This window comes from Mytilus galloprovincialis, chromosome 3 (genome assembly GCF_965363235.1).
Source record: "Mytilus galloprovincialis chromosome 3, xbMytGall1.hap1.1, whole genome shotgun sequence".
Taxonomy (NCBI): Eukaryota; Metazoa; Mollusca; class Bivalvia; order Mytilida; family Mytilidae; genus Mytilus; species Mytilus galloprovincialis.
In genome coordinates, this window is record NC_134840.1 from 13,607,964 (window position 1) to 13,752,142 (window position 144,179).

The window sequence follows — 144,179 nt, forward strand, 5'->3', positions numbered from 1 at the left end:
GACGGGTGCCATATATGGAGCAGGATCTGCTTACCCTTCCGGGGCACCTGAGATCACCCCTAGTTTTTTGGTGGGGTTCGTGTTGTTTATTTTTTAGTTTTCTATGTTGTGTCATGTGTGCTGTTTTTTGTTTGTCTTTTTCATTTTTAGCCATGGTGTTGTCAGTTTGTTTTGGATTTATAAGTTTGACTGTCCCTGTGGTATCGTTCGTCCCTCTTTTGGTTTCAGATCTGTATGTGAATTTAAGACACGAAAAAGCATATTTAAAACGACATCTAAACTAGATCAAGTGTGGCTTCTTTTTTTAAACTTCAAATCTTAAACTGAGTCTTACAATGACGACAAAGCTCTAAGATATGAACCATATTAAAAAAAACAGACATTTGCTGGTCGCATACCATTTGTAACTAAAACAGAATTCGATTTTTTAGTTTTCACTTCAGTGTTTAACTTAAAACACTATTTTGATAATTTATTCACTAGTTCTTTCAATAATTCTGCAAATTACCAAAAAAGTAAAAGTGTCATTAGCGAGAAAAAAAAACATGGATGTGAAAACGAGAAATTATCAAGAAGTGGTTAATAATCATAATTCATTTAAAAGATGTGTTAATATTTATCAATCAAGAGTCACTAACAGTGTGGAAAAACATGACCTTGCGCAATACCAAAATATAGGCATTGGCAGATTGTAGAATGTTTAATGTACATAGGTTTATAACATTATAATTAGTTTGGTTTAAATTTATCATTATTGGTACCGATAGAACAATTTTCAACGATTCAATATTGAATCGATAATCTGTAAAAACGCCACTTTCAGCACTGTTGGCTTTATGTTAGTTTTGATTGATGGAGAAAGCCCACCAAAGAACCAACGACCTTCGGCAGCAAAACTTGCAACCATTGTCAATTAGAAGTGAAGTCGGAAACACCTGCCACGAGTAGGTACTGAATTCTTAACCTTGCTGTTGACGGGCTTATGATAACTGTATTTGAGCTGCTTGTCATGGGTGCGCATACAATATTAGACATTTTGTCTTAACGTTTATCGATGAAATTTAAATCAATACATTAGGCAAATCTTTGAAGGTATAAGATATATCCAATAAAATACCTTTATCCGAAGATAAAAACCTATAACAGCAAACACATGCTATTCGACAGAATTACGTTTAAGAAATATTTTTTATCAAAAGTGTACTTTTTTGATTCTGTCATTTGAAGATTGTTGTTCACAGATATTTCTTTTTGATTGTTGTAATGTGTTTTGTCATTTAATTGGTATTTTTTTAGCTCACCTGGCCGAAAGGCCAAGTGAGCTTTTCTAATCACTTGGCGTCCGGTGTCCGTCGTCGTCGTCGTCCTGCGTTAACTTTTACAAAAATCTTCTCCTCTGAAACTACTGGGCAAAATTCAACCAAACTTGGCCACAATCATTATTGGGGTATTTAATTTAAGAAATGTGTCCGGTGACCTGCCCAACCAAGCAAGATGGCCGCCATTGCTAAAAATAGAACATAAGGGTAAAATGCAGTTTTTTGGCTTATAACTCAAAAACCAAAGCATTTAGAGCAAATCTGACGGGGTAATATTGTTCATCAGGTCAAGATCTATCTGCCCTGAAATTTTCAGATGAATCGGACATTTCGTTGTTGGGTTGCTGCCCCTGAAATGGTAATTTTAAGGAATTTTTGCTGTTTTTGGTTATTATCTTGAATATTATTATAGATAGAGATAAACTGTAAACAGCAATAATGTTCAGCAAAGTAAGATCTACAAATAAATCAACATGACCAAAATGGTCAGTTGACCACTTTAGGAGTTATTGCCCTTTATAGTCAATTTTTAACCATTTTTCGTAAATCTTAGTAATCTTTAAGAAAAACCTTCTCCTCTGAAACTACTGGGCCAAATTTAACCAAATTTAACCAAACTTAGCCATAATCATCATTGGGGTATCTAGTTAAAAAATGTGTCCGGTAACTCGGCCAACAAATTAAGATGGCCGCCATGGCTAAAAATAGAACATGGGGGTAAAATGCAGTATTTGGCTTATAACTCAAAAACCAAAGCATTAAGAGCAAATCTGACAGGGGGTAAAATTGTTGATCAGGTCACGATCTATCTGCCCTGGAATTTTCAGATGAATCGGATAATCAGTTGTTAGGTTGCTGCCCCTGAATTGGTAATTTTGAGGAAATTTTGCTGGTTTTTTGTTATTATCTTGAATATTATTATAGATAGAATATTATTATAGATAGAGATAAACTGTAAACAGCAATAATGTACTGTAACAGCAAAGTAAGAATTAAAAATAAGTCAGTATAGTCAATTGACCCCCTAAGGAGTTATTGCCCTTCATAGTCAATTTTTAACAATTTTCTTAAAATTTGAAGATTTTCAATAACTTTTTCCACAGAAAGTACTGTTATAGATTGAGGTAATTGTAAGCAGCAAGAATGTTTAGTAAAGCTATCTACAAACACATCACCATCACCAAAAAACAATTTTGTCATGAATCCATCTGTGTCCATTGTTTAATATTCACATAGACCAAGGTGAGCGACACAGGCTCTTTAGAGCCTCTAGTTTAAAGTACTCATTTCTTCCAACAACAAAAGAATTAATAAGTATTCGGTATTTGAGTTTTTATTTACATCACAAGAACACCATACATTTAATCATTTAAGACTTTAGACATCGAAAGACCCTTGATATATTCAAATTTAATTAGAATACAAATTACGCTTCGCATTTAACGGATTTCAAAATCTACTAAGTTCTATTTTTATTGCGACAATTCAGTCTTACATCATTTTCTCGGCAATTTAACTGTCATAGATGTCAATAAAAGTGTCCCCTTCCATAAATATTGGCTGCGATAAACAGAACATATCAACTAGAAGGAAGACAAACGGCGCTAGGGTTATCGAGTTCATGGAAAAACGTATATGATGCATCACAAACATAATTATTATAGATATAGATTCCTAAATAGGTATTTACATCTTTTAAGATAAATTTTATCAATGTATAAAGCTGGTTTATTTTTATAACGAATAATTGGACTTTTCTTCTAAAGTGTAAAATAACAAAAACATTTAACTACAAGGAAAATTCAAAACGGAAAGTCCTTTGACAAAATCAAAAGCTCAAACAGTGAAACACATCAAAAGAATGAAAACTACCTGTAATATTCCTTACTTGTTACAGGAATTTCCTTATGTAGAAATTAGTGGACTAAACATGGTTTTATAGCTACCTAATCCTATCAATCGTATGACAGTCGCATTAAAATTTATTTATATTGACAACAATTTTAGAACAAAACAAACAGACCTAATAGATAAACATGTCCGGTCAAAATAGTTGTAAAACAGTTGCATTATAATCTTAATCACTATAGAAAGAAACAACGTTTAGTCTAAGATGCATGAATTTTTTTAATAGTTGTTAGTGGCTTTGAACTAGCTGTCAGATAACTGCGAGTACTCTCAGATCGGTTCATTGCGTCTTTTTGTGTCTGGATGTATATTTATTTACAGTACCCGGCCACGTCCACTTGTATTTTTGTCCATCTGATGAGTTAAGCCTTTTTCAACTGATTTTCATAGTTCGCCCTTATGTTATACTGTTATACAACTGTCCCAGGTTAGGGAGAGGGTTGGGATCCCGCTAACATGTTTAACCCCGCCACATTATTTATGTATGTGCCTGTCCCAAGTCAAGAGCCTGTAATTCAGTGGTTGTCGTTTGTTTATGTGTTACATATTTGTTTTTCGTTCATTTTTTTACATAAATAAGGCCGTTAGTTTTCTTGTTTGAATTGTTTCACATTGTCTTATCGGGGCCTATTATAGCTGACTATGCGGTATGGGCTTTGCTCATTGTTGAAGGCCGTATGGTGACCTATAGTTGTTAATGTCTGTGTCATTTTGGTCTTTTGTGGATAGTTGTCTCATTTGCAATCATACCACAGCTTCTTTTTTATATGTCATGAAAGAAAAAACAAAATGGCTTACATGTATGGACAAAGCACATAAACAAACATCAGCAAAGACCAGAATACAAAACATGAACATTTTGGCGGAATGCATAAGTACCGAGCCACGTCAAAAGAATGTTACCAACATAACTTAGTTACAATTAATAATTTACAAAGACAAATAAAAAAAACTATAAAACGTAACCAAGATGATAAACAACGTCAGTACCTAGAATCTATACTTCAAGACCATCATGTATTATTTGTTAAGATGATACGTAATATTGATCAACAATATCTTGATATATTCCGATGAACTTTTTTTATAATGAAAAGAAGAGACAGTCGTTAACATAGCCCTGTTTCAAATTTCTGCTCCAACACTGGTGAGTTTTCTAAAGTCTGAATAGCATCTGCAAGCTCTTCCATATCGAAAAAGGAGAAAAAAAAGTAAAATTACAAAAATACTGAACTCCGAGGAAAATGCAAAGCGGAAAGAGCCTAATCAAATGGCAAAATCAAAAGCTCAAACACATCAAATGAATGGATATCAACTGATACCTGACTTGCCATAAAAGCGGGAGGTTTGGCATGCCACAAAACCATGTTCAACCCACCTTTTTTTTCTTAAAATGTCATGTACCAAGTCAGGAAAATGGCCAATGTTATAATGTAGTTCGTTTCTGTGTGTGTTACATTTGAATGTTGTGTTTCTGTTGTGTCGTAGTTCTCTTCTTATGTTAGATGCGTTTCCCTCAGTTTTGGTTTGTAACCCGGATTTGTCTTTTTCTCAATCGATTTATAAATTTCGAACAGCGGAATATTACTGTTTCCTTCTTCGAAGCAGGCATTTTTTTATGTAGAAAATGGTGGTTTATACCTAGTTTTATAACTGTCAGAACCTCTCACTTGTTTGTCAGTTGCATAAAATTCGTATATATCTACATTGACAACGATGTGTGAACTAAACAAACATACACAATTTGTTAAAATGTCAATATTGGGAGTACTGCAGTCAATATTGTATTATCATCTTCATCACTCTAGAAACAAACAAATATATTGACAAACATTTACCATGGATAAATAACACAATGACGGGATGTAGAAGTACAGAGCCACGTCATATGTAAGAAGGAAACACAAAAAATATAATAGAACAATATCACAATGACGGGATGTATAAGTACAGAGCCACTTCATATGTAAAAAAGAAACACAAAAGGCATATAGACAAAGCAAAACTTAAAGACAATAATACAAAAATTAGCATAGGACAATAATGGGAAGGTCCCTAATCACATGACAAAATCAAAAGCTCAAACACATCAATAGCATTGATAACAACTGTCATATTCTTGAATTGGTACCAAACAATGTAGGAAATGGTGGATTAAACCTGATTTTGTAGCTAGCTAAACCTCGCACTTGTATGACAGTCGCACCAAATTCAATTATATTGTCAACGCTGTTTGAACAAAACAAACAGACATAATAGGTATAAATGTCAAAAATGGGGGTACAGCTGTCAACATTGAGATATTAACTTAATGACTATATTAAAATAAACGCAATCATATCATATTTTCTGTTTTATAAATATATGAACAAACATTTAACATGGCACAATAACTAAATGACGTGATGTATAAATACAAAGTATTAATTTACGTTGTTTGATTGAGTTAGGCCTGCCAATTGATATTTTATAGTGTGTTTTTCTATGTTGTGATGTTATGCTATTGTTTCAGAAAAAGGGAGAAGGTTTGTATCCATTAAAACGTTTAATCCCGCTGCAAATATTTGCACCTGTCCTAAGTCAGGAATCTGATGTACAGTAGTTGTCGTTTGTTTATGTAATTTATACATGTTTCTCGTTTTTATATAGAGATTAGACCGTTGGTTTTCCCGTTTGAATGGTTTTACACTAGTAATTTTGGGGCCCTTTATAGCTTGTTGTTCGGTGTGAGCCAAGGCTCCGTGTTGAAGGCCGCACATTGACCTATAATGGTTTACTTTTTTTAAATTGTTATTTGGATGGAGAGTTGTCTCATTGGCACTCACACCACATCTTCCTATATATAAAGCAACGTCATATGTAACAAAGAAACAAAAAATGTATATAGGAAAAGCATATAAGCAAATAATTAAAGATACGAATACAAAAATTATAAAAGAACAATGACGTGATGTATAAGTACAGAGTCACGTCATTGTAACAAAGAAACACTAAAAGGCATGTAGAAAAAGCATATTATCAAAAATGAAAGACAAGAATACAAAAATCATCATAGAACAATTACACAATGATGGGATGTATAAGTACAGAGTCACGTCATTGTAACAAAGAAACACTAAAAGGCATACATGTAGAAAAAGCATATTATCAAAAATGAAAGACAAGAATACAAAAATCATCATAGAACAATTACACAATGATGGGATGTATAAGTACAGAGTCACGTCATTGTAACAAAGAAACACTAAAAGGCATGTAGAAAAAGTATATTATCAAAGATGAAAGACAAGAATACAAAAATCATTATAGAACAATTACACAATGATGGGATGTGTAAGTACAGAGTCACGTCAAATGGATACCAGAAAAAAAGTAAAGGTAATTTTCATAAAGACAAATTAAAGAAACTATAACACGTTATTAAGATGAAAACAACGTTAGAACCAACGAACCGTTATGGCATATTAGAACCTAGACTTTGACTACTAAGCTGATGATATCCATGGGAATCAGCCGTCCAACAACAGCGGTAGCAAGTCATTGCTAGAAAATGAAATAACAATTTATAAATTTATTTAAAGCGGTTTCCAGACCTAAGAAACTCTTTTAAATTCTTAAAATTTAATACTGAATGATATTATACATCATTGCAAACTTGAATCTTTTAGAAAGTTACTCCAAAAACATGTTTTAATAGTAACGCTTTGTTATATTTGATTCGAGCATCAATGATGGGTTATATGTAGTTATGTGTAGTCGAAACGCGCGTCCGGTGTGCCAAGTTGTAACTATTGTGTTCTTAATGAGCTTGTTATTTCGTGTAAAGGATGTACTTACGTCAGGTTTAGGATCTTTTTTCAGATTTTCGGACTCCTTTGGGATTTTTTTCTACGATAGAGGGTTAATTATTTTGCCCCATAACACCCATTTTTCATTTAATATACAAGACGTCCATAGCTTATGGACATGTCATATGAGTGCCAATGAGACAACTCTCCATCTAAGTCACAATATGTAAAAAGTAAATCCTTTATATAGGTCAAATATGGCCTTAAACACCGAACCTTGGCTCACACGGAAAAAGCAATCTATAAAGAACCCAAAACGTTACTAGCGTAAGACCATCAGAACAGGAAAAACAACGGTCTTATCTATATAAAATTAAACGAAAATCGTAAAAAACTTATCAACCACATCAAATAAACGACAACCACTGAACAACAGGTCCCTGACAGGTTGAAACAAATGCAGGAAGTTAAACATTAAAGTTAATTTACAAAATTTTAAGCAGATTCTGGATTTCTTTTCTTTCGATTTGAGGACGAAATACTACCAATGCAAATATAAAAATACAGAGAAATCCATAACCTTTCAATATCTTTTTCAATTCTAAATTCTACATTTTTTCTTATTTCCACTAGGTACATTGGTTTTTTTTCAAAGGATTATCGATCTCTATTCATTTCGGATCGAAATATACATGTATGATGGCAGATCTCCTTCATCGGCATTCGGTTAAGTACTATCAAATATATGTGTGTTCTACTATAAATATAATAGCTACACCGTTAGTATGATTTCAATGGTGCTAATAAAGAAATGCTCTGCCCAACTAAACTACAATATAAAACAACAGTTCGACAGTTCTCAGCCTTAGTATTTAAACCATTCAAATAAACCCCTTAAGCAGTGCTATTGACTGCAGAACCACTGCAAGAAATACTTTACAATTTTAGCCAACTAAATTCATACATAAGTTCTCGTGTTTTAATTATATTTTAATAGCACAAAATAACTAGTCTCAATATGGAGAAAGGAAATTACGAAACGATATGTTCAAGTATAAATAGAGAAAAAATACATTTCTATAACAATGACAATATCCATTTCAGTTCAAGTTTTGTTAAAATTGGAAATTAGATTGCGAAATTAACGAGTTTTATTTTGTCCTAATTTAGAATTTCCATTTCTTTAAAAAGATACCGACGGCGATTAATTAATTTTTGATTTAACTGTATATTAAAAAGGAGTGTTTATGACAATACATGCTTCAGGACGAAGGGTCATTTCAAGCTCATCGTTATGTTTTGTACATATTTCATTAAAAGCAATTTACCGAAAGGCAGCTAATTTACTTTGTTTATTATAAGCCATGCAGGTCTGTCATCTTTACATGACCATTTTTTAGTTTACAGAACACTTATATTCATATGTTATTTATCATGAATTGAAAGCAGAACATCAATTGAGGGTAATAACTTGTAATTTTAGTCGACTGACAAATTCGATTTGTTGACAAATTTGTAGAACTAGACCACTAGTTACCTGCTGATCCTATTGACTTGTATTTTTTGTCTTTTTTTTTTTGTGTTTATCAAGATTAGAGGGGAGAAATGCTAAAACTCCTTAGAAAAATTCGGTTCAGTTAAATTATTTGTAGGTCCCCTCTTGCTTGGTCGTATGTGCTTCTTTACGTTGCCCTCGATCTTTAATAAAATAATAGACTGCAGATCTCCACAGTCTCAACGTTTTTACTTGTCAGACTTTATCTATAATTAACGGTTTCAAAATATTACACATCACGTGTTATTTCTAGCTTAAAGTTTGGTAGTCGTTGTTAGTTTCTCTCGATATATATAGGGGTTAATATATTAAAGATATTATGTTATACATATGGTATCATTGATAACATTTGTAAAAGTTAACGGACGATGACAGACGGCGGACACTAAGTGATATCAAAAGCCTTTCAATATTGAGTAAATGGAAATTACAGAGTAGGAATTTTAACGAGGGTGTTAAATTAAAACTACACATTGTTTACTCCTTATCTGACTGGAGCTTGACATGGGAGTATGATGGGGAGATTATACTTATCTGACTGGAGCTTGACATGGGAGTATGATGGGGAGATTATTCTTATCTGACTGGAGCTTGACATGGGAGTATGATGGGGAGATTAATCTTATCTGACTGGAACTTGACATGGGAGTATGATTGGGGGATTATCCTTATCTGACTGGAGCTTGAAATGGGAGTATGATGGGGAGATTATCCTTATCTGACTGGAGCTTGAAATGGGAGTATGATGGGGAGATTATCCTTATCTGACTGGAACTTGACATGGGAGTATGATTGGGAGATTATTCTTATCTGACTGGAGCTTGACATGGGAGTATGATGGGGAGATTAATCTTATCTGACTGGAACTTGACATGGGAGTATGATTGGGGGATTATCCTTATCTGACTGGAGCTTGACATGGGAGTATGATGGGGAGATTATTCTTATCTGACTGGAGCTTGACATGGGAGTATGATGGGGAGATTAATCTTATCTGACTGGAGCTTGACATGGGAGTATGATTGGGAGATTATTCTTATCTGACTGGAGCTTGACATGGGAGTATGATGGGGAGATTAATCTTATCTGACTGGAGCTTGACATGGGAGTATGATTGGGGGATTATCCTTTTCTGACTGGAGCTTGACATGGGAGTATGATTGGGAGATTATTCTTATCTGACTGGAGCTTGACATGGGAGTATGATGGGGAGATTATTCTTATCTGACTGGAGCTTGACATGGGAGTATGATTGGGGGATTATCCTTATCTGACTGGAGCTTGACATGGGAGTATGATTGGGAGATTATTCTTATCTGACTGGAGCTTGACATGGGAGTATGATTGGGGGATTATCCTTTTCTGACTGGAGCTTGACATGGGAGTATGATGGGGAGATTATTCTTATCTGACGGGAGCTTGACATGGGAGTATGATTGGGAGATTATTCTTATCTGACTGGAGCTTGACATGGGAGTATGATTGGGGGATTATTCTTATCTGACGGGAGCTTGACATGGGAGTATGATTGGCGGGTTATTCTTATCTGACTGGAGCTTGACATGGGAGTATGATTGGGGGATTATCCTTATCTGACTGGAGCTTGACATGGGAGTATGATGGGGAGATTATTCTTATCTGACTGGAGCTTGACATGGGAGTATGATTGGGAGATTATTCTTATCTGACTGGAGCTTGACATGGGAGTATGATGGGGAGATTATTCTTATCTGACTGGAGCTTGACATGGGAGTATGATGGGGAGAATATTCTTATCTGACTGGAGCTTGACATGGGAGTATGATGGGGAGATTATTCTTATCTGACTGGAGCTTGACATGGGAGTATGATTGGGGGATTATCCTTATCTGACTGGAGCTTGACATGGGAGTATGATGGGGAGATTATTCTTATCTGACTGGACATTGACATGGGAGTATGATTGGGGGATTATCCTTATCTGACTGGAGCTTGACATGGGAGTATGATGGGGAGATTATTCTTATCTGACTGGACATTGACATGGGAGTATGATTGGGGGATTATCCTTATCTGACTGGAGCTTGACATGGGAGTATGATTGGGGGATTATTCTTATCTGACTGGAGCTTGACATGGGAGTATGATTGGGGGATTATCCTTATCTGACTGGAGCTCGACATGGGAGTATGATGGGGAGAATATTCTTATCTGACTGGAGCTTGACATGGGAGTATGATTGGGAGATTATTCTTATCTGACTGGAGCTTGACATGGGAGTATGATGGGGAGATTATTCTTATCTGACTGGACATTGACATGGGAGTATGATTGGGGGATTATCCTTATCTGACTGGAGCTTGACATGGGAGTATGATTGGGAGATTATTCTTATCTGACTGGAGCTTGACATGGGAGTATGATGGGGAGATTATCCTTATCTGACTGGAGCTTGACATGGGAGTATGATTGGGAGATTATTCTTATCTGACTGGAGCTTGACATGGGAGTATGATGGGGAGATTATTCTTATCTGACTGGACATTGACATGGGAGTATGATTGGGGGATTATCCTTATCTGACTGGAGCTTGACATGGGAGTATGATTGGGAGATTATTCTTTTCTGACTGGAGCTTGACATGGGAGTATGATGGGGAGATTATTCTTATCTGACTGGAGCTTGACATGGGAGTATGATGGGGAGATTATTCTTATCTGACTGGAGCTTGACATGGGAGTATGATGGGGAGAATATTCTTATCTGACTGGAGCTTGACATGGGAGTATGATGGGGAGATTATTCTTATCTGACTGGAGCTTGACATGGGAGTATGATTGGGAGATTATTCTTTTCTGACTGGAGCTTGACATGGGAGTATGATGGGGAGATTATTCTTATCTGACTGGAGCTTGACATGGGAGTATGATGGGGAGATTATTCTTATCTGACTGGAGCTTGACATGGGAGTATGATTGGGAGATTATTCTTTTCTGACTGGAGCTTGACATGGGAGTATGATGGGGAGAATATTCTTATCTGACTGGAGCTTGACATGGGAGTATGATGGGGAGATTATTCTTATCTGACTGGAGCTTGACATGGGAGTATGATTGGGGGATTATCCTTATCTGACTGGAGCTTGACATGGGAGTATGATTGGGAGATTATTCTTATCTGACTGGAGCTTGACATGGGAGTATGATGGGGAGATAATTCTTATCTGACTGGACATTGACATGGGAGTATGATTGGGGGATTATCCTTATCTGACTGGAGCTTGACATGGGAGTATGATTGGGAGATTATTCTTATCTGACTGGAGCTTGACATGGGAGTATGATGGGGAGATTATCCTTATCTGACTGGAGCTTGACATGGGAGTATGATTGGGAGATTATTCTTATCTGACTGGAGCTTGACATGGGAGTATGATGGGGAGATTATTCTTATCTGACTGGACATTGACATGGGAGTATGATTGGGGGATTATCCTTATCTGACTGGAGCTTGACATGGGAGTATGATTGGGAGATTATTCTTTTCTGACTGGAGCTTGACATGGGAGTATGATGGGGAGATTATTCTTATCTGACTGGAGCTTGACATGGGAGTATGATGGGGAGATTATTCTTATCTGACTGGAGCTTGACATGGGAGTATGATTGGGGGATTATCCTTATCTGACTGGAGCTTGACATGGGAGTATGATTGGGAGATTATTCTTATCTGACTGGAGCTTGACATGGGAGTATGATGGGGAGATTATTCTTATCTGACTGGAGCTTGACATGGGAGTATGATGGGGAGATTATTCTTATCTGACGGGAGCTCGACATGGGAGTATGATGGGGAGATTATTCTTATCTGACTGGAGCTTGACATGGGAGTATGATGGGGAGATTATTCTTATCTGACTGGAGCTTGACATGGGAGTATGATGGGGAGATTATTCTTATCTGACTGGAGCTTGACATGGGAGTATGATGGGGAGATTATTCTTATCTGACGGGAGCTTGACATGGGAGTATGATTGGGAGATTATTCTTATCTGACGGGAGCTTGACATGGGAGTATGATGGGGAGATTATTCTTATCTGACTGGAGCTTGACATGGGAGTATGATGGGGAGATTATTCTTATCTGACTGGAGCTTGACATGGGAGTATGATGGGGAGACTATTCTTATCTGACTGGAGCTTGACATGGGAGTATGATGGGGAGATTATTCTTATCTGACTGGAGCTTGACATGGGAGTATGATTGGGGGACTATTCTTATCTGACTGGAGCTTGACAAGGGAGTATGATGGGGAGATTATTCTTATCTGACTGGAGCTTGACATGGGAGTATGATGGGGAGATTATTCTTATCTGACTGGAGCTTGACATGGGAGTATGATTGGGGGATTATTCTTATCTGACTGGAGCTTGACATGGGAGTATGATGGGGAGATTATTCTTATCTGACTGGAGCTTGACATGGGAGTATGATGGGGAGATTATTCTTATCTGACTGGAGCTTGACATGGGAGTATGATGGGGAGATTATTCTTATCTGACTGGAGCTTGACATGGGAGTATGATGGGGAGATTATTCTTATCTGACTGGAGCTTGACATGGGAGTATGATGGGGAGATTATTCTTATCTGACTGGAGCTTGACATGGGAGTATGATGGGGAGATTATTCTTATCTGACTGGAGCTTGACATGGGAGTATGATTGGGAGATTATTCTTATCTGACTGGAGTTTGACATGGGAGTATGATGGGGAGATTATTCTTATCTGACTGGAGCTTGACATGGGAGTATGATGGGGAGATTATTCTTATCTGACTGGAGCTTGACATGGGAGTATGATGGGGAGATTATTCTTATCTGACTGGAGCTTGACATGGGAGTATGATGGGGAGATTATTCTTATCTGACTGGAGCTTGACATGGGAGTATGATGGGGAGATTATTCTTATCTGACTGGAGCTTGACATGGGAGTATGATTGGGGGATTATCCTTATCTGACTGGAGCTTGACATGGGAGTATGATGGGGAGATTATTCTTATCTGACTGGAGTTTGACATGAGAGTATGATGGGGAGATTATTCTTATCTGACTGGAGTTTGACATGGGAGTATGATGGGGAGATTATTCTTATCTGACTGGAGCTTGACATGGGAGTATGATGGGGAGATTAATCTTATCTGACTGGAACTTGACATGGGAGTATGAAGGGGAGATTATTCTTATCTGACTGGAGCTTGACATGGGAGTATGATGGGGAGATTATTCTCATCTGACTGGAGCTTGACATGGGAGTATGATGGGGAGATTATTCTTATCTGACGGGAGCTTGACATGGGAGTATGATGGGGAGATTAATCTTATCTGACTGGAACTTGACATGGGAGTATGATGGGGAGATTATTCTTATCTGACTGGAGCTTGACATGGGAGTATGATGGGGAGATTATTCTTATCTGACTGGAGCTTGACATGGGAGTATGATGGGGAGATTATTCTTATCTGACTAGAGCTTGACATGGGAGTATGATGGGGGATTATTCTTATCTGACGGGAGCTTGACATGGGAGTATGATGGGGAGATTATTCTTATCTGACTGGAGCTTGACATGGGAGTATGATGGGGAGATTATTCTTATCTGACTAGAGCTTGACATGGGAGTATGATGGGGGATTATTCTTATCTGACGGGAGCTTGACATGGGAGTATGATGGGGAGATTATTCTTATCTGACTGGAGTTTGACATGGGAGTATGATGGGGAGATTATTCTTATCTGACTGGAGCTTGACATGGGAGTATGATGGGGAGACTATTCTTATCTGACTGGAACTTAACATGGGAGTATGATGGGGAGATTATTCTTATCTGACTGGAGCTTGACATGGGAGTATGATGGGGAGACTATTCTTATCTGACTGGAACTTAACATGGGAGTATGATGGGGAGATTATTCTTATCTGACTGGAGCTTGACATGGGAGTATGATGGGGAGACTATTCTTATCTGACTGGAACTTAACATGGGAGTATGATGGGGAGATTATTCTTATCTGACTGGAGCTTGACATGGGAGTATGATGGGGAGATTATTCTTATCTGACTGGAACTTGACATGGGAGTATGATGGGGAGATTATTCTTATCTAACTGAAACTTGATATGGGAGTATGATTGGGGGATTATTCTTATCTGACTAGAGCTTGACATGGGAGTATGATAGGGAGATTATTCTTATCTGACTGGAGCTTGACATGGGAGTATGATGGGGAGATTATTCTTATCTGACTGGAGCTTGACATGGGAGTATGATGGGGAGATTATTCTTATCTGACTGGAGCTTCACATGGGAGTATAATTGGGAGAATATTCTTATCTGACTGGAGCTTGACATGGGAGTATGATGGGGAGATTATTCTTATCTGACTGGAGCTTGACATGGGAGTATGATGGGGAGATTATTCTTATCTGACGGGAGCTTGACATGGGAGTATGATGGGGAGATTATTCTTATCTGACTGGAGCTTCACATGGGAGTATAATTGGGAGAATATTCTTATCTGACCGGAGTTTGACATGGGAGTATGATGGGGAGATTATTCATTTGGTTAATGTACTGCCATTTTGTTAATGAGAGACGAAATCTTTCAATGGTGTGGGGACATTCAAAACACAAATATCTAGAGAAACTGACAACGCCATGGAAGAAAGCCGACGAAAAGACATTTGAGTTAACAAAATAATCCACATAAATCTTAAGACTAAGCTACACGAAACCAACCAGATGATGTTCTCGTGTACACCGGAAGGAATAGCAGCACCTGTTCCACCAGTGGCATCCCTCATGTTGCTCAATGTAAGTCCAAATTCAAAGGTTCAAAGTTTAAAATTTCTACGAACTTTTTTTATATTTTCTTTCTTCATGTGTTGTTAGATTGCTGGATCATCAATGTATACTATTCATCTCATTAGTTCATAATGAATGACATCTTATTGTCGTGAAATTGATTGGCAAAATTTCAAAAATATGTTAAAATTGAAAGGATGTGCTGCTCCCTCAAACACCATAGAGTCAAGAACTACAACCATATAACCAAGGTCAAAAATATATACAAAAGCAATATATCTTTATTGTACAACATGTATATTATACACTGCTGACATCCTTACTTTCTTGTGATAATAATAAATAAAACGAAGGCATTTAACAGTAGATTTACATACTAAACGTAAAGTAAATCAGAAAATAATAAATTGAACGACTCTTCGCAAGTAGTTTGAATTCTCTGGTGGGTAACATGGAACCATTTAAAGAACGCTGCAAAACCCGTTAGTCTTTTATATGAGTTACAAGTGATGTTTAATGGAATTCTGCTTCCATAAATTGTTCTAATTTACATTTACACTCTTTAAACAACAAATTAAGATAACGTCGAAGAATTATTTCTTTGGGGAATTTATTCTGTCCTTGAGAAATAAACCTATCAGAAAAATTGACTCATAGAAAATATCAAGTATCTTACAACAATAATGACCAGTTGTGTTCATGTTTAATACTTTATTTATCACATTGCATTAACCTTGTTAATTTCAAACAATTTTTCCAAATCTGTATTCCTGGCATCTGTAGGAATAGTTCTGATTTGTTACCAAAAAAGACATTTAAAATATGAAGTATGAAATATAAAAATATATATATAAGAGATTTTAAAACACTGTATCTGTCTTCGTTACTCTTATTTTGTTTACGGCATAGAATGTACAACTCAAATGGTTTTGGTAGATGAGATGTGCCAAGCTCTTAAAACAAGTTCAGTTGTAAATTTTAAATAACCTTATCAGAATTAATCTAAGATTTGCCGTTAACAACATTTACCATAAATGACCTCAAACGCGACATAAAACTAACACTGGTCTACACGCGGTTCTGGATGGAACTGGCACAAGAATATGATGTGGTAAACTAATACTGGTCTACACACGGTTCTGGATGGAACTTGCACAAGAATATGATGTGCCAAACTAAAACTGGTCTACACACCGTTCTGGATCGAACTTGCACAAGAATATGATGTGGCAAACTAACACTGGTCTACACGCGGTTCTGGATGGAACTGGGACAAGAATATGATGTGGCAAACTAACACTGGTCTACACGCGGTTCTGGATGGAACTGGCACAAGAATATGATGTGGCAAACTAACACTGATCTACACACGGTTCTGGATGGAACTGGCACAAGAATATGATGTGGCAAACTAACACTGGTCTACACGCGGTTCTGGATGTAACTGGCACAAGAATATGATGTGGCAAACTAACAATGATCTACACACGGTTCTGGATGGAACTGGCACAAGAATATGATGTGGCAAACTAACACTGGTCTACACGCGGTTCTGGATGGAACTGGCACAAGAATATGATGTGGCAAACTAACACTGGTCTACACACGCGGTTCTGGGTGGAACTGGCACAAGAATATGATGTGGCAAACTAACACTGGTCTACACACGGTTCTGGAAGGGATTGGCACAAGAATATCATGTGGCAAACTAACACTGGTCTACACACGGTTCTGGATGAAATTGGCACAAGAATATGATGTGGCAAACTAACACTGGTCTACACACGGTTCTGGGTGGAATTGGCACAAGACTATGATGAGGCAAACTAACACTGGTCTACACACGGTTCTGTATGAAATTGGCACAAGAATATGATGTGGCAAACTAACACTGGTCTACACACGGTTCTGGATGGAACTGGCACAAGAATATGATGTGGCAAACTAACACTGGTCTACATACGCGGTTCTGGGTGGAACTGGCACAAGAATATGATGTGGCAAACTAACACTGGTCTACACACGGTTCTGGAAGGGATTGGCACAAGAATATCATTTGGCAAACTAACACTGGTCTACACACGGTTCTGGATGAAATTGGCACAAGAATATGATGTGGCAAACTAACACTGGTCTACACACGGTTCTGGGTGGAATTGGCACAAGAATATGATGTGGCAAACTAACACTGGTCTACACACGGTTCTGGATGAAATTGGCACAAGAATATGATGTGGCAAACTAACACTGGTCTACACACGGTTCTGGAGGGAACTGGCACAAGAATATGATGTGGCAAACTAACACTGGTCTACACACGGTTCTGGATGGAACTGGCACAAGAATATGACGTGGCAAACTAACACTGGTCTACACACGGTTCTGGATGGAACTGGCTCAAGAATATGATGTGGCATTCGTATTGCATTGTTTTTAACTATTTTGACATTCATAAAATGTGCATGTAAATTTTTTATTTTCGCAGAAACGCAAAATCACAATTTGTTATAATATTGTCTGTTTCAGCATTGTCTGTTTCTCACGTAAGGTGGCAGCACTTTTCTCATTACTGTTATGCGTTAGGAATAAGTCAGTTGTTGTCCATTCGTTTGATGTGTTTTATCATTTTATTTTGCAATTTCGTTATGGAATTTTCGTTTTTAATTTTTACTCTTGAGTTCAGTATTTTTGTGATTTTACTTTTTACGCCTAATAAGAATTGTTATGCGTTATGGTGACTAAGAATCATAATCACTGAAGCATGACTGGAGCGCTCCTCCCCCTTAAGGTCAGTCAGTGGGTCCCCTTTACAAAAAAATGTTGATCCGCCACTGAGGAGACTGTAAGTTTGTGTTGCATTCAATTTTTCAATTCTTGATCACTGGAAGAACGATAGATAAATTAAAGAGCAAAAAAAATATCTACAGTATCCAAAAAAAGAGACAAAAAGTCATACAGCTTAAATTAACAAATATTATACAAAACTGTATCAAAAACTGTTGGCATATACTGGAATTAAGCAAGTCTAAAACGGCAAAAAAAGGTATGGAAACACGATCTTATGTGACAGTCACAAAATTTATAAAGAACTTGTGTGTTTTACATCATAACAATTGCAACCTTTACGATAATCGCATTGCAAATTTATGTCGTATTTAGAATAATAGATAAAGCGAATTGATATCAATTCCCGAATATGCCAGATGCATGCCATGATTTAGCGCAACAACAGTCTGGTCATATGATCTATGAGATCCAACATACAGAATTGAAGGGCAATACCTCAGAGTTTTTGTCAAATAAATATTAATATCATGTTGTTTGTATGTGAATTACCATGTTTAATACATTTCTGTAAATGGATTCAAAATTCATGTTCACAATAGATTTGTATATATGTGTGATATATTTGACCAACTAATGATATATCTCCTGTCTGAGAAATTGAGTCAATATGCAATGTGCGTTAGTTGCTTACGTGATGGTCAAATAGATATTATCAAGCTTATTATTATATTAAACACTAATTGCTTTAGTAGTTATCGCTTATCCAATAAGTGTCATTTTGTTCTTTTAATTGTGGAGAGTTGTCTCATTGCCAATCATACCACATCTTCTTTTTTATATTATATAATATTCTATATGCATATATATTTTATGAATGTAAACAAGTGACAATCATTAACATTCAAAGGTCTTTGTCATATTTGATTCTTAATGACTATTGTAAAACAATCCAAACAAGAAATTGATAGCACGATTTACGTACAATATAATGAACGAAAACCAAATATGATATATAGCAACAAACGACAGCAATTGAATAATAGGCTTCTCACTTCAAATACATGATCATACATAATTTGGCGGGGTTAACTATATTGCCATTTTGATGTTGTTTGTTAAAGTGCTATAGAACTGACGTTAGAAAGTCTTTCAGTTTTTAAAATACGTTGTATGAATGAAAATTAAAATTTATTCCTGTTGTAACTGTACGTGTTGATTATATTTCGATGGTTTTGATCGGGTGACAATACAATGTTTGTTAATGAAGAGTACAATGCTAATAAACAGATTTATTAATGGCAACTGAAAGAAGCAATAAATACTGATAAAATAGAAAACCCAATCAACGAAAGAATTCATCTAATTGTCAATAAACCAAAATGAAACTGATCTGAAAATGTATATTTTCATATAAATCTTGTTTCCTTAATTTGTTATTTAATTGGTTTTAGGGGATGCTTATTTCATGTTAAAGTGGTTGAGGGGACTTGTATGTCATAAAATCAGACATTAGGGAATATTTGCAATAATTAAATAGAATAAGATGCATTACAGAATGTCTGAAGCAGCTGAGCAGTTCTCTAATTAACCATAAAACGGAGTGTTAGATGGATATCTCGGAAAGACAATATTTCTTTCGAGTTATATCAATATCTATAATGCCGATGAACTGACATGTATGCTCATAGTATATAACAAATCTGCGAAATGTGTGATTAAGTGGTAATATTCATGGTTAATACCAATTAAAGCCGGAATTTGACTTTCCAATGGTTAAAGATTGTGTACTGTTACCAATAACTGCGTTGAAGTGGCAACATTTTTCAAGGTTAATGACTATAAAATTGATGTCAAGAACGATTGTATCCGATATATTTTTCTTGATAATTAAGATATGAAATTCATTTTTATTTTGTATAAATTAACGTTGTCTCTCACAAAACAGGGATACTAATAAACGTATCCGATACAGTATTGTATCATACAATCCTTCGTGTAGCAAGGATAAGGCTATTTCTGTTTTGTTCAGATATGAAACAAATCTAGCTTTTTCTTCTTTCCCTTTCAAAAACTCATACAAATACTTCATTATATATATTCTTTCCGACAATGCAAGTATATTGTAAGTATAAATTGACTGCATGTGGTAGTGTTTTTTGCTATTTACGACTAATTGCAAATCTGCTATTTCTTGTGTTTTTAAATTTTGATGTGACTTTTGGTTAAAGAAGGTTTTACTATAAAACATGTTACGATTGGTTTAATGTTGAACTATGCATGTTCCTGTTGGTTAAAGGTTTAATTTGTCTGTTCCTGTTGGTTGGAGGTTTTATTATGCTTGTCACTGTTGTTTGAATGTTTAACTATGTATGTCTCTATCTGAAGATCTGTATATTTTTTTGGTGATAATTAAAAATTGTATTTAAGAGTTATTGAGGTTGTTTTTTTTTTAAAGGGGGGGGGGGTCACACACAAGACGAAGGGCATATCATGCGCTCGTGGCGCACCTGTTTATTAAGGTTTTATTATGCATATTCCTGTTGGTTTTAGGTTTCAGTTTGACTGTTCTTTTTGATTTAAAGTTTTACTACGTGTGGTCCTGTTGATTTAATGTTTTACTTTGCATGTCACTGTTGATCACTGTTAATTGAAAGTTGAACTTCTATCATTTAGGTTTGTATAGTATTTCAAGCAACTGAAGTTATAATTTAACTTATAAAATAAAACTAAATTGTATTTTAAAAGCTATAACTATTATTAAATTGTTTTGACAAATCAAAGCATATTTTTGTTCATTATGTTGATTCACAAAATTACACTTTATAAATTCGTGCATTCGTTGTGCTAAACCGCAGGTTTTTAACTATAAACTGTGTGCATAAATTATCAATTCTGTTTAGAAAACACTATTAAAGTTTTAATAAAAGTTATTTAGTTGTAAAATGTATGACACTTCCGTGTCCTGATATTTATCAGAAATGAACGCTGATATCCCCATATGTATCCGTGAATTACTTGAAAGGCACAAACATGGTTATATACCACTGCTTGATCTATTGTCAACGGCAGGAATTGTTCCTTTTTTTCTTGTTTTTTTTAATGACGTTAATGGTAAAACTATGTTTACTTTATTTGATAATCTGAAGAAAGACGGGATGCTTTCATAACCGGGAAGAAGATGATCGACATGCTTTATACGAAGGCACGCAAGAACATAAAAACCACTTTTGAAAGTATAAAAGGGGTAAGGACAATTTCCACTGTAAATTTGTTTTATGTACGAGAAAAGAAAATATTATTTATACATACATAGTAGCTAAAATGGCAAATTACTACCAAACATTTCGATTGGAGGTGCCATAACTGAAGATCCTCTTTAGTATGTCAGTATATATTTAATTTTTGATAAACAATCATATTGACAAGGTTTTGTAGAAATACATTTGTACAATTTATTAAATGAACAATCAAATATAATTAGAAAACAAAAATTAAAAAATAAGCAACAGAACCACAAAAAGGTTAAAGGTTAAGTACACACAGTTTTAATGACAGCAATAATTAGAATAATCCAAACTTTATAATATTTGGTCTTGTGTATAACTATGTTTGTGTATGTCAAATGTTTTCTCTTTTTACAAAATGGACAGGTCATGCTTTTCTCTGACTGTTAATGACGTCTTTACACTAAATATATTGGATGTTGGACGTGTACTGATTGACATTTGAGTCTTAGATACATGATTTTCTTTATTATCTGTTATTGCCTTCGTAATTATCAAAGTAAATTTCATTGAAAGTTGTGATATGTTCATAACAATTATACAGCTTCATGTAAAATACAAATAATATACAAAACGGAATGCTAATGTAATGAAAGCCTATAAAGGGTTCGTTCTTTATCTTTGAACCTCCAATGTCAATGCATGCCCATGAGTCGAGCTCCTCGCTCTATGTGCACCAACTCTCAGCGGGTACTATAGCGATTTCTGAAATATAAAAAAATGTTAACAAAACAAAAAAGCGTCTTGTTAAAAGGAATTACGCACTGGGATTTAAAATCAGGTATTAATATAATGCAAAAAAAAAAAGCAAAAGACCAGAAAAGACAGAAATTTCCGGCAGCCTGACGCAGCACTGCAATTGATAGATTGAAACGGTTTTCACATCAATAACATTTTTGTCCCCATCGCCAAGATATTTTTTTAAATCAAAAGCAGTCATAGCTCTGGTCTCATTTTGAAGGGGTATTTATGCTGCATGGTTCAGTCTGTCTCAAATCTAAAAGTCATAAGTTTACATTTTTGGTCTCGTGACCTCAGCAGTATATTTATCGGAGGAAAAAAGTTTTTTGTTTGTTTTTTGTATTCAATAACGTGATTTTGGACACATAAATTTTCTTTTATTAGTCAATTCGAATATCTCCAGGGCAATTATGCGTAATTTATGCGTTGAATAATTCAGTAAATCGCATGCTCTAGTGTTTTTCAATTTTTCTATTACCCAAAAATCACAAGACAAAGGGCAATAACTTCAGTTAGACATGATAAATTATGATGTTTACCGAGGCTGTTCATGTGTTTCCCAATTCTGTTCGAAACATTTTAATTGCCTTGCAGCCTTTTTCACAAATAACTTAGAAATATGAAAATTGAAGTTCAATTTAATATAAATTCATTTTGTAACTCATAGTTATTTAACCTCACGAAATAGAAATAACATTTAATCAAACACAACCTGTATGATGGCTTTTATCAACCGAGATAGCCTGAAACTGCTTATTATATGCAGAAACCCTTGTATTCAATAATTTTCATAATCCCACCCAAACCCTCAACCCAAAGAGCCTAAGAAATTACTTAATGTAAGAAATTTCTACACTTTGACACTGTATTGGTTATATATATATATTATAAATATGATAAGGAACAGTTTTGTTTACAAAAAGAATAACCAATGTTATGTGGTACAAATATTGCAAAAGTCCACAGGCACTTTAAAGCCTTTAAATTTCAAAAAAAAATAATTTTAAAATACGGAAATTTAAGTTCTTACCGGTTTTGTTGATAGTTATTATTTTTTATTTTCCCACCACTTCCGAATGGCAGCTTTGCTGAAGAAAAGGGCTGTTGCCGAATTTAGCCAAGTTATCCAGGTTATTGCTTTTTATTTTTCATTAACTTCTTACAACTGATATTGTCTATGTTACAATTATATCCGTTGTACTTAGCTAACAACTCGTCAGAGGTATATTTTTACAAGTTGTGTATCTGTAAAAATTACCGATGTAAACAATAATGTCAAAATCTAATATCAGATAACTTTAAAGATAAATTCGAAGGCACTAGATAAAACATAGCACACAATATAAACAGATCAATTTGTGAAGACTGTAATTCATTGCTCTCCTTTACCCGCTATCTTTGATGAGCTACTACTTTAGATGACAGAAACTAATCCAACGCTGTACAGTAAACGTAGAAGTTGGCATATTCCCGCGTTAACATGCATTCCAAAACCCATTGTAGATGGGGGAGTGTTATGCCGAATAATGTCCAAGGGCTGTATCCTAGGTGTTAGATGATTGACCTTCATTTCACTGCCTAACAGCTTTGGTCCTGATAATGCTTCCTGTCATCTTTAGCACTACGCCCAAGACTCATCTACCAGTACTCTATCATCGGGGTTAGATGGCTGCCAAGCTGACCAAACTGGCCCTGAAAGCCGCCGTTGTGAAGAAAGAACATCAAAATAGTAAACATACCAAACCAAAACATCTCATAAAACCAAGATGGCGACCTCCAAAATGGCGACCACCACCTGTTCCTGACCGATGGCACTAAATTATTTTAATGCTCACCAAATGCTTCGAGCACTGAGCCGACCGTGCGAGGGCTGTATAGCCAGTCAAGGTTGTTAAAAACTTACATTTGTTGTCTGCTCCATGAATAAACACTGGATACAGATCTTGACTGAAAAGCTGTTCTGATGAGAGGCTAATTTGAAAAGATGATGAAAAGGAAAAAAACAAATTAACATACTATATATAGAATTAACCATATTTAAAAAAAAATAAGTAGATCTATAAACATGATAAACTCTTATATGTGTTTTTAAGAAGAATAAATAAACAGGTCATACATTTGTATATATATGTCACTTGGAAATGTCGTTCGCGCAAAATCTCCCCTTCAGCTGTCATAGCTTAGAGGGAGATCTCCTTCTTTGAAGGTTTCAGAGGTTGGCAGGTATGATTATTAAATAATAATATATTATCGATTTTTTATAACTTTAAAATGATTTACAGAAATCAAATAAGTTCATAAAGGTCGTTTTAAATTTAATGTGTACATCGAACACGTCAGCGATTGTGATTTCTGTGCTCATCATATTGGATGTACACACTAAATTTAAAAAGTTTTTTATGAACTTACATTGTATCTGCTTTCTGTTAATCATTTATAAGTTATAAAATACATTGATAATATACTATTATTTAATAATCAATTTATAACAGTCACTAATATGTGCTAGTATTAAAATTTCAAGTGTTATTCAGTCATTTGAGGTACCTGTAACCAGCAGAAAACAGCTCATGGCCACCGTTGTGTCGTCAACACAACCAGAAAATCCTGCATCTGCCCCCAGATGAGGGCTTCTGCTGGCCCCTAAACACTAATGTGTATAAATTCAGTAAAAATGGATGTCACATCACACTGAACTCTGAAATATATAAAAGAATCAAATTAAAAAAAAAATTACTAGACTATCAAAGGCCATTCATCAGTCAGGGGACTTACTTAAATGAGTGATTTTCTAAATCACTGATTGAAGTAACATTATATCCATAAAGGTTGGAAGTAATAGTTGCCTTTCTTTAATAATCACCTACATGTACATGTATTTATTAATAAGTAGTACAAAATAATCACTAGAAGAAGTGATTTAATTTTACTGTAGATTTAAATATATATATAGATTACTAATTTTCCAGGGACTAATTATGTTTCTAAACTTATCAGAACCAACATCTGTGTTGTCTAGGATGACCAGGTCATTTCAGGTGATGACCTTGTACTGAATCTAGGATAATGACATAAAAATCACTTGTTTAAGTATCATACCTCAATTTCCTTCTCAAAAGTCACTTCTTTAAGTATCATTATTTCTAATAACCCCCACTAATTTCAACACCCCCGAACAGTGAAATCTGAAAGATAAAACCTTGAACTTTACAGGAAAAATACTCCAACTGCTGGGAAAAATCTGTTGAGAAAGTATTAGTTCATTAGGTAAAGCCATTATTATAGCTTTTTTTCAACTAAAATAGAATTTGCAGCTAAATGATAGCATCAAAGGTATAAACCTTGCTACTTAAAGAAGCAAAAAATACATTTTTTTCAATTTTACTCAGGAAAAGATATTATTTAAACCTATGTGTTTTAAATTTTGGTAAAACTACAAAATCACATTTTGTGAAAAAACTTTGAATTTGCTACTCGAATAAGTGATTTAAAAATCACTTATTTCAGTAAGTCCCCTGACTGTTCATTACACATGGTTTATGAGTTTAATATGCTAGAATCACTTTTTAACCTGTCCATTCAGATAATCAAGTTGGCTACCGTGACATGTAATTTCAACCTGCTACATGTAAAATGGATAATCAGGATAATGGAAATTTTCCTTTCTAACCTGATTTTCATGTCAATGTCCCTGTAATATTGAAACACGAAAAAATAGATTCTTTATTGAAATGAATATTAAAATTAAGATCACTTAATTCCTTCAAAATGATCAATCAATTAAGTTATTCACTTATTTATATATATGTGGTTTTATCTTTTCTTTTAAAGGAGGAACCTAGACCTATCAAAAAGTTAAAGTTAGTCCAGAAACCACTACTGCCAGAAGTCCACCTTGATCTAACTGTAGGGACCAGCACACAAGAAGCAGTCAGTAGTCTAATACACTTAGAACGTCAGTTGTCACAGATTGGAGAAAATGCTGTAAATATTGTTAGGCAGTTGGTAGACCATTATCACAGAGAAAAGGAATCAGTTGTTAGATGGAAGATTGCACACATCCTAGGATTGTTGTCTAAACACCCACAATGTGCTGCAGATACTATAGTGGAGGAAATCATATCACTCCTGAAAACAGAAAGTAAGTAAAGATATATACTGTAGGTTCTCCCCTGTAACATTGGTGCAGTCACTGCAGTGTGGCAATAGTCCCAGGGTTTTATCCAATCCCCCAGGCCCTATCCATTTTGATATACATGTAAGTTCACTTATATTTTAGGTTTTCATCTAAAAATGGTATTTACTATATTCAGCATGTTTAGGGTAAAACCATGAAAACAGTCAGTGTGCTTGTGATTAGAGAAGATACATGTACTTATGTGTTTTACATTTATTGCCTACATGTTTGTAACATGTATATATACATTGACCATGTACATTGACCATGTACATGTATACAAGATGTTATATCCAGATTCAATTACACTCTATTAAACACACCTTCTGACATGTGAGGAGTACTCAAATTACCTTGTCAATACTTTAAATATAATATGATCATGATGGTCTTGGTCTTACTTTCAGACTCTGATTTAAGTTTTAAATTTGACAATATAAAAAAAGAAGATGTACATGTGGTATGATTGCCAATGAGACAACTCTCCACAAGAGACCAAAATGACACAGAAATTAATAACTAAAGGTCACCATACAGCCTTTAACACTGAGCAAAGCCCATAACGCATAGTCAGCTATATAAGGCCCCGAAATGACAATGTAAAACAATTCAAACAAGAAAACCAACGGCCTCATTTATGTACAAAAAATTAACGTAAAACAATTATGTAACACATATGGCTAAGTATTCAGTATAGTGTTGTTAGTGTGTGACAACACGTACGATTTTAAAAGTAGCTGTTTCAATCTTAATAACATGATTTTCTGAAAGGAGAATGATTCTAGTTTAGGGTTTTACATGTAAAAAGATAGTTATTTAGTCAGAAAACATAAAATTAGACCTAAATAGCATGTTGGACAGAGGTTATGTTGGACGTAACAGGACATTGAAAAATTGAATATTTTCCTTTTATATGAAGGCCTAGTTAATAAATATATCAATTTTTCTCTGACAGTTCATAAGATCTTCAATTAAAGTATATCATTTTGTTAAATTTTTCAAAAACTAACTTATAAGTTGGAAAAATCTTAAAATATGTCGGACAAACGGGGACATTTTTGGATGAGAATTAGTTCCATTTGCATCATTGAAAGTCAAAAACAAAATCAAAACTATGCTGTTTATACTAATATCTACAGCTGGTGTTCCTCAGCAAGAGGTAAAATGGTTCATTATTAAATAAATGGATAAAACAAAATCATAAAAAACTGTAGGACAAACATAGGACAGATTATATTCCCTGTCGGACAAACATAGGACAGAATTCATTAATTTACTGATCCTAATGGGAATTTAAAAATGGGCACCTCTTAAGAAGAGACTAGGAAGGGTCTGAGAACTATTTTTTAGTTTATGTGGACTTGTTAGTTGTTAACAAGGTTCTTTTTACTTTTAAAAAGCTGTTACGTCCGACATTAGAAGATTTTGTCCTACGGTTCGTCCAACAGAAAATTAATGGACTCTTGTTACGTCCTAATTTTCAAAATTATGTCAAATTTAGACTGTCAACAGTTTAAAACCTCTTTATTTTTCATTTATATGGTAGTAGTTAAGGTTAAGTAATTGTCAAAGTAGAAGCGAAATTGATTCTGTGACTTGTGGTAGCCATTTTAGAGAATATCTTGGATGTTGGACGTAACATTTTTTTGGACAAATGTTGGATGTAACTTCCATCTCTTGGTTGGACAGAAAGAGTGTTCACCCCTTCAATGTCGTTGACCTCAAGTAAAAAGGAACAGTTGACAGCAATACCGTATGCACATCGCGATTGTCGTAAAATTTGTTGTCATAAACATTAAATAAAACTTAAACTGAGTTGGCAACTTGCAAATGAAAATTGAAATTTTCGCCCGTAACGGTTGGACAGATTTTTCAAGAGTAAACTTTAATGACAATTCCTGAAAAAAATAAAACTTTCTGCTGTAACTTCATGATGAATTATCACATTTTAGTTAATAAGCTCAAGCCTCAAGATATTTTGTGCATTTAATTGCCCTCCATTGTTACATAACTTATATTTCATTTTCACATAGGAAGAAGACAGAAAATGTTAGTCCAACAACATGACCATTTAAAATTGTTTTTAATCCTTATTTTTCGATGATTTTTCATGTTTTAGTGTCCTTAACCTTGCCAACCCTATTGTTTTACCTGAAAATCCTTTTTACCTAGTTGCCATTCATACAAAAAGGTTAATAAAACAATTTTGATTTTGGGTCATTCGACCATGTCACAAAATAAGCATGCAAAAAATAGGAAATTCAACACTACATTTATAAAATACTTTATTCAACAATAAACTTTTCATATGAGACTGTTTATATTATCTCTTCATCATGCAGTGAATTGATTAGCTACCTGCATTAAAACTCAAAATAATTTAAAATATGAAAAAAATGCATTTTTCTGGGACACCCATTGAAACAGCACTTTACTGAATACTTAGCCATATACAAACGACAACCACTGAGTTACAACTTACAGGCTCCTGACTTGGGACAGGCACATACATAAAGTTCATCAGTTTAACAGTTTTGGTCAGCACCTATAGGTATATGAATTAATCTCCTGGAGTTCTATGTGGCAGACTTTTGGTCTTATTTTGAATATTTTCAGAGTTTATTGAATGCTAATATAAATCAAATATTTCTGCTGGTACAAAATTATTGTTTGTTGATTTATCATACAGAACATTGTTTTTAGTTTTCTCTTGAGCTTTTGATATATCACAGCTGGTCATAATTTGTCTATTGAGCTTTTGATATATCACTGGTCATAATTTGTCTATATATTTTAAGAATTTTTACATATTCATGATATTACATGTTTTTCATTGAGCCTCTAGTTTCATATGTCAATAAATGGTTGCTTCTTATGACATTTAGATATAATATATACATGTTGTAATAAGTGTGTGTATGTTGGTAAACGGACAGAAAGTCACAGGACAAAAAGTCACAGGACATAAAGTCACAAATTTGATAGGACAAAAAGTCACAAACAATTTGGTGACAATTGTTTGAATATATAAGAGAAATATTTTGAAATATTTACTTTTTAATACATATATTCATATTAAACTTTAGGAAATGTGTTTTATACAGTCAGCTCTGTTGTCATTTTAGAATCCCACAAGGTTGTTGGACAGTTGATACAAAGTTTACAAACAGTTGGATTATCTGCCCCTGACAATAGAGATCTGCATCTTAAGATAGTACAGCTTGCTAGAGAGGTAAACATGTATTTACATTCATTAAATTTAACAGTAAAAAGACAAATAATTCATTTTTAGATATTGGCTTATATGTCAGTATGTGGTGTTGTAAGTGTGACATAAATGTTAAATATATACACTCCTTTACTCACCATCAATCTTTACATAATGGCAAAATGTGAGGTCTATATACACCCTTTGATATGGATTCACTGTTTATAAGTACAAATATTTACCTTTTTTTAAAGTTGAAAGACATTATTGTCCTCTTATCATGCTTATGTCCAGTTAAGGCATCTCAAACTTTTACTCACAATTAAAGTATATATATGTAATTTTCATCAGAGATTCAGTATATCCATGCATTTTAAAACAGAAAAGAAATAAAGTCCTTAAAATCATTATCACACCCCGGTGATCCCCTATGGATCCATTGGGGGTTAGTAAATTTCAGAGAGGGTTCATGACGTCACGTCTACTGTTAATGATGACGTCATCTATTGATGTTGTTGGGTTTCATTGTTTATTTTTCTGCAAAACTCAGCAGGAAAAGTCCTGCAAGTGATAAATTTGTTATACGGTTAATTACTGACCCCCTACAGATTCATAGGGGGTTAGTAATATCCATAGGGGATGAGAACCTACAACCACTCTTCTATAATGCAATACAAAAAATACATTGTCAAGCTTAAAATGATTTTTGTCATGGTCATAAGCAGTGATAATAACTGTCAAACTTAAAATGATTTTTGTCATCATGGTCATAAGCAGTGATAATAACAGTAAAGTCATGTTCTTTGTTTCAGCACTCAAAACATACACAACATGTAGTAAGATCTAGCTGTTTAAATTTGATTGGTGCTGTTGGATCTCAGGATACCATTTCTAAAGATACTGACCAATCAGAAGAACATATATCTGTACAAACACTATTAATATCATTTACACAAGACCAGGACCCCAGAGTTAGGTCTAGTGCCTTCAGAGCTGTGGTATATTATATTAACTTTTATACTCTTTTATTTTAAGTACCTATTATTCCTCAAAGAGATAAATCAATATAGCCAATTCTTTTTTTTCCTCTCAGATGGCTCAGTGTTTATACCATAAAATAGAGAATGGAAATGGGGAATGTGTCAAAGAGACAACAACCTGACCAAAGTGTAAACAAACACCATGTCTAGTTTAAGAATAATTACATATATAAATTCAACTATCCCAACATGCCCTATGGCTTACTAAAATGAAATACAATAGTTGAAGCCATTCCATGTGAATAAAGATGCTTATAAACTACTGTTACTTGTTTTTTTCCTGTGGCCAATGTTTATGTACATGTGCATATAAAAACGTAATTTTTATTCCTTAAATGTGTTAATTTTGCTTAGTTCATTCATATTTTTATGCCCCACCTACGATAGTAGCGGGGCATTATGTTTTCTGGTCTGTGGCTCCGTTCGTTCGTTCGTTCGTCCATCCGTCCGTCCGTTCGTTTGTCCAACTTCAGGTTAAAGTTTTTGGTCAAGGTAGTTTTTGATGAAGTTGAAGTCCAATCAAATTGAAACTTAGTACAATTGTTGCTTATGATATGATCTTTCTTATTTTAAAGCCCAATTACACTTTTGACCCCAATTTCATGGTCCACTGAACATAGAAAATGAAAGTAGGAGTTTCAGGTTAAAGTTTTTGGTCAAGGTAGTTTTTGATAAAATTGAAGTCCAATCAACTTGAAACTTATTACATATGTTGCTTATAATATAATCTTTCTAATTTTAATGCCAAATTAGATTATTATCCAATTTTTACAGTCCATGGAACATGAAAAAGGATAGTGCAAGTGGGGCATCCGTGTACTTTGGACACATTCTTGTTTGATTTTACAAAAATATGAGCACTTGGGACTTGTTAAAGTATTTCTCCTTATTCAACAAGGGTGGAAAAAAAGCATAGTTTTTATTTGAAATTGAATTTAAAGTATTTTACATCATGTACATAGAATGTTATTTGTTACACAGTAGTTGTAAGATTTAACACTGACATTTTTTACTATTTGTAGCAACAGTTACACCAGCGAGGCCAGTCTATAGATTTATCTGTATATGATCGTACATGTAAGGCTTTAACAGATGATTATGAGGATGTGAGAACAGCTGCTGTCAAACTGATGTGGATTTTATGTCATCTCTATCCAGAAAGGTCATCATTTATTTAATGCATTTCATCTTTTTAAAACTTATTGAGATAGAAGTTATAAAATAGTTGAATCTTGTGAAACATCTAAAAAAAATGCAATCTGAACAATATTTTCCATGCTTTGTCTCTACTTTTGATAGCACTAACAACATACATACATGTACAGTGAGTGTTCTTTTATTCTATATATGTCCATTTCAAGCAATACATATTAAATACATATGAGATGTCCATGTGTATAAGCATAACTTTCCATTTCTAAGTAGCAACATTCCAGCAGCACCTGCATACGGGGTATATATCTCCCAATTGATACGATATTCCCGTGCTTGCATTTCCTATCATGATTTTCTTGATAGAGGTTTGCTGCTAACAAGGAAGCTATTAAACCAAGAGTTCCAAATGGTGAAGTTGAAATCATCCCTTCGTAAATTTTACGGACGCCATCACGAGTTGGTTGACCGTTATGGAATAACCGTTTCACAAATGATATCGGATATGTTCCTTACGTCGTAACTACAATCCCCTTCCCTTTCATGAATATGACCTACCGAATTAGACAATTTACCGGATTTGTAATCACATAAGCAACACGACGGGTGCCACATGTGGAGCAGGATCTGCTTACCCTTCCGGAGCACCTGAGATCACCCCTAGTTTTTGGTGGGGTTCGTGTTGTTTATTCTTTAGTTTTCTATGTTGTGTCGTGTGTACTATTGTTTTTCTGTTTGTCTTTTTCATTTTTAGCCATGGCGTTGTCAGTTTGTTTTGGATTTATGAGTTTGACTGTCCCTTTGGTATCTTTCGTCCCTCTTTCAAGAATGGTGTTTTTGATTATTTGTAATTTATTTCCTGCTAGACATGCATTGATTTCATTTGAGACATTTAAGCATAGGGAACATGATTTAGAGTGTTATCTTTATATTTAAGTACGGTGCCAGTTCCAGAGTCTGATGATGAAATCAGACTTGTTGACGATGGTTTTGCCAAGATCTGTAATATGATGAACGATATATCAATGAAAGTCAGAGTGGAAGCTGCAACTTTACTGGTTAGTAAAGCTCTTTAATAAACCTCACATTAGACCTATAAAAAATCAACTTCATCACACCTAAACTTGTCAACACAGATTAGGATTCACTTTTTCCCAAAGACCAGGTTTATCAAACTTTTATGCTTATCTCCCTTTAATGTGCATGTTCTAAATTGAAATGAAAATTGTTATGTTATATATGTTACATCACAAAAATGTTGGACTTTATTTAATGAAGAATAAATTTCTTTTGATTTTCTGTACTATTGGCCAACACATTCCAGTATTTGGTAAGATGCCTATACAGCTATTAGAATAGAATAACAAGTATGATTGATTTTTCAGGGATCTTTACATCAAGTCAGTCCCAAGTTTTTAGAACAGACACTGGACAAAAAACTTATGTCAAACATGAGGGTAGGTGAAGTATTTTGATAGTGATGAATAATGATTGATAAACATTGACCTCACCTAATTCTACATTTGATGATGTTTTTAAATTGGAAAGAAAAGGAGTAGGTCCGGTAAGGACCGATTTTGGCCTCAAATTTCAAGTTTATCTTACGAAAGATTTTGACCACTTTTTAAACACTTAGGTGTCTATTTCATTTGAATCAATTAATTTATGTGAAAGATTTTAACTGATATAGTCATTAAAAACAACCCGATTCAAGCTCAAATATGAAAAATCTACCAAATATGCCGAAAAATGTCACTTTTCAGATGATTTTTGTCAAAAAATGAAAGTGGCCGCATCCGTGTTCATCCTCAACCTTTATATATGTTATGTATTATCATAAAATACAACTTACATTTCAATATTAAGGATGAACACGAATGCGGCCACTTTCGTTTCACACGAAAACTGTCTAAAATGTAACTAAAATGCTAGAACTGTGAAGATTTCAGTAATTTAGCATGACTTAATGGTGCTAGTACCCGATATATGTATATATATTGTATTGTCAAAAACAGCCCATATTTATGTAGCATAAGCATTCTACTGTCCAATAAATAACTAAAAGTTTACATTTTAACAATTTTGAAAAACTGCTATATTTTGGGGCCAAAAAGGGGTCTTACTGAACCTACTCCTTTGATGGTTCAGATTCAGAATTGATGATACAAATGTATTCCAAAATACATTACCTGGTAAATTGTATTTTTCATAATACAGTATACAGAAGTTTGGAATAGATATGGTATAGATCTTAAGAATAGTCTTAACATATATTTGAGTATTCAAATTGTAACTGAATTACATGACATCATAAACAAATATATCTTGACCATTCATATTTTAGTCATAAAAAAGTGCCCACATTTTATTGAAAGCTTTAAATCATCTTTGGACAAATTTAAGAAAACCCAATGCCTATAACTAAAGATCTAGCTAAAAAGAAAGGTTAACAACCACCACTGACTTTAAATAGATACATAAACCAGGCCTGGTGTATTTTATATGTACTCAGTCATCCATTTCCCTATCAACACAGTTTATTAAAGAAGAAACATTTAAAAGCAACACAACATGAAAATGTAAACAAAAATGATAGGTTCAACAGTAGCATACATTTATGTGGCAGTTAGGTAATTATGTCTGTCCTTAAACATGTATTTATACTTTATAATTGTTAGCAAAAGAAAAGTGCCCATGAGAGAGCAAAGGACCACTATGCCTCTGGAGAATGGTCCTCAGGACAAAAATGGGCAGATGATGCTCCAAAAGATGAAGTAGCTCCAGAATCTGTAACTTTGATGAACATGGGAGCTTGTGGAGCATTTGTACATGGAACAGAGGATGAATTTCTGGGTAATAGGGATGTTAGAGATATTACTTCATCTCATTTATTTGTTTTACTAAATTTAATGCAAAAAAATGGCATTTTTGCACCAAAGGGAGATAATTTGGAGCTTTTTCTATGATATAAATATTTTAAAAGTCATCTGGGGCCAAAATGAATCAATTTGTTTGGATAATTTTTGTATTAAATTATAGAGTAACAACTAATAGTGTACAGTGAAACCTGGGTAAACCGAACCCTGATAAAACCGAATTTCAGTTTAAACCGAACAATTTTCAAAGTCTCACAAAATTTCCCTATCAATTAACGTTAATCTAACCTGAAAAAACCGAACCCTGTCAACACCGAATTCCGAAAGCTTTTTGAAGGCTCGTTAGTAAATTATTATCTAAAAATTACCTGTCAAAATTGATCAATACCAATCAAAACAATAAAATATTATTAATTATTTGCATGATTTAATTAAACAAACACAGGATGGTAGAGTATCCCCGAAGGTATTTGAGGTTTAATGAACTTGTGAGTTGTTATTACAAACTAATTAGCATGTCTGTGTCCATGTATAAAGTGATTTTTTGTACAGAAACGTTAAACTGGTCAGGTACCCCACCACCGATAATGACGAGAAAAGAACTTTTCCTCAGATCAATTAAATGCACCTTACTCGAATAATTACGGCCACAAAATAGAAACTGCCATTCTGTAGCTAAACTGTTTAATTAAATAATAATTTTAAAGCCTTTCACCGGATTAAGTAGTCGTGCAACACAACAAGGTCAATGGATTTCGATTGCTGGATTCCCTTTATAGGCCCTATATATTTGAAACGAATGCCCCCGAAGACTTCCGTTAGCTATTTGGCAACGAGAAAGTTCGAGAATAAACTGGACCCCTGCTGTTGTTTCACTGTTATTGTGTGCCGAAGTATCAATCAGCGGGTGACCAGTTTAGTCCGAGAACTCGTGTGTATAATGATGTTCCCGATTCAACTACGGAATCGTCATTTGACATTGACTGTGAATCTGAATTGGTCAGTGAATTAACGGATGAGAAAATAATTATAAAAAGCAAAATCGCTCCACTTCGGACGTCTCCCAACGACGAGGGTGATTGACGGAGTGGCGTTTGATTTATAAACAAAAATGTAGCAAAACGTCTTTCTTCATCTTCTTTTATTTTTACATTTACATCTAAATCAACACAAAAATAAACTGTCGTCTGTTTTGTCACCTATTATCCCTTGTCAGTATATGCCAATTATTTGGTGTCGACTTCCGTTTACCTCTACAATCCAAACACCTGTGAAAACCAAACAAAACGCAAAATCCCGTGGGTGTTCGGTTTGGACAGGTTTCACTGTAATAGATAAAATTTGTAATGAAAGAAAAATGTTTAATATTTTGCTGAAATTTTTGTACTTGTGAGCCTCCTTGAATGAATTTTCATTCATAATCACCTTCAAATTTGAAGTACTGTTGACAAAAAGGTAGTTTAAGGAAGTTCGCTGCTCAGTTTCAAAAGAAATAGCTTTCCATAATACTAGTATATATTGATAGGGGATTAATTGAGGAATCAAAAAAGCAAAACAAATATAGGGGTCAATGTGCTTGTTTTTGAGATATTAGCCATTGGAATTTTGGGTGGAAAATGTTCTCTCTTGATTTTTCATAGCTCTTTATCATTGACCAGTTAAAGTTCTCAAAAACTATTAAAAAATGAATAAGATTTTATAAGTCTTTTACAAATGGCTTATAATTATACATGTAAAAGATTTATAAAAAGAAAAATGGGTGTCCATGGGCAAACCTTTTAATGCATTCAAATGGATAAAACCAGAGGATTTGGAAAATCTGACAAAAATTCCAAAACATGACAAGCAAACATCCTTAAGTTATTTGTGAGAATTTTGATAAGCAGGTTAGCATGCATATATGTAAGATGATTTACTTTTAATTTGGTTAATCATAGATTTAAATTTTACATCTTGATATTTTAATTTGTAATTTTTGAAAAGTTGAGTTGAATTACATTTTTATGGTCACACAAAAATAGTAATCATGGAAATATAACATGGTTTTACAGCCTACTATCATCATGTTAACACTATACCATTTGACAAGAATTGTTTTCTTGGTTTTTTTTTTTAATTGTTTACTCTGCAATTATATATTACATGTTTTTACTTATAAATGTTATTTGTGAAGATAGTTACAAATCAAAGCACCAATTTTTACCTACTATTAAGCTATCCATGATGATAAGAAGTGATTTTAACCAAAACAGTTTTTACACAAAGGTCAATATAGGTACAAACAAATTGTAAACCATGTATATGGTTAAGATTTCCTTTGTACATTCATGTGATACAGTGGTTAAGGTAAACCATGTATAGGGGAAGTCCATCATTCATTAATGTTGATATACCTCTGCGGTCAATTGAACATTTCATAATGTCTTTTGTAGAGGTGAGGAATGCAGCATTAGATTCACTGTGTGAGTTAGCAGCCCAGTCCCAGGAGTTTGCTATTTTATCTCAGGATAGTATTATAGATATGTTTAATGATGAGATAGAAAGTGTACGACTCAATGCTATCAACAGTCTGAGAAAACTAAGTAATCATGTGACTTTACGTGAGGATCAGTTGGAAATCATACTTGGAGTATTACAGGTAAAAATGTGAAGACCAGTTGGAAATCATATTTGGTATTACAGGTAAAAATGTGAACATCAGTTGGAAATCACACCAATAGTATTATAGGCAAAAACTTAAAGATCAGCTGGAAATCATACTTGATGTACATGTATTACAGGTAAAAATGCAAACATCAGTTGCAAAGCATACAGGTTAAAAAATGAAGATTATTTGGAAATCATACTTGTAGTGTAACAGGTTAAAATGTGAAGATCAGTTGGGAATCATACTTGGAGTATTACAGGTAAAAATGTGAAGACCAGTTGGAAATCATACTTGTAGTATAACAGGTAAAAAAATGAAGATTAGTTGGAAATCATACTAGTAGTATAACAGGTTAAAATGTGAAGATCAGTTGGAAATCATACTTGTAGTATTACAGGTAAAAATGTGAAGACCAGTTGGAAATCATACTTGTAGTATTACAGGTAAAAATGTGAAGACCAGTTGGAAATATACTTTGATTATTGCAGGTTAAAATGAGAATATCTGTTGGAAATTAATCAGTACTATTGAAAGGAATGTATGGTCTATAAGACCTTATGAAAATTTATTAAAAACGCTTTTCCATTGAAAAAGTATACATGACAATAGTTAAAATTAGTTATGTTTTTTATCAAATATGATATGTAAATGAGCAATCTAGCTGGTCTCCTTGTGTCCCTTATTTCATTATTTTTCAAATTTTGTTGGACAAATGGCTTAGTTTGTATATACTCAACAACACACAAAAACTACACATAGGGGTCAACATATCCTCTTGATAAATATAGTCAAGCTCAAAATCATCATAGGTCCAAACAGCTTTAAATAAATTAAATGTCTCCCAATATTGACCAAAAATGTTAACAAAAGTTAAAAAAAATCACAACTACTGAAGAGTACTGACTTACGAGAAAGATTTTACAGTATTAAACCCAATCAGTTTTGACAAAATGTTGTTTTGTTTTGTGACAGGATTTCTCCACTACTACTAGAGAGGCTTTACGAGACATGTTATGTGATGTAAGAGTGTCAACAAAAGAAAGCTTGAATGCTTGTATTGTAGGTCTACTAGATAACCTTAGGAGATATCCACAAGATAAAAGATCTGTTTGGAAGTGAGTTACTGTGCCGTTATTTTGTTTTTAATTAAAATACATGTTATAAAAAGTAGATTATGACAAAACACAATAAAGAGCGATAATAATTTTGTCCTGCCAATAATGTTTTCTTGTTAAAGGGGCATTAGCTGTCAAACTCATGTTCATCAATTTGATTCAAATTCTCATACTGGTATTTGATTTATAACATACTAAAATTTTTATTATTATGGGTTTTGATGCCCCATTTATGTTTTCTGGTCTGTGCGTCCATTCGTTTGTCCGTTCCTCCACCAGTTCGTCCTACTTCAGGTTAAAGTTTTTGGTCGAGGTAGTTTTTGATGAAGTTCAAGTCCTATCAACTTGAAACTTAGTACACATGTTCCCTATGATATAATCTTTCTAATTTTAATGCCAAATTAGAGATTTTCCCCCTTTTTCACGGTCCACTGAACATAGTAAATAATAGTGCGGATGGGGCATCAGTGTACTGGGGACACATTTTTGTTTTAAGTTACAAAAGTCTAAAATAAACAATTTACAATGTATGGGCTCGATAATATGTATCAACATTTTGTGTGTATTTAAGATGCCATCTAATTCATCAAGGTGACATCGGAAGTTTGCCAATATCAACATATATATACATGTATAGATATAAATAGACAGCAAACTGGTGCAATTAGATTTTTTCTAGGTTGGTTTGACAAAAGTTGCTCTTAATAGTATACTCATCAACCAAATAGGTAAAAGTAAAAAAACTCCATTATATCGATAAAATCATGGGAAATCATTGAACGAAAAACAACAACATTTGTTCACACCATCCATTGTAATAGAGTTAGAAAATAGTCATACATGTTCACTAGTGGATTATTGAGGTTTGAAGTGTAACACATACAAAAAGCATTTAAATACAAAAAAAAGATGATTTATTACAATAAGTCTGTAAGAAATATATTAAAGTAACTTTCTGTATGTTTTCTTTTCTTCAGATGTATGAAGTTTTTAGGAAAGCAACATCCACATTTGACCTTACCACTGGTACCTACACTCCTGTGTCTTCATCCTTACTTCGATACACCAGAACCAGATATGGATGATCCAGCATGTATCCTTTGTTTAATTTCTATATAACTTGTTGTCAATCATCTTGTTCATGGTGTTCCATTTAAATATGCATCATTCCCAGAGAAGGCACTTTGAAAATTGAAGAACATCTTTAGAGGAAATTTTAGGATTTCTCTTGCACTTTCACTGAATATAATAACATCTAACCATTGAAAAGATTTCAAAGTGCCTTTCACAAGTCCCGTTTATGTTTTTTCTGGAACAGTCCTAAAGGTATATTTCTAATAATTTAACCTAAAAACTTATCTCAACCTCTAACCTTATCTGTCAGTTTGACACTTTGTACATGTTAAATATATGTCTGAAAAGCATTTTTCTTCAGGCTTGATTTAAATAATTTTAGCAATCATAGGTTTTTTTGTGCTATGGAATTTACAACTTATCTTTATTTTGTTCATAGTGCATTTATTGTTAAATTCTATCCATATTACATTTATCTAATTGTCATCATACTCATGATTGAGTAAGTAAGCATTCCTTTTGAACAAAAATATTTCAAGATGATAAAAAAAAGAAAAAAGCGAGGCTCTGCAGCATAGATTTTAAATGTCATCATACTTCTGTTTAAAATTCATCATTATGACTTTAACAAACTCCCAGACATTAGTGTGTTATTGATGGTATTTAATGCTGCCTTCAGTTGTCCTACTATGATGACCATGTTTGAGGACTACACTTGGCAACATTATACATATCTCAGGGAAAGTTTACCAGATCTTGTACCAGTGTTAAAGGTAAGAGGGGTCTTATTTAATTACATGTACAAGAAGGAATATCTTTTGGTATTGGGTTTATGATTAAAAAGATAATATTTTCAAAACTTTGATAAAAACATGATTGTTTTCACTATCTTGTGCCATTAAAGTAATTAAATAAAATTCAGTACAGACTATGTAAATGATGTATTGATAACAAATATTTTTCCTACATCTTCTTCAAAATAAAAGGAAGGCAATGAAATCTTATTTATCTAAAATTATGACCCTTGTACATTTACAAATATATTGATATATTGATCTTGCATGCTTTATTGGAAAAAAACAAATTCTGCTTATATAAACCAAGTCAATGTTAATCCATTACAATACTTGAAAAGAAAGCTTCCATTAGTTGTGTTGGATAAATCATATGTAAGCAAATATTCATTTAATGCAGTCATTTGCTGCTTTTGTGAACATGTCATATTATTTTTCTTACAGTATCTACTGATCAAAATTGATACATTGTGTGATCATTAAATAGGGATCCAGAAATTCTTTCCTTTCTTGATTTATACCTTCTGGATATCTTTCATAAGTAATGTTTAGGCAACTAAACTTTAAGTATCATATGATATAATTTCAGAATCAGAATGAAGACAAAGATGATAATTTACCAGGGTCATCCAGTAGTGTGTCTAGCTTTATACAACAGATCACACAACAGGTGGAAAATATCTGTTCTATGGAAAATAATACAGCACAACAAATGTTACAAGTTATAGTCAAGTAAGATGGACCACAAACTATGTTCAAGAATGAGAAAAACTAAAATAGAGTATATTCAAAGTTCAATGATAAACACAAGAAATCAAACTAGTATCTGAAATATAACCAAAGTCAATTGTTTTGATTTTTCTAAAGAAATTTCTTAAGACTTGTTCTACATGCTTTCAGGTTGCATGTTTGAGGCATTCAGGTTAGCAATACCAGAAACCCCTGACAAAATATCACTATTATTGGTAGAAAACATTGGAAATATGATACCTATTGGAAAATTGTTTTTGGGATACTATTACTTTAAAGTAATCTGTAGACTTACCATTGACTCAGGGTCATGCCCTCACGTCAACCGTTTTATTCTAAACATTAAGGAAAATCTCAGATTCTTATGATTGTCTTGCTTTCAAAGGTAAAACCAAACAAAAGGATTGAACATAAACAATCTTTCCTATAATCTTCTTCTCGTAATCTTCATGTTTGATATTTCCCTTGACTTATATGCGTGTTTTTAACAACACGGAAAATCAGAATTAAGCAGTATTTATATTCAGTGTAATATAAATTTAGAAACACGTCAGAGGGAATTCCCCAGTTTTGATAAAATGCGAGAGTTCTCTGAATTCTGATAAATCTATTTCTGTAATATAAGAACTGAAGTGGAGTTTTTCTTATATGTCACCGTTATGATACTGATATTTGATATTGTACTTCCATAAAGAGATGGAGAACCATCTAGGTTGTTTAATTAACATTGAATATACATGTACGTCCTTGCTACAAATCACAAGTCTAGGGTTTGTTTAGGTAATTATACACATGCATATAGTTTTCTTGACTTCAAGGGGTATCAGATTGAATGATTGCTCTGGATTCCCAACTTCATTGATTAACTTGAAACTCATGAGATCCTTTCTATTTCTGTCTGCTATTGAGGGTTATTGTTGTTGCATAATTTAAAATCATATGCATCATTTAAATTAAAATAAATGTAGTCCACAACGTAAAGGTGTAACTAGAACACCCCTTCAGCCGAAAGGGAGTCTTCCATATCGCTTCGAGTTGTCTCCTTTAAACGTTGTATTATATTAAAAGCCATCCCAATTTAAAAAGAGGAATTTGTACTGAAAGGAGTCATGCCCACTGACCCAAAGGAAATTAAATATTTAATAAAGAGTTAGAAATGAGATTCCTCCTAGAATATTCACGTAGGAAAATAAACGATAAGGTACAAAGTGAAATACCTTCTCTCACTCTCAGTGACTGCTGTGGAAAGTAAAATTGGAATTGATAGTACAAAAATAAAACACTATAATTACATTATTCATACAATTGTATCGATGATTGGCTATTTTTAAAGTTGAATAACTATTCAGTTTACGTAAAATACATTTTACATGTGCAGTTGAATTATTTTTGAAAATAATACTAATACATGTATCAATGAAAACAATGGCAATCATATTCCTCAGAGCAAACATGCTCTTTGATTATGCTTATTCAAATAAACCTTGGAAAAATGAAAGAAATGAATAAATAAATCTACCTTTATACTTGACGGTATATGATAACAATTTATTTGTATTAAATGTTTTAACATATTCTTTCCTTTGCTAAAATTGATCTGTTTTATATAATATATTTCATGTTTAAACTTTCAGAGATCTACACAAGATATCTGAACTAGATAGTAGAAATTCTGCATCTGCTGAATGTATCGGTAACTTTCTACAGAGTCAGCTGTTATTGACACAGGTAATACTGTCAATTCAGAAATTATTGCGATTATTTTATTAATGCAAGTAATTTATGATCAACTAGCAATAACTAGGTTGATATCACAATAATTTCCACACTTTATACCATACACTGTCAGAAAAAATTGAGCAGGCTCACTTGTTTTGTTTCTTTTTATGCACCATTTGTGGGCATAATGTTTTTCAGTTGGTGCGTCTATTTGTCTGTCTGTTCTGCTTCAGGTTAAAGTTTTAGGTCAAGGTAGTTTTTTTAAGTTGAAGTTCAATCAACTTGAAACTTAGTAGGCATGTTTCTTATGATATGATATTTGTAGTTAATTTGCGGTCCACTGAACAGATAAAATGATAGCGTGATTGGGGCATCCTTGTACTATGGACACATTTTTGTTGTTATATATAATGATTGGTATACATAGTTATAATTAGTTAATAGATAATGTTTTCATTTTAGTTGATGACTAAACAAACAGTTTCTAGTAGTTGTATAATGGACAACCATACCCTTGCTACTGTTGAAAAGGTATGTAGTTAAAGAAGTTCTTCTGAATGCATTGATAATGTCTTTCAATTTCTGAAATATCAGTTCACAAACAAACAAAAACACTAAATGAAATTATAATACTCCATAGATTTCACTAGATAAAAAAATCTTATATTGCAAAAACTTGTCATTAACTCATGCAAAGGCATACATTTTTTTTTATCTTTTCTGTTGATTTATTGACAGCTTTCATAGATTTGTAAAGATTTAGACTGACATTGTATTGACACTTGTTGAAGGCTGTATTTTGTTTCGAGAGCGTGAGTCTCCATCTGGTCAAAACATGTCAAAACTCTGAAACCATTTGACATAAAGCTTTCATCCACGGTAGGATTATTTGTTGTCATATTTTCATGACCGTGCTGTTTTACAGAAACATCTCATACTTAGTATGTAGGATTGTCTGCCAGCATGTGTAGTTAACCATATTAATCTGAACACTGTTACTGGAATTATAAGACCTTTATCATAATTTGTCTATCATACATCAATGACACTTTGCAATACACAATTTTATTCCTTATTTATACAGGGAGGGGATATTTCTCTGTAGCATGTATGTTGACATTGTACATGTATTACTGTCTCATTTCTGTCAGTTATCTTCCTAGATGAAACTTTTCTGCTTGTGGATTTTATATGTGAGGGCATCACAATCTTAATAGCTTTATTCAGGTTACACAAAAAAAAAAACATACCAACTAGGACCTGGCATGTGTTACCAATTTAATATTTTTATTATTATACTTTTTTTATAAACAGATACCAAATTTACTTTTAAATTCATTTCAGCCTGTAATGTATTCAAAATATTTAATGATGTTTCTGATTTCAAACATTTATAGTACAATTATGTATGGATGAAACTTAACAAAATCTTTGTTGTTTTAGATTTTGGAGTTGACCAAAATATGTCAGCACATTTTTGTTGGATTGGGTATAGCAGAAATAGGACTGATCAGGCAGACAGAACTGAAGGCTATCACAATACAAATCTTAACTCTGATGAAAGCTGAAATGACAAATGAAAAACAACAGGATATGAAACAAAATTACACAAAACTCATAAAAAATCTCAAAAGGTATGGATTTGACAAATTGTGAGTTAGCTTTTATTGAAAGGAACTGCACACATGTTTGTTTTGTTGAGATCAATTTTGTTATGTTTTTCAAGGGTTATTTCCTCAAGAAGTAAACATCTTTTTTTCTAATGATTATATTTTTTTGTAGATACTATTGTTATCACTCTGTTTATCAACCGATCACTTTTATGTTTTACATTCAGTCAAGAGTTTTGTTAAGGATGTATTCTTCGGACGTTTCAGTCTCGTTGAAATTTCCTTCTGGATTTATTTCCAAAACATGTGATACAAGAAGAACATATCAATGAATTTAAAAATATTATAATCAAACATATCTCTGTGAAAAAATTGTGTATTTACAATGAATAGTTTTTGAGTAATCCAGTTTTCAAATTTTACGACCAATCAAGTCAGTCTTTTTAGCCAAAACTTTGAGAAAACGGGTGAGGAGTACAAAAAATGATTTAACGAGAATCATGTACATCCCTTTAATGATTTTTGTCTTTTCAAATTTCTTACATATTTATAACATTTATTTATAACATTCATTTATAACAAAAAAGTTGAATTAAATGCATTTTGTTCTTAAAACTGAGAAAAATTACAAATTTACAAAATTGACAGCATGGTAAATTTGAAAGAAAAAAGCATCAAAATATGATAAAACTTTCTTATATTAACACCTTCTTAAAAGTTTTTATACGACCCCAAAATTTTTTTGAATATAATGGTATGATGTCTTTGTCTGCGTTGTATGAAGACACATTGGTTTCTGGATAATAACTTTAGTTAAAGTGAATAGATCTTGATGAAATTTTTTAAGAAGGTTTAATACCACAAAAGGAAGGTCAGGAATGATGGTCCCAACCGTTTAGGAAATCGGGGCCCAAAAGAAGCATTTTTCTAGTTTCAGGATAATAACTTGTGTACAAGTATTTCAATTGCTCTGAAATTATACCACAATGTTGAAAACCACAAGTAGAAGGTTTGGATTCATTTTAGGGGTTATGGGGCCAAAGTTTAGGAATTAAGGGCCAAAAAGGGGCCAAAACAAGCATTTTTCTAGTTTCCAGACAATAACTTGTGTGCAATTGTATTGATCTCTCTGAAATTGTACCACAATGTACCATATAACAAAGGGAAGTCTGGGATTAAGTTTTGAATTAATGGCCCAAAATATGTAGGAATTAGGGGCAAAAGAAAGGAAAAAAAAGAAGCATGTTTCTAGTTTCCAAACAATCATGACAATAACTTGTGTTTAAGTGTATGGATCTCTCTGAAATTATACTACAAAGTTCAATGCTACAAAGGAAAGCATGGGATTGAGTTTAAGGGTTATTGCTCGAAGGGGGGTTTCAATAAGTTGGGGGAGGGGGGTGTAGCCATTTTTTTAAGGGATTCCGTTTTTTTTCAAAATTTTTCAAATTTCGAATTTTGAAATGTTTCAAGAAGAAATCCTTAATTGCACAGTATTGTGCAATAGCTTTGTTAGATCTTTCACCACACAATTCTTGTGACAAAAACCTATATTATGTCAAAAATTTGATCACAATCCAAATTCAGACAGTATCAAGCTTGAATATTGTGACCAACTTTGCCCCAACTGTTCAGGGTTTGACCACTGGGGTCGTATAAAGGTGCACCCTGCAGAGCACCTGGTTTTAAATTAAATTTATTCAGATTGGTCCACTTCAACTTTATAGAAAGTATGAAAAAAAGTTTAATTGTAGAACTGTGATTTTTTTCCCGATAATAGCCCAAAAATAGGGAAAAATTGGGCAAATCATCAAAATTGTGTATTTTCAAAGAACCGTAGCAACAAAAGAAGTGCACCACCATATGATTTTTTCTTCATCAATTATTTCTTTTTCAGTCTTATAAACCCAAAAATCAGGTTATAAAAAAAAATTTAATTCTAGAAATTTTTGGCTCCTCAGAGGTGTACATCCTTAACTCATATGAACATTGAGTATTTGAATTTAAGAAAGGTCCTTTTTCAATATCTTTTTCTATTTGAAAGAAAATTTTTGTTAAAAGCTTATTTTGTGTTAAAAAATCAAACATTTTGAGATATCAGCAAAACAAGAAAAACTTTTCTTTTTTTGGTCATGATTTCTGTTCTAGTCTACAAGGTTATTGCATAATGAATTGAAAATAACATTTTTATGATCATTATATTTTAACTCTTTATAGTATGATCTTTTTTTCCATTAAAAGGAAAAACAATTGAACTTATTTTTATTTTATTTCAGTTACTTATTGTCAAGTCAGTGTCATCCAGATGCTTTCACAACTTATATTTTCTCTGTTGTTGATGACCTTGACCTAAATGGTCTTCCAGAATTCATCACTAGCTTACAGCATGCCACCACCATGATAAAGCCATCAGCCTTCCCCATTGTAAATAAAATCAGAAAGATAACAGCAGTGATAAATGACCCAACTGGTCCAACAGACAAACCATTAAAATTCACTGCAGGACTAACATTAGCTGTTCCTGTAGATGTTATGTTAGAAAATGTACCTTGTACCAGTAATATAAGAATTAAGGTATGGGAAAAAATGTATATTAGCAGTAGTTTTGATTGTGAATTGAGAACTTCACTAAGTGTTTTTTGTGAAATAAAATAAAGATTTTAAGCTGCATAATGTGGAAAATTTTGGAGATTTTTTTTTTTCAATAGAGTTTATAAAGTCAGTCTTCTTGTCTAAAATTAAGATCTATTAGAAATTACTTCATAGTGTATTTAAAGCCTATCGACAAATGTTCAAAATAGTAAAGAGTAAATAACCAAAATTTTGTTTTTTCTTCATTTTCATACTCTGTTATGTTACAAACAAATAAAAGAATTGAAATCTATTAAACTTCTTTGCATTTGCTGTATGAATAAAATTACAGATTGAACATTTTTGTGGTGTTTTCTTTCAGAAAAAGTTTGCAGACCAAACTGTCCAGCTGTTTACACCAAAGTCAAGTGATTTCCATAAGTTAGGACCATTGAGACATAGATTAGTCACACAAGTACTTATGTCACATTCTTTGTGGACAGGTAATTAGCCTTTCAAATTAAAACATTTTGTTGTATATATTTTAAACTTAATCATGTAAATGGGATACTTATTGCATTTAAAGGAGTAAGTCACTAAGGGTAAAAATTAACCCTAAGATTTTGATATTTTTTTTAATTACACTAAAATACTGCAAATTTCACATAGAAATATATATATCTTACATTAATTTGTAGGATCCTTTACTATAGATAATTTAGCTGATCTGTAACAATAACATCTTCATGCCTTATATATCATGTACTGTAGTACGCCGCTAGATTAAAACTGAAGTGGAAAGGTAACACATGCCCACCGAAAGCTCTTTTTTTGAGAGCCCAGGTGGTCGTGTGGTCTAGCGGGACGGCTGCAGTGCAGGCGATTTGGTGTCACGATATCACAGTAGCATGGGTTCGAATCCCGGCGAGGGAAGAACCAAAAATTTGCGAAAGCAAATTTACAGATCTAACATTGTTGGGTTGATGTTTAGACGAGTTGTATAAACGAGTCTAAATTGAAAACAACGTTCAAACCTATGATTGCGTTGGATAAAAACCGCAATTTTTATACATGTGCATGTAAAACAAATTTTGTTGAGAAGGGTCTAAAAACAGCACAAACAACATTTTCCAAAAGTCCTAAAAAGTGAAAAAAAGTATATTTAAACAAAACGCATTTGACTAACTATATATATATACTATTTATACAAAATAATTATATTTTGGCACATCATATTAGAAATGACAAAGTATTGACTCTTTAAGTATGTATTATAGATAAAATTTTCAATAATGCTTAACAGTTTTAAGCCTTATAATTTTCTTTGACCTCCACCCAAGATCCAGAAAGTTTTTGTGGTAGGGATTCAATATTATCATTGGCAACTCTGGGTTACAGAACATTTTGGATCGGTGGTTGTGGCCAAGGTTTCTTCAAGCTTTTAGGTCCACAAAATCATGACATTTTTACATTATGTCCAAAATATTGTGATTTAAAAAAGCCAAAATTTACTCTTATGAAGAGTTTTCAGGGGCGGGTCCAGGTAAGGGCGTACCCCTTTAAAAAAAAAAAAAAAAAAAAAAAAAAAAACCATCGTTATAATCTGCTAGTTATACTAGAAATATGTATATTTCCACATTAAAGCAATACTCAGAACGAAAGAACTTTATTCTTCAGTGTTTATTTGTCTTGTATCATGTGTGTCGTTCAACGAAACCCGAACTTAATCAAAAATAGAGGGATAACTTCATAATTTGATGCTAAATTGTTGAAATTCAGGAGCTTCTGATCTTCCCCATGGACCCTCAACCGTAATCACGCCTCTCGTTCATAAAATCTTGGTTACTCCTTATACCCTTGAGTTTGGAATTTCTCGTTATTGGTCTACTGCCCAATCATTTTAATATACCATAGACAATTAATGGAGAGAACTCGGCATAAAAAATGTCACACCCTGACACTTTAACTATAAAATATACATGCTCCAAGTCAGGAATCGTTACATTAGTGCAATTTTCTATTATTTTATGTTTTTAAGCCCAAAAAAATTTTCGCCTCGCTTCGCTCGGCGAAATATTTTATTCTACGCCCCCCCTTTAAAATATCCTGGACCCCCCCCTGGTTTTAACAATGAAGTAAGGTTTGGAAATAGATCCATTTAAGAACCAAATTATGGACATTTTGAAACAAAAAATGAAATTTAAGGAGAAACATATTTAGCCTAGAGTCAACCTTGTCCTTTGAAGTAAGCAGTACAACCTATATTAAATGTTTCTACATACATATAATTTGATCATTTGGATAAGGACATGAAGTCAAGTCTTGAAAGAAAGAAAGCAGAGAAATGAGTTCCCAATAAATCTTTCCTCCATTGATTTTTTTTTTACTTGATTCACATAATGATTTTTCAATAAAATGTTAAAAATATGCTTTAAAATATTAATGCATTGCGAAAAACAAATATTTCATCAAATAAATTAAAATCAGATATTCTTACGATATTCCTTTTCATATTGGATACAAATTTCATTAAGTCTACTGCAAACACTTTGTAGTCAAAGCATTTAAAATGAGGTACTACACAGGCATCATTATGGAGTAAAGGGGGTGGCATCAAAAGGCATCACTTTGGAGGAAAGGGATAAATGATATAAATGTTCACACAATTAATGAAATATTATTATAACTGTATGATCTTTTAATTGGTAATTCATAATAATCAGTATTTAAAATAATTACTGGGGAAATGCTTTTTGTGTGTTTTCCTGTTTTTTTTATGGTTAGGATATATACAGCCATACTCAATAAAGAGTTGTTTTGTTTTCTTCAAATGTTTAAACCATAATCTTCATAGATCAAGTAAATTATGAATTCATAAATTGAAAATAGGTATTTCAGGAAATTATGTGTTTTATTTGTGTTTTCAGAACCAACCAATGTGGAGCTATGTGTTTCCATGGAGACTGCATCCAATCAAAAATTCAAGGACACTTCACAGGACAATGTGAAACAGACTATTGATTTAAGTAAACCTGTTCAAGTTTATGTGTCACCAAAACAAGTAAAAAGATGAGACATACATTCCAGTGGAATGAGAAATATTATTGTGCAATCCAAGTGAGCCATGATTCAGTTATTCATTTTATTACTGAGGGAAAAATACATTTTTGTTATGATAGAGAAAATAAGTGTATTAAAAGGATGTCAAGGGGAAGATTGAAAGAACATGTAAAACAAATCTGGAAAACTATTAGTTTGGTTTGGACTGTCCGTTCTTACAGATTAAAATATTAAAAGAAAAATACCAATTTGTATCACAACTTTTAAAATCATATTTAAATTGACAGGTGAGATGTGCTTTAGTGAAAAGTATATTGCTTCACCTACCAGAAAGTTCTGTTAAATAGGATAATGTCCCCAGGTTAAGTCTGTCAACTAACTGCTTCTTGTCCTTTAAAAGGGACATCATTAAAAAACATCCTATTTAAATGACAGTTATTACTAGTACTTTATATATGAGGATGTTTGCAATGTAAAGAGTGTGATCTTCCTTTGTCAAAATCCTGTGGTTGTATCATGTTGAACTGAACAAATACCTGTGTTTGTACATGTAAGAATTGGACATAAGAAAAAAATCTTGAATGAACAATATTTGGAAAAATGACCAGAGAAATATCATATGACATTCACACTGAAAACTTACTCCCTTTTCAAGAAAAAAATCATAAGTCAGAATAAAATATAACATGGATGCTTGTCTGTTTCTTAGATCAGAACTTTGTTTCTTTTGATAAAGATTATGGAGACATGGTATAATATGTAGATAAGATGCGTTTTATGATCCAGTAAAGCTGCTGTAAAAGTGGATTTCTTTTACGCGCCTAATATTATTTCATAGCCGTGTTTAATAATGTTGAAGAAGTGTAAAGATTGACTAATAAAATCTTATAAGATCAGATTATTTTATTATTTTAAATAAATTTCAAGAAAATTTGAACTGAAGACTTAAAAACAATTGTAGCTTTAGAATGCAAGAATATTGTATGCAGTATACAACTGGTCATTTCTTTATAGAACAATAAGGAATATCCAACTTAAAATGAAGATAAATACATGTTTTATACACAAAAAGATTTTGTATTGCTAAAATATTAACAAAGTGGAAGTTCAGACTTAATCATTACTTATGTTAATATTATATACAGAAAATTAAGGCTATTCTAACATTTTCACAAAATGGCCATGTTGTGTGATCGATCTATCGTATGGTCTATCATTCATTTTTCTTCATATCTCTCATTTGATCATGATGAATATGCCAGTACAGCATGGAGGTCGTAAATATCATGCACACATCAGAAATGCACAACCAAGAAAGCCCAATATTTTCACGAAACCTATACATTTCCAATAGGCCAAATACAGCTGAAAAGAAATTAAATCACCATTATTAAATATTCAATGAACTGGTTAAAGAAATGTAAAGGTAGGTTAGAAATATATTTTAAAATTGATTCCCCGATATAGAGATCAAGTCACCAGATACAATATATTAAATAATACCAAACACCACATACTGCTGAATATAATGTGACAGGACATTGTTTATCACTTGTAAGTTTAGAGTTCTATGTTTAGTGTATTATCAGATTGCTTTAGTATGCATGATCTATCATATTCATCTGTTCACATTTAAGAGTGTAAATTACTGTTTTAGTTTACACATGTTTTTATATGGTATGCTTGAACAAAGTATGAAAACCCAAAGATACATAAACATTGTATCACTAGTGGAGCATAAAGTTGTGACTTCAAAATAACTTGAGTCCAACTCCTGTTTCTGGTAAGTTGATTTGCCTAGATATAGTTGTCTCACATGCGTTGAACGTCATAGAATGCAAGACCGTTATTACAATCCAGAAGCAGCAATGGACTTGAATGGATTTGTAAGTTTACTTTTAACTTTGCTTTCAATGAGTTAATTTAAAAAGTTTTAACGCAATATGTGATTAATGACTACAGTTTTTGGGTCTCACTAATTAGCGACAAGAAGCGTCAAAAAGCTACAAGAAGCGATAAGAAGACTATTTAGCGACAAAAAAACATTTATTTTTTATTTTTATCAAATATTAAAAAATATGCATTTTTTTTTAATATACGGGCAATGAAATGGAAATAAAAACACAGATTTTTCAACTTTCCTTTGAAGGATTTATTAAAACAAAAACATGAAATATTATTTCCTTTCTAACAATACAGTACAACATTAGATGGGGCTTCACTCTAAGGTAATAACAGTTCACACAATGTGGAACATCAGCCAAGTGAGATTATCGAGGCGTGTGTCCCTTGTTTTATTGCTACAATAACATCCAATTAACACCTTCAACTTTGTACACGGGTCAGACTATACAATTACACGCGCCAGAATACACAATCATTGTAAATAGTGAACACCTTTTGAAAACTCAAGATTGACATTAATTTCCTTTAATCTTCAATCAATATATATGCACAGAGACATATAATACATTTGTATTATATGTCTCGGATATGCATAAACATAATAAATATCGTTAATTGAGGCAATACACAAAATAAAATGATGAAAAATATTCACATTTTAATTTTGTTTTCCTCCTGTTTGATTTCAGTTCTTTGTATTTCACAATTTGTGTCTGTATTTTCTGGACAATGATGCACAAATAATGCATTTTGCAAGTTTATTATATAACGTGAGGGTACCCAAATTGCACCTATTTTGACAGTTTTTTAACCTAAGTTTATTTATTCATCGGACAAAAATTTTCATTATGTGTTTATTTTGAAGATGTACTATATTGTTTTACCAATTCAATTTTGAATCCATATGGAATCATAAAAAAAATGGTCTAAAATTGACCTCCATCAATGATTCTATATCATTAATGAGCAGTACCCAAGTTGCATCCATGCTTAAATTTGCATCATCAAAAGTCGAGTAACAGAGCTTTTGTTTAATTTCTTCAAATATTTTTAAAAATTGGATATTAGTCCATGCTTACTCTTCATTTTTAGCTCACCTGTCCCGAATGTTCCTTAGGGTATCTAGTTTGTAAATTGTATCCGAAGTTATGATCTATCAACAAGCATGGTCGCCATTGCTAAAAATAGAACATAGGGGTCAAATGCAGTTTTTGGCTTATAACTCAAAAACCAAAGCATTTAGAGCAAATCTGACGTTGGGTAATATTGTTTATCAGGTCAACATCTATCTGCCCTGAAATTTTCAGATGAATCAGACACCTGTTGTTGGGTTGCTGCCCCTGAATTGATAATTTTAAGGAAATTTTGCTGTTTTTGTTTATTATCTTGAATATAATTATAGATAGAAATAAACTGTAAACAGCAATAATGTTCAGCAAAGTAAGATCTTCAATTAAGTCAATTTGACCAAAATTGTCAATTGACCCCTTAAGGAGTTATTGCCCTTTAAAGACTTTTTTCACAATTTGTTCATCATGTTGACTTACTTTAAAAAATCTTCTCCTTTGAAACTGCTGTATCAATTTCAGCCAAACTTAGGCTAAATGAGTTTCAGAGTATCTAGTATAAATTTTATATTTTATTTCCTTGTATGTCAAGAAACATAGCTCCTATGGCTAAAATAGAACATAGGAGAAAATGATTATTTTTTTTGGCTTTTGAAGAAAATAGGACGATCCAAAAAACATTTAAATAAATTGAAAAGCCAAAATAATCATTGATGAGAGATTTAACCAAAAGAATTAAGGTGAGCGAGTCAGGCTCTTGAGAGCCTCTTGTTTAAGAAATAGATACTTGTAACATATTGCATTTGCTAATTTTAAAAAGATGACGTTTTGATGACGTCGCATGATGAGGTTTTCCGTACATTTTGCTTTTTCAGTAAACACTTCATCTGTTGATAAAAACTGTTAACGTTTTGTGTATATGTAAATATTTTAACCTATTTGGAAGACCTGCATAGTATCAAATCATAAAATACAAATTGTTTAGTCTCTATGAAATCTTGTAAGATTTCTACTGCTATTTTTGATTAATAGGTGGAATTTGGGTACCGTAACATTATTGTTCAAAGAGTAAAAAACAAATTATAAGATAAATATATTGTTCTAAAACTCAAGTTAAAGTAGACGTCAAACGACTGTATTGCCAGCATAGCGTAGTCACAGCTTGTCTGGCAAAATGGCCGTTCGACGTCAGAGTAATCTCGGACTAATGTACAACTGGCTACCAGAAGAGGTTTATACTGATGAATAGAAAATAAATTTATCTTTCATTTACCTGTTTATAATCTGCGCAAATGAAAGACACAATAGTCGCAAGTGAACTGCAGATCAGCCCAAATCCGGAACGTCGCTTATAAAAAGAAATATACACGATATTCATTTCATGCGTCCGGCGCGCTTTTCTGGATTTACCCTGGTCAGATACACTCAAACCCGAATATTTGAAAGCCAAGGATGTATAAGGACCGATAATAATAAACCAAAAAGGACCTAACAATAGCCAAATCCATCTAAGGCCAACTTTGCGTGGCAGTTGAAACATTTGTTTCTAACTTTCTATATAATGTCACAATTTATAAACGGGCAATTTTAGTTAATTTGTTATAAATCGTGCCAGTACCAATTTGAAAGTAATAACTACCGAGCTGATAACGTGGGCGCGTGTTTGATTTGAAATTACGTAGGCTGATCTTTGATCGATTCGTAAACGATATATGTCATTGGCGCCCTCCCCGTTAATTTTTTTTCAAATTTTCAAAATTCATAAGTATTATTATATTGAAACATTGAGAACTTACCATATATGCTGAATATCACAATAGCGAACCTCTTTAACCAATATGGAAGGTGTGCATTGTCGAATCCTTGTGTAGTTTACAGTAAGATAACATAATCATATACCAGGATGCAGGCATAAACAACAAACCGCAGTTCCTCACCATTATCAACATCCTTACATATACATCTTTTGAAGCTGTAAAATAGTCACATTAGAATTAGCAAACGGATTCTTGATGCCCGAGATTGACATATTGTGTACAACTCTAGTTTATGGCCGAAAGTAATCTACTAGAGATTTGAAGCCTAGCTTGTGATTCATTTATTCACGACAAAGTAGACACTTAAGGGCATACGATACAGTTACAGTTGCTAACGTAAATTTTTATTTTCTCGACGTCAAACTATGACTGATTGGAAAAAAAGATGCAGTTTTCGACTGATTTTTATCATTCAAACTGATATAACTTGAAAACGAGTTCATGCACCCCTCTTTTATAAAATGACATTTGGTTTGAATTCGTATGAAGATTATGTGTACCAATTTTCATGAAAAAGTCAATAGTGCAATTTTTTTTTTAATTTGATAAATATACAGCAAAAAAGGGCGTTTTTTCTACATTCATGAAAATTTGATATTTATGATTATTTGTAAAAATAAAATGTACAAATTTGAAGAACATTAATATAAAACAGAAATTACAAATTACTTAACAAAAAACAGCTTATGTTTATTTCTTCAAACAAAAAAGTTATACATTTCTGTCGAAAGGAAAAATGCGTCCACAAATCCGAATTTTGAGGAACTATTTGAAATTTCAACCTCGATTTACTCAAAAAAAAGCACATGATGGTATATTTTTTATTACATATTTGATTTAATCAGGTACAAAAATAGCCGATATTCAAATTTTCAAATCACTATGGGATCAAAACTGTATCGTATGTGCTTAATCATGGAACTTAACTTTGCATGTTTGAACTGTCTCGTGGAGTCATGATTATTATAGTGTTCCATATCTTATTAATTTCTTTATTAATATAAATAGAATAGATATCATTGTTATCATTGCAGAACTCTGGTTTCGGTCTTGTAAGTTGATGCGTTTAGATACGACGAATTGTATTGGTTACGGGAAAGGCGTTTATGACAATTGTCATCAATTATTCAACTTTAATATAAAAAGGCGTCGTCGCCTTTCTGGTATCGGAAAAAAACTAGTCTTTTGTTGAAGTACTGGATAATCCGATCAGTAGAATAATGGGAATTGAATTAAATATACCAGACACATCAAACATTTATCTGATATTTGTTCACTTACCAAAAACAAACCACAGTTATGAGCTATTCTCGAAAGAAGTTGAAACTCTGATAAATTCTGATAGATGTCTACAAGTATTACATTTATTTAACCATGGAAACTGTTGTCCTTTTTTAAGGTTTCAATTGTAAAATTAATGATCTGAGATACACGTTTGATTATGATAAACGAAATGACAGTTATCGTTTATTAATGCAGGATTTTTATATGCATGCGTTCTTTACACCTGGAACCAAATATAATTGTTTGTTATGTTAGGGACCGTTCAATATTTATCAGATGGATGGGCCGGTGCATTCTTAATATTGTTTCATTAAAAACGTTATTGCCCATCCTTTTAAATTCTGAAAAAAAGTCCTTGCCCATCTAAAAAAATCTATAAAAAAGTCCTTGCCCCTCTAAAACTCTGTAAAGACAATCAAAAATTATTTAGGTTCTTTTTCTATTTTTAAGTTTTTAAATTTTTATGTCTTGAAATCAAAGAATAGACTTTATACAAAATTTAAAATGAGCTAGTTAATTCTATATGTATATATCTATGTGTGTATCAGAACCATACATTTTATTGATTTTCAAAACCAGTAATGAATATACATGTACAGATTTAATTTTATATGTACAGCCTCAAATATACAATATTGATTTAAAATTAAGGAAATAATTTAAATTAAGGGACAATAACTCTTGGACTAGTAAACATATTATCATATACTGAATTACTAATTATTGTCCTAATAACAGAACATGTTTATAGTTCAAATATCCCTTTATCTATTCTACTTTTCAAAAAAGAAATTTAATATGGTCTTTTTAAGCAAATACAGCCATACATTGTTTTTGACTTTAATGATGCAGCCTTTTTCGCTTATTAATTAATTCCCTAAATTTGACAGCTTAACACAAAACTATAAAACAACCTGGTATTCTTTAAGATCAATATATAAATGAGATAGCTGTACAGTAATAAGAAAATCTAAGTTGATTTGAAAAAGTTATAAAAAAAATGAAAGGTGACCATCTGAACTTAGTCTAAACTTAAAATTGTAGCTTTTTTTCAACCTATTAACTAAATCCATAAAATGACAGCAAAAAACCAAAGTACTAAACAGCCTGGCATTCAGTAAGATCAATATAAAAATGATATAGCAGTAGAGTTTTATGAAAATGCAAGTTGATTTGAAAAAGTTATGAAAAAATTAAAGATGACTATCTTGAAATAACCAAAAACTGAAAATTTAAGCTTTTTCTTAAACCTTTTTATTAAATCCATAAGAATAACAGCAACACACCAAACTACCAAACAACTAGGCATTCTATAAGATCAATATATAAATGAAATAGCTGTAAATTTTTATGAAAATCCATGTTGATTTGAAAAAGTTATAAATTTTTTAAAGATGGCTATCTGGATTTAGCCTAAACTGAAAATTTGAGCTTTTTTTTTTAACCTTTTTATTAAATCCATAAGAATGACAGCAATACACCAAACTACCAATCAACCTGGCATTCTGTAAGATCAATATATAAATGAAATAGCTGTAGAGTTTTATGAAAGTCCATGTTGATTTAAAAAAGTTATAAAAAAAATCAAAGATGACTATCTAGATTCAGCCTAAACTTAAAATTTGAGCTTTTTTTTCTTACCTATTAATTAAATCTATAAATTTAACAGCAATACACCTAACTACCAAGCAACCTGGCTTTCTATAAGATCAATATATAAATGAGATAGCTGTAGAGTTATAGGAAAATCCAAGTTTATTTGAAAAAGTTAGAAAAAAATTTAAAGTTTACTATATGAATTTAGCCTTATCTAAAAATTTGAGCTTTTTTTTCTGACCTATTACTTAAATCCATAAATTTTACCGCAATACACCAAACTATGAGGGGGAGGACAGGGGTAAGGGAGACAGGGAGAAAGGGGGTAGGAGAAAGGAGAGGAAGGCTGGGAGAAAGGAGAAAAAGTTGGAGAAAGGAGATTTTTTTTTAATTTATCTCAAAAGGAAATGTTTTATTCTAATGGGAGAAAGGAGAACGGGGGTAGGAGAAAGGAGAAGAGGGGTGGGAGAAGGGAGAAGGGTACCCCCTGTCCTCCCCCTCAACTATTAAACAATTTGGTATTCTATAAGGTCAAAATAATTTAAAAGATAGTCTGAACAGAAAATTCTAGCTTTTTATTCCTTAATTAAATCCTTAAAATTGAGAGAAAAGAGCCAAGTTACCAGTTTGTTGCGACATGTTTTGAGTGCCCGCAAAAGAAATATCCTACAAACCAATAAAATTGATAGCAAAATTTTCCTATAAAATATGTTCTGGCCCATCCACTAAATATTTTAAAAAAAGTTCTTGCCCATCCAAATATTTCCACAAAAAAAGCTTGCCCCGCCCCATTTTGCACCGGCCCATCCATCTGATAAATATTGAACGGTCCCTTATAGTTCGTTTCTGTGTGTGTTGCATTTTAATGTGTTTCTGTTGTGTCATAGTTCTCCTCTTATATTTGATGAGTTTCCCTCAGTTTTAGTTTGGATCCCGGATTTGTTGTTTTTTTCTCAATCGATTTATGAATTTCGAACAGCGGTATACTACTGTTGCCTTTATTTGTACATTTCAGTCTTACCAAGGAGGACACAAATCCGCATTTGATCGTATAATTGTTAACATTTGAAATATCAACAATTTTTCAAACATCCAAGAAACTTTTAACGTTTCAATCCATAAGGACAGTAGATATTCGTTTGTCTTATCGGACAGTCTAACGTACCATCTTACTGATCAAAGGCGGATATCATGGACTAAAGCTGTACATAAAGTTACTATAGCCGATTATTTCTTTGCAATTTCACAATTTTTATGGGACATCAAAACACCTTCGCTATTACGACTAATATTGAAAAAAAATAATAAATTGTGCAAATAAGGGCCGTCATTCAAACGTTTAGCAATAAGGGGTTAGGTATTCTGCAAACACTCACAGGCATACGATATTTGGTATCGTCCAGAGTTAACGGTATGGTCAATTACTTAGTATTTAACATGATGCGCTGTAAAAAAAAAAGCTGTATTTCAAGGAATAGTCAAGACGTATAAAAGAACAAAAAAGTAATAATATATAACACTTTGGGAACGAACTGTGCGCTTTTCCTTGCCAACTTCTTATTTTCATTTGAATGGCAGTTCCTGCAGACACTTGTCAAAAACAAGAAGATCAAAGAAGCCAGATTATTCCATTTCACTTTCAGAGTACCGAAGATCTTCTTTCCATAAACAATCCTAACTTGAACTTTTCTGATTTGGTTCCATTGATATATATATCCCCAAGAACTAGAAATTAAAGAACAGACACGGCTTTCTCTGCCTAATTTTAGACCTTTACCTCGAATTTGACATACACAGTCATCTCAGTACCAGAATCTATGAAAAACGAGACAATTTAATTTTGAAATTATCATTAAACATTAAAAATCATGAGAGACTTAAAAACGCATATACACATGCATATATAATTACATAGCATGTCATGAAATAATGAAATATTTTAAATAACATTAAGATAATATAAAAATATTGAAGCAGGTCTTGGCATATCACTATTTATTAGAAATAAGTACACACATGTTTGTTCATCCGATAAAATATCAAACTTTGCATTTCGTTCAATGCACTTAACTACTCATATAAAAGTTAATGTATTGACGGCATATAAGATATCACGTGTTTCAGTTTAATTTTTTCTCTAAAATTTTATCGGGATTTGTAATGCTTTTGTTTTAAACGGGGGAAACTTTGAGAGCATCGTATGAAAATGTTATCTTCTGGTCCGCTACCAAAAATAAAGATGCGTGTGTGTGTGTGTGTGTGTATGCTTTCTTCAAACGAAAAAAAATTAATGTTATTCTCTTCTGGGTATTTGTTTGATTTTTCTTATGGTAAAAATAAGAGAAAATTCCTAGCGATTTACGTCCGAGGAAAAGAGGTAAAAATTGTTTGAAATATCTTCCAAAATTCAACATAGCATAACTAAAATCGGGTAAATGAATGCTGCTGCATTACTTGTAGTCCAGTTCATGGATATCAACTCTCCCATAGATATTATTTTGAATTATAATGAAATTAAGATATTAATATGATAAGTTACATTTGTAAAAATGATAATGATGAGGATAATGAAGATAATGATAATAATATTATTATTATCAAAAGTATCATCAATGTACTATTATCAATATTATTACATAATAATGTAAAATCGATCAACCCTTTAGCTTCCTAAGTCACAAACACGATTAAATCATTACTTACATTGCGAAAAATTGTTATCACTTGATTCAGTATGCCAATATTCATTTATGACAGCCAACCAATAAAATATAACGCCAACTAGCCCACTTACAAGCACAAGGACTTTTGATACTGCAATTTTCATTTTCCCCAAACTACATGTATAGTGCAGTTTAAATGACAAAATGATTCGCAGGTTAACGTTAAGGTTTATTACATGAACAATTTTTTAAATTGCTTATACTACAATACTAGGTATTTAAAAATACCCCTATCTCGGGGGATTTGCAGATACCTATGTTTTTCACGGACATAACTGTATACAAATGGGATGGTAGAGCCCTTTGAATTTTTTGTTTATGTCTATTGTGTTGTACTACTATCCCAAATAGTGTGCCTATCGCAGAATTCCGAGGTAGAAGAATTAAGAGAAGTTTTTATTACGCCGGAATTGTCTCGGCAAATGATTACATTATTACCCGGAAAAGCATTTCATTCATTCAGTAGATTTTTCATCTAACTTTTGTGTGTTCTATACTTTGCACCGTACTATTACATGGGCAATAGTACCAGAGGTGAAGATTGGCTCTGTCTTTAATATGCAGTCCAAATTGAGTATATTATTGGTTAGAAATCTAAAACATTTACAACCAGGATCATATTACTAAATAGAGTCTGGATATTATCTATTCTATGCATCAAACAATATATCCTAGACCCTCATGAGTATTAGAGAAAGGGGTATTTGATACAGAAAAACTCAACTTTTGCCGGCACACTATGCCAAGAGAATCTCAACCTCGGTCAGATTACTTGAGAGAGTGCTTTTTATTGATTTTGCTATATTTAAAAAAAAAATTATTTGAGCAATCTAGAGACAGAAAGCAGTGTCCAGTTTATAACATTTTAGGCAAATTACATTTTAAAGAGGAAGACAGAAGAAAGTCTGTTTATTAAAACATTCACTACATACTAGCATGTTCTTTGATGTGTCAATTTCTGTTTTAGTGTACTTTTTGTTTACGATTTAACTATCAGACTCGACTATTGTTTGTAAAAATGAAAAGCAACACAATTTACGTATTTCTTCGGCAAAACTTTATACTTTAACAAGCGTTGACTGTGTTATTTTCAAGACTTGACCTAGTTTGAAAAAAAATGTTCGAAATTATGACGTACATATCAAAACTGTTGAGTTAACGGAACAAATTAAAATCATTCGTGCCTGTTTAAGCTACCTACTTAGAGTAACATCTCAATTGAATGTTATTTTGTAATGTTAATTCGATGACAATGTCTACAAAATGCTTACCAATCGACATTGTTTTTGAAGAGAGTATCAAGCTGTCCTCATTTACCCGCGGTTTATATCTTTCGGTATTTGCAGGACATAACCTCGTCATATGGATGAGCCATATCTATACTATTAAACGAGAAGATCTCATTTTGTGTGTCGCTTCTCTTCCTTCCACAATAAAAGAATCATCATGCCTCTGTGTTCTTTAGGTAACATGCATAGTCGCATTTGTCATCCATTCTTATGATAATTCAGATTGAGTTATTTTGGGAAAAAAACGACAAAATAGATGTCCGGATATTGTTTGTAAAAGATATTATGACTGGAGAATTTCATATAAGGTACCAAAAGCTCTCTCCCTTTTTTCCAAAGTCCGTTCTGTGTTTCCTTTCTGTTAAGTTCAATTATTTTTCGTGTTTCTGGCCTTATATCACAATTATTCTTCCCCTTTGCGACAATGCATTTTTTGGTAAAAGTCCAATTAAATTAAAATTTGCACCGCTTCAAACATGAAATAAATGAAACTGCTTATAGACAATTATGACTAATAAAATGTGAACTCCGAGGAAAATTCAAAACGGAAAGTCCCTAATCAAATGTCAAATTCAAATGATAAAACACATCAAACAAATGGACAACAATTGTCATATTCCTGGCTTGGTACAGGCATGTTTAGATGTAGAAAATGGTGGATTGAACCTGGTTTTATAGCGTGAAATCTCTCACTTGTACGACATCCGCATAAAATTCAATTATATTGACAATGATGTGTGAACAAAATGTCCCAAATAGGGATTCAACAACAACACGCATCTCATAAACAAAATGGGGATGATTTCATGTGGTCCGGAAGGGTAAGCATATCCTGCTCCACATGTAACACCTGTTATGTTGCTTATGTTATTACAAAGCCGGAAAATAGTCTAATTCAGTAGGTCACATTAAGAGAAAAATATGTCACGTCAGAATTGTCTCACAAAATGATAACCATTACCCACAAAAGTATTTCATTTGTATAAGTAGCTTTTTCGTTTCATTTTTGTTTGTTCTGTACTATGTACCGCGTACTATTACCTGGGTCGTAGTACCAGAAGTAGAGGTTGGCTTGGTCTTTAATTTGCAGTCCAAATCGAGTATTTTGTAAATTAAAATACTTTTTGTAAACTAAGACATTAAAAACCTGGGTCATAGTACTAATTAGAGTTTAGATATTGTCTATTCTTTGCATCGAACAATATATCCCAGACCCTCACGAGTATTGAAGAAAGGGGTATTTGATACAGACAAAGTCAACTTTTGCCGTCACACTATACAAAGAGAATCTCAACCTCTGTCAGATTTCGTTTGTGAATTTTCATTGGAGTTCAATATTTTTGCTAATTTTTTTTATTAAATTGCTAATAATATATGCCTACTTCTATTTGTAATACAATGGCACATTTTAAGAACCCATAAGCAATGTCAGAATGTAATAGTCAAGTTAGACAATGTGATATACTTTGTACACCCCACGCTGAGTTATGTACCCAGACTTTTGAAGGTGTTGGTTAGCTGTTGTATGATGATTATTAGATTAGTGGCCCAATCTCTAAACTGGTACTTTGGTCCTGGTAAAGAATATTTTAGTATTGCAACAGTTGAGTTGCTGACATACAGTGTATCAATCCCTTATCTTAGAAAAAAAAAAAAAAAACCAAAAACATCAAATGCAGCCAGAATCGTGAAGTTCTATACAACTTGGATATATGATGCATGTAGCATAGTATATGATAATACAATAGACATAATATCATTGATTTTTACCGTTTTTGTCTGTAAAAATTTGACCACATACTTGCATGTTAAAATAAAAGATCCAAAAGATATCATTCCTTATTTTGTCATAGACATGTAGAATATAATGCATATGACTTGACATTTAGTCTTAGAGTAGACATTTTTTTTTTAACTTTAAAAGGATGGTTTATTACCTTATTAACCTGCATAACGTATCTATAACCGGGAGTTTTTCCGTGTTATAGTAATTCAAAGACGGAATACCAATACTTTAAACTTTATTAGCAAGGTCCGGACAGTACCAGACCTAAGACCTAAACTGACTACAAAATAACATACAAAAGCATATATGAAAAACAGTTACTATAGAAAAGGATTAGTGTCCAACGGATTAACTTGTCATGGTCAGAGTGATTTCCATCACGACAAACATATATTGAACAATAGAATTAATTAGACACAAAGAAATGTAAAAGGTTTGATAAAAGGATTAATAAATTGTCACTATAGCACTTAAAATATATTGTCTGAATTTGATTTATATCTAAGTCCTCATTGTCCAAATCTTCCTGGTTATATTCGCCACTACTATAACACGGAAAAACTCCCGGTTATATATTGGTGGAGGACCAGGGCAGTACCAGACCTAAGACCTAAACTGACTACAAAATAACATACAAAAGCATATATGAAAAACAGTTACTATAGAAAAGGATTAGTGTCCAACGGATTAACTTGTCATGGTCAGAGTGATTTCCATCACGACAAACATATATTGAACAATAGAATTAATTAGACACAAAGAAATGTAAAAGGTTTGATAAAAGGATTAATAAATTGTCACTATAGCACTTAAAATATATTGTCTGAATTTGATTTATATCTAAGTCCTCATTGTCCAAATCTTCCTGGTTATATATCCACAAAATTTTTGTAAAGATGCCAGCAAATAACAATGAACTTTCAAATAATAAGTGGAGTGATTGATCCAAGATTTTAGAAATGTGGATGTTGTTTTAAAGTAGAAATGTAGATATGCTTATGATGCAGAAATCACTGACTTGGGCTTACATAAAATAATGTAAAATATATGCATCAAAACAAGCCTTGTCTAGTTAATGATTGTTGCACATTAACTGAATGAAAGAAACCATGAAATCATAAGTCTATTTTCTTTAACAAATATCTATTTAACGCTATTATAGATTACATTTAAAGAGACATTTTTTAAAATAAAGTCGCGGATGACCTAGCTGGTCGATTACGTCTAACGCAGGAAATGATCAGACTTCTTCTTATTTCTTTATATTTTCTGAAAGGAATAGAGCTCAATAATGAGTATGCACGCATGCTTCAACAATGATTTTCGAAAAGTCGATCCATATAGTTATTTATAATTGTAATCATATCAGTTTGAAATTACTTTCGGTTTCAATGAACTTTCGGTTTAAGTTTAGTTAAGGCAGGATGCCTTACATACCCCTTTCCATGTCCACCAGTAAATCTGAAAATGGTTTCAAGGATCATCCGTCATATATTACAGAGGAAAAGAGAGAAAACAACAACGTGTTTCTTTACAGTATTCAATTTAAAAACCACGAGCCTAAACGAAAAATCTCAAAATGTTGTTATGTTTGCATTTTTTCGATTATTTTGAACATAGTTTTAATGATAGCCGTTTCTACAACAGGGTTAGCTTTGCTTAAATCAAAATCAGACGTTGACAGGCAGAATAAAAAAGAGCCGTCGGAAGATTTCATACTTGTACCGTGTGAACGAAATCCTACAAATGGACAGAGTTATAAGGATATCCAATACTGCCATAAGACGTCGGACCAAGCAGTAATGAACTTACTAACACTGGTACGTTTAACGTTATATATGCATTCTTAACTTCAGTTTTTACTCTATCAAGTCTTTTAATGAACATGAACAAGCGTAGGAAACTTCACATGCAGAATTATTTTTACTTAGGATTTGACTCTGTCAAACTATTCAAAAATTGTGTTGTGTGTTTAGCGATAGACTGTTGATACATTTACAAAATGAGATCCAACATAATTCAGAAAATCTACCGCATATATATAGTATTTCGATTTTGATTTTATATCTCTATCTCATTGTCTTTTTTATATTTTTAATTTCAGCTGGGTCACATTCCCATCGACAGTTTTCTTGTGCCGCTTGTAGAGGATAAGAAATAATATATACAATATACCATGACGGTTTTTTTTTCTTTTCAGTTTACTACAGAGTACATCGGCCGAAGAAATTTAAGCGAAGAGCAACTTTATAAAGATGAAAACCGCCCTGTTCTTCGACAGAAACTTGGTGAATTGTATTATTTGTGGAGGAATAACGCATCAGGTAAATATAAACATCAATATGAAGCATATATAATAAGATTAAGGGACGATCGTTTCATGTTTAGGGGATCAGGAGGAATATTATCAGACTCGGATTTCAATTTCACTTGTTTAAATTTATTTATTTTTTCACTTTTGGTCAAAATTATGTTGATGTTATCTTATTTATAAAAGCTAGTAGCAGAGGACAGAAGTGGATTTAGTGAGGCAGGGACCGGCACCCTCTTATGGAGCTATTTAATATGCAAGGTCTTACATGAGGTGTTTTTCCTTCATCACAAACATATACATGATAACAAAAGTCATATCGATAAAGAGAAAAGTAGGGGCAGCACGAAAAACTTTATACTTTACAGTCTATGGAAGAAGCGTATCGATAAAAACTTTTCTTATAGCACATAGCGATATTGTCTAATATCAATTGTAAATATGCAGACATTCCATGCGGAAAATGTTGTTTTCGGCAACGAAAAATTAAGAAAATACTAATTTTAAAACTTATTGTTCAAATATAAACAACAATTGAGTCTAAATATACATGCAGAAGTTAGTTAGAAGCTTACGTTTATGTCAGTGTAAAATTTGAAGTGCTGTGTTTTTCTTATATACATAAATAAACAATGCGATACTTTTAAAATATCAATGCGATACTTTTAAAATATCATAGCGGTGTTTTTGTTATATCAATATTAGTACCGATTAGTATTAATATTAGACTGTTGTACCCATATTTTGACAATTTTACCTATTATTTCTGTTTTGTTCACGCATCGTTGTAAATATGACAGAATTTGATGAGACTGTCATACACGTGAGAGGTGAAGTGCTATAAAACCAGGTTCACTCCACCATTTTCAAAATTTGAAAATGCCAGTACCGAGTCAGAAATATGACAGTTGTTATCCATTCGTTTGGTGTGTTTTATCATTTGATTATACCATTTGATAACGGACTTTCTGATTTGAATTTCCCCTCGGAGTTCAGTATTTCTTTTAATTTTACTTCTTAGTAGTATTGTATGTAAATAAGCAGTTTTAAGACCATTGCTTAAATTCAAATTGTTTTTGGTAACATCTTACAAATTTCTCAATTGGTTTTGGAAGCAAATCTAAGCAAATAAGAGTTTAATAAACAATGCCGTAATCAAATAATCAAATAGCTAAGTATCAAAATGATTGACCTGTACTTTTGAATCTCCTTATTTTTTTTAAATTAGACCGTTGGTTTTCCTGTCTGAATGGTATAACACTAGCAATGTTCTTGTTCCTATATAGCGTGGTGTTCGCTGTGAGCCAAGGCTCCGTGTTTAAGGACCCACTTTGATCTATAATGGTTTACTTTAAACAAATTATTACTTTGATGGAAAGTTGTCTCATTCGAACTCATGCACCATCTTCTTATATCTATAAATCTTTAAAATTTCCCCTTATAAATAACTGCTTTCCAGTCCTCCAACTGAACAATCTAAATTTATGAATATAGAAAAGATATATAGATATAGGAAGATGTGGTGTGAGTGCCAATGAGACAACTCTCCATCCAAATAACAATTTAAAAAAAAGTAAACCATGATTATAGGTCAATGTACGGCCTTCAACACGGAGCCTTGGCTCACACCGAACAAGCTATAAAGGGCCCCAAAATTACTAGTGTAAAACCATTCAAACGGGAAAACCAACGGTCTAATCTATATAAAAAAACGAGAAACGAGAAACACGTATATATTACATAAACAAACGACAACTACTGTACATCAGATTCCTGACTTTGGACAGGTGCAAACATTTGCAGCGGGATTAAACGTTTTAATGGATCCAAACCTTCTCCCTTTTTCTGAAACAATAGCATATAACATCACAACATAGAAAAACACACGATAGAATATCAATTGGCAGACTTAACTCCATAAAAAAACGTAAATTAATACACAATGAACGAATGAACGAATATACACATTTCTAACGTCAAAAGACATTTACATCTTATTTATTTGTGTTCTAAACATTTTTTTTAGTACTCGTTGAAGAAATGAATTAATAACAAGCGATACGGATTGTTATTTTGCACTAAGAAAAGTTCGCGTATTTATACGATCGGTTACTAGCCAAAACGAAAGTCAAATCTCTGTGGCAACAATACATCGGAATACCCTCACGGTCATCGCGATGTAAAAGAGCGTCCAGGCGGCGAGCTGATTATGTTCACAGAGATATCGATTTACCAACGGGGAAAAGTCTTTGATATCCAAAAAGAACTGTCTTCCTTCTCAATATCTTTTGCTATGTTAATAATAAATTTATTTTCTGTTTGACAAGATTTTTAATTTTCGTTGTATCTGAAGTTGTCCAATTTTTATAGTCTGAGGCTATCTTCAAAGAGCGGGACATCAGCATTTGTACATTTTAATTTGTTTGGATTATTAATTTTACCATTTGAATATTCATTGTAATTTGGAGCTGTATTGGATTGGATTGTTTGAATGAATGTTTCTTTTAAGTAATGATATTTTTTGTCTATTTCGATATTACCAAGGTGGGTAGACTATAGCAGTGTGACCAGTAAATTAGAATCTAATAGGTCGGTAGACGTATTTGCAACCGCTTTTAAATTCCGCCATTGCATCATCACTTCAAATAGAATAATAAAAAAGAAGATGTGATAAGATTGCCAATGAGACAACTGTCCACAAGAGACCAAAATAACGCAGACATTAACAATTATAGGTCGCCGTACGGCCCTCAACAATGAGCAAAGCCCATACCGCATAGTCAGCTATACAAGGCCCCGATAAGACAATGTAAAACAATGCAAACGAGAAAATAACGGCCTTATTATATAAAAGAAAAATGAACGAAAAACAAATATGTAACACATAACCAAACGACAACCACTGAATTAAAGGCTCCTGACTTGGGAAAGGCACATACATAAATAATGTGGCGGGGTTAAACATGTTAGTTAGTTGGTTAAACCATGTGATTGAAAACAATAGACTGAACAGGTTGTTACCATTTTCAACTATCAATAGGGTCAAGCAACATTTTCGGAATGATAAGTTCATGTGAGCGTTAATTGTGTTACAGTTACGAAATTTTAGTGATGTTGATCCTAAAACATTGAACTGGTCATGATCTAAGTTTGTGAATTATGTTTGCAGTTTTCTTGACATGCATTGTGAAGTGTCATCGTATTAATTCTATATTAGAAAACTATAGCAGTTATATTAGAAAAGTATCGCATTCATAAATTTTTGATATTAAAAAATCATCGCTATGATATAAGACAAATATCGCATTGATATTTTAAAATATAGCAGTATCGTTGACTTATAGGTGATTTTGGCGTAGCAAACAATTGAATTCATCTCAATTGCATTCCACTGAACTTGCTACATGATATTTATAGAATGTGTACATCTACAAATGATAAATCGTGCATTTATGTTTCATTTATTCAATAATTCAATTTTCTCGTTTAAATACACCTTGCTTGTTATTACATAAAATAACTCATGAAAATTATACACCAGACGTATGTCATGTTAAATGTCATCCTGTTTTAAGAAAAGAGTCATTACTTTATACCGAGAAATCTGCCTTTCTTCGTACAAATGCTAACATTCGTCTGAAATTTCCCACAATGCAACTCGTTGATATAAGACAATATCGCTCGTTGATATAAGAAAAGCTTTTATCGAATCGCTTCTTCCATAGACTGCTTTAGTCAATTTGAATATTATCTCAATATAACTGTTATGTTACTCTATACATTTTTTGAATAAAACATCAAAAGTACTCACCAATCGAAACATTAAACAAACGTCTTACAAAACATCATGTATAATGATAACTTAAGTTGTACAAATTATAATTTGAATATAAAATTGTATTGCAGAAGTAACACTGATGACGTCAAAGCACACGAGAGGAGAAAGTCTCCACAACAATAAAACATCGTTGACAGTACAGTCTGATGGAAGTTATATAATTTATGTGTCACTGCAGTATTGTTTCAGAATTATCAATCAGACATCTGATACTGGTATAGTGTCTTTGAAGATTGTTCGACATGTCGGAGACAAAAAAAATGTATTATTTCACAATGATGTACATTATAGGAGTGGACTTCTATCTTTTATTCCAGAAAACATTTTACTTCCTGTGAACTTGGCAAAGGGTGACAAACTATCCTTGCACGTCACAAATATACCAAATCTTTACGCAATGAAAATTAGCAACGTCTTTGGTTTACAGGAAATCAGAAAATATTAATTCGGCATTATAATGCACTAATTTGGACATAGATCATTCAGATCTGCAGTGATCCATAACATGCTAAACCTTGAAGTTCCTATATATTGTGCAGAATGTTTGTAATAAACACTAAGTCTTACACTTTGTTAATGGTACTATACTATTATATGTATATCCTTGTTATAACCTCAAACTTAGGTTGTGGCTTGATGGCGACGGTAGTTTAAGCTGCATGTGCAACGTTGATAATATTACAATGTTTTGTCTCATTGGCACATATACAATCTTATTTTTATATTGATTTACACGAGCGATTTGTTTTTAAACGCAATTTTTGTTTATTTTATCCAATGCAGATCAGTTGAAATGTGAATTTTGTTTTGGATTTGAATTTTCATTGATCCTCACTCTTGCATATATAGGTAAATGAAATATCAGGTGGTCCAGTAATATCTTACTCTTAACCGATTAATTAATACTGTTCCTAACTAGTTGATTATTTTTGATAATCGACCTAGGATTCGTTTGATCTCAATTATAGATTGGTCAAACTAGAACGTAAGATGTTTTTGAATAACTCTGAATCTCCCTATGTGATGTCTCGGAAAAAGATGACGTCAGATATATTGAATCATTTATGTTTGTCACCATTTTGTAACTATGTATATATATTTTTTTAGAGTTTATAAACAATCATCAATATTCATTGTAATAAATTGTTTGTAAATGAAAAAATGCCGTTTTTGGTGTTTTTTTAAATTGAACAAATTATTCCTTTATTACTTACAGATGGTGGTAATCTGCTTTATTGCTGTTGTCGTATTTATTGGACTTCTCATCTCCGAATCTCGGTCTGCCTGTGCCTTGGTGTGTTCAGATACATCCAACCTTCACCAGATACCAGATGTTTCGACTCTGTACCATTACAACCCCGATTGATGGGTCAGTAGAGATGGCCAAATTCTACACATAAGCACTCGGCTTCTAGATCAGATAATGTTTTCCTTGCGTATCCAGCTATTCCCATTGCCAGTAGCATCCTCCATACTGACAGTGCAGGAAAACCGCTACAGCCTACTTCTTATGAGAACACAGCCACACTTTCCCACCTCTTCTTATGAGAACACAGCCACGCTTTCCAACCTCTTCTTATGAGAACACAGCCGCGCTTTCCAACCTCTTCTTATGAGAACACAGCCACGCTTTCTAACCTCTCTCTCTACATGTTGTCATCAGCTCTGTATGCTTCTCATTCTTTCGCGTGTATGCCTTGTCAAATCTCTCTTTAAAAGAAACTGTTAATTATTGTAGGTACCAATTCAGGAATAAGACAATTGTTTTCCATTCGTTTCATGTGTTTGAGGCTTTGAGCTTACGATTTTGCCATTTGATAATGGAATTTCCAATTTGAATTTTCCTTCAAGTTCGGTATTATTGTTATTTTACTTTTTGCAGATTATTGAAACAGAAATAAGTTGATCAAAATTCTGGACCATATGAGTATACTGGTTTGGTTATTCATGGGCATACGTTGGTAGTGTTATTTCACTAGTTTTATCAACTTAGTCTTTTTAAGATATATACCACCGACTTTATTTTAGATTTAAAGGATGTGATGCTTTTTCAGGATTTCCCTTTATAGGAAAAGGCATGATTCTTAATTCTTTATCAGACTACTATCCATTAAAAACAACTTTACAGATGCAATTAACTACATGTTACCGAACGGCCTTCAACAACGATTAAAAATCAATCCCGTACAGTTGGCTAGAAAAACAGATGTATGCCAATGAAATAAAACGAAAAAAACGTAATAGAAAACAGATGTCAACGGATACCAGTGAACTACAGACTTCTGGTTTAGACAGACATGTAACACGTATGGCACTTTATTCTCCTCTATAACAGTGGTGTACTAATACCAAATTAAAAAAAACAAACTTGCAAAAGTCTTTAATTTATTTGTGTCATTTGGTTGTTGTCACATAGACACTTACCCACCTCTCTTTCTATTCATAAGTGCTTTGTTTAATATCATAACTTGGTGATATATTCGAGATATTATAAAGAGTTCATATTGCTAGTTTACGATATAAATAAATATAAATGGTATGGTTGCCATTAAGACAAATGTCCGTCTAAATCAAAATGAAGTAGAAATTAGCAACTATAAATAGAACACCGTAGACCTACAACTTATATGAAGCAAACCAAACTATAGAATACATATTTTTCACTTGCAACTGTAATACTGATTTTAATCTATTTTAGAAACAATCTTTAGAACATAATCAGCCTGTAGTAGGTTGCACTCAACTACATAGATGTGATGTAAATAATTACAGGTAACCGTACAGTATTCTACAATGAGCAAAAAGGGAAAAAGCCAAAAAGTTTAGAGAACATGGCCAGTCAATAAGACACCAGTTGAAATTTCTTCATAAAATGTTTAACATAATCCAATTCTCTGTTGAAATCTTGATATGTATTATACCAAACTAGCTTGGTGATTGAACTGACCTGTGAAAGAGAGTTGTATTGAGAGACTGGCAAAAATGTGTTCATGAGCACTGTAAATGACCATAAATTAGTTGATTTTACATTTCCATACTATCTCAGACAATATGAAATTTATTTTAGTTAAAATTCTTAATGGGTAAAATAATTCATTTTCAAACTCTTCTGCCCCCTCCTCTAAAAAAATATCAAACGGATGTCTGTTGTTGTTCGCTTTCTGAACCAGACACGGAGATTCAAACCAGTATTCTTAAGCATAGTCCCCTATAGATATAAAAAAGGAGATGTGATATGATTGCCAATGATACAACTCTCCACAACAGACCAAATGACGCAGACATTAACAACTATAGGTCACCGTACGGCCTTCAACAATGAACAAAGCCCATTCCGCATAGTCAACTATAAAATGCCACGAAATGACAATGTAAAACAATTCATACAAGAAAACTAACGACCTAATTTATGTACAAAAACATGAACGAAAAACAAATATGTAACACATAGACAAACGGCAACCACTAAATTACAGGTTCCTGACTTGGGACAGACATATACATACACTCAAGAGTACATACAGAATTAATGTGGCGGGGTTAAACATGTTAGCGGGATCCAAATCAGTTGAAAAAGACTGTACTCATCAGATGAATACAAATAGAAATACATCTAACAAAAACACAGAGCTGACGTGGCTGGGTACTTGTATATATCCCAACAACAAAAAGACACTTAGTACTGATTTTTTTTGTGCATTAGTTGCACTTATTTAAGGATGTTTGCTTGTCATGTTTTGGAATTTTTGTCAGATTTTCGAAATCCTGTGGTTTTATCTATTTGAATGCCATAAAAAATTTTCCCGCCAAAATTTCAATAGCTTATATCTTGAAAACAAGCACATTGACCCCTTTATATTTTAGGCTTTTTTGATTCCTCAATTAAGGTAGATTCATGGTATACCGCCATCTTGGATTGTACAATCGCAGTACAAAATTGGTATAGTTATTTGCCCAAATCTGCAAATTTAGAGACAGATTTACAATTTAATGGTTTGACTGTTTATTTATATAAAGAAAACCTGATGATTTATTGTATTATTCAAAATATTTAAACAAGTATCTTTTTTTTTTGGTTTGTAAAATCATTTTTTCCAAATGAGCCATTTAAGGGGAGATAACTCTTTTAGTTTTTTCCTTTTATTTTCTTAAAACATATAATATAATCTATATTCTCACAATTTATTTCAAAACTCATAGCTTATAAAATAGCACGGTGACCCATACTTTTTATCATATTTTTGAAAAAAGCATAGTAAAATCTTCAATTTGGCAAATTATAAGAAAATCCTGTCTCAAAAAGTATATACTTATGATCTACCTTAATACCCTATCAATATATACTAGTTTTAAGGAAAGTTATTTATTTTGAAACTGAGCAGCAAACTTCCTTAAGAGTCGAAAAATGTCCTTACCAATGACAAAATATGCATAGATTATAAAGTAATGTGGTAATGTAATATGTTGATTTAATTGTAACCGACATGTTGTAAATATCTCTGATTTGATACTGCCCTTTGCATTTGAATTTTTTTTCGAGCAAAGTGCGATGAATTTTATTTAACTTTTCAACGCTATTAATCTTTTTTTTAATATTCAACAGTAAAACATATGGGAAAATTGGATTGATAATATGTGTTTTTTGTCATCTGCTTGACGAGGCAGAATATTCTTTCTTCATCAAATTGGGGATAAGAAATATTAAGCAATGAATAATACAATAACCCAGGTATGTCAAGGTTGTTGTAGTATTTATATCGCCTTACATACTGTGCAAATACAATTTTCTGAAAATGTAGTTGACCTAGAGACTCGTTGTAAATTTACATATATAAATATCACAGGATATCAGATGAAAAAGAAAATGCTAAAGATACATTGTACTAAATGTAGCCACGATACATCAATTCATACATTATTTTCTAATACACACTTATCAAATCAAATATAAACTATTCATCGCAATTATAGGTGTAAATACAATGATTTCTTAATATCGTATTTGTTTGTAAACATGACCTAAATAGCTAATATTATGCTGACGTATGCGGCAAATATCGATCCATTTATAGATTATGAAAATGGAAGTAGAATTGTACATAGCACTGGGAATTTTCTAGTAAATAGACTTAGGTCAACATTTAAAAATGATCTAGCCATGGAGTTTATGCATGCTTTATACTAACGACAGGTGCTTGCTATAATATTCATTTACACGATCATAAACGCAGGAATCTTTAAAATGGAATCAGATAATCCTTCGGATAACATGCTTATTAGCAATTCAACCAGTATGACAGATAGTAACAAAACAGACAAGTACACACAGAGGCTTAATAATGTGTTCAAAGTATCGCTTGTTGTTAACATTTTTCTACTGTGCACGCTCATATTTTTGTTTATTTTCAAAACATTTGGAAAAAATGACGATGACGACGCTAAAGCTGATTATGTTAATATAAAAATGCCGGATTCTGGAGTTTGTTTTCCGTGTGACTACCTTGGACCTGATGTTAAAAAAGAGGACACTTTATATGACCACATACAAATAACCGAAAACGGACAAAAGCTTTGTTGCATAACAAGTCTCCCAGACATCACAACGCTGATGCGGAAGGTAAATAACATGAAGTTAACATAAAAAAAAGAGGGGGGGGCGGGGGGGGAAGGGGGGGGGGCTTGTATATATAATGTATTAACATACATGTAGCTGAGGAACCGAAACTCTTATGGTTATTATTATGTTTTTTCATGTTGTGGACTCGCAAATTTCGCAAATTGTCAAAAAGTTTATCAAAAGGACCTAAGAGCTGAGGCCCCTCATGGGGGGTCCTAGTAATCACATAATCACCATTTTTTTGCCAATATAATCACATAATCATTAAATATTTGCTTATCTTTAGTAATCAAATAATCATAAACTAAAAATACAGTCCTAGGTAATCAAATAATCATGAAATATTTGGCTTAATAATCAAATAATCATTAAAAAAACGGCCAAGTAATCACATAATCAAAAACCCCATGAGGGCCCTCAGAGCTACCGTAACGGTTTTGCAGCTTTTATGGATTATGCTGTAAAAGAATAAAGATCATTGCTACTACATCTTTTAAATATGCAAATTACCAGGGTTTCGCTGTTGTTGGTTTATTTTCGACTGCACGAAAAAAGATCCTCAAGAATCATGACGCTTGTTGAAAAATACGAAAATATAAAACTTCTGAGTTTAAACGGCCCTACTCCGATTGTGAGATCGCGGAAAACCAAATTTAAGTAAGGGATAAATGATTGAACAGGGGAATATTGCAACATTAAATTTAAACATTGTGTCATGATGTAATTTAATCAATTAATTTATTTTCTATTTCAGGTTGTCGAGCGTCAGTTTCCACCAGGCGAGCATGACTACAGTAAGTTCAATCTTTCAATTCTAAAATATGTCATAGTTATCTCCCTTTGAACAGATAAATACAAAATTATATTTGAATATCGGAATCATTTGTGGTGCTGGAAAGATTACGTTATGTCAGACATTGAATTCAAAATTGTAAATCTGTAAATGATTTTGAAGAGGGAATGAGAAGGAATATACATTATCGTTTGCGACACTTTTCCGTTAATTATCGGTGTAACCTTTTCTTTACAGACCCAAGAAGGTACCCATGGGGATAATATGATTTTCACCAAATAAAAAAAGTCATCTTCTACTTTGTAAAATATGATATATATCTGTGCATTTGATTAACATCCACATATCTTCATCTTTATAGCTGAAGATTCGAGGGTTCGGCAATCAATAAAATGGTGGAGGGAGAGACCACATTCAATTCACATGTACCATGACACCACAGGTATGTACCGAAATTAATGTTAAAAACTGTTTTTGAAGAAAAAAATGGACTGTAAAAACGACACATGAATCAAGCATGTATGCATTTAGCTCGAACAACATTGGTTTTGGTGCGTATTTCACCATTTCTGTATTGTTTCAATCAGAATAAAAAAAAACTAAAAAAAAAACTCACTGCATTCAATAATATCATTATTTGGGAGTACAACACACACATAACTTGTCGAAGAAGTAACTCTGTTGACTTCATAAAATATATATGGTGAGGAGATTATTTTGCATATATATGTCATGATATAGCAACATATTGTAACATAATGCGATCTAATGTCCAATTGTTTGAGTGATAGAGAGGAAAATTCCAAACATAAACATTTAGCTGATAATTAAAAAAAATAGTTTGATCAGCTGTATAAAACCTGTCTGAAATAAATGCAAAGTTATAAATTAGTATAATGTATAAAATTTGTATTAACATTTTTACAAAATACTTTCCTCTGTAACTACTGGGCCAAGTTCATTATAGATAGAGATAATTGTAAGCAGCAAGAATGTTCAGTAAAGTATAATTAACATACATGTAGCTGCGGAACCGAAACTCTTATTGTTCTTATTATATTTCTTTCATTTTGCGGACTCTGATATTAGTGATACAATAAAGTATGTAGACTATCTGATATCAGTTAAATTTTCTTTCCTCAGCAAACAACTTAACATGGACTCTGCGAGAAGATGGACTAGGAACAGCCTTCACCAATGGAATCCGTGCTGTTGACAACAGATTTGTAGTTCCTAGACATAATCTCGGCGACTCGGCACTTTATTTCATATACGCAGCTGTCACATTCGACTTTGCAGACGAGAGTTACTTAAAAGTAGTGCCGACAGTATACCATAATATCACTCGTCGCCACCCAAATTTGCCAAAAACAGGCGAAATTTCCATGTTGATGAGTAAATATGGTGGATCGGCAGAATCAGATCGAATCCACACCAGCTTCTTATGTGGCACTTTTAAATTACAAAGTGGCTATGAGATCGGTTCATATGTTGACTCGTTTGAATATGTTAAAAAATCGACATATGCTAGCTATTTTGGTATGTTTAGGTTGTGATTGTGTGTGTTAGTGATCAATGTTAGTTGTATGCGGACTATATGAGAGATAGAATTAGAGATTGTGAGAATGCATTTGTGTTTTGTGATGTTACGTTTATCATGTTTAATCGGAGGTTAATATTTTCTAAATCTCTTCGTTTATTGTTTATTGTTTTAAGTTTTAAAACTTATAATTGTATCAAATGGCGCTCGTTTATAGGTTATTATTATATTGAAGTTACTTTTACATTTTTACGTTTTGAAAAATGAGTTGAAATGGGATGATAAGGATAATGATTGTTTTTGATTGACGTATTAATGAATCTGTTTTATCGTTTTGTTTTATTGTTGTAAAGTTATATATATATTATTCATGATTTCAACCATGCGCAGAAATATTTATTGTTACGTTTTTTTCACTCAGTTTATCAATAGAAAAGTATTTGAATGGCTTGAAAAATGGCTTTAATAGTCTGATTAATTTGGATGAATTGTTGAAAATGATTGTTTTTAACAAGGTCAAGACATTTAAAAAATTACAATGTAGTTCTCGCCTTTATTGTTGGCGACATTTTAGAGATTGAAAATAAGCTTTTGCAGTCAACTCAGATTTTATTTAAGAGATCAAAATTTTCAATCCTATGAAATTTGTTTACAATCAAATTTGACCATCGTCTCATGTTGGAAAATTGGATGAACGGCTTGCAATTACTTTTCTACTCCGAATGGTTAGTCTTTTATTGTATTTGGATTGTATAGTTTATTTCCTTTCAAGCACTGCCCTAATACAAGCAATATAATTATATACATTGTAGTATGTACCATATTTGTTGTAGGTCTATTTTCGTTTCTTATTTTCTTGTGCAGCTCGAAATATTTACAAATAATTATGTTTATGGAAGTTAAGGATTCCTTTTCCAAATCAAGCAATCATTTGTGTGTCCATGTAATGGAAATCATTATCAGAAGTTTTGTTGAATCTTTATATAGTTTGGTATTATATCAAGATCGTCATTTGTCATCTGCATATATTGTAAATATGAGCATACACAATTTGTTAATAAAATTGACCATGTTTTTGTTCTTTTTTTAAAACTTATATTTGTATGTTGAGAAAAAAAAGATGGTAGTAGCGATATTGTCCGTGAACTAGTCAGTTGAAGAACTGCAGGAGTTTTGTTCAATCAGTTTCTTCCAATCTTTAATTGTTTTGCAGAAGAATAGGAATCTGTTATTGTCGGTGCCCGTATGAATATGGTGAGATGCCTGCGAAATTATTCACCGAAGGACAGTGATTTAAAAAAAAACTTAAGATCATCGTAGGACCTTCAATAATGAGCAAATATCGGTGACACAAATATGAACTGATTCTAAACAGAAAACAAACGATTTGTGCTAAAACATACCAAAATGTAAAATTGAGAATGAAAATGGGGAATGTGTCAAACAACAACCCGACCATACAAAAAAACAGCAGAAGGTCCCCAACAAGAACATATTTCGTTTTTGGATTGTCCTCTCTTCGTTATTTAAAGATTTTTAACGGTTTACATTGAAAGCATCATTATATCCAATCACATTGGACAATAGAAGTTGATCGGTTACCTTAATACAATGTATAACTCAATGGATGAAAAACGTAAAGAACATCAATCATCAATATTGTGGCTAGTTGAAGACATGAGTCTATCCGATAATAATTTGGAAATCCAACTTAGTATATGTTGACCATACAATACATGCAAGTTGATAGGCTAATGACAACTTTGATGAGTAAGCAGTAACATATCCCCACATCAGCAATAGGTTAAGCTAGCAATAAACAACTGACATACGTTGGAGGTTAAGCTAGCAATAAACAACTGACATACGTTGGAGGTTAAGCTAGCAATAAACAACTGACATACGTTGGAGGTTAAGCTAGCAATAAACAACTGACATACGTTGGAGGTTAAGCTAGCAATAAACAACTGACATACGTTGGAGGTTAAGCTAGCAATAAACAACTGACATACGTTGGAGGTTAAGCTAGCAATACAACTTGTTCCGTTCATTGATAGTGTTTAATTAATTTTGTAAGTTTTTACGAACCTCACTTTTTTGAATTCGCCACGGACTTCGGTTTTTGTTATACTTTATCATGATAACACAATTCAAAGTTAGCTTAAGGAAATGCAACATTGTGAGGCAGACTGTCAGTTGAAATTTAACTCCTCAGACTCACTATAAATCGGAATCCACTTAAGCCAAACTGCAAAACCAACGGCCATGTCGTTGCCTTGTCCTGTGTCCTAAATTCTATTTCCACATGTTGTCCATAAAGTCTGATGTTTTATTGAACGAACACAGTTATAAGTCGCTTTCAAATTTTTGTTCAATTCCTTACGTGGCTTATTTCTTGTAGATGTGGTAACAGTTTGTGTCATGCTTGTTTCTTATTTTTTTTAATTCGTGTATTCGAATTTTTGAATAAATATTGTTTTAAACTACCGATTTGGGTAATGCATTGTTGAACATTAAATTTATGTCTCATAGTGGAGAGAGTGCTTCTACACTATTCACTAGTAAATATGTTGTCATGCACAGAAGATATAGCAAGTATAACGGGGCTTTCTTGTGTCTATTTTAGGAACTTTGTCATTATTTCGGATTTACGTATCCGGGATCGTAATCCATGTTGCCCGTTAATATAGGGAACTAGCTATAGTAAAGTTTCTCCGTAAGCTCACTTAGTACTGTCTATATATAACGAAGTCCATTTAATGTTCACATGTTTAATCTTATAAAAGTACATGTATATATATATATAATATATTTGAAGGTTCACAATTATAACTTCCAATGCAAAACGTTACTAAATTCCAGCTCTATAAAACAACATGTTACTTCAAGCTACTACTCCAATATAACTGACCAATACATAAAGTTTCTCTCAAGATCCAGCTATAAACATGTTCTTAATTTATGTAAGGCATTGATTAATGGTCTTAGATTATTTGGATAAACTATTGCAGTTCAACTGTGCAACTAATGTATCGTATAAAGTGTCACATTAAACAAGATGAAAGATCATTAAACTGATTAAGAACTGACCATCAAATCTTAGATGGAATTGATTACGCCACACAAGGTTGTTCTTGTTGGATTGTTTGATTCCTTTTTGGGATTGTTATCTAACTAGTAGTCTTACAGATGCTGGTTGATTATTGAATCAGGTTTGTCATGTTTTACTAATACAGTTACTTGAGCTAAATTCCTCAAATAAGCGAAATATGATTTAAAAATTACTTGGTTTCTTGTATGTTTTGTTTAATGATGTATATAGTTTTCAAAGGATTCACTTTGTTAAAGAGGGGCGATACATACCAGAGGTACATTCAAACTCATATGTCGAAATAAACAGACAACGGCATGGCTAAAAACCAAAAAAGGACAAGTGTCTACAAATTACGGTGCCAGAGTAATATGATCTGCTGTCGACACCAAATTATCAAGACTCAAAAACATAAAATAACACACAATAGTACACAAAACACACAATAGTACACAAAACACAACATAGAAAAAAAAATATACATAAAGTTGTCTTGAATCACTTACATTTGTGTCCAGTTCAGGCATTTATGAAGTACGTAGATGTGTACTGGTTGATAATTAGCTGTGATTAGCTTTGATTTAGCTGTAAGTAACTGCGAGTAATCTCAGATATGTACTAAGTGGATTTTTGTTGTTGAGATGTACAAGTACCCGGTCAAGTTTAACTGTTACACCACTGTCCCAGGTTAGGGGATGGTTGGGCACTCACTAACATGCGTAACCCCGCCACACTCAATATTTGCCTGTCCCAAGTCAGGAGCCTGTAAAATATTAGTTATTGTTTGCTGCTGTTGATCATCTGCGTTGTTTGTTTATATTTTTGTATAGTACTTGTATTGTTCTATTGCATCACTGTCCCAAGATCAAGAGGAAGGTATGATACCCACTTACATGTTTAATCCCGCCATATTCTGTACTACGTGCCAGTCCCAAGCCAGGAGTCTGTAATTCAGTGTTTGTCGTTTTTTGCTGTGATACAATTTGAATTTTGTTCATTATTTTGTACCTTTTAATAGCTGACGTTGCGGTATGGGCTTTGTCCATTGTTGGAGGCCATACGGTAACCTATAGTTGGTAATTTTTGTGTCATTTGACCTCTTGTGAAGAGTTGTCTCGTTGGCAATCATATCACTTTTATTGCAATATTTAATCTGATTCAATAAATGATTATCATCCTTCAATGTGAATTTGGATAAAACATTTGCAATTTCAATTTCAATCTTTCAAAGTTCCCTCGAAATTTTCCTGATTTTAACAGTCATTGAAATTCAATGTTATGCTTATAATATTATTTAATAAATATTTTTAATTTTATTGTTAATTTTCCAAAGCAAATATCCACTAGACTTCAAACAAAACAAGTTTTTTTAGGCATACTCAAAATACAAAAAATCTTAAGAAAATTTTGATTGGTAAGAATTTTTGTAAATAAAATACTTTCAATTTCCCCAAAGTATGCCTAAAAAAACTTGTTTTGTTTGAAGTCTAGTGGATATTTGCTTTGGAAAATTAACAATAGAAGATACGTACAGTTTTCATCAAATACACCAAAATGGAAACTCCTTTAACTTGAGGAGTATCATTCACTTAACATCAATTTAGAGTATCTAAGAATTTGCTGCATGATTTTCTATAAATATAACTTTAGATGTAATAGTTTTTTTTTTATGTTGGTTGAAATTGGCTTTTCCGAAAATACGTAGTAGATAATTTTACCGACTAAAAACCTATTTAGCTATTTATAGCCTAACGAAATAGTCCATAATTAAACGGGAAGTAAGTTAGTTATAAATAAAAAGATCGGTATAGATTATAACAACTTCATTTTAGATAAATCCAATAGGTAGACCATTCTGAATTAATTCCATTGTTTTGCAACATGACTTTAAATAAGAAATCTTGTCTTGAAAACAAACTTCGCTGTATACTGACTTCGTCAATTTTTGCCAATTTTTTCATGGCGTTAATTTTAGCGGCAATACTTGTCTATAAAGACAGAATTAATAAAACAGAAATTGACAACTCTGGAAAGTTGGAGTCTTTCAACTTGCCGGCCGATTCTGGTGTGTGTATTCCGTGTGATTATCTTGGAAAGAACATCACAGCAAAAGACACTCTTTTTGACAGTATTACGAAATCAAAGGATGGTAAACAGAAACTTTGCTGCACCAAAAAACCATCCTTCTTACCGAAACTTATTGGAAAGGTAATTAACATTTATTACTCGTAAATTGTTGTTTATTGTGGGAGAACAGTAATTGCTGTTTTAGATAAAATAGAATCCTGATATTTCAGTGTACATTGAAATGTTGGTAGCAAATTTAGTTCTCTATGCATGCTTTAACATGTACTGAGAGCATAATTTGATGTGGTACATTTTATTGTTTTTATTATTTCTGAATTGTGTTTTTTTAATATCTATTATATGGGGACGAAGTCCCCAATAACAGTAGAAAATTCAATAAAAAAAAAAAATCGGGAAAATTTCCCGAATTTTTCATTGTACTAATGAACTCAAAATCGTTCAATTTTTTTTATGTCATGTTTTGAAATCCCGGACCTGCGCAGAAATGTACAATGTACTTCCTTTTTCCGGTCTCGTTTGTATGAAACTTTGAGTAAAATATATATTTATCAGTCTAGTATAAAATAGGAAGGAACGCGCAATACCAATTTCATTTTTAATAATTCCTTGATATGAAAAAACGTTACCTGATGATAGCGTTTCTTTGTTTACATTGCATATGACGTCATAACTTAAATAACGTCATAACTAAAATCCCTAACAACAGAACCAAAATCGGAAACGTTATGGTATTTCCGTTTCTTTTTCTTAACAAATATAAAAATGTAAGTTACAAAAAAATAATTCATACAGACTTCGTCCCCATTTACAGGTAATGCCTGCCTCATATTATGGGGACGAAGTCCCCAATAACAGTAGAAAAAAAAAAAAAAAAAAAAAAAAAAATCAGGAAAATTTCCCGAATTTTTCATTCTACTGATGAACTCAAAATCGTTAACTTTAATTCTAATGCAATTAATTTGTAACAAATGTTCTGATTGGATGACAGTAAGCGTAAAATTCTCTATCTCCTTGTCTGTAACTAAGGAAGCCGACATTTTGAATTTCGGAATGTATTGACATGTTATTTCTACAATAATAAACAAATAACTCACTTGTTGCGCCTTAAAATCTTCTTTTTATTAAATTTTATTACATTTTGAAGCGGCACAGAAGCCAGAAAACGCCCGCTGTTTATGTTTGACACCGGAAGCATACCTATGACGTCACGTAGTGTAGGGACCAAAGAAGATAACATCTTTTCGCGGAATTTTCTTTAATGAAGATTTTACACTGAAATTATGATTGAAATTTAATTATGAACTTGTTTTCCATTAGAATAGAGATAACTGTATTGTATTTGAAGCTTTGCGGACGTCCATCGGTAGTTTTACTGTCGCAAATACCCGTTTACCTGTCTCCGCTCCGCGTCGCCAGGTAAACTAAATTTGCGACAGTAAAACTACCGATGGACGTCCTTAAAGCTTCAAATACAATACAGTTATCTCTTAATTGTCAGATCTACTTCCTGTTCCGGTCATCTATGCATGAGACTTTAAATAAAAAGTATATTTATCAACATATCAACAAATATAGGACTGAATTTAACACCCAATCATTTTTAATAATTGTTTGATATGAAAAAAACTTTACCTGATAACAGCTTTTCTTTGTTTACATTGAATATATGACGTAATAACTTAAATAACGTCACAACTAAATCCCTAACAACAGAACAAATATTGGAAACGTTACGGTATTTCCGTTTCTTTTATCAACATGTTTGAATTAAAAAAAAAATTAATACAGACTTTGTCCCCATTTACAGGTAATGCCTGCCTCATATTATCGCTATTATGGACTAGTTTAGTTGTATTCCAGTACCGTTTGTTGTGTACAATATTAAACAAAAAGAAATTTGGTATGATTGTCATTTGGACAACTATGTCCACCGAAGACAACTGACGGTCTTCATGCGGGGGAAAAAGCAAAACAGATATCGTATAGATAGACATAAAAAACTTCATCATTGGTAATCATATAGGTTATTTTTTTTGTGTTTTGAGTCTTGATAATTTGGTGTCGACAGCAGGTCATATTTCACTCCGGCGGCGTATTCTGTCGACACTTGACATTTCTGGATGTGGGTGGATCGGTCTCTGGGGGGGGGGGGGGGGCATTTGCTATAAAATTAGTGGTAGGGATGAGCCGCTGCAATAGGTCGATCGGTTGAATAGGGATCGGTTGATAGAATTCAATCTTTTAAATTAATTTCATAAAAGATTGTTACTTTAAATTTATAGATGATAATGACAGAACAAGAAAGAATGTTAGGTAAGTGATTTCATTCATACACTAGCTATTTTAACAATCAAGAAGAAATATCTCACTTTTTAACGATTTAAAAAAAAATTGTGGTTAAAATGCACCTTTAATTCCTAAAAGTCGTTTATTATTAGACTAATACATTTATTAACACTGTACACGAAACAATCACTTGTAAAGAAACACATATTTAATTAATTGCTCTTTTTGCCATCTGTAGTAGAGATAGGTTAAGACTTGTAAACTTTAATCTTACGAACTAAATAACACAATTGTACCGAAAGATAAGATTAAAGAGAATTTTATTTTCCTTTTCGCAGAACGAAACATAAATTTAGATGACCCAGTTAGAATGATATTTATATCAGATATTAAAAACACAAACTTAAGCAGTTCGTTGAAAGAAATAAAAGGCTACACAATGTACGATATTTAATTTAAATAAAAAGATAAGTTAATGAATCATAAATAATATTTAGAAAATCGAGATATTAACCGGCTGATAATATCTTGAAAACAAATGTCTTTCACAGTTAAAACTATTTATAGTCGATTTAAACAGTAACGTTTCTTCATAAAACAAGCAACTTTTCTAACTTAACGTTTAAGTTTACTTATTTAATTGATTTTGAAAAACATAGTATTTGTAAAAAAAAAGAAATGTAAGTTATTCAATCCTCAGTCTTAGATTGTCAAACAAAACAGATATGACATGTAAATTCCAACTATTTCTTCTAAAGGGCTTCAAAAATCATTTTTTCGATTTTATTTGCAGAAAGTGTATGATTTGCAAATTATACTTTTTTGTTTAGATACTGGAAACATTGAGGATATTTACGACCAGCTTAAATGGTGGAGAAATCGACCAAACTCAATTCACATGAACCTAGACGTTGACAAATTGAAAGGTTTGTATGGTTCTGAGAAATAGCGGAATGGTTGAAAACCATCTTCTTCTTAAGGACTTTTAGGAATTTTGGTCCTCAATGCTCATTTTAACTTTTTTGGATTCGAGTGTCACTGAGGAGTCTTTTGTAGACGAAACGCGCGTCTGACCAGAAAATACCACCGCGCTAAACGTCAATAACATACGAGGAACATTATTACAAAAGTCATTAGGCAGCCGTCATTTAACAAAACATGTCAATGAAGTATGTTTATTTTTTAATTTTTAATAAACCAGGTTTCTAAAGATGCCTAAATATAGACAGTCAATACGGAACTCAATATAACATGATAATTACACTATAAATGATATACAGAATCGTCATTGATATCCCACATAAATATGTATAACAACAGTCGAGTACCACCTTTCATTAGATTATTAAAAGTGGAGTCAAACGACTACAGCGAATCCTTATATTTGTAAAATAGTATTATGTCGGGACCATGCGTTCTTTGTTGTATGTTTTTATTGCGCGATAACAGAATATATCACAACATCTTAACCATTAGTTAAACAACTTGTATTTACTACTAAGTTTGTTTTACGTCAATTTGCATAATTATTACTGATATCGGGTAATCACAAAAATTTTATGTCATTTCTATTTATCATACATGCATCGTTTTCGTGTTTGTAAATATAAACTTCTAAGTAAATTTTCTGAAATAAAAACTAGGGATTTCAATAAAAATAAAGAAATATATATTTTAGATGCATTCGAAATTTCAAAACGTGTTACTCCTTTAATTGAATGTCGTTTAAGTATTCTATGACTCCATTCTCAATTCTATAATTTGAGGTGGGATTAAATCAGTCTAGTAAATTAGTAGTAATATTTTGATGTGTTTAATTGACATCACGAATAACAAATTTTATATTAAAAGACTTTAATTTAATGTTAATTAATTTGATTTTAGATAAGAAATTTGTATGGAGAACAGAAAAAGACCCTCTCGGGATATCATTCAAACATGGAGTAGACATGAACACTACGACCAACAGTATTGTAGTACCAGGTCCTCATCGAGCTCTGTATTTCGTCTATGTGGCAATAACTTTTGATTTTGGTGACATTGAATCCGTCCCAATATTCTACCATAATGTCACCAAAAGTCATCCACTATTACCTAATACCATAGATACTCTGCTGATGACCAAATATGGAGGTTCATCAGAATCAAAACGGGTATACACGAGTTTCCTTTGTGGAACTTTCCAGATGCAAGGGAATTTCAACCTGAAAACTGAAGTGTCTTCGTATGATTACGTGTCCACTTCAAGGTACGGAAGCTATTTTGGTATGTTTAGACTGTGAAACCTGCAAGTTATGAAATTTGCGAAAATCGTTTTGGGAGAACAATCGTCATGAGAAGTTAATAATATTGAAATATGCGGTGTATAAGTTTGAATATTGAGAAATGAAACCGACTGTTAGGCGGACTGCCTACTATTCTAACAGAAGACGCGAAGCTATAACATGGAACAATAATTACTATTTGTGTGGCCGATCTCATAAACAATGTTGAAATACTAATGTATTACAGTCATTTATACATGTATTTATCTAGTCCAGTGAACTTTTATTTGTCTTTTTTAAACTGATAGAAGTTTTACGTATTATGTTAAGATGTCAATAAATTTGATTAGCGATTTTCCGTTTTGAATTTTCCCCGGAGTTCAGTATTTTAGTGATTTAACTTTTTTCTATATTTTTCTATATGTGAATAACAGGAGAAGTGGATAATACGTCAATGAGACATCAACTTAACATCAAAATCAAAAAAAATACATGACTGGGGCAACCTAAAGTCTTCAACAGAAAGTGGGTCTCATCCCGTGTCAAAGTTGTGAATTGATAAAAAAAAAAAAGATTCAATCAAAGATCGGTTCTTCACTACAACACTTCCGAGAGATGAAATTATGTGTGGTGCGGCTAAAGCAAACCACCCACCGACCATCGGCAGGGCTACTGTCTTTTCTTAACCATGGATTTGTCACTTTATTTTCGATCTATGAGTTTGACTGTCCCTCTGGTATCTTTCGTCTCTCTGATATTCCTGATAATTTAAGATCAAAGTCAAACGAACCTGCCATGAGTGGGTTTCAACTCATAACCTACGTGCTATTGATCGCTGTTGATCAACTGCTTAGACCAGTTGTCTACCGAGGCTTTCAATGAAATATAACCTAACCGGATGACTTTATAATATTGAGGTGCAATGATCATTTATAATTTATCGTTTACTAATAAAGATCAATTATTATAGTTAATCGTTTTAAAGGAAATATCATTTATAATTTATAATTTCCAAGTAAATTTGAACTCAACAATACATGAAGTACATAATTGTTTAAAGTTTTACAATCGCATTAAGTTGTTCAGACTTATTTAAGCCTCTTCCGAAGGACGGTCTAGGATTCTCAATACTTATCTATTAATCTTAAAATATCGTCCATTAGTGCATTATGTCAGCAGAGAAAATGTATGAATATTTGTTATAAGTATTACAGCCGCCATTACACATTTGTTGATAATTAAAATATGCCTGCATCTAAACTCACTTGCGATATGTTTTCAATCTCCTCGGTCTTGTTTTATCAGAAAAGTGGTATAATATGTTACTCTGACATTTTGGCTGATTGTTGATTTGCAACACGAGTGATGTATGCATTGCAGAAGATGCATAACCTGTAGACACTCCCTTGTCTCGCTCTTGTTGGAGATCATGCGATTACCTCAGTTTTTATTTGTTACCATGATTGGTCTTTTTATTCGATTTATTAGATTGGAACATCTATGTCCTACTGTTACCAGAAGTTAATATAAGTCATATCATTATGTGAAAGATGATAGACTTCATGGATTAAACTGAAAACAAAACAAAAGTGCTTTAAATTGATTTTTATGTTTTGTTAATATAAGTTGTATAGAGTAAACATATTTAAAATCAAAACTTATTAAAAAACTAGGAAGAAGTTTATAGAACCAATTGTATTATATTTCAAAATATTTTGTAAATCCCTACAAGGAAGTCTTCTGTTTTATATGTGTCATGCATATCATGGAATCGCATAACACATTTTAATCAATCGAAAAAGAGAAGGAACTAATTTAAATCCCCATAGTTTATGGGTTTAAATTTAGAATTTCAGGACAATTGAATTGATCAAAATACAAAAACCAGAATTATATATAACAATTCATGAATGACATAATAGAAGGTTAAGTACTAATATGTCGATTTGGAATAGATGCTTATAGACATTTTAACAGAAGTTTATATACTGGGGATTCATTTATTTCTGAGGGTAGCAGTTCTCGTGGTTTTACGAATGATTGTTTTTCGTGAATATTGGAATTCGTGGTTTTTGCCGAAGTCTGCTTACATCTACATTGTTTTTAAGAATGTATAATAAAAAAGCTCAAGATAGAATTGTTAAAAAAAGATATAAGTGCATCAAACAATAGCTGTACAAACTATTTACCTCTTTAATAATGTTCGTTGAAAAAAGTAAAATCACAAAAATACTGAACTCCGAGGAAAATTCAATACGGAAAGTCCTTAATCAAATGGAAAAATCAAAAGCCCAAACACATCACACGAATGAATTGGATGTGCAGAAAAAAACAATATTGTTCAATTGATGTTAAAGAAGGACTCGCATCCATTAAACAAATTGATTCCACTATAAAATGTACAAAAAAAGACGAGTAAGGTAAAAAACAAATCCACATAATGATAAGAAAACAAAATAAATCAAAATAGATAATTGGAATTTTAAAATTCTATGCACTTGACAAAATTCTTTAAAGGTCAGGTGATTTTGGATGAAAACAGAATAATTGTTTGAATAGAAAGGTAAATACAATGTATCTTACCCATTGTACTCGTCAGTCTTGATGACTGGTGTTTATAATCTTAGATACAGGCTGTTGAGAGGGGTTGTCCAAAATATTATGCAGGACATACATGTATTATGATACCGAGTTCGACAATAATTTAACACTTAGCAAGTTTACTTGGGAACAAACTTAACCACAATCAAACAAAGTCTGTTCATCTTCAATTTTCCTGCAGAACAGTTTACAATGATCGCCGATACTTCAAATACAATAACAACTACTTACATCATATTTTTTTTTAATTTTTTTTATTTTTGTATTCAACAACATATTGCATGTAATTTACTTCACTAGTCCAGCATTCTAGTGAAGGTCTCTTTATTTTATAAGAAATCCAAGATTTCTCTCTGTCTATCAATGATACAAATCATCTAAACTATATTATAAATATTTCATTTTTAATCGGAAATTAATGAGTATATATGAAATTCTTATTTATCGTTATGTATAATTATCTAGCTTGTTTGATCAGTATACTGATACTAGTTGTAACGGTTTTAAGTATTTCTTTTCAACTTGTTACAATATCAAACGAGACATTTTCTAGGTAAGGTGAATAAATAAAGGCAATTCGCAAGTCATAAATCATTATAATATAAAAATACCGTTTATGCAAAAGAAATATGAAAGAAACAGTTACTTAATATCTTTTTGTTCTTAAACCTTATCAATGCACGCAATGCAAGTCATATATGCATATAATAAACAATAATGTATTCTTATTTTAAAACAAATATTTTAAGATATACTTCACAGAATTGTAAACCACTTAAACGAAACAGTAAAACCCCACTTTTAAATGTACATGCGTGTATCTATTTTTAAAATGTTAACAGTGTAGGATTATGTGTTTATGTAAATAAACACGGAAGCTGTTTTGTACCGAATTCAACGAAAATGTAATGTAAAAACCCATGATTGTTTAACAAAACATGTTGATACAATACTGACTAAGTTTTACCCAAAATGGATTCCAATGCTAACATCACATTACTAAAAGGTTCAAAATTGGAGAAAGAAAAATCTCATAATTTGCACATAAAACATTTGAAAATTAAAGGAGGATGTTGTTTAAGTATATTTATATTTTTCTGTTTATTGATCACTGTTTCTATAGAAGTAATTATTATATTGCACATGCCGCCGCTACATAATGAGCAAGTGGACTCAATATCCAAAGAAACACAACATCATATAATGCTACCGATACACGCCACGAATGATACGAATACAGTGCAAAATGTGAAACAAGTGCAGTATATTAGTGTACCGACGACAGAATCGACAGTAATGATCCTGATTTTGGTAAGTTACATAATATTTTTCATTACTATTTTACCTTATAAATACATTAATGCATTACCTTTTCTATATAAGTGCTGTTTCCAAAAAACTGCTTAGAAGTTGAAATTACCAGCAATAATGACAAAGTATTTGTTGAATTCTGTAATTGACACTTTGACCCAACATACATTGTAACAAATGTTATACATGTATATATAAAGGCAACAGTAGTAAACCGCTATTCAGTTGTCATAAATCAATTTAACTAAAACAAATCTGGGTCACAAACCAATTTTGATTTGATGTTTTACCTTTAGTAGCATAACTCATATCCACTATAAATTTATGCACTCTCCAAAATTTTGTAGTAATTTGAGGTAAAAAAAAATTATCATCTCAAAACCAAAGTAAGGCAAATCATTAATATTAAAAGTGAAAGAAACTCATTGCTCCAAATCGCAGATAATTTTGCTGCATACTTTTGTTAATTCTGTCATCTCTAGTTGACTTCATTATTCTCATATATTATCTTTACTACATTCAAAGAAAAACGTAGGTAAACAACACAAAAGTATTATGCATGTAGTGTTCTAGCCGTTCTAGTACAACTTACTCGGTAGGCTGAAAATGATAAGGTACATGTATGTAGTAAAACAAATACGATAAGTAGAAATGTTCGGTTATCAGACAAGTTTATAAAGCTTCCAGTGTCTTGGATAAATATTCGTTAAAGGTTATTATAATAACGCTTACAGTCTTATTGTACCGTCAACACGTAGCTTCCTAGATGCGTTAGTTAAATACCCAACTCGTAAATTAAGCTGACTGTAATATTCTAATTATTCGAATGACCGAATATAGCGAGATGTGAATACAGAAGCATATAATCCATAATTATGATTCAAGACAGCATTGCCGTTTTTTGTAAGCAGAAAGAAGATAAATTTTTTGTTTTGTTTTAGTATTAGACTGTTGCAGTATTTACTACTATTTGCAAGCTACAACTTGTTGTGTTTTTTTCAGATTTCAGGATATTTTATGACACGAGAAAATACCACAGAAACTACGGAATCTAACGAAAAGGACAAAACGTATCCTGTAGCACAGACTCTTGTAAAAGGCAGCTATTTATTGAAAAATGATTATATAAATAATGATCCCCCTTTGAAAGCCTCCGGTGGAAATATTTCGACAGGTGTGACGATACCCTCCGAAGGTTTATACTACCTTTACGCCTGTATACAGATTTCCTGCTATTGTAAATCAAAAGCTGACGTTACCGTTTCTGAGGTAGCTCATTATATTCAAATAAACTCAGGAAATTCCAACAAAACTATTGTGGAAAGAACAATACAGATTCATCATAGCAGTGGAGTCTACAAAACAAGTAACATTTTCGTTCCAATTCAGTTGAAGAAACATGATGTAGTTAGTATGCACCTTTCTGACGATACTTACGTTTATAATTCTAGAAAATCTAATGTTATAGGAGTTTTCTCGATGTCACAATCTATTTGAACCATTTATTAAATTCAACTAGCATGTATTTGCAATATTTGTTTATTCTCGGTGTGCAGTACATAACAGGAATACCTTATTTTCAGATTTTCGTTTTTACACTCATTTAACTGTTCCCTGTAAATAAACCGTTTCTGATAAACGACTTGATGTTAAAGCCATAACACTCGATTTCTTTACTAAAACAATGTTTTCTCTCAAAACGGATCTACTTTGAATATTATATTCACATCTTCTTTGAAATGAGATATACTCACACCTCTTCTTTTGAACCTTCATAACTGTAATATACATTGTCTAAAAATTTGCCACCAACTCACGACCGAAAAGCCGGACATACTGACAAGCGGTCAACAGCTTTATCGACAATTTCCAATACATTTTGCCACTGGCTTATGATTAATGTTTTGTTCCTATCAATATTTAAAAAAATCCATCTTATCATCTCTTTACTATAAAGTTGTTCATAAGTTGAATAAAAAACAACTTTAATATCTAAAGGTTATAATGATATGTTTCCAAAATATTGACACAAACAAAATCACATACGTGTAACTTGTGAGAAATGTTTACATTCAGCCTTGTCGAAATAATAATGCAAAGAAAACCTTCATATTTATCGAATCTGAAATATGGAACACTTTGCGTTATAAGATAAATACTGTGGTATTAAGTTTTTTTATAATGAAGAAAGTAGATTTTTATATCTTGTACTTTCAATGAATTGTGAAATTGTCATAAGTTATTGAAACCATATAAAGAAGACAACATGTTTGCAAGGGTTGCTGGTTTTGGTCATAATGACTATGTATTGATATTGACCGCTTAGTAAGTTTCTTCCGTACCATTATGGAACAGTAACTTTTATGATTTGGATGGCTTTGACAATCCAAGTCTTCGTGTAGCAGTAGACAATACCAGGTAGTGCAATTCCTACAATGTATGTTTAGAATCGCGCCGTAAAAGTGATGTTGATGACCGTTATTATATTGTGGTAAAGTGTTACTGTTCTATTTTTGTCAACGACAAACTGTAGAAATGCAGAACAGTATTTACAGCGCATGACACATACATATTGACGATTGCATGATACATGCAGTTTTATGTACATGATACCATATCAATTCTTCAAAAAATATATAAATACTCTGAGTAATGATATTGAAACAAGCGCAAGGAAATTGTTTTGAATAGTATCTATTTTGTATTTTCTTGGAACTTGAAACACAAAACACATAATTATGGAAACATAAGAATTAATCCCCCGTCGATTTGAAATCTGTTTCATATAAAATTTGGTGAACCGAGATATATCTACGTCATGGTGATTGCGAATAGATTTCTGAAAATAGTAGAAATATTTGAAACCAAATAAGGAACTCTTATTAATATGTGACAAATGAGTTTGAATTTTGAACCTAATATGAAACTAAGTTATATTTTTGACCACGTTATTAAGTAATGGCCTTTTTTTACCAATCGTAAAACCCATTTTACGATTAAAAAATGTATTAAAAGTAATATATGAATGGAATTGCACATTTACTGAAAATAATTATTATTTTGAATTAAGGTAGAAAATTATTTAAGAATTTTTAATTATCTTACGTTAAGGTCAAAATATAAGGCAAATCACAACCCGTCTGGCTTTTAATAACACAAAATTATACTGCAATACCGATATTACTGCACTGTATGCTTATTTCAAAAAGCGATTTCTCATCAGTGGTGCTCATAAGTGGTACTGTGGTATGTAAACCTACTATATTATAAAAAAGGAAGGAAATGTGAAAATCAATTATCTTAAATATACACACATCATTACATTTAGGGAATAACCTTATCGTCAATGATGACTTATTCATTACAAGCAGTGCAAAATCGTTTTGCAGTGTATCATATAGTATTATGTGCATTTCTTTAAACCACTTTCAAGTTTTGTGGGGACGTCTTTATTATAATAACACATTTTGTTTGACAGAATATATGATTTGTATTAAGGACTTTACGTTTTAAAATGTATCATGAAAGAGAATATGTGTTTGTTGTTTCTATTGATGGCGTGTGGGAATGTTTTCTATTACAATCGATATTTTATACAATAAATACTCTATTGCATGCATAGAGGTTTAGGAAATGAAAATTGAAAAAAGTTTATACAAGGAGAAACAAAGGAAGATATCAATGATTCAGCGTACGATTCATGTTAGGATAACCATATTTTTGCCCTAAAAATATTGAAAACCAAAGCGCACAATACGTTAGTCTTAAAAGTAACATTTTACTAGTCCCCAAAACGCGCGTCTGGCGTACTAAATTATAAACCTGGTACCTTTGATAACTAATTAGACAGTTACTATATAAGAAAAAGGGAAATCATAATTTGTTGTTACGAAAAGATTTGTAAACTAGTTATAAACTGCGTGGATCCTAGGGTTAGTGTATTTTCTGAAAATACTTTGTTTTCTAGAAACACAATCTTGACCTATTTCCTTTATAAATAAAAAACTATTTATTCATGTTATACACAAGTATCTGAAAAGATGTTTGCATCTGATTTTATATAAGTGATTGCATCCTATTCATTAAGTATTACCAAATCTTTATACAAAAGTTCAGATGTACATACTACTATGATTGTATTTCTTTTCAACACTTGTTATGATTGATTGGAACCAATTGGAATTAAGCGGAACACTTTCATGGGTTAACCTTGGATTTGAAATCGTTGTATAGTTACCAGGCTATTAGGCATTGCAATGTATAGATACCTTTCTAATGTACTATTCAGTGCTTTTTAGTTATAGTTGCCATGCTAACAAGAATTTCAAGATATAGGTACTTTGCAAGGCGTTGTGTATAGGTAACATCCAAGCCGGAATCTCAATTTATAGAAATTTAAATACTTACTGTAACAGTTTAGTGTGTTAATATCGTTATATTTTTTCGGCTATCTTCTACGTGTGATTGCATAATACGCAACCACACCATCTGACTTAGTACATTGATATATGCATGTTTACTGTAATGATACTATCATAATGAGTTCAAACTCACCAGTTCATCGTTTAAATTGTTGTCAAATATGTCATGTCGGAGATTCTTAAGATATGGATTTCGCTTATTGTTGAAGTCACTCGTTGAAGACGACAAAGAGAAAACAAATCCGAGTTTCAAACTAAAACCGAGGGAAACACATCAACTATATAAGAGGCAAACAACGAAACACTTAAGTGCAACAAAAAAACCAACAAAAAAACGACAATGCAACACACACAGAAACGAACTATAAGACAACGTTTTTCTGACTTTGTACAGGACATTCTAAGAACAAGTATTGGGTTGAACCTGGATTTGTTGCTAGCCGAACCTCGCGCTTTTCTGATAATGCTGAATCACTAAAATGACAACATATCATGGCAGGAATACATGTACAAATAAATGCTAGACTATTTAAGACATAGAAATACACAAATAAACAATACAATAGTTTTTTTACATGCTAACCACAGAATAACAACGACCACGTAAAACAACATAAGACAACACAACATAACTACGAACTGTCCGTCCCATGACTGTATCAACGCCACACAAGTGACGTCACAGGTAAATTTCTTAAAATTGGATGTTATTCAAGATTAGGTTTGTAATTATGTTAATTGATGTATTTTATAACAATTACAAGAATATTGATATAGAATTATGTTAGAAATTAGGAAAATAATTGTATTATCTAGCTATGTCGGTATTTTTTCTAAATCAAACTATATAGCAAATAAGTCGGGTACATATAGTTGCTTTAAACAAAAATTATAAATATACAGGGTGAATATTATCTTTACTTTTACATACGAATAGAAATTAATAATAGAATTACATCTACAAACGATAAGACATTCAACAATGTCCTATCAGATTTACAAATACAATATCATAACTAAATACATGAATGTTGGATAAACAAATCCAATAACACGTTTTATAGCAATGCGAATTCACACTCAGCAAAACAGTCATATTTGGGAATAGATCATGTTAGGTACTTAAAATACCAGACGACGTAAATGGTAAACCCCAATCTGAGACGTGGTAAAAATGTCCTTAGTTAGTTTAAAAACAGACACATCATATGAATCAACCAATTCGTGATGATGTCCCTAAAATTAACGAAGTGTCATTTTTAATCTTTCCTTCTCATAACTTTGTTTGAGCAGTTTCTGCGTAGGGAACACACTCCTGTATATGAAGTCCGTAAAGAGTGAACATGCACGGGTATAACGTATCAAATGAAATATGCAAACACAATCGGATAGGGACAGAGGATATGTTACTGCTGGAAATGGGAAATTTATAATTGGGAAGCAGCTGAAATCGTCCCGTTTGTCATAGATTTAGGGTGACATGTGTTAGACCTCAACTAACCTTTGACACTATTTTAGAAATACAGCATAACACAAGAACAAACAACAGTAACTAACAGTTTAATCGACCTTACTCATTCAATTACGGAAGTATAATTAATACAACAAAACCATTCATTTTATTTTTAGCTGAATCGTAATTAAACTTATTGTGTCACCAGTTTACTTGACCGAAAAAAAAAATGGATTTTCCCTAGTCTATTATAAACAGATTGGAAAACAAATCACAATACACTGAAATAATGGCATATGCAATATCAAACCTAGATTAAATACCCGATAAAAAAAAAAATGGACAGAAATTAGGTTATAAACGAGTAACTTCAAGTTTTACATTCTCAAACCATGGCTGTCACAGTATATATAGTACTTTTAAAAAGGTATGATTGTCAATTAGACAACAATCTACAGAACAAAGGACAAATATATAAATAGTTTCTGGACAACTTATGACCTTCAATATTCTGACCAAAATCTACACTGTACACATATAGCCAGAGTTTAATCTTTGAATTCCTGCACCTTTTGATCTGCCGACGAAATACACATAATAGAATGTAGGCATTTGGTATCTTGTGGAGCATTATATCTTTTGCAATCGCATACCACATCTTCTTGTTTTTATATGTAAACACTTTTCACTACAAAACTCTAAAAGTCTGAAAAGACCAGTTTTTGTCTTAATTTGCATGAACTTTTACTTGACATTCTCCAAAAGTATGACTTGTGTCTTAATTTTTCTTGACAAATTCTCATTTATATCAAATTTGTATGAAATTTACTTGACATATTCTCGACATTCTGAATATGGTCTTAAAATTTCTTGACATATTCTTGACATTTGAATACTGTCTTAAAATTTCTATACATGTTCTCGACATTCTTATTTTTTCTCAGTATGGCTTGACATATTCTGAACATTTTGAATTGTGTCTTAAATTTACTCGACAGTTCTGAGTTTTACAAATCATTACCAATATTCATGATATAACTTTAATCTTTATTTCTCTTTATATAATATACAGTTGTTTCAAGTTACACTTCACAAATAAAAGTGGGGCATGTAAAATAATTGAAAAGTTGGGTATATGAATATCTATACAAATGCATATATGGCTATGAAATCTAATGTATAAAATAATTTAAATGTGGGTGTGTTGATAAAAAACAATTTAAAATTGGGTTTTTATTAATAAATAATTACAAATTTTGATTCCTAAATCTTAAAAATTAAATGATTATAACCAATCATACTGTATACATATTTCAATCTACATTCATAGTATTCAATGTTTATATGGTAAATAATTATTGTACCAAAATGTGGCTTATATAAATAGCAAATTATGATGATATACAAATCATTCATTTAACAGAAGAAAAATTTGTGTAATGTCATCTGTTGGAATATATATTAAGTATTACACATGGACAGGATGTTCCCCATAAAAGTAAGGTATTCCACACTCCAGAGTACACGCAACTGTCAAATAGAAATTACTGATTTACCTGTACCTAACCATACAACTTATCAGTTGACCGACCATGCCACTACAATTGTAAAAGTTTGTTCGTATATGAACATGAAAATCATCATTTTGATGAAAAAAAATTTAATTAAAATTGATTTTCTTCATCAAACTTATGAAGTTAATTATTTTAACATAAAAAACAATGAATATTTCCCAAATATTTAAAGAAAAGTATTATCTTATAATGTATTTATAATTGGTCCATTTTCAATAAAAATCATTGGTCTCAAAAAGACATGCATAATATAGATCTAAACATATTTTCTTTTACGGAAGGAGTTATCACAAATATTTATGTTTGTTAAAAAATTATAAAATTCAACACTCAAATTGGAATAAAGAATGTGTTTTGGTGGTCCTAAAAAACGAATAAGGTATTTGAATCAAGATGGGAACAAATTCTTTGACCTTCACAAAAGCCCCCCCCCCCCTCTTTTTTTTTAACCACACACACACAGAAGGGTCCAAAAGAGACGCATGGTCACATTTTAAAACTGCCTACACAACACCTATGTTACATGTTTCAGTAAAGAAAGCAAATTTGACTGGCAGTTTTGCGAACAGTAAAAATCTAAATGTTGTTTGTGTCAGTAACTTCAACTTATACTCCAAGCAAAACAAATTATTCAACGTTTAATAAAAACAAATCAAAATTAAACTACATGGGGGATTATTCAGGGTATTCCAATTTAGTTGCACCAAAAGGGTATCTCACTATACCAAATTAATCCTTGATTCTTCAAAGTTTAGTTTAGCCATAATAAGTATATAACAGCAATAGAATGTCATAATCAGTGCAGAATAAGTCTGTTCACATTCTAAGGCGAAATTTATACTGTTGAGATAGTGTCAAGATATATTTAAGACTGTCAAGAATGTGTCGAGACATATTCAGACATTATTTAGAATGTCAAGAATATGTCAAGACACATTCAGACATTATTAAGAATGTCAAGAATATGTCAAGACAGATCGAGACATTATTAAGAATGTCAAGAATATGTCAAGACAGATCGAGACAAATTTAAGACAGTCAAGAATTGGTCGAGACTAATCCAGACTCTTATCAGATGATACAGGATGTGTCGAGAAATTTTAAGACAATGTTCATACTGTCAAGACCCTTGTCAAGAAAAATCAAGAACCTTATTAGACAAATTAATACTATGTCAAGAAATTTTAAAAATTATTCAGACAAATTAAGAATGTCGAGTAAAATTTCATGCAAATTCAGACAAAAACTGGTCTTTTCAGACTTTTTGAATTTTGTAGTGTTTCTTCCTTTCATTCGTTTGTTTCAATTTTAAACTTTTCAAAATTGTCCGTTTATAAATTTTGAAATTAATAAAAAAAAAAACTGAGGTTTCAACTCCCTCAGGCAATGTTGACGTTAGATGAATTTGGCTATTTATTTTACCTTTTTTTGTCATATAGCTCTTCAACGGTTTCGGTACTTATACATCCTCGAATTTTAATACCATGTTCCTATTATTATTCAACTTTAATAAACGATATTATTATACCATTTCATTTAAGTAAACTTTTTATTTATATGCCTTGTGCATATACATTTTATATTTAGAGACAATGTGTTCAGTTGATCTATTATACATATATTTATGTTGTTCTGTTTTGTTTTGTTTTGTTGTGTTGTTTTTTTAAAAGTGCAGTTTTAGACACATACTTCTTAATTTGATAAATTGTAATATTTTAACATAATTAATAGCTGTTTATTATATATTGTTCAGCATCGCGTAAACGCATCATTGAAAAGAGATACAATTTGCTATATCATATGTAAGGAGTTATCAAAGGTATCAGGCTTATAATTTGATACATTAGAGCGTGTTTCATCTTCATAAGACTCATCAGTGACGCTCATATAAAAAAAAGTTGGAAAGCCAAACAAGTATAAATTTGAAGATCATTGAGGACCCAAAACTCCAAAACGTGGTGCCAATTACGGCTAATATTATCTATGCCTGGGATAAGAAAATCCTTAGTATTTCGAATAATTTATACTTTTGCAAACCGTTAATTTAAAAAAAAAGACCATATAATTAATATGCATGTCAACAGAGAAGTGCTGACTTCTTGGCTGTTGATACCCTCGGGGATGGGACAAAACGTCCGCCAACAGTGGCATCGACCCAATGTTGTAAATAGTTATCAAAGTACCAGGATTATATCTTGATACGTGGTATATACTGCCAGAAAGATACTTTATTCGGAAATGCTAAATATTTCGTCATATATAGTTACTACTGGAATAATTCATTATATGGATATACTGCTGAAATGTATTCTTCTATGAAGATACTGCTTGAATGAAACATTACTTAAAGATATTGGTAGAATAATATGGTATACGGGGATATATGTACTAATGAAATAACACTTCATAACTACACATATGAGCATTGTTTAAAATAACACATTTGATCGCTATGGTTATCGAAGTGGACACACATATGACTGTGTGCCTTATTCAAGAGTTCATCCAAATGTATTCAATGTAATTTATATGGATGTGAATTGATTAATAATTCTTTTATAATTTAATGGTCAGAACTCTATATACGATTTGGTTTTGTTTCTGAAAGGGAAAGTATGGAAACAAATCTAGTGATGCAACTTGCCTCCTGAATAAATTTCTCGCCAAAAGGGAAACATGCTAATAAAACTTATCACACCAGTTGAAGGCAACATAAATATCATGGCTAAGGATAATTACTTATTAAGTACGGAAATACATTTTGAAATAGAAGATGTCGTTTTTTTATATCACAGTTCTATCAAAACTTGAAGTTCTTAGGGGCTAGAATTTATATTGATTTTATTATGGATCGGCCCTTCATGATAGATAGTTTAGCACGACCAATAGCATAACGAATCAACCGACTGTAAAATAAATAAAATTCCAAGTCCCGGTCAATAACATCTATCACTGTAGGACAGAGACGGCAATTCGTTAGGATCGCCGAGTTCTGGGTTGCATTTCTTTGTTTGGCATATTTTCAGCATCTACATGTTCTCGACTTTAAACTTAATGTATCTCTATATGAAACGAAACAACGTTATCATATCTGGGAACAAGTACGTACACAAATTAAAAACTATAAATATTCTATATCTCTCAAAAAGAGGCGTTGATTGGAAAACATCTGTGTTTAAAAGTGCAAATATTTCTTGTTCCTGTGATTGAATATACACTTATATTACAATATTGACGTAAAAGACGAGGAAAATTGAAAAAGTGACATGAGCAAACGATTTATAACATACTTGGAGAAGTTTGGACGAAGTTACCTGAATATCTAAGTTGATATGGTTTTGACAAATTCTTGTCATCTTTTGTTTATGTGTAAATGTTTTGATGACTTTTCAGTTGAATGCTTATTTTCTAATGACATCATTTATTGACGTTATCTAAAGAAATCGGATGACTCTTTCTTAAAAGAAAACGACATAGGAGCATTATCAGAACAGCCCATACAACCATAATTTCGTTTAAGATGCACGAACTTAATTTAAAAGTTGAATTGGCTTTGAACTAGCTGTCAGTAACTGTAAGCACTCAGATCTGTACCTAACGATGATTTTATGTTTTTATGGGATGTACATGTTTAACCCCAACATATGATGCATGCATGTACATGCCCAGGTCTGGAGCCTGTAATTTAGTGGTTGTCGTTTGTTGCTGTGTTACATATTTGTTTTTCGTTCATTATTTTGACATTAAATAGGCTGTTAGTTTTCCCGTTTGGATGTTTAACTTCTATGATTTTGGAGCCTTTTATAGCTGATTATGCGTTATGGGCTTTGTTCATTTTAGAAGGCCTTACGATGACATATAGCCGTTAGTTTCTATGTCGTTTGGGCTATTGTGGAGAGTTTTCTCATTGGTAATCATACCACATCTTCTTTTTTATATAGATAACATAATTAATAAAAACAGAAGAAAAAGACCAAAAGACAAACACCATTGCACAAAACACACATAGGAAACTAAAGACTGAGCAACACGAACCTTCATCTTAATCATGAGCTTGAAAACAAAGCGTTTGAAGATCTTTACATTATAATACCTTTATAATTGAAGTAACTAGCTGAATATGATAATTAATATAGAACTGTAGGATCGATTTTATGAGAGCATTCTAGAAATGCATACTATTACGACGAATCTCAGTACACAATCTTCATATATTTGCGCCAAGTCTAACTAAATAGCAGGTAAATATTACCAGATCAAATTATGTTGCATGTGAATATCATAAAAACAAATCGGTTTGATATGCATTCAAGAATGCAGTACAAACAAATGAAAAATAACCACCAAACACTCACGACAGAGTTATACATAAATAATAGAACAATTCGACATGTCAACTACAGAATAACAACGAATAACTAAAATGCATTTAGGACAGTACATAAAAGCAGCATAATATAATTGCGACTGTGTGTCTGTCACACGAATGTATCAACGCCACAAAAAGTAACGTCACCGGTAAATTTCTAAGAAATAGATATAAATCAAGATTAGCTTTCTAATTATGTTTTTTATGTATTTTATATAAATTAGAAAAATATTAATACATAATTGTTAGTAATTGTGCACTAAATACTAATGACTAAGAAAGACAATAAAGAATGTGGCGGTGTATAACATGTTTATTTTCATTTTCCATGGATTCTTATTTGTTAATTACACTTTTTCATACTGTTGTTAAATGATATTGAGTATTTATATTTTTAAACGTTAATGGAAATCAATTATCTTACAATCAATATCAATAGATAGTACAGTATGGCTATTATGCAGTAGGTATTTTAAAAGTTATATTTTAATCTAATACGCAATACAGAATGACACAAACCTATATTTGAATTTTATAAATCATAATTACGCAATACGACATATCCTTAACATGAAATTGTGTATAAAATATAACATTCTTACATGAAAGTATTTTTAGATGTAGATATTAGATATTCGGTTATATCTATCTATTTTTAGATGTAGATATTAGATATTAGGTTATATCTATCTAGTTTTAGATGTAGATATTAGATATTAGGTTATATCTATCTAGTTTTAGATGTAGATATTATATATTAGGTTATATCTATCTATTTTTAGATGTAGATATTAGATATTATAAGTTATCTAGGTTCATATCCGTAGATATGGATATTTTAACACCCTGAAGTACCCAAGGACACCGTGAGGCGTAGCCGAAGGGTGTACAGGGTACTGAAGGGTGTTAAAATATCCATATCTACGGATATGTACGTAGATAACGAATTTATCCCCGGTCTTAGTCCGAATCGGACGAGTTTTATGGAAATTCGGGTACAAAGTGTAACGTGAAAACAACGTTTTTTTCATTATCTAAAACATTTTATTGAAATTTGGAAATTTTACATAGTTTCTACCGGGTGTAGGGTAATACCTTTGGTAGAACCCTACAGGTAGTCAAATATAAGACGTTTTTAATATGGAGACAGAGAAACTGGATTGAGTCAAATTTGGCGCTCAATGTTGTTAGAGCTACGTCATAGATGGTGTGACGTCAACGTGGGTCATTTGCATAGCTAGGTCAGTAGTCCCATTCCTTGAAAATGTGGCAGTCAAGTGATGCATTTAATGGAATGAGTGTAAATGATCGGTATAATAGGACAAAATCGTTAATGAATTAAATATCTAATTAAAAACATCATGGATAATCTACAGAATTCAATATTTCACAAGGAGCAATCATGGAACTAAGGAAAACTTGCGTGAAGTTCTCCGGGAGAATGGTTAGCAACGTCCGGGGATATGGGCTAGCAACACCCAAGGGCTATGGGTTTTGTAAAGACGTGCGTTAACTAATCAAAATCCTAGATATATATTAAGCCGGGGATAATAGGTTATATCTATCTATTTTTAGATGTAGATATTAGATTTAAGGTTATATCTATCTATTTTTAGATGTAGAAATTAGATATAAGGTCATATCTATCGTCATTATCACTCTGTCGAAGATGTATATACCATATCTCTCATAAAGCAATTGAAAAAAAACACGTTTAATTTTTTCTTGCGTCCGAAGCGCTTTTCTGGATTTACCTTCATCAGCAACGCTCAAAGGCAAACATTTGAAATCCGAAGATGTATAAGTACAGAATCCGTTGAAGAGCTATATGTCAAAATTGCCTAAAGAAAATAGCCAAATTCATCCATCGACATTTAATTATAAGTAGTAACTAAAAAGCGTCATTATTTTATTATGAGGAGCGAATACATCTATTTTGTCAAAGATGGCTTTTTATCTTAATACCCTCGATACTATTGAAATTGTAATTGATAGAGTATAATACAGACGGGAGCAGACAAAGATCACACGACAAAGAACATATTAACTTTAACGTTATGAAAATATTTAGATGTGGACCAAATGACATGGAAATAAGTAGCTATAAGTTATCGGTCATGTTCTACAATTAGCAAACATCCAACCGTATATAGTACGCTGTAAAAGCAAGCAAAGCCTTGACAAAATGTGAAACAATTTGAACGAGAATACCAGCGGCTGTATTTGGGACAAAAATGTCGTTTTCTATTTTAAACAGAGTATTGACGTGACTAATGCTACGTCAGTCTCATTTGTGGAAGTGAATATAAATTAAACCATGACATAATTTTAAAGTCTTTGATTACTGATTTTTCGGAAAAAAGAACACCACCGATTTGATCTATTGATTTTGCGAAAAATATTGCAGAATGAATGCAGAATCTTGATGTTACTGATTTTGACAGCTTATTTAAAAAAATCGCCACAGAATTATAAATTAAGAATGATACGTGATTGTGATTAGAAGACCATTTTAAGCTTAATTCTTTATGGTCTTTGACATTGGTGAACCCAACCGATGTATTTCCAAACAAAACTAATAACCCTATACTATACAATTTGTAGATTTTCACTTTTAGTGAATTTTTGTCTTATTGTCACTGTCAAAAATGTATTACATAATTAAAAAATCACATGACTGCTTAACATTTTATGAAAGGACAATGTTTGATATATAAAATAGAATCCATTTTGATTTTCTTGTAGTTTTCATACTTAATAAAAGAATGCTGTCGAATCGAGCCTGTTGTATTGGTAAGCAAAAACTATTATATCTTTTCGATACCAGGGGAATGTAACGGGAAACACTTGTTACACGTGACTATATTGTTTATATGGTATACTATTGTCTCTATTTATTCTCATACTATATAAACAGCTTGTGCGTTTATGTCTCAAATACAACTAGTTTTATAACACTTTGTACTTAAATAAATTCTGTACTGAACTCATTAGCTTTACATCTATTAAACAGGTACATTATGATATATTCAGAGTACATGATTGTGTGAATATAATTATCATATACATAACATAATACAAAACATTACTATCACACTCCAGTGTTTTCGCGTTCGTGCACGTCGCTTTATTTACTCTCATATATTTTGGCAGCAGTATACCATCCGATTTTACTAGATGCCCTTACTGCTGCACTCGGAGGTTTCTGGGATAATATCCAATCGCCAACTTTGAAATTCCACCAGCCATGGGGCGTAACTTGCTTCAGGTATTAATGTAATGTCAAAGTACAAGCAATCTTTGTGACCTTTATCTGCTTCCACCTTTGTTTCGTTCAGGTATAATACTATACCATTAGAATTCCTTGTCATGTTGATATATTGTGGCACTCTAAACGAATCGTATTTAAACCATAGTTCATCACCATTTATATTGAAAGCACCGTTGAATACTGGAATGAAACCCACATGGCCCGCTTTGCAGCCTTCATTTCGAGCAACATACTTTGTTACTTCAAGGTATTTTGTCCTCGAGTCTTCATAGGAACAACCTGTATGGAATAACTCTGTGTATTCGATAAATAGTTATAAAAGGTACCAGGATTATAATTTAGTACGCCAGACGCGCGATTCGTCTACATGAGACTCATCAGTGACGCTCATATCAAAATATTTATAAAGCCAAACAAGTACAAAGTTGAAGAGCATTGCGAATCCAAAATTCTAAAAAGGTAATCTATGCCTGGGATAAGAAAATCCTTAGTTTTTCAAAAAATTAAAATTTTTGTAAACATGAAATTTATAAAAATTACCACATTATTGATATTCACGTCAACACCGAAATGTTGACTACTGGGCTGGTGATAACATCGGGTGGCATCGACCCAGAGGTGTAAATAGTTATAAAAGGTACCAGGATTATAATTTAGTAAGCCAGACGCGCGTTTCGTCGATAAAGCCTGCAACACGACTTACACATATTTCATATTTAGTGTTGGTTGACATTGATGAAAGAGTTTTTATGTGATAGCTCCATGAATATAGATCCTTCTCTATAGTAACGGTTACGTCGAATACCGATAAATTATCAGCTGTATCCGACACTGAAATATATAATGATCCAATATATATATATATTAATTGCTTACTAAAATACATTTTTTTTAAAACACTCTAAATTATAAACAGTTGATCTCTCCCTCTCCTATGGATGTTTCGCATTGTTGAAGGCCGTATGGTTGCCTATAAAAGCCTACATCCACGTTTTTTGAACTTAGGTGGACAGTTGTCCCATTGGCAATCATAGCACATTTAAGAAGACTGTCAGTAAATATATGTGTTTCTTAATTTTATATTAAATAGTGCTACAATACCTCTGGTTAAAACGAAGACTCCATGATTTGATTTCCCTGTCGTATCTGTCGGTGCGACGACGCTCATATAATACACCGACCTGTTTGTCTGTTCATTGAAAGTTAAGTTGGCATACGTGGTCCGAATGTTCATTTCTTGCATTACAAATATTTAAAGACAAATAAGTAATATTTCTCTAAGCCTCCAGGCGTTTTATTATATCATACTTATTTATTAATCGATCATGTGACACTGTTTATTGACCAATTACGCATTGCCATAAGTCATGTTTCATTATTAACCGTCAGATGACTATTCTTTATTCCCTTTTTAAGTTTAAATAGTGAGGACTATAGATAAATCTGAAAATCGAACGCAACAAAGAATTATTGTTTTATGCGGACAAATTTTTATCGAGAAAATATTGATAGTCGTGATTGGTAAATTTTTCATGAGAATGATTTTTTTTACATTAAGAACAATTCATATGGACATTAACAAACATTTATAAGACGTCTGACTAAATAGATGAACAGGGCTGAATATCAAAATACTACTTTTTGATAAATATCCTTAAAGTAATGAACATAGAGAGTTCCTTGCAATAACTTTGCTCAAAACATTGCACGAGCCGACAAGATAAAAAAAGCACCCTAAAGCTTTCTTTGGTAACCCATTATAATTAATCGAAAATACATACAGTGTTTTTTTATGTACAAAAATGTATAATCATCCTTTAGTATTGTTTTACAAAAATATTTAGACACCAGGCAATACTGATACTGGATTATACTATTTCAATGATACGAAGAGGTTAATGAGAAAATGCTGATGCTTGATAACGTTCGTACGAAATATGTAACATATATGACTTTTAGTGACAGAACTTTTGAACCGATTCCAGTTATATCATAATACTTCAAACCAAAGTTCCATATTTCGATTGGATAATACGAGGGTGACAATTTACGCTATACTATGGCTCAGTGGGAGAAAAGTTTTTGAGTGTCCCCCTCTCGTATGGACCAATAATTTAAAGGACAATGAATTGAATTTTTCATCAAGAAGTTGAAGACAATGCTCAAGGTCTACGTTCTGGCCTGAAACAAACGTTTGCAGTCTCTCAAAATTAAAGATATGTTTTGCATCACTTCTGTTTTTTCCTCTTATAACTGTTACGTTGTTGTGTAGATGACATCATAATTGGGTACTTTCAATTTTGAAATTTGTTTCTTTAACGGGTCATTTATTTCCATTCGACGTCACTAGCGACATGTCAACATGAGAGCCAGATAAAACACAATGTTATAGAAGAAACGTCTCGAGGTCGACTTGAGCTTTCAAAAATGAACAAAACTATATTTTGCTTGTCTTGCTCTTCCTCGCCTTAACCTAGATAACAATTCTTAGAATTGGAATAACAGGATATGTGAGGTAAACAACAAAAAGAAATAACAAACCGGACATGGCGATGACAATCTTCAACAACTAGCAGGTGTCTATACAGTATGACAAATAAAGGCAACAGTAGAATACCGGTGTTCAAAAGTCACAAATAGTTTCAGAGTTAACCAGTCGGGATCCCAAATAAAACAGAGGAACCACATAAAGTTTAAGAGGAAAACAAAGCAACAACAGGAATACTGAAGTGCAAAAAAAGAAAACAAACACCAACACACCTAGAAACGAACTATTTGATATCAACTGCCATATTCATGACTTGGTAGAGGGAATTTAGAAAATAAAGGTGGGGTTGAACCTGTTTAATTGGCTAGCAAAACAAGCTTTTGGTCGATCCGTTTGGAACAAAACTGTTTGATTCCTTATTATGAAAACAAAATACAAAAAGACACCCATAAAAGCATAATTATGCAATGAGGTACTAACAATTTTGAGAGCAAACTTTTGAAAACCCGACAACTTATTACACTGTCATTGTCCTGGCGTCAATATAAATGTTAGTTAAAGTATCAAACCCATGCAAGCAAATTTCAGTCTTATACAATTTTATGATCAAATTAACCATTAGTTGTTTATCATCATATAAGAATCATATGAACAAGTTCAAAGATTTAAAACAAATATATAAAGAATGAAATTACTTGTCAAAAGAGCAAACGTTTTAGGACAATGTCATTTGTTAGGCATTCAAAATAGCAGTATTTCAAAGTAACTCAAACAAGATAATTACGGTGTTTATTCAATTTTGTCTTTAGGTACCAGTCTTGTATTACAACTCCAGTTTCCGGTGCACGTCAAAACATGAAGGGAAACAAAATAGTCCATTTTTCTGAATTTTTTTCTGGACTAATTTTTTTCTGTTTGATTATAGGTATATGCTGTAATGAAACATATATATAGATTTAAAAAAAATCTTGCATCTTTTTGGGAACATCAATCCAGGAAAGTGGAAGGATATCATGTTTACTGGAAGTGGTGCGGCCTAGTCAAAACAGCAAACAGAAAGTAGAAAAAAAAATGTTTTGACTTCAGGATTACGTAAATTTTTATTCTTCGTGGCATGACCCACTTTTTTTTTCGATTAATTCACAATTTCATATAAGTACATACATGATATGAACATGAATTTTTTTTTCCTATGTAGCATTTTTATTTTTTTATTTTCAAAGATCAGCTGTTTAACATGTAAGCCTATGGAGCAGTAAATTACAAAACTGCAACCTTTAGTCTATCAAAACAGTCAAAAGAAAATCATTACTAATGATGCTTTAAGTATGAAGTTAATATCATGGAGATAAAAAAAAAGTGGTTACAATTGTTTTAAACTGCTACTGTACGAAATAAGATAATTGAACTATTAATAAAGTCTAATTTACAACCATAGGATGTGTATCACGATCACAGTAAAAGGGTTCAATTATGTTGGTGATGTTTCAAGCTCTTGAAAGTTCAGAGAGACATATGGCATGATTCTTATGTTTAAAATAACAATTTAAATTAACATATATTATATTCTAGTTTACTCACCTACTTAATTTTCTTTTCTTTGTAATTACATATTAATTCAATAATAATCATAGAAGGTGTACTATCAATAATACTATAAAGGAGTAGGGGTTTTCAGACCCGGTTTAAGTCTTATAAAATAAAATGTTTGACAACTACTTCATATTGGTACATAATGTTTTGAAATCATAGGGAGAAGACATATTAGTGAAAAACATAAAGATATTTAATCTGATGACGTCTCAATTAGTTTATAATATATATCGTTTTCACAAAAATGTGGAAACACGTGGACTGCCAAGAAACAACAAAACAATTTGGTATAACTATTGACACAATCGCACCACATATAAACTTATTGCTTGGGTGCGCACATAATTTTCCAATCCAACATTAACTTCAAATTTGAAAGGAAAAAAAGGAAAATCAAGAAAATTTACAAATTATACACATTTTGTCATGGTTTAGTGATGTCAACTCGTTCAATGTAAAATTCATGTTCATTTCTGAATACCTTATGCTTGTTCCTTATAGTCCAGTCGATTTGTGCAGATTTTTTAAAAAATTGCTCAGATTGTGGTAAAAGCATGAAATTTGGCATAGTAGTAGTATATGTCATGGACAACATTTTAAGCTATGAACCCAATCTGAAAATCGAAATTGGCGGACGAAGCGGACATTTTAAATGGCGACCGTTTGATCTTAATAGATTTATAATAGAAAATCATGAAAATGATATTAGAGAAGATATTGACATGAAATCTGGTTGATAGAATAACAGTGCTGAATCCAATTGTCTTGTAGAACAGAAGTTTTGGAAATATTACCCATATTGAATGGCCGCCATCTTGATTTTTTTTAAGCCAAAATATGTAGTCATTATTCGATATAATAAAAAAATGCATTGTGGAAGATATATACAAATGCATTTGTTTGAGCTATATAAACAGGACAAAAAGATAGCCTTCCTCCTCCCCCGAGTTATTTTTCTGTTTTGTGTACAAAAGCATTAGAGCGCGGACACGAAGAGGATCATAAAATCAACTATAACTCTGAAAGCAATATTCGTGCAACCGCTTGTGCGACATAGAATAACAGGAGAATTTTATTTTATACGTAGAAATAAAGAAAGAAAATATTTGTATTCCTGTCGTTTATAATAGTTGGCTAATTACTGGATAATTCGTTTTGTTGATATTGTTCATTTGAAACAACTTTCAAAAACCTTGATTGCAGACATAATTAATTTTGTATCATACAAGTAATGTTATAAGAACATCAACTGCTCAAATGTTCTCAATTGACGTTAAAAATATCTAACAATAAATGAAATGTTTTGTCAAAACACACTCTGTTTATTATATTCTATCACATTGTCCTCCACATCAACAAAGTAAGAGTGGAACAACTTAATACTGCCTTTACACATTTGCATTTCCTTAGTAACCGTGTTCACTTTGACTTATAAGTTAAGCGCTTGCTGCAGGAAATTATTATATAGTCATATGGTATATTCATCACAATTGACAAGGACAGTCATCTGAGGACTTCGTATATATTGATTTTTTTGGTAGCCATCTTGAATGATGGCCATTTTGAAAACATGAGTTTCCAATATATAATTATTCGCTAATCTTATTAATTCACTGTTTGCATTCATACTTTTTTTTTACTTATTTATATTGGATATTCACAAAGAGGTCAGATAAGGCATGCACATGTTTACAAAATTAAGATATCAGTATCAAAATTTCTGCTACTTGCCTAAGTAACTTTTTAAAACAGAAATTACGTATATATTATATAATTTATGACCGAAAGTTTTGTTTTTGGAAAAGATCAAAATTGTAGATTTCGAAAACACTGGAACTAGATATAAGAAAAACATAATGGGTAATTAGACTGGAAGATATGTGTGAAACGGCAAGAGAGGACATGTAAGGGTTTGCAATGCCAAGCAGATACAAACAGAACAGTCATAGACATTTGAGCTGGCAATCACTCTTTTGATGCAAGCATACGAAGATGTTGGGTCTTGAATTGGTTTTCGAAACAGTTAAATGAGGGCTATGGAACTGCAGAAGCACTCCAGAATCACAGGGCAAAATGGCACAAATCATGTAAAACAAATTTTCAGACCTCAAAATATTTCATCAGCAAAAGGGAAACATACTTCTGATGTTGAAGGTAAGTTGCCAATTGAAAGGAAACAATAAGTAACCAGACACTGTAAAGTAGAACTGGATCAAAAAGAACAATGACTGCAATGTATTTTTTCTGTGGTGATGTATCTGAAGATCTCCATGATACATCGACATTTTCAAATCGACAAAAATAGGGCATGACTCTGCACGTGTACTACAAGACATATTCCCTTAGCCAAAGTAAGAGCTGGAAATGTCAAATCACTAGTATCATGCTAGATGATTGATGAAACTTGACAACATAGCAAATAGGCAGAATAAAAGACACAGAAAGAAAGCCAGGAATCTTCTATCCTTGGAGTTGTGCTTTCCTAAATAATGAAATACATTGATGGCACACGGTCTGGAAGAAGTATTGTGCCAATCTCCAAGCTTGCAGATCACGCCTGGAAGATCTTGGAGTTATCATGGAAAGAAGAACTGATACAACGCAGTTAACAAAATTGGAATGTAGCTGCCATAGGATATATATAAGCATACAATCAAGATAAATTAGTGCTCTTGATTTTTAACAAATGTAATCGTGAAGCTCTGAAACAGACCTAATAATAAAAGGGTAAAAATGATGGTATCACCATAGCCATAGCAGGCAAAATATATATGCTTGATACTAAGAATAACTGTACAGGAACACTCAATAACAGCTGTTGACACGAATCAGTTCAACCGACATAAGTTTCCTTAGTAAGAATGGCCAAAAATCAAGTCTAGAAATATCGTTGAGTGGCAGACAAGACTTGCCATTTCTCAGCTTTAATAGTTCAATTGCGCAACTCGACGTTGACAGGATACAACTGTAACTTATCAGTCCTCAGATAGAGAGTAAGATGTCTTAAAGATTGTGGAACTGATTCATTTGGAAAGCCTACATTAAATGTCCCTTAAACCTTTTTATAGTAACAAGCTTAACTCCAAAAACTATTCTATTTAGTTTGACTATGAAGAGGCCTTCATCATCACGACAAAAAGACATCGCCTGTTTCAGAACTTCCCCAACATATTAGTTGAGAATCTAGAGAAAGACGCAACCTTTCATGTGTGCTTGCATATTATCTATGTCAGCTAGTATTCAATTTTTCAGAAGTGTTGTATTAATCATTCCTTCCATGACAACTCATATTTACTAAGACCGTTTACTGTACAATTTACCAATATCATCAATTTCAAATATTAAAACAATATCTGTTCCAGAGTGTGAGCCGTCACTGTTTTCTATCAATTTGGCAGCCCCATTCTATGGATAACAGATTCTTGACTTTTTTTCTGTGTCTCGAATTCTGTCTAATTGCCCTGTCGTGCAGTTTTAACAAACATTTAGCATGATATCTGCTCCTGAAATATTAATCTTCAGCACTGAGTCTTGCTAAAAGAAAAATGGTTAGTAGTTCAAGTGACAGTCACATACTCTATTGTCGATCATAATTGTCGAGACTTAATGATGATAGTCAGATACCTCATCACAATGAAAAAAAATAATCCTGTAATCATATTGTTCTTGTTAATTCTTCACAACCATGGCAGGTTATTTTACTGGTAATTTCAATCCGTGACTCATCTTAGACTTTTTTCCTGACAAAATATGTTTTGATCTTAAGATTTGCTTTGACATGATAAGTACCTTTTGCCTTGTGATTCTGGAGTGTTTCTCCCATTACATGGCCTTCATCAACATGGAACAGTGTATGCTTACAAAAATGACTGATTACCAGCTCAAATATCTATGTCTGCTCTTTTTGTATTTCATTGGCATTGTAAATCCTCATGTGTCATCTCTTGGCGTTACGGAATTCTTTCCAGTCTATTTATTATTTTTTCAGCTACATTGACTTAATAAATACGTATTATTTCTTTTCAACAAACAGTGGTCATAAGTTATATTGTCTATACGCATTGTTTGGTGGTAAAAAAGTAACTAAGCCCTACATGCTAAACTGTAATTAAAAGAATTTACGCGTATTTTTTAAATACATTTATTTGTTAACATATGCATGCCTTATTTGAGCACTGAGTGAATATATCCTATAGGAAAAGCAACAGTCATATAAAAAATTATAAGAAAAACTAGTTGTAAATGCATATAAAACTTAGTATTAATTCAAAAAACAATTAAGGATAACGAGTACTGATATATTTGAAATTTACGTTTCCAAAATGGCCACCTTTCAAGATTGCCACCTAATACTTCGATAGTCCTCAGTTGATATTCTTTGTCATAAATAAAGGCAACAGTAGTATACCGCTGTTCAAAACTCATAAATCCATGGACAAAAAACAAAATCGGGGTAACAAACTAAAACCGAGGGAAACGCATTAAATATAAGAGGAGAACAATGACACAACACTAAAATGTAACACACACAGAAACGGACCAAGCATCAGACAAAATCCCACGAGAATAACAAATATATCATCATAAGATATACGAAAGTTTATCAAAATTGGTAATGTAATATATTTTTCATATTTTTAATAATAATTTTTATTAATTTTTTGGACATGATTTCAAAATGGCCCCCCAGAGCCGCCATTTTGATTTTCTGAATTGGGTCCATAGCTATAAATGTTAGTAAAGACCTCAACTTACACTCTGCCAAATTTTATGCTTTTACCACAATCTGAGCAATTATTTCACAAATCGACTGGACTATTAGTCTAGTTTGGATTTTAACAATGTGTATGCTCACGTTTAAAGGACAAGGTAAGATAAGCATAAGTTAACAGGCCCCAATTTTTGTTCAAACTAAAAGTGACCTACCAAAAATTAGAATAATATATTTTTAAAGTTTAAAACCTATATTTGACAAACATCCTTTGCAGTAATATTTGGTCAAAACAAAATATGTCCCAATTATATGTTTGTTCCTAATTTCTAGCATATTGTTTAATATCACTAATAACTTCGTATTTGCAAAATGTATCTCTCTCTATTGATTCATTTTTCATCTAAACAGGTTTTTGTCAAATGATTAAATATATCATTACCGATATGTCTCCAGAAATTTGCTAATAATACCTTGAGTCATGTGCACTCATAAAGTTATACAGAGACCATTGGAAGAAGTATATTCACCACAACGCATTTTCCATAAATAGCTAGACTTATGGTTCTTTGGCCATAGCAATAATATTGAAATCAGCTTTCTTCTACTTTTTTTGCTACAATTGCAACCTTTAAATTAATCACAATTAACAGCAATAAAAACACAGTCTCCTTTATAAACAAAGTCGCCTCAAACGTCGAAGAACCGCATTAATAAAAAAACCCGAGAATTCATACAAAACCAACGAAAAGAAAAAAAGGAAAAGATATCTGACAAAGTATACTTTAATTTCACTTTCCTTTCATATATATTAATGACCCACATTCAAGGTTGTGATTGAAAATCATATCTCAGTGAACTTGCAATTTAGAATACTACCGAAAGAACAAGTTCTGTTATATCTTTTTTCTATTTCAGGAAAGTGACACGCTTGGACGACTTCAAATTAGAATTAATGACAGAGATAATGATTTCAAATTTCAATTGGTAACTATCCATTTTTCAGAAGTAACATTCCCTATACTTCCCCAAAGTGCGTTTAAGCAAACTTTGAATTTTTGAAAAAAATGAGCTTTTCTACCTCAGAAATAGATTACCTCAGCTGTATTCGGCAAACCCTTTAGGAATTTTGGTCTTCAATGCTCTTCAACTCCGTACATTATTCTGCTTTTTTTAACATTTTTTTATTCGAGAGTCACTGATGAGTCTTTTGCAGACAGAACGCGCGTCTGACGTAAATATGAAAATTTCAATCCTGGTATCTATGATGAGTTTAGTCACATGTCTAAATTATTAAATTTAATGTTTTTACTATACGGACTTCCTTGCAAGAGATATGCTCCCACAAAAACATAGAACCACATTGATTCTAAAAACAGCACACAAAAGGTAATATAATTAAAATGCTATAATTTGTGACCAACAGAATATGCGTTATGTTTGGTGGTTTGACATTTAAGAAGACAGTCAGTATTCAAATGAGTGCCTATTATGCACCGCTACTTCCTTTTCTGTTTTTGTACTCATATGAACAAGAATTTATCTATACCATCGAACTAGAGATAAGGGACACAACAGCTACAATTAAGTCGGCCTCATATTTTGACTTGCATCTAGAAATTGACAATGAGGGTCGGTTGAAAACAACTGTGAGTTTCACTTTCCCTCTGGTATAATTCGTCCCTCTTTTTCAAATTTCAGATGTAATGATGATGTTCTATCACACAGTAACTACACATTCAATTTAGTGGTTATATACCAATGTACTTGAAATGAAGGACACTACCAATAGTAGGAGGTCTGCGTCAGATCTTGACTTTTTCTAAACTGGCACAGAGTGAAAACTCCAAACTAGTTATTTTGATGAACGTAAAGATTTCCAATTTCTAATTGTCAACGTCCCTTTTATAAACAGAAATATATTGCCTTCTCCATCGTATTAGATAAAGGCAACAGTAGTATACCGTTGTTCAATGTGGATATATTATTTGATGCGTACACCCGTGCATGTTCGCACTATATGGAATTCCTAAACAGGGTTATTATGTATTCAAAAAGCTTTCTTCGAGAGAGTTATGTAGAATAACAGCTAAAATCCAAGATAAATAAGTTTTACGGTCACCCTCTCGAAATGGTTCACAGATAGGATACGTCAGTGTCTCAACTTACTTAAGATATTAGACTTTTACAAACTTCGATAGTTATTCAATTTTGGAATTTTATCGTTTATCGATAATGTTACTAATATTTTAATGACCCTTTTTACTGGAATAAATTCGTGCTAAAATATTTAACTATCCATCTCTTAAACAGTTTTGAAATACATGTGTACGGGCCTTCGTCTGATGTCTGCTCTTTGGTCGGGTTGTTGTCTCTTTGACATATTCCCAATTTCCATTTTCAATTTTAGAGTTCATGAATTTGGTAAAAGAAATAATTATACACAAATCATATTGAAAATATTACTATCACACTCCAGTGGCTTCATGTTCGTGCATGTGGCCTTAAACTATCTTATATAAGATGCAGCAGATTAATATACAATAATCATAGATGCACTTACCAATATTTACTACGGCACTCGGAGGATTTTGGAACAATAGTCAAACGACATCTTCGACGTTGTGCTAGCCATTCCCTGTAAGGTGATACTATCATGTCAAAGTACAAACGGTCTATATAACCGTTATCTGCCTTCAGCTAGTCTTTCTTGATTTGCAATTCCATACCTTTAGCATACCATCTCCTGCTGAACTAAGCTGCATCCCAATTAGTGTGTATGTCTCGTTCATTATCATTTATATTAAATTTACCGTTGAATACTTGAAGGGCATCTTGATTTTCCGCTTTGCAGCCTTCACACCATCCATAATATATTGTTACCCCATTGGAGTTTGTCGTCATGACTTCAAAGGAACAATCTACATCGAGGAACTTTGTTTGTTCGGTCATGTTTCCATTATTACTTACATCTAATTAAGATTCAGTTTTGATTGAAACCGATGATAGAGTTATTGTTTGACGTTTCCAATGTGTAGTTTCGTTTTCTTTAATAATAGTTGCCTATTCTAGAGATGGCGTGAATCAGATCTGGATACAAAAAAATTCCAAAGATCTGTTAGAGTACATACAATCTAACTCTCTTTCATCTTGCAGTAGTATTAAGGGCATATCCAACAGTTTATTTCTGAAGGTGAAAATTTTTTCCCTTTAAAATATTTTATTCTTCAATTGACAGAGAATCAAATTTTGCCAAAAAAAATATGTGTTGTCGATTTCGTTTTTGCAAAAAATGCTGCTGAAAATTGAACATATTTACAATTTTGGAGTAAAAAACGTTTTTTATATAAAAAAATTTAAATATGATTTTTAATCAATATATACTTAAATAATTGGGGTCAAATTGATCCAAAATAATTCAAGATGGTAAGAAAAATCTAACTTTACCATTTAAAACAATAATTCTTACTCAAATAAAGCCAAAAAACGTTATGGTGGACCCAAAACAACGGCAAGAAATGAACATTTGAAATGCACATTTTTGATTTTTTTTAAATATTTCTAACGGTGTCGATTTGGCTAAAGTAAGATATGTTATTCTTTGAAAAAAATGGAGCGTCATAACGTTTTGAAAAATATTTGCAACCATACTCGTTTTTGAGAAAAATTGAGAAATATAATATTGTTTACTCAATTCCTCCCGTGAGCCTCACGAATTGCGCCAAAAACTAAGACGTTTCCGAAAATAACGATATATTTCGCCGCTAATTTTTCAAAAGCAGTGCGATGGTGTGGCAGACAAATGTATTAACAGTGTGACATTTTTGGGTAGTTGTCTCGATAGCACTCATATCGCATTTTCTTATTTATAGTGAACCAGTATCTGGACGAGAAAACAATTCAGTTAGTTTTATTATTTTTGTTCGTCAAAATTGTGAAACATACAAACCGTGGAATTACAAACTAATAAAATAGTCCCTCTGGTATCTTTCATCCCTCTTTTAAAATAAAAGTATTACACGTTAGAAATCCGTTTCTGTGTCTCGGTCTATAGTACAAAGCAAGGTTAATTTTTTATATTATATTTCCATTTTTGTTATGAATATTCATTTAGTATGCCATTTGACGTCCGTCATCCATAATCATTATCTATTTACCGTTACTTTACAATGAAGCGTTTTACTTATACTTATTTATATTACACCGTGTATAATTTCACATATCGAAATTAACAAAGAGCACGTGAAATTTTGCAACCAAACACTTGTCTAAAAACTCACTGACTCCGTATTATTTATTCATTTTGCAGTTTCGGGCTTTTTATTCTTTAAAGGCTTCTAGCTATAACAAAAATCTGTATGTGTTTTGAATTATACGATCGTTGGTTTGCTGTCGTATTAATGTATACGTTTTAAATCTTTTTCAAAACAAAAAGATTGATTTGGGTATGGAAATATTCACATCTCTGGACTTCTCCCGTCCGACAGTATATCTTTGCTAAAATTAGGTGCGGCCGTTTAGCTGCTCGGATGTATAAATTTGCAGCCATGTTTAGTCGAAATAAAAATGTCGTATATCCTATGCATAGTGCAGTGAGAGTTTCGCGCTATCTATACGTTAAAAAAACATCTAAATAAATGGTTGAAGGGATATACGAACATCGAATAAAATCTCTAAACAACAACAAAGGTCACATGAATCTTCAAATAAGTCACATTGCTGATTTTAACACATCTGCTGCGCCTTTTGCAGTTGTATATGAAAAAAAAACTTTATTTAACAAAAGAGATCAGTAAGACAATACATTGAGAATAAACGAAAGGGCCGTTGTTTTACGCTTCAATATGAGTTATTGCATATGTACACAATGGAGATTGTTTTCTGTTCTACTGCCTTCCACCTAGTTTTGCTGCATACAATGTAACCACTGATGTAGACTACTATATTGTTATTGATTATTCAAACAGATGAATTAAAAGAAAAAAATGCGGAAAGAAAGTCTAACATTTTTGTTTAAAAATAAAATAAAAATAAAAATAAAATACCAAAACTGAAAAACTGTTTGAGACAATTATCAGTTGAGATCTAATGATTATGCATCACTAAATGATTGCTCCCTTGCTCCAAAGGCAAATATATCACGCATATTTACGACGAGGCGAAAGTGGATCTGAAATAAATCATTGATACATTATTAAGATAAAGAGTTTGCTAGCGGTAAAACGTATATGCCGTACTAGAATAAAGTTGAATAAGATCAAAATCTTGAGGTAAGCTATTAGCCTCCCCATCCCAATTATGAAATATAGTATTTCGATAGCTGTTTTTTTCCCATCCTATTATGAAGCCGCTGATTTTATGAGGGCGTGTCTAATAAGTCAAGACCTACATCAACCCTACACCGGTTTGTTTTGCTAAATTATATTTGTGTCCTCATACATACTAAGTATACACCAAAATCATCAGATATTTTCTACTTGTATGTCAGTGTATATATGACAATGTTTTACTATTTCATGTTTTTCTTTCAGTGTCATCTTTTGTTTTACATTGTTTACCAGTTAAAGGATGTGGATACTAAAAAATTCCAAAGATCTGTTAGAGTACATACAATCTAACTCTCTTTCATCTTGCAGTAGTATTAAAACAGCTGACTTTTCTACACTTTACACAAGTATTCCACATTTCAAACTAAAAGACGATTAGAAAAGTTGGTATTGCTTTTTTTCATAAAAACGAATAGCCCACGTAGATACAAGTATCTTGTCTTATCCTACTTTCCTACTTTGTAAAAGATCACTTTGATTCAAACATGCTTGATTTCTTGATTGACAACATATTTGTTACGTTCGGAGGACGTGTTTTTCAACAGACTGTCGGCACTCCAATGGGAACCAATTGTGATCCTCTTCTTGTCGACTTGTTTCTTTATTATTATCAGGCTGAGTTACAGGAACTTCTTGGGAAAAAAGATAAGAAGTTAGCAATATCCTTTAACTTTACTTTCCGCTATATAGATGATGTTCTCTCACTAAATAATTCAAAATTAAGTGACAATGTTGAACGCATCTACCCCATCGAACTAGAGATAAAGGATACAACAGATACAGTTAAGTCGGCTTCATATCTTGACTTACATCTAGAAATTGACAGTGAGGGTCGGTTGAAAACCATACAAATTACACCCTTTTATATCTGTAAACATAGTAGCAACCCATTTTATGATTTTTTGTTTAACAAACATTTTTAAAGATTCAAACTTTTAACATACCTCAAGTGAGTCGGAAGTCTTACGGAAGTATGAAATTAAATTGCACCATATACTTAAAATTTTTCAGAGTAATCAATAGTACCATGAATTTGTTTAATATATAGCCTTTAGCCCATCTGTACCAGTGCTTTTACTTTATTTAAATGTTTTATAAACTTTAACGCAATCAGATTCTCAAATATTTGATTCGTATTATATCTTTTACCACATCTGTAAGCAGAGGAATAGACTTCAAATTAAAACAAAAATTGAATCACTAGTTGGGAATAATTTGTTATTATATTGGAACCTTTAAAATGAGCACTAGCTGTCAAATTCATGTTCACCGATTTTAATCGATTCTCATATTTGATTTATAACAATGTAAAGCATTTATCCAAACTTTTAAAAGTCTGAAATAAACAATTAACAGGGCATGGGGATGAAAATACGTAGCTTCGTTTCGTGTGTATTTTAGTATAGACGCAATCTAATTAATTATCGAGTTGACCTCTAAAGTCATCCGATGACCATATAAGCGATGTAAACATAAATATAAATATACTAGAACACACCCGTGATATTGCGGGTACATGACTAAATTAAAGTATACAACTATGCGTAAGCCTTAATTTAGTATTGGCATTTTCATCTGATAAAGTCATGCCGATTATAAGATGCACAGTTTTATCTGCTTTCAAATCTTTCTGTTCGAACACGTCGACCTGGAACTTATCAATCATAGGTAATATTAATAATTTGGAAAACAAAAGATCCTGGAATGGAGTATTTTTTAATCAACAGCATTGTTCTATATTAGTTATAAATAAAGTTGAATTATTTGATTCGATGTTTTACGTCAAGCCCGATAACAAATTGAAAACTGTACCTATACACCTTATTTTAAGTCCATATTTTTAGTATTCGTATGGTCATCTTTGAAAGTCTTACTGATTGAAATACTACAATAGGGAACAAATTGACATTTATTGAATTTAGGCGTGTCAACCCTGTGATTATTACCCGTGTATATAGCAAAATCCTAAATACACCGTTTGGTGGTGCGACTGTCAGATGCGGAACGTACAGTTAAGGTAATAGGTAACATGTTAATATACTATTGGTATCGGTATTGGATTAGACCCGGCACATGTTAATTATTGGCAATACTTATTATGTGGAAAACAAAAGGGTCTGGAGTGGTGTAATTTTTAATCAAGCCCATTGTCCTATATTAGCTATATATAAAGTTGAATTCTTTGAATTGTCGTTTTTACCCCATGACGGCTGACAAATTTGACCTCGTTATTATTTAGTTTTATAGATATAGATTAAGCAAACTCGTGCTGTTGGATTATTCTAAGTCTATTTAATTTCTTATTACAGATGAAGAATAAATGTTTATCATCGTTTTTACTTGTATAAGAATGATTTCTTGTGGATCGAATCAGTCAATCAATAGATTTACCTTTGTTTCACTTTCAATGTTGACCTTTTTTCCCTTTAAAATACTTTACACATACAATGCACGTGTTATCAATCTCAAGCTAAGGGGTTAAATTGAAGTTCACATGAAAACGGATTTAATGAAGTCGAATTGTTCAAATAATTCAAAATCAATGTTTTTTTTTTTTTTTAGCTTATTTTGACAAATTTGAACCATACTGGCTGCTAAAAGCGAATTATTATTTCATTATTTGCATTTTATTAATGATTGATCCGAAACAATAATATACTAGATTTTTTATTTATCTTTTAGCTAGAGCCCCTTTAAAGTCACTCAATTGTTCCTGATTCACAGTTTATTGTGTATTTGGGACTTTTGCCTGTTATAGTTGGTTAATTGTTTTACTTTTATTTTAGAAGCAGGGCCTTTAAAAGCCGACTATTTATTTTAATTTTTTTTATCTGTCTAAGGCCGTACGGTGGTTTACAATTATGTATTATTACCTCATTATTTTAACCTTTTGAATACTTGTCTCATTGACAATTTTAGCTCATATCTTCCTTTTTATATTAATATCTTTAGGTAACGTGTGTCCTTATGTTTACTTCGCATTGAAGTTCGCACTACTCCTCTTATTATCCATGTTACAAGTGTATGCATGTAAGTGATGAAAAACAGACTTAAAATAATGATAAAAATATCAGTATCTGAATCTTTAAATTGAATAGTTCTATTATACCTCTGTTTAAAATGAAAACTCCATCATCTGATTTCCATGTAGTATATGGCGGAGCGACGAAGTTCAAATGATACACTGACCTATTTGTCTGTTCATTGAAAGTTCTGTTGACATATGTAGGCCTAATCCTTACTTTCTGCATTGGTCTTATAAACTCAGCAGTAGTTTTTATAAACTGAGAGTAGAAAATAAACTAATCATAGATAATACACATTACTGTAAAAATAAGATTTGGTATAATTGCCAATGAGAAAACTATACAGCAAAGGTTAAATGGAGTGTGTTATAGCAATTATAGACACCCGTATGGCCTTCAAAAAGTAGGAACAAACAATACCGTGTTTTAGCTTTTAAAGGTTCCATCAAGAAAAGTAAGAAACAGTTCAATTTAGAAAACTCACAACCTAAGTTATGACAAAACAATGTCATGAAAAACAAATATGACGGACATGCACCAATGACAACCACTGAAGTACAGGCTCCAGACTTGAGATAAGCACATACAGAATGTGATAAGGTGAAAAACATTTAGTTTTTTAACCGGATGTTTTTTCTCTCGATTGATTTATGACTTTTGAACAATACTATACTACTGTTGCCTATATTTACAGATCTATAAGTTATAGTTCTCTTATTCTCCAAAGTTTCACAGGCACTACTCTCGTTTGACATGGTTTATTGACATATTGCATACTACCGTGATTTATCTTTTCCTCAATAACAGTCAGGTGAAAATCAATCAAATGCCAAGACATTTTGTTGTGATAACTATGCTAAAGAGAGTACAGCAACTGAAACGATGAAAAACAATGTATGTTTTGTAAACTATCATAATTAATCGAAATTCCATGATTTGTTATCAACCCTTTCTTGTCTCAATTATAGTAAATATTTCAATGGTTCGTCGAATATCAGGAGAAACTGATCTAATGATTCCATGATACATGTAGGGTCTGTATGCTGTAATACCTTAAGATACAGATTTTTTTCAAAGAAACAAATAAACATTTGTCGCAAATATATGAAAATGCCAAACAAAAACTCTAGTTCGATATTTTGTTATTCAAAATTAGCTGTTTTTTAATTTGTGAATGGTGTTCAAATGTCTATGAACAAAATTTTATAAAATGCAGTAAGAATTTTATTACAAGTAAAAAACAAACTTCTAAAAAATAACATGCGGACCTCGAACATGTCGAAGGGCCAACATGACAGTTTATCTAATTCTGCCAAGACATTTCTTTACAAAAATGGCTTAAGCAGATATCATCAAACAAGACTATATCTGACTTCAGTACATACATGTTGAATGTTTAAATAAGGTACGCATTTGTTTAACAGAAGAAATAAAGGCAACAGTAGTATACCGCTGTTCAAAACTCGTAAATCTTTGGACAAAAAACAAAATTGGAGTAACAAACTAAAACTGAGGGAAACGCATTAAATATAAGAGGAGAACAACGACACAACATTAAAATGTTACATACACAGAAACGGACTTATAAAGGCAACAGTAGTATACCGCTGTTCAAAACTCATAAATCCATGGACAAAAAACAAAATCGGGGTAACAAACTAAAACCGAGGGAAACGCATTAAATATAAGAGGAGAACAACGACACAACACTAAAATGTAACACACACAGAAACGGACCAAGCATCAGACAAAATCCCACGAGAAAAACAAATATAACATCAAAACCAAATACATGAATTTGGGATAGACAAGTACCGTGACACGTCTTATCGCAATGTGAAATTACACTCAAAAATAGAGAAAAAACAAACGACGCAACGTTAAAATGTAACACACACAGAAACGAACAATAATATAGCAATGGCCATACTCCTGACTTGGTACCGGACATTTTTAAAGGAAAAAATGGTGGGTTGAACCTGTTGTGGCATGCCAAACCTCGCACTTTAATGGCAATGTTAAATATAACATTGAAATGACAACATAAAATTACAGGACTACAATACAAATAAATAGGATAACGTATTAGACAAAGAAACACATGATTAATGGATAACAAAAAGCATCAGGTTTAAAATTCAATACGCCAAAAACGCGCCTCGTCCACACAAGACTCACCAGTGACGCCAATATATAAAAGATGGAAAGTGAAAAAAAGTACAAAGTAGTACAGCACTGAAGATCAAAAGTTGAAAAAGGTTGTGTTAAATACGGCTTTGTTTTATGCTTGGGATAAGAACATCCTTATTTTTTAGAACAATTAATGCTATTGCAAACAGTAAATTTTATCAAATGAATATAAAAGATATACATAATGAAACTGAAGTATTAACTAATTACAGAAAACAAATACGAATACATAATGCAAAGACCAACACAGAATAGACACATCCGACTCAGTCCAAGCCTGAACGCAATAAATCATAAAAATGACGTCACATACGAATGGTGAAAAGGCAGAAAAATTACGTCACATGAATTTATGAAAAAGATAAATTAAATCTTAACCTCTGTAATGGTTTTGAATAAACTATATGTTCCATTATTTGTCATATTTTATTAATGCGTGTGTTTAGCCTAATGTTAACAATCTAAAGAGTGAACTATACTTTTTAAATTAATTTTTTTTCTGGGAAATAGGATGCTTGTTATAGACAAGGTTCCACCTTACAAAATACACCATTGAGCTTTAAAACCTATGAATCTAAGTATGTTTGTCACTAATCCTGAATAGTCAGAGAACTGTCAAAACGGAGGGACTAACGTAACCTCAATCCAAACTTTTTATGGGGTTCGGGTTGCTCAGTCTTAGGATTTTATGTTGTGTCTTGTGAGGTAGTGTTTGTCTGTTGGACTATTTCGTTTTTGCCGTGGCGATGTCAGTTTATTATCAAATTGCGAGTTTGATTGTCCCTCTGGTATCTTTCGCCTCTCTTATTCCTCTTCATTAACATCGTATTACTAATGACCAACTGAAATTATATCTTTCACAGATGCTTATTTTCCATTCAAAATCTGTTTTGACTTTGTTTTTATTGGATGGTTTCTCTGGTATACGTCAACAAGAAAGAAAACGATTGACAACTTAAAAAATTTGTACGGACATCTCGATTGCAATCTTCAAAATCAAACAGTTTTTTACAATGCGTTGAGCGTTTCATTGTTCCCGAATTTTACAGACGTTCTGAATACAAATGTTCTTTACCACATTGATAAAAATAAAATTTATGATTTGACTTACAAAAAAACACACATGAAAAGAACGTATTTATAAATAGCTGTACTCAACATTTGTAGTACGGTGACCAGACACAATATTTTGAAGATTTAATCGTCAAACAGACTATAAGGCTATATTATATATCATTGGATTAAAAAAATGAATACTTTTGAAATATCGATGTCGTCAAAAAGAAATGTGGTAACAGTTTTTCATAAAATAAGGTCAAAGATCAAATTCTATTATTATTCTTTTTTTCTTACATATTTGTATATATGTAACAATGTAGTGTAAACTTCAGATACAGACATTTTTTTTCAATTCAGTTAGCAATAAATTATCTCGAAAATGTAAAAAAAAAAAAGGAATTAGGAAATCGATTTATTCTGAAAATTGGCGTTTTTCAAACACATGTTCTATTATACAAGATCAACACATACAGAAGTTACCTTGTCGGCTGACATTAAACCTCAGCAATCAATGATAAATATTATTTTTACCTGACGCCTACTTTCATGAAGGCGTATTTTGCATAAGCTCATTCATGTAATTCATTCAAACTAAAAAACACTCAAAACCTCGACAACAGTTACAATTAAAACATCCAATCAAAGAGATCAACACAACAGAATGATTAAGCCAGGAGTACATGTATCTTCTGGTTCATCTGTCAATGAACATGATTGGAAATTTAATTCTACATGATTCTTACTCTTTATAGGAGCAAAGCGCCGAACATGTAAAAAGTAAAATCACAAAAATACACGGGATGTAATGAATCATTTAACTTTCACCAACCGCATTCTAAAGGTGACGGATAAGGGTGTTTAGCAATGTGTAAAGCGATCCAAATTTCAGTTTTAACCGAAGCACGTAAACATGCTGTTGCAGTGCTTCTTCACAAAGAGGTAACTGACTAAACTTACATCTTTACTGGTGGCTAGCTTGACGCACATTGTATAAATGTACAAACATGGGCTTCATCTTTGTCAATATAACCAAAGCTCTGCAAACAACATAAATAGTCGTGCGTTTCCTTCAAAGTCATGTAGACAGTTTGTTTATCTACTCCAAACAGAGACTAAGTTGTGTCGCATCCGGTAAGTGCATACAAAGCAGGCAATAGTTTACAAATTGTTGGGGAAAGACTTGCACATAACGGTAGTTGGCGAATTTGCAAAAATCTTCGCCAATCCTTTACACTGCTAATGTTCCCCATCTGTACGCACCACTTGATTGTATGTGTCATACATTTAAAGTAGGGAACATAGAACAAGTATCGGCCTCCTCTTGTGTGCAAAACAAGTTACGACAGTCATTAACAGTGTTGGTATAAATAATTTTGACAATTTTGAAATTTACAAACGTTCCGGCTACGAAGATTCACATCAGGTGGAAACATAGGAGAAGTTTGAAGAATTAAACTACCTAAGAAATTAAGGAGAGCCTGTTTGTTTTCTTTAACAGAATGAAAATTCTTCCAGTCAGGAGTATTTCTCCTCTCAATAATCAGATACACTTTGTGCGGCGTTCCCTGTCAGCAGACTTTATAGAGTTGTTCATGTTGTAGCGGTCAAAAACATCTGATACTGTATGCGCTATAGAAATGCATTGGGACATATTTTTTTAATAGTCAGCTGCAAGGTCACCGAATATTTTACTTTTCTCAACATCAATACATTGAACCAATGCCAAAACATCTCTGATGTAAGTTGTGAGTGATGGTACAAAGGTCAGGAAGGTAGGGAAAGTGCACAAGAAAGTTGAGATTCTAATTGCTTCATAAAATCAGACTTACATTATTTCATCATGGTGTCGTCATCGTGAAAAAGGCGGAAATTGGATTTATGTGACGTGAAATTATTTACCCCGATTTATTTAAAGTTTGTTTTTGTGGTCATATTTTTAAACTTTCTTAGTTTTGACTTTAATATTCGACTATAAAAACTCCTTGACTGACCTAAAGAAAGAGCACTAGTGATGACATGTCTAGACATGTTCAAGCCTTCCTCGACACATGTGAGGAAAAAATCTTGAATATCTCTTGTAGCACGCATACCAGAAGATATATTGATAATACATGGAGGATTGGATTCCACATCAAATGGTTCACAATAGCAATAACATGTTCTTCATCGCTTTTCATTGCTGTTGGTAAAGTTTCCTCGTGTGAATTAGCATTATTTGCAGCAATTCCAGTCCTTTCAAGCATCACACGACTAAGAGATTTCAGGAAAGTTTTAGTAAGGGCAGGCTTTTGATTTGTTATGCCTACAGTACCATCTGATTCCCTCGGGGTTTTTATAATGGTCTTTTCTGTTGCCATGTCGGTCCATATACCGTTAAAATTTCCAGGAGTCTGTCTCATAGCGAAGTCGCCATCTATAACTAGAAGATTTAAGCATATCGAGTATGTAAACTGGCATCCACCTTCAGTAATTGGTACAGTTGGTTACGAAAAAAATATGGTTACATTTGAGATGATGATCTCAAAGAAGTGACCAATAACCCTCTTGTTCTTTTCTAACAGTTGACAAGAAAATGTCTACTGCTTCAAGGGACAAACATGCATCCCAGTATTTGAATGTAAGTGATACAGCACATCACCAATTCTTATATGTATCTATAAGAGGATTATAAGAGCTTCAAATAGCGCAGTCATATGAGCTTTAGGACTCGTGTCTGGCTTGATTTGATGAAATAATGCTTCTGAGATAGATGAAGATAATATTATATCATATGAATGTTGATTATTTTACATTTTGCGTAAAGTCAAATGATGAAATTGAATTGAAACGTACTCTTTTAAATATAATAACATACTTTAAAGCCCATTTTACAAAAAGATTGTTTGACGACAAGTCAAAATGTGAAGTTTATCCTTTGAACTACCAATACTTTGATTTATAGCCGTATAGTCCGATATATATGAAAGTGTTTAACGACCTCGCACGCACGGTAGGATCGGTGCCCGAAGGCGTTTGGTGAGCTTCAACATATGTTGATGCCGTGGGTCAGGAACAAGTATTGCACAAACTCTTGGATTTGTTGATTTGATTTTTCTTTTGTTGACTATTTTGTTGTTTTTCTTTACCTCACAACGGCTACTAACGGTTTTGGTTTTGGTGAGTTGCTTTTTCTTTTGTTGACTATTTTGTTGTTTTTCTTTACTTAACAACGGCTTCACAACGGCTACTAACGGCTGCTTTCAGGGCCAGTTTGGTCAGCTTGGCAGCCCGCTAATCTCGATGATGGAGTACTGGTGGACGTAGTTCTAAAGATGACAGGAAGAGTTATCAGGACCAAAGCCGTGATGCAGTGAAATGAAGGTCGTATCACCCGATACTTAGGATACAGCCCTCGGACGTTAATCGGCATAACACTCCCCATGATACAATGTTTTTGGAGTGCATGTTAACGCGGGTACGGCAACTACTACGTCTATCTGTACGGCTTTGATTGGTTTCTGTCATCTTAAGTAGTAAGTCGGTGATCATCTAACTGTAAACCCTCATCGAAGATAGCGCGCGCGGGGTAAAGGAGAGCTGGCCCAGCACGTCCGTTCAGCTGTAATGACTGAGACGTGACTCCTATATCTAAAAATGAATATCTACGTATAGTCCGAATGACAATTGAACTCCTTAAATAAGCGACTTTTCCTTACTCGGTCACCGTACTATTGAGAGCAAAATATTGAAACACAGGCAACAATAAACATCGTCATTGTACTAGCGATCAATATAACTGCTTAACAAAGTATTATAATCAGACAAAAACCTTTGGTTTTATACAATTTGATGACTATCAAGGCCGTGCGTTGTTCATTATCATGTCAAAATTATAGCAATAAGAAATGAAAACAAATTATAAATGATCATAAAAAATTGAAATTGTTTTGGGGGACTTTTGGGGCTAAAAATTAAAAAAATAAGTGTAAAATGAACTTATTCAACGGTTTTAAACATGTTTTCGTAGGTATATATTATAGCTGTGGAACTTTTTTTATCATGTGAGTGTAATAGAGCTTTGCCTATGGTTGGATTTAATTGTGAAATAGGAGCCAATACGTCCTTGCTTCATCCCTTGTCGCTTTGAAGGCGTCCTGCTTCTCATCCCTAGCCTTAGCATTTTAAATGTAATTTGAATTGGAAAATAATTGAGTGAAGTTTTTTTCGACGTACTGGTCAACTCCACGGTAGCGAATTGCGTTGACTTTTACACAATCAATAATTTATCAAACGTGAATACGAGCGAGTAACATCTATATAAATAACGAATTGTCGCATAAAATATACGGGAAATAGCGGAGTCAACGAAATTTAGTCTGATAAATAATCTTGACTTAAAAAAAAGTGAAAGGTTGGGTGTGAGTGGGGGGTGGCGTACACCCTCTATGTCTACCTCCCTTCTGGATCCGCCCTTTGTTGTTTATCATCACCATTAAAAGGAAACTATTCATAACGATGCCTTTCGAGCGTTATAAGTTCACGGTCAAAACAAAAGGTGGGGTAAATTGTTTCAAATTAACATATCATACTAACAGGAATAAACGTAGAAATATATTGGTCCAGTGAAATACCTTTCTAATGAGTCATACCAACAGATTAGGTGTATTCTAATAACAATTTTAACTAACATATTTGATGGCAAACTTTTCTAGTGGATCTTAAAAATGCACTACTAAAACAAATGTATGTGGGTTCTCAGGAAATTAGTCTTCAATTTCTGAAAAGTTATAGTCTGCCCTTCTACAAAATAACTAATTGGAATTTTTTTTAAATATTTTTGAACTTTCGAAATTTCTCCTGACTTCCGAGATCAGACAATAGTTTTAAGTTGACCAAATACATAACAGTACATTCAGTTAAGCTCAATAGCTAAAAGATACATTTGTCTTTAAAACAACTGGCATATGTCATATTTGAATTTACAGGGCTTCCACTTTTACGATTATAAAAATAAGGTGGCGTAATGGGAAGACAGTGGCGGGTGCAGAGGGGGGGGGGGCGCTGATTGACCTATAGGGGGGTCCAGTCATGGTTCAGTGATGCCTATGTAATCCACCATATTTTTCTCACAAAAAGGGGGGTGGGGCGAGCCCCCGAGGCCCCCTCCTGGATCCTCCAATGGAGAGATAATTTTGATGCAGTAGAATCCTCACTAGTTCTATGTATTGAAAGTGGCAAATTAGATTGAACTATATGCATATGGCTAATTAATGATTTTGATACGCATGGAAACCAAATTGCCTTACCTTCAAAACACCCAATATATTTCATTATTTTTCTTTTTGAGAAGTAGTGAAGATACAGATGAAACATAACAAAAAACAAAACCTAACGTTAAACAGATTGAAAATAGATTCTTGGATATGAAGGCAGCATAAAATCAATTTTTAGGAACGACACAGTACCTAAGTTTGTTTTTAAATAGACATTGTCGCAGCGATAGGTTTAACTGTTCTTAAAAGGGGATTCCAAATAAATATTAAAGACTTCACAATCTTATTGTATAATTGATAAAAAAATAATAATCAATAATTTAAGTTCCCGATATAATTCCGCCCCTGTTATTGCATACATTTGGTTAACAAAGGGCACAGAAAAGAAAGTGCCATGAACCAAATTGGAAATCGCACATTGTTGATTTGTAAGCTTCTATCTTATTAAAGTCCTATTTTCTACAACATTCTGTGCAATATTAGCCGATAATGCGCATAAATATGTAAAAATATAGTTTTCGCCAGTAAGGTGATACGATATGATAGAATTTTATTGGCTTTGTTTGTAATTACATGACTTTGAAAAATAAAATATAAAACTACATTTTGTAATAATACGAAACATATAGTTCTACGGTGTAAAAATCTTTCATTTCAAAGCAATACAGCATATGTTTTTTTTCTCATTTTACATAAAGACGTAATAGAGACTCAGTGTAACAGGTTATATCGAGAAAAGCTTCAACTCTTGATGGGATTTGTAACAAGCAATATTTGATGAATAAAACTCATAATATTATTAAATAGATAAGAGATAAGAGGGATCAAGAACAGCATTTGCTAAACAAAATAAAGTTCATTTGAATCTATTACAGGAGATAATAAAAAAATGTATTAACGATAAGGTATGAAAACATGATATGAAATACAACTGCACCAATTGTAAGATATATTTTTATTCGAAATAATAACATTTTCAAATGTAAAAGGCGAGGCCTGCAAGGCTTTTTGTATTCAATTTTAATCTGTCGAGAGAACAACAATCATATCCCACTAGATTTGTTTGTCAATCATTTAATACGTATATGTATATGCTTAGGGTAGAATAATCATTTATGCATGAACATTTACTAAAAATCAAATGTCAGTTATATAAATAGTCGTTATTTATCACATACATATACTTTAATTGAACATAAGAGGTTAGTCTATTTATCAGTCTAATTATTTTATCTCGCATGAACTTTGGTATTTGGCTTTCACTAGATTATTCAAGTTTATCGATCTGTCAAATTTACCTTTTATTTTCGCGGATAGTAAAAAAGCTCAAGGTAGTACCTGTAATTCTAGTAAAAATGAAATAATTGACTTTGTAAAAACGTTATTAGCACAAATTTTACTACACAAGATATGCTCTTGTCGACAGTTAAAGTCTTTTCGGTGAGAAGTTCAAGTTATTCATGTTAGTTATTTATATATATTTCCACATAATTTCAAATGCAGTACATATTTTCAAGTTATAGCTGCATTTGGTGAATTATTAAGTATTTTGACAATGTCAATTGTACTGTAACATGTATATCTATTATATAGTAATTTTTATAAATTTACTGTTGGCAAAAGTATGAATTATTTTAATTACTAAGGGTTTTTCTTATCCCAGGCAAATAACCTTAGCCGTATTTGACCCAACTTTTTGGAACTTTTGGTCCTCAATACGCTTCAACTTGGTACTAGTTTTGGCTTTCGAACTTTTTTGAATTGAGCGTCACTGAGAAGTCTTATGTAGACGAAACGCTTGTCTGGCGTATCATATTATAAGCCTGGTACCTTTTGATAACTTTTATTTGTGTGTTTCGCTGTCCTGTATGTTCTCCCATTGATATGTATTGTAGTCCTGTTATGTAATGCTGTCGTTTTAATGTTATATTTAACATTTCCATAAAAGCTGGAGGTTTAGCTTGACACATAACTATGTTCAACCGATCATTTTTCTTAAAATGTCCTGTCAGGAAAATGGCCATAGTTATATTATAGTTCGTTTCTGTGTGTGTTGCATTTAAGTGTTGTGTTTCAGTTGTGTCGATGTTCTCTTCTTATATTTGATGCGTTTCCCTCAGTTTTATTTTGTTACCCGGATTTGGTTTCTTTCGCAATCGATTTATAAATTTCGAACAGCCGTATACTACTTTTGGTTTATTTAGATCTGTATAATGCAACTAATTGCCCAGATGTGACGTCTCTAATATTTCACAAAATACACACGTTTAGACACTTTTTCGAACCACAAATTGGAAGTTAAAATCTTGTATTAAGACCAGTAAAAGTTCTGTATACTGACCACTCCAAACAGCTGGATTTATATCAATTTGACAATTTATATTGCATATAAGACTAGTCATTGATTAATACATATTTATATTAAATGATTCACATAATAACTACTAGTATTTATAAAAATGAAAATTAAGAAAATTAGATAAGGAAGATCACAAATGCGACAATTACATAAACCCATTAAAGCAAAGTTTAAATTTACAACTAAAAATGAAGCCAGATGAGATAGAAATGTATACATTATATAAGGGTTGTCGGTCGACTTCTTATAAAGATATATGCAACATTGACTTTTAGCTAGATTATAAGGGAACACAAATGTATACGTTTAGCAACAAAAGATATCAATGATAATGGAGTAGATAATAACACACATATCTTTAATAGGTTGTTGGATATTACTTATTGAAGCATCTTTCAGGAAGGAAACATTAGTACCTAATAGCATGCATGGCAGTTTCTGAAAGCTAATGGATGATAAAAACATTTGCCTTTTTATTACAATTCATTTAGTCAAATAAATACTTCAATGTGTCTTGTACTGCTCATTACTGTAGTTATTAAGTTTACATTCCTGTAACAATGTGTAAGATACTTGACGTATTTTCCCGTGTTTACAAATAATAGAAATATTCTACTTAATTTAAATGCATACCACACCTTTCCATTGTTCCCAGGATTAAGACTTTGACTTCCGTAAATCTTATTATCATATTTTTATACACTTTAAAGCTAGACATCTGTCATATACAGAATCAGCTTGTAGATGTATCGGTCATTGATATGTTAATATCTGAATGAGAAATTGTGTTACTAAAAGGCTTCATTGTGACACCTAATGAATTTATTTCAATAACAGACAAGCTGCAAATTCAATTAAACAGAGCATTGATCTTTGTGCTCTGAAGAATGAACTTCCTGTTGATTTCTAAACTAACTATTTTGATCAACAGATGTTTTTTTTTGTATCAAAACATGTATCATGTACTTATTGAAATTTAAAGAATGCATCGTAAGGTAAAATATATATTCAGTAACAGCTAGCACATTGTTTTAAAAAAACATTTTATTTAGTTTTAAATTAATTCTCTGTATATAAAAATAAATCAGAAACCTTACATTGGAATAAAATAAAATAAAATAAAAACTATGTTAATTAAAATATATTCATACTGTTAACATTGCATTGTGAAATCTCACATATATTAAAAACATGTTATTTACATATAAAGCAGTTTAGGATAATGAAATGTCCTATCATAATACTTATTGATGCAACAAATGAAACAAATAACCTTGAAAATTAAAATAGTTATGAATTATAGCAAATTGTATATATAATAATCAGATGTCATTTAAATTCCAAATATACAAACTATTAAAAACAAAGGCGTGTGTCGTGTTGTCTGCCAACCATTTAGGATGCATCAGGCATAAAAACTAAACAATCTATAAAATGTGTTAAATCTTAAGTCGGTTGTTTTTGCATGGGAATAAATAGATCGCCATAGTATTTCGATTGATTTCGAATAAACTTTGTTACATTAAGTTTGTTTTTAATCTTAAATAACAACCAACGATATATTTCGTTCAAAATCGGAACATCCACCAGTAGAATCATCAACCTGGTGCTTATGAAAAAAACTCATAACAAATATTAGGCTTATAAATTAGTACGCCAGACTATATGCTAAAGGGCCAACTATATGCGGTAGTTCATTATATTTGCATAAGGGTAAAGACACTTGAGTATTTCAATTGCTTTTAAGCTTTGACCAATACATTTACAGTAAGACAATTGTTATTATTTCATGTTATCGTAGATTACAAATTCATTGTATGTCAATTAATGTATCTACGTTTTTTTATTGCGTTAAGCCATTCCAATTGATATTATATGTTGTATCTTTCTTTTTTGTGATGGTACAATACTGTTTTAGATAAGTGAGAAGGTTTGGTACCATTACACCGTTTAATTCCTGTCCTAAGTAAGAAATCTGATGTTCGGAAATAGTCGTTTGTTTAAGTGTTTCTCGTTGTTTTTTATATAAATTAGACCATTGGTTTTCCCGTTTGAATGGTTTTACACTAGTTTTTCTTTGGGCATTCTATAGCTTGATGTTCGGTGTGAGACAAGGCTCCATGTTAAAGACCGTACCTTGACCTTAAATGGTTTACTTTTATAAATTATGACTTGGATGGAGATTTGTCTCATTGGCACTCAAACCACATCTTCCTTTATCTATCTAGTACATGAGTATTGGGTTGATGATTTCCTCGTGGGCATTAACCAGGTGGGTGTAAAAGCTGATGAAAGATATGAAGCTTGTAACTTGAACCAGAAATGCGTTTCGTTTACACAGCACTGATAAACAAACCATTTTTCAGATGTATGATATTATAAATTGAAAAGTTCTTTGTTGACATACTCTGTGCATCTACTTTAAAGACTTACGTCTAACATAAGATAAAAAACCCAGGCACAGGGAAGGTGTTGTAGTTATTTCTGACGACTAAATAAAAGATCATTAGAAATATTTGAACTACAACCATTAAAAATCTAAACTAAAATCTACTGCTATGAGATTTAAGTTGGGTTCTTTGCAGGGTACTGTTGATTATTTGTTTTTATGGTATACACACTTTCGTGGATTTCATTGTTAAATATTATCTACCAATTGATATTTTTAACGAGATTAAAGTTCTCTATTTTCTTGTATGCAGACTACAAAAAAAAAAACCTACAAATATCCAGGAAAGTACCCTTTTACTCAGTCTAGGAAAATACAACAGTACGCTGTTTCAGGGCCATCTATAAAGCTCAAAGTGTATATCATAACTAATCCAAATGTATGCTTTTCAGTTTCGAACTGTCTCCATGAGTATCTATTACTTATTATTTGTTATGATAAATAATACTTGATAATTAAACAATCCATTTGTTCAACAAGCTCATGTTTTCACGTATTTTCAATCTGATAAAGTTAAACAAGGAAAAATTGCAACTGACGCACCAATATTATAAAAGAAATAGGAATTCATCAACTCTGGTGATTAACTATGAATTATAACAAAACTAAGGTTATACCCTGCGGTGTATCATTGATCCATATGACGTGACTCATTACTTATACATTCCGTCATTGTGTTAATGTTTATTGTGAAAATGTGTGTATTATGGCCTTTCTGTTCATGTGTTTTGTCTATATGTCTTTTTGTGCTTCTTTGTTACATATTTGTTTGATTTTATAGTGATTAAGATTATAACACAATCTTGACCGCTGTACCCCTATTTGTGACATTACCTATCATGTTTATTTGTTTTGTTCACACATCGTTGTCAATATAATGAAATGTGATGTTATTGTCATACAACTGAGAGCTTTAGCTAGCTGTAAACAAGGTTAAATTCAAATTTTCTGCACATTATTTTGAATAAGAAAATCTCTGTACCACGTCAGGAACATGAAGTTGTTATCCATTCGTTTGATGTGTTTGAGCTTTTGATTTTGCAATTTGATTAGTATGTTTCGATTTTGAATTTTCTTGGGAGTTCAGTACTTTCATGATTTTACTTTTTTTTTGGGAAGATTTAAAACAATCCACTCTTTAACTGGACATTCTTTCATTTTGATTAAGTAATTAATCAGTATCATCTTATCGATGACAGAAAATACTGAATGCAACACCAGTCCTATCTTAATCCATCTTTAAAAGTTACTAAAATGTATTTAAATATCTGAAGGAGATCACCAGTATGATTTACATTGTTTTTTATTTTATTTAGCAAGTAAACTATCATATGCACAGAAGCATGCACTGTTTGTCCATAATGTAATCATATATTTGTAGGTTAATTCATTAATATTATTCCAAAACTAAAACTAAATACGAACTATGAAATTATTCTGATCGTAATTCATTTTGAGCTAGTGATTTGACTCAATTATTATATTGACCTATCATTCTTTCCATATATAATTAATTCCCTAGCATACTGCATGACATTTATTAGCAAAAGTCACACAATTTTTTTTAATATATTCTTCAAAAGTAAAACCAGGTCTTAACCTTTGCAACTTGCTGATTACGAATTTCTTATTGTCTATGTTGAATTTTTTCACAACAAATTGAAAAACGCATAATTAAATTCTCCAAACGTTTAAAGTACATTACGCATCACAGACTGACTTTCGAATCAACAATAGTATAGCCAAGAATACGAATGCACAATAACAAATGTTATGAATAGAGCGTTCTTCATTTCAAGATAAGTATTAATAGCCTTATAAATCGGTCCGAAATATCTTCAAAGTTCAATTATATTATCTTGTGTTCAGTTTGTTTAAGTCTCAGTCTTCGTGATCTGGATGAGCAAAAATTACCAAGTAGCTAACTTTTATCATTTATTCTAGAAAACAATCAGGCACAAACCCAACTAGTTTATAGAAATATATGACATATAGACCATAATTGAAATACATGCTTTAATTCTGCTATGTAAAATGTTTTGGATAAAATCAAAGTAAAACAAAAATCTAACCAATGCATGATTGTGCATTATCTTATAAAACATACACAATTTTTATTTTTTTATGTTACTGGTATCTAGCTTAAAAAGTTGTTTGATATAACAAAATACGAATAGGTGTTGATATTATAATTGAATTTTAATGAAACGACAATAGTTTAACAAAACTAGATGGAATAACAAAAATACACAAAAAAGCCGACTCTAAGGAAGTACGGTCAGGGCCCACTCCACATGAGCACACATCTTATTGCTCATGTTTACTACATCTTCGGTAATTAGTCAAATTCGGTTATGCTATAATCTAAGACGCAACGATTGGATTATGGTTACGATAATTGGAACTTACTATTGGCCATCTGTCACAGATATTCAATACCGTCTAAAATTCTAAATGTAATCAGTAAAAACTTTCGAAGACTTGACCTCGAGTTTACCCCTTTGAGGCCTTGTGTGGATAGATACATTGAACGCTGCAAAATCTATTAAGAAAATTATGGTAAGAAAGCATTGAAATATCAAATGAACTTGTAGATACATACCAATTGTGCAGGCAATGTCTAGATGTTGTAACATTAGGAAAGTTTACAATTGGAAAACTCCAACAAAATTTTTAGAGGAACAAATTTCTTTACGATCGACCCTTATTTTGAATTTCTTAATGTTAGTAAATATATGACGCAGACTTACATGTATAAGTTGGAGATTAATGTAGGTATTAGATCATGTTTTAACCACTTAGGAAAATAAATGTTAAACACATATGACTATGTGTTTCATTCGTTCCGTTGTATGTTATGGTCTACGCTTTGATTTTGTCAGTTTTTATGGACTTCCCTTTTTTTAATTTACTCTAGCGTTCATTCTCACTGCTGGACATACTATCTATGATAAGTTTGACTCTGGAATCTTTTGCTACTTTTCTATTAGAATCATAGTTCATCGCAATAGAAGGAAACAAGTTAAAGACAATAACAATCAAAACCAAGGAGTAAACAAAGACTCATAATACCAAAAGATATTTACATCAATAGTTATAAATAAGAAATAGGAAACAACACGAACTCCACTAAAAAGCTGTTATGAAAATTTTAAATATGACACTATTTAAAATATAAGAAAAAAATTGCATTTCATTTTCCTTCTTATATTTTTCCCTTTTGTCTTTTGTTGTGTGAACCCTAGCCGATTAAAGGTAGTTTAAATATGCAACGCTCTCATTGGTAGCATTGCTTTATTGAAGTAGGTTGATTGAAAGAATGTACAGTATGAATTTGAAGTGCATGGCCAATTTTTTTTACAGAATCCTTCGAAAATACGTTTGATGATTCAAGTATACTTGTATGGTGTAAAATAACGGATGCTTTGGATAAAATGTACTTTAAAGCTCATGCGAAAGATGGTCATTTGAATTTGATTTTAAAATAAGATATTAAAGTGCGTCTGTCAAGAATAACTTTGTTAATTTTTATATATTTAACTATTAACGATTTATGTTGGCAATTCAGGAAATGTCGGTAGTATCACCTACTCATAGGCTAGTTAGCATCATTCTGTACCAAACTGTAGCAAATCGCACCATAAAATTTTAATTATCAGTACAATATAGCACAAAGACAATAATCAAATGACAATCTTAGGCACACGAAGGGTCTAATACTTTAGAAATAGAAATTACAAAAAAATAGTTTTGTTTTTCCAAGCAATCGCAGCCAATGGAAGCGTGTATAATGACAACAGAGTATTAATTTTGCCTTAAATAATTATCAATGTAGTTGTCATATACCAATTACCTATTTTAGAAAAAGAGATATTTCGTACATAGATTTGTCATGCGAACCAAAATGTTTGCCCTTGTGTTAAGTTTAAATGAGTATAAGAGAGCTTAAAAGTTTATTTTAGTCAATCAAATTATATATTTGAACGTTTGGATCTGTTTGGTTTAGTAATTACATATTACAAAACAGACACTAATTGTTATGTTTACATGTTATTGAATCATAATTTATTGGTGAGAGAATATGAAATCCAAAGAGGAAATATGAAATAATTTCTATAACATAAAATAACATGCTTTATTTTGAAGTTGTAAATCATTTCATCCTAGATATATGTCACAGATATTTGTATGCAAGCTTATAATAAAATGGACATATTTCAAATCATGTTAATACAAATTCTAATTTTACGTGATTTTGAGCTCGTGATGAAATTATCGATTCAGAGATGTACATATTTATGCTTGTAACAATTTACCTCCGCAAAAATCCACATGTATCGTAACATAGGCAACAAAAATGTTGGTAATGCTATGTGCAAGTTGAAATTAAAAAAAATATTCACATTACAGTTATAATAATGCATTACAAAGTACTTTTGATGAAGGCGTTGTTAATTGTTTGTTCCTCTTCTTTTTATTCAATAATACGATATTCTATCGATAATGTGGTATTCGAATATTTATGGATTTCAGCATCAGCAAGTGAGTCTTCATTCCTTGGGTACTTCAGTCAACTGTGGATTTGACGATAAATAGTAACCATAAAAAATATGCATTTGTGGGGAAATATAACGATATTTTTTTCAATTTGTTTTTATAGTTGGGTTTTTTAAGCATTATCTCACAGGGGGTAAAATAGAACAGCAATATATCTTAGCTTTCTGTTTTAGTTCACTTGGCCCTAAGGCTTAGCGAACTTTTCTCATTACTTTTCTTCCATCTTTCTCTCCTTTAAATTTAGACATGTGTACACTAATCTTTGGAATATTTTGGAAATGTGTCTGCCAACGACTTGACATAGCCGACATGGCTAAACATAAAACTTGTATCAAAATGGAAGCTACTTGAAAACTTCTATTAATAGAGAAAGTATGGCAAAGGGTACAAATGTTCCGAATGTTGAGATCTACCTACTATCTTCTTACATAAAATGTCAGACGACTGTAGAATTATTAGTTGACACTCTTCTTTAAAGAACTGATTTCTTTAAAATGACGATTTCCCTACGCTTTTTGTTTTGTTTAGGCACACATTCTAAAAGATAGCGATAATGTCTGTGTCATTTGGTCCCTTGTGACGAGTTGTCTAACTGACTTTCATTTGACATCGTCTTTTATGTATATATATGTAGTGTACAAGTTGTCAGGTTTTACAGATTATTTGTACAAGTTATCAGTATTTTATGAACTGATTCACACAAGTGGATGATGCAAGCATACGGTATTTTGTTTTGCATATTTTTGTCCAATTTTCAAAACTACATGATACAGTTTAATTCTGAGCATTGATACAACAAACATTTTAAATTCTGAAAAATACTTTTTATGAATATGAATATTGTATAAGAAGAAAAATAGAATTATAATTTAAACCATTCTGACATCTTTATTACCAGTTTGAGGACAAGGAGTATAGCACCAAAAGTTATGTTAGCTTAGATCAATTTGTATTTAAAAGATAAAACGGGTACATTTAAGAAGATAGATATGTATGAACTGATACAAGAACGTATGCGTCAAAAAAACTTATAACTTGTACTAAAAACCTGTAAAAATTATAACTTGTACAAACTTACATATTGTACACAATATATATATATATATACAATAAGAATTATCAGCAAAACAAGATCAGCAAAAGAGAAATTTGTATCATGAATTCTATTCTGTTCTACAATGCACATACTCTTAGGTTAGCAACATAGGCTAATTAAGGCCTCTTGTTTAAGTTACTGTATTTGTCGTTTAAGAATCAAATTCGAACCCGATGTTCAAAGTTACAAGATAACAAATGTTTTAAGTTGACTTAAATTCAGGTGAGAAACTAAATATAACTATATTTAGTCAAAGTTTTAAAACCATTGATTTTTATATCCCAATTAGGTCAAAATAAGGGATTTTAGCGAAATTTGACATAGTACTCCAGATTTCAACCAAATGTAGGACCACGAAACAAAGAGCGCAGGCGTCGACAAACTAAATATTTAAGTTAAACATGTAAAATGTAATTACAAACATTATTTTCAAAGATCTTGTTAGTCGACGTATGCGCTCTATGTTTCCTGTCCAATAATCAACGGAAATTTAGCCATATTCATGAAAATCAAAACGAGTACTAGTTGTGACGTCATGAATAAAACGCGGGAACGTAAATTGTCAACAAATAAACTTATTTCCTATCTAGTCACTGTATAAGCTATGGTTTATTGTAATATTAGTCAATAAATCCTAATTCTAAATTTAAGTTTAATAACGGGGCCATTTTAGGACCTTACCCAACCTACTCCTTTATTGCGCGGAAAAATTATTTCTCAAGTATAATAATCGTATCAAAACAGATCTTTATCTTGTTTTTATTATTGTTCTGCTCATAAATTCTAAAAACGTACATCTAAACACTCACAACTGCATTTTCCTTCAGATACAAAAGCACAGATGTGCTGGTCATACTATATATTTTTTAAATGACCAATATATCACCTACCCGGACACATCAATATAATACCAGGCCTATCAGGCTTTGTCCTTTCAACTAAATATTGTGTGTTTATCGGGGAAACAGCAAATATCAATTTATAATTCTTTGGTTCGATCGTAATCCATTTCGGTAAGATGAATATTAGGTGACACAATGACAGCCTGCTTTTTGTTTACTTGCTGTGATACGTTTGTTTTTATTTTAACTGAACTATTAATATATCACTGTAAATATCTACTAACTTCATCAATGATTAACATATATATTGAGTGTTATCTTCATTGCATTGAGAACTAACATAAGATTGTCTTGGACGAATAATATCTGTTTGTTTTATTCTATTTTGGTTTATACGTATATCATTAATATAGGGCACATCTGTTCTATATGATGTTTAATATTGCTTATTGTATTTGTGCTATTGGTTCCAAACACATTTCATGTGCTTGCATCAGTTGCTTTTATACAATGCAATTAGGTTAGATTTTTCAAATAGCCGACGAACAAAACATTTTCCAGAGTAAAATACAAGAAAGCAAGTTAACAATGATTAATCAGGTTAGACACATATATAATAATTGTTTTACTCAGTAGATCAACATCATAGCATTGTTGAAATATTTGATATTATAGGTCAGACCTGGTTATCGATTGTTAAATTGCTTATTAAATTAAGTAAAAATTCTAAATTAAAACCTGTATTGCTCTTGTTTTTTTTTCTTTTTCAATATGTTTTGTGTGTCATTTACACGCATGTACTAAAAACAAAACGTTGATGTAATAAGGAAGTTCGTCTAGGACCAATGACATACGTCAAAAGCAATGTAATCTTATTAATAGATGTGTCCCATATTAACTACAATGATATAATGT

The 144,179-nt window shown here is 32.3% G+C and overlaps 1 protein-coding gene and 5 long non-coding RNA genes across 6 annotated transcripts; 5 read left to right on the forward strand and 1 right to left on the reverse strand.

Moving 5' to 3' along the window:
• The first annotated feature begins 23,287 nt into the window (after positions 1 to 23,287).
• Positions 23,288 to 50,916, forward strand: LOC143067228 (integrator complex subunit 4-like). Its single transcript, XM_076240338.1, has 19 exons — positions 23,288 to 23,357; positions 26,059 to 26,368; positions 29,530 to 29,636; positions 30,425 to 30,610; positions 31,675 to 31,814; positions 32,742 to 32,862; positions 33,190 to 33,261; positions 34,483 to 34,657; positions 37,113 to 37,318; positions 38,300 to 38,442; positions 39,420 to 39,535; positions 40,156 to 40,289; positions 40,900 to 41,042; positions 42,695 to 42,788; positions 43,242 to 43,310; positions 44,223 to 44,413; positions 46,666 to 46,963; positions 47,343 to 47,463; positions 49,888 to 50,916. The coding sequence occupies exons 1-19, from the start codon at positions 23,304 to 23,306 to the stop codon at positions 50,031 to 50,033; spliced, it is 2,826 nt and encodes a 941-aa protein (XP_076096453.1). The 5' UTR covers positions 23,288 to 23,303; the 3' UTR covers positions 50,034 to 50,916.
• Positions 50,912 to 60,537, reverse strand: LOC143067229 (uncharacterized). The gene is made up of 3 exons (XR_012975884.1): positions 60,393 to 60,537; positions 54,789 to 54,964; positions 50,912 to 51,385 (listed from the first exon to the last, which is right to left on the reverse strand). It is a non-coding gene; the product is annotated as an uncharacterized LOC143067229 (long non-coding RNA).
• Positions 60,538 to 64,884: 4,347 nt separating this feature from the next.
• LOC143067230 (uncharacterized) lies at positions 64,885 to 70,202 on the forward strand. The gene is made up of 3 exons (XR_012975885.1): positions 64,885 to 65,307; positions 65,688 to 65,811; positions 69,705 to 70,202. It is a non-coding gene; the product is annotated as an uncharacterized LOC143067230 (long non-coding RNA).
• Positions 70,203 to 75,126: 4,924 nt separating this feature from the next.
• Positions 75,127 to 76,494, forward strand: LOC143067231 (uncharacterized). The gene is made up of 3 exons (XR_012975886.1): positions 75,127 to 75,253; positions 76,008 to 76,047; positions 76,408 to 76,494. It is a non-coding gene; the product is annotated as an uncharacterized LOC143067231 (long non-coding RNA).
• Positions 76,495 to 82,492: 5,998 nt separating this feature from the next.
• LOC143067232 (uncharacterized) lies at positions 82,493 to 87,669 on the forward strand. The gene is made up of 4 exons (XR_012975887.1): positions 82,493 to 82,885; positions 85,048 to 85,078; positions 85,882 to 85,977; positions 86,936 to 87,669. It is a non-coding gene; the product is annotated as an uncharacterized LOC143067232 (long non-coding RNA).
• Positions 87,670 to 90,787: 3,118 nt separating this feature from the next.
• Positions 90,788 to 92,752, forward strand: LOC143067233 (uncharacterized). The gene is made up of 2 exons (XR_012975888.1): positions 90,788 to 91,227; positions 92,230 to 92,752. It is a non-coding gene; the product is annotated as an uncharacterized LOC143067233 (long non-coding RNA).
• The last annotated feature ends 51,427 nt before the right edge of the window (positions 92,753 to 144,179 follow it).

Excerpts from the sequence above, each read along its gene's own strand:
- LOC143067228 (XM_076240338.1), top strand. The coding sequence starts at position 23,304 with ATGGCAGCTTTGCTGAAGAAAAGGGCTGTTGCCGAATTTAGCCAAGTT. Across the intron at positions 40,290-40,899 it reads ATCTTGTACCAGTGTTAAAG|AATCAGAATGAAGACAAAGA; the intron begins GTAAGAGGGGTC and ends ATATAATTTCAG. Across the intron at positions 44,414-46,665 it reads CTCATAAAAAATCTCAAAAG|TTACTTATTGTCAAGTCAGT; the intron begins GTATGGATTTGA and ends ATTTTATTTCAG.